The sequence below is a fragment of the Plodia interpunctella genome, chromosome 24 (assembly GCF_027563975.2).
Source record: "Plodia interpunctella isolate USDA-ARS_2022_Savannah chromosome 24, ilPloInte3.2, whole genome shotgun sequence".
Taxonomy (NCBI): Eukaryota; Metazoa; Arthropoda; class Insecta; order Lepidoptera; family Pyralidae; genus Plodia; species Plodia interpunctella.
Genome location: NC_071317.1, coordinates 4221284 through 4365462, shown reverse-complemented (window position 1 = coordinate 4365462; position 144179 = coordinate 4221284). Strand labels below are relative to the sequence as shown.

The 144179-nt window shown below is 35.3% G+C and overlaps 9 protein-coding genes across 12 annotated transcripts; 4 read left to right on the top strand and 5 right to left on the bottom strand.

Moving 5' to 3' along the window:
• Window positions 1-18: 18 nt before the first annotated feature.
• Window positions 19-1317, bottom strand: Osi18 (Osiris 18). Its single transcript, XM_053763909.1, has 3 exons — window positions 762-1317; window positions 541-687; window positions 19-306 (listed from the first exon to the last, which is right to left on the bottom strand). Exons 1-3 carry the CDS (start codon window positions 1270-1272, stop codon window positions 125-127), a joined length of 840 nt encoding a protein of 279 aa, XP_053619884.1. The 5' UTR covers window positions 1273-1317; the 3' UTR covers window positions 19-124.
• Window positions 1318-4792: 3475 nt separating this feature from the next.
• On the top strand, window positions 4793-10167 carry LOC128680636 (uncharacterized protein). Its single transcript, XM_053763912.2, has 3 exons — window positions 4793-5084; window positions 6187-6339; window positions 7053-10167. The coding sequence occupies exons 1-3, from the start codon at window positions 4932-4934 to the stop codon at window positions 7233-7235; spliced, it is 489 nt and encodes a 162-aa protein (XP_053619887.1). The 5' UTR covers window positions 4793-4931; the 3' UTR covers window positions 7236-10167.
• A 13801-nt stretch (window positions 10168-23968) lies between these two features.
• On the top strand, window positions 23969-91442 carry LOC128680630 (cGMP-specific 3',5'-cyclic phosphodiesterase-like). Of its 2 annotated transcripts, none has more exons than XM_053763904.2 (19): window positions 23969-24220; window positions 53920-54680; window positions 69535-69651; window positions 77417-77534; window positions 81263-81389; window positions 81895-82013; window positions 82398-82663; window positions 83292-83468; window positions 83873-84049; window positions 84549-84674; window positions 85092-85209; window positions 85517-85608; window positions 85879-86202; window positions 86613-86766; window positions 87325-87484; window positions 87755-87975; window positions 88423-88591; window positions 89099-89266; window positions 89591-91442. In XM_053763904.2, exons 2-18 carry the CDS (start codon window positions 54015-54017, stop codon window positions 89247-89249), a joined length of 3282 nt encoding a protein of 1093 aa, XP_053619879.1. In that variant the 5' UTR covers window positions 23969-24220; window positions 53920-54014; the 3' UTR covers window positions 89250-89266; window positions 89591-91442. The 2 variants fall into 2 exon arrangements, with proteins under 2 accessions (XP_053619879.1, XP_053619880.1); XM_053763905.2 differs by having other exon boundaries at window positions 89089-89266.
• LOC128680304 (uncharacterized) lies at window positions 44008-46027 on the bottom strand (the record flags this gene model as incomplete). Its single annotated transcript, XM_053763350.2, has 2 exons — window positions 45880-46027; window positions 44008-45659 (listed from the first exon to the last, which is right to left on the bottom strand). A coding segment is annotated over exon 2 (1611 nt), but the record flags the coding sequence as incomplete, so codon positions are not given.
• A 658-nt stretch (window positions 91443-92100) lies between the features above and the next one.
• LOC128680633 (cytochrome P450 4C1-like) lies at window positions 92101-99896 on the bottom strand. The gene is made up of 10 exons (XM_053763907.2): window positions 98726-99896; window positions 98328-98417; window positions 97879-97989; window positions 97275-97460; window positions 96644-96840; window positions 96028-96097; window positions 95744-95936; window positions 94858-95009; window positions 94391-94570; window positions 92101-94082 (listed from the first exon to the last, which is right to left on the bottom strand). Exons 1-10 carry the CDS (start codon window positions 98877-98879, stop codon window positions 93925-93927), a joined length of 1491 nt encoding a protein of 496 aa, XP_053619882.1. The 5' UTR covers window positions 98880-99896; the 3' UTR covers window positions 92101-93924.
• A 2045-nt stretch (window positions 99897-101941) lies between these two features.
• Window positions 101942-111363, bottom strand: LOC128680632 (MICOS complex subunit Mic60-like). 2 transcript variants are annotated; one of them, XM_053763906.1, is made up of 18 exons: window positions 111236-111363; window positions 110449-110645; window positions 109765-109955; window positions 109397-109417; window positions 109060-109205; window positions 108162-108288; window positions 107422-107585; window positions 106847-106978; window positions 106427-106499; window positions 105752-105855; window positions 105237-105347; window positions 104739-104856; window positions 104323-104460; window positions 103830-103933; window positions 103424-103525; window positions 103238-103326; window positions 102770-102950; window positions 101942-102111 (listed from the first exon to the last, which is right to left on the bottom strand). In XM_053763906.1, the coding sequence occupies exons 1-17, from the start codon at window positions 111278-111280 to the stop codon at window positions 102773-102775; spliced, it is 2040 nt and encodes a 679-aa protein (XP_053619881.1). In that variant the 5' UTR covers window positions 111281-111363; the 3' UTR covers window positions 101942-102111; window positions 102770-102772. The 2 variants fall into 2 exon arrangements, 1 of the variants encoding a protein (XP_053619881.1); XR_008405880.1 differs by lacking the exon at window positions 101942-102111 and having other exon boundaries at window positions 102811-102950; window positions 103424-103538.
• Window positions 111364-111698: 335 nt separating this feature from the next.
• LOC128680444 (MICOS complex subunit Mic60-like) lies at window positions 111699-127028 on the bottom strand. Of its 2 annotated transcripts, XM_053763600.1 has the most exons (19): window positions 126450-127028; window positions 125533-125711; window positions 124997-125153; window positions 124411-124501; window positions 123983-124054; window positions 123267-123436; window positions 122737-122863; window positions 120675-120838; window positions 119995-120120; window positions 119428-119500; window positions 118970-119058; window positions 118547-118657; window positions 118101-118218; window positions 116924-117058; window positions 115978-116081; window positions 115406-115507; window positions 114853-114938; window positions 114289-114467; window positions 111699-112889 (listed from the first exon to the last, which is right to left on the bottom strand). In XM_053763600.1, the coding sequence occupies exons 1-18, from the start codon at window positions 126492-126494 to the stop codon at window positions 114290-114292; spliced, it is 2127 nt and encodes a 708-aa protein (XP_053619575.1). In that variant the 5' UTR covers window positions 126495-127028; the 3' UTR covers window positions 111699-112889; window position 114289. The 2 variants fall into 2 exon arrangements, with proteins under 2 accessions (XP_053619575.1, XP_053619576.1); XM_053763601.1 differs by lacking the exon at window positions 123983-124054.
• On the top strand, window positions 126799-127619 carry mRpL35 (mitochondrial ribosomal protein L35). Its single transcript, XM_053763603.1, has 2 exons — window positions 126799-126919; window positions 127062-127619. The coding sequence occupies exons 1-2, from the start codon at window positions 126898-126900 to the stop codon at window positions 127565-127567; spliced, it is 528 nt and encodes a 175-aa protein (XP_053619578.1). The 5' UTR covers window positions 126799-126897; the 3' UTR covers window positions 127568-127619.
• Window positions 127620-129682: 2063 nt separating this feature from the next.
• Window positions 129683-137307, top strand: LOC128680482 (uncharacterized protein). Its single transcript, XM_053763679.2, has 5 exons — window positions 129683-130199; window positions 131748-131967; window positions 134515-134679; window positions 135205-135371; window positions 136071-137307. Exons 1-5 carry the CDS (start codon window positions 129910-129912, stop codon window positions 136225-136227), a joined length of 999 nt encoding a protein of 332 aa, XP_053619654.1. The 5' UTR covers window positions 129683-129909; the 3' UTR covers window positions 136228-137307.
• Window positions 137308-144179: the final 6872 nt, after the last annotated feature.

The following is a 144179-nucleotide window of genomic DNA, read 5'->3' as shown; positions in this document are numbered from 1 at the left end:
TTAATGAATACTCGTGACAAGAATTGAAACTTACTTTATGCAATATTTATTTACAAAGTAGAAATAAATAAATAAATAATAATAAATTAGTCATTGGTCCGTCTTAATTTATGGGTTCCTTCGTTTATATTTGCGCGGAGTATGCGATATCGTGGGCGTCTTCATAAGATCGTGCTTGGTAGGGGCCATGGGCGTCCCAGGCTGGTGCGTGGTGGTCTACATGGTGCTCCACATGGTGCTGCGGATAGTGGATGACCTCGTAGTTCACGACCTTCGGCTTCGTGAATTTGAAGATGACCATGGCACCTAGAAACAGAATTGTTTATTAAAAAATATATGTAATGGTTGTATTGATATTTTTAAGTTTATAAACTGCAATTTCTCTGTGATATAAAAAAGTGCATATCATATATTTAAAGTGCATATCTTATATTTTCTTAGAATTGTACACTAATAACCTGACGATATTTTTTAAAATGCTTGTAAGATATTCTGATATTGTTACTCTGGTAAGTATATCTCATGAATATGATCACTTACCAGATAAAACCAAAGAGATAAGACCTAGTGTCAAAGCCTTCCATGTTTTCAGGGCAATCAGAGCAAGGGCCAGGGGAACCAGCACTGACGCCTTGAACTTGAGACCAAGCAAGAAAGGCAGAAGAATCTTCTTAACAAAACCGTGCTCTGTGAACAAACAACAGATATTAGTTGAGTCCTCAACTAACTCAAACATAGAGTTCTTTATCGCAGGCACTCACTAGACTTGATTCTCAACGGCTTAGGCAGCTTAATCTTCTTCTTCCTGCCTTCAAATTCTTCAACTTCTTCTTCACCATCCAAAGGCATGTTCAACTCTGAAGGTAGATCAGCAAGCAGTGACCTCGGTACATATTCTGAGGCAGCGGTCTTTGTGATTTCCTCTGGAACTTTCACTTTCAGGGCATGTGTTTGTACGAAGGTATCGACTTGATCAAACAACTTATACAATGGGTCCTTAGCCATCCTGGGGTCAACTTCTCCATCTTCTTCCACAGTTGCAGTCTTGATGATGCTTAGGTCATCCGTAATCTTGATCTCTTCTTCATTGGCTACTCGAGATATCCACTGCAGGGTCCGCGGTTTCACACACTCCACCGAATACTGACTAAGGCATTCATTATAAATGTTCTTGACTAAATTCGAAGCAGAGTACGTTTGAGCACTACTGAAGGCAGCTAAGCATAGTATCACTAGAAGTTTGGCCATGTTGCACTTTTTTATTTTCACCATTTGTTTTTTTTAATTCGACGGCAGAAGCGACTGACTGCCGTCTGTTGATCGGTCACAATGGGTGTCAGGGAAGTTCAGGGCTTGGTTTATATACGAGCATTAATACGTGAGGTGGTGTCAAAATGCGCTAGGTACTATCTTCGGCGATGTATGTGCGATCGTACGCATGGGGCTCATGTTAAGTGTGTCTGCAAGTGACATTGTATTGGAAAAGTATTACTTTGTAAACACATTGTTTAATAAACTCAGATTCTAGTAAAAAGTCAACTGATCGATCATATCCTAAACCAGGCGTTTGTACTACAGCTCAATCTGTTACAAAAAATTTTCTTCAACAAAAATATCTTGTAAATTTACAAGTCGTGTAAAGGTTCGCCTATGACTGACACCAAAAATTAGCTCGTTGTGATTTCTGAGAATAAAAACACCTACCGTCCCACTGAAGAGTCTTCATTGAAGACGCGTGTTAGTTAATTCACAAAAAATCCGGCGCAAACCCGATTAATTGAACTCGATTTTTTGGGAACTAGGCGTAAATCATTTTCGACTTCTATCTCATTCCTGGAAGCTCTGGTACTGGGATCATTAGTCAGAGTGGTAAATATTTGTATTCTGTTTAGAATCTGTTGTATTTCTTGTCCATAATTTTTATTGTGATAAATGCCCCTTAAAGTGAACTGTTGAATGTTATCCATTTTTATTATTAGCTGTATTATAAGTGTTGTCCTAACATATTTATTTATAAGTGAGTGATCAGACGTTTCAATAAGTGATTCATATCTTCCAACCTATTCAACACTGGTTGGCTATTGAGAATTCAGAGTGCCATCTTTTAACCTGTCACGGGTTGGATAATGGAACACCACTGCCGTTATAGTTTTGTTTACTAGACAAACTGACCAAATTAAGTAACACCAAGTAAGTTGTGTAAAAGAAAAAGTAACAAAATAAGATCAGTACATACATCCTTATGTAACATACGTTTCTTATGATTTACATTCAGCCCGTGGGTTTAAGTGAAAGATGTCCGGCAAAACGGATGCATGGACGCGTGATTAGACTTCTAATTAGGTCAACGTGTCCCGTATGTAGGTATAGGGTGAGTATAAAGTGAAAAAATTCCTCGGACTGGAGAGAGACTGCCCTGCTTTGAGATAATTTTTCTCTTGGGTATGTGTGCAAGAGTATATGCTAGTAGTGCAAGACTATATGCTAGTAATTTGTAGCCTTTGAGGAACATCATGCTGGATAATTTAAAATTTGCGTATCAAAATGCTAGCTAGTTTGCTTTCATTTCAAACAGGGCGTGAAAAGATTTATTCACAGCCGGCAACGCTCGTGTGGTATCCCTGGTTTTGCAAGCGTCCATATGCTGTGGTCATCATTTCATTCATCATTTCCCATCAGGTGGGCCGTATGCCTGTTAGCTAGGTCAGTTGATTTCATACAAATTAAAAATATAAAAATGTGGTATGTACCGAACTACAGCACCAACTCTCGACATGCAGCGTGCATACTGCTATGTCGAGAAGGATATTCTAACTAAGATACGTAACATATCATATCTAGGTATTTTACAGAGAGGATCAAAAGTCCAGACTGCCAATAACTAATTTGTTGTCTGATAGCGTGGTCGCCCTGTTCGCCAATAACATGCTGAATAACATTATGGGAGTGTCTCGTAATTGAATAGTAAATGATAGAACAGCTGATTTATTTACGGAGTGCTAAGAATGAGTTGGCATAATTTTGAAACACAGACAAGATCTACCTTGTTTCACATGTTTACATTTCACTATAGAAATTGGTAGCCGTATTAGGGATATGTTTTTAAATATCTATAACTTGGGGATTCCCTTATACTAACTAATATTATAAATGCGAAAGTAAGTTCGTTTGTTTGTTTTTTACCTCTTTCTACTCAACCGATCTTCGTAAAATTTTGCATAGAACGCGGGAAAACCACGGGCAATATACTTAACTTAAAAAAAGTTTTTAGATTGCATTCGGGGCCACCTCGCCGAGAAGCTTGGTATCGGCGTAAAAAGTGAAAATTTAGCTATGATTTTACAATCGGCCTGCCTGTTGCCAACCCCCCTTGGGAATCCTATTATTGTCTTAACTGTCAAGGCTGTGTGACAACTACTGCAGGAACGGTTCTATTTTGGCACAACCACATTCCTTGTGTCCTACGAATGCATCACTCAAATATGTCAGTCTCAAAGGGGATTTCATAGGACTTCCGTCTAAATATAAAAGTGAAGTACAAATATGTATAGGTACTTAATTGATATAACCTCAAATTGATGAGTTAATATTCTATCAACGAATGTAGCGAAATCGGCCTAAATTCTTAAGTCCATCACTCAGTTTCATTTTTGTAATGACAACTGTTGCTAGCTGGGATTAGGTAACGTTAAAAATAATTTTGGCAGCGTTTAATTTTGATTAAGGCCTCAATTACACGTTACTTATAGGTATATTATAAATACATCTGAATAGAACGGGGAAATTTCAATAGCAATCACATGCAGCGGTTTAGCCATAAAAGAGTGATAGACAGACAAACAGACTTCCGCATTTACAATATTTATATGGATCTGAACCCTGAACTCTGGTGCGGAAGCGTTGGTGGTCTAGAGGATAGGACGCCTGAGATCGAAAGGTAGGTATCATGTTTTGATCATCCTAGTCTCGACTAGGATCGATCGATCGACTTGATGACTCGTCACATGAATTTGAGTTACTATAGGTCATGGAATTAATAGGTACCTACCTAAAGTACTCCGTACCTACTAATTCCATGGTATAGGTAGTTACTAATTAAATTAGTAACTATAGGTAGTTACTAAATGCAAGGAGTTAAATTTTAACTCCTTGCAGCGTCCTTCCTTGTGAAGGAACATTTCGTGAGCGGTCTGGCACACGTATGGGATGAATGACACTAGATGGCGTTATTCGTAGAAGTCACGTTAAATCCTTGATTTGAATATTTTAGTTTATAAATTCCTTCCTGTAAGAAATGAATTTTATGAGTATGTATGCGTTTTTTTGTTTTGTACAGCAAATCGCAGAAACAATTAATTATAAATCATAATGTAGTGATCGTTTTTTCCTACATTTTCTTCAATTTAAAAAACAGGGAAGATTTCATGCAATGAAGTACCTACCTAGGTATATTGTCTACCTATGAAGTTTCATAGGTAATGTAGACAATATACCTAGGTATGGTCTACCTATGAAAGTATGGAAATACCTAGGATGAATAAATTCCATGGGAAATCCTTCCATACTTATCAATCATATTTTTGAATGTTAGGTATATCATATTGCAAGGAATAAACAAAAATATAATTATATAGTAAAAAAATAGAAGACAAATTTTTTCTTGCTACATATTTCCGAACGAATTTTAGCTTTCAAAATGGCGTAAAACGTCAGGCGTCACGTCACGTCAGTCAATCAAATCTAATGTCATTTTCCCTCGGTGACGTACATTTACATGGCTCTCCGATTGAGAAATCCAAAGATAATTCTAAATAAAACTCTTCCAGCCTATTACTATAATTTATGAATACGTCAAAATTATGATCCATTCATAATAAATCTGGTGACTGTCTTTATTTCATATTTAACTGGACTTTGACTTGTAAGTGACAATGGCAAACAATCGTATACCTTCTGGACCCAATACGCCTGGTAGTCAGCAGACACCCACGCAGCAAGGTATAAAGATATTCATCCAAAGGGACTATTCAGAAGGCACTGCAGTGAAATTCCAAACAAGATTTCCACCTGAACTGGAAGACAGAGTAAGTGAAAGTGATTTGTTTATCTCTAGGTCCTTGACCAATGACTACATTTTAACATTAGTGTCCTATGAGTGGACTACAGAAGTGATCTCTCTATTATTCTTATCATTTTCATTCCGTGGAATGAAGTTGACAATCATATAAACAAAGTCTGGTGGTTTCTGAGGCAGAAAAAATATAGACATTGTGATATTTTCTATTTCTCTTGTACAAGAGTCAGGCGCGTAAATCAGCAAAATCAAACTGCCTGCTAGGCATATAGTATAGTCTTATCTCAGGAGCCTACTCTGACCCCTTGTCTATAGTAGTATCTTTGCCTGTGGTTGCTGTGGAGTATGGTTTGTCACTCCACGCAATTTCATGCTCCAGTGAAGTGAGTCAACATTGTTGTAGTATCTATCAATTATTAATTTGTACCTACTTTAAGATTAACTTAACTTTAACTGAAAGAGAATAATTCTACCCAAAGATTTGATTTTGAACAAGTCTTAGTTATAAACCAATATTATATATTAAATTATTTATTTGGCTTTTTGCAGATAATACAAGTAGGTACTTAATAATTATAATGTTGCTGTCAGCCTCTTTAAATAAATTATAAACATTGTTTTCCTTTCTATCCAAACTTTATTTCCTTTACATTATCTGTGTTAGTTCTCATGACATGCATTGTTTAACCCATTGTATCTCATATCTATAGTTTCATACATAGACAATGGCATACAATGGTTTATTTGTTCTGTATTTTCATTGAAACATTTAAATTGCTACATGAAAAATAAAGTGTCACAGATGATGTTCTGTGATCCAGAATCCAGTAGGTAGGCGGTTGCTTAGCCCGACCAAAACATTTCTTTTTTGTAATATGTTAATAAGTACCTACACTGGCAAACATTCAAGACACAGGCCCATCTGATCTGATCCCATAAAAATAAAACACTTTTCATCTTGACTTTACAGTGGATCGAACAAGGGTCTCATTGTAGCAGGGCAGCATAACGCCCCCACAGAAGTCATCAAAAATATAAACTGCTTAACAACAAAAGAAAATTATGATATCTAGTTAAATTATAAAACTAATAGTATGATCTATGTTTTACAGATAGACAGACAGTCCTTTGAATACACAATGGACAAATTGAATGAACATTTCGACATGGCGGAAACAGCTGATTGCAGCACATACTGTGAAGGATGCCTAGCATGTCTGACTGCCTACTTTATTTATATATGCACAGAAACACATTATGAAAAAGTAAGTACTTTAACCATGCGGCTTTGATGGGATAAAACCATAATAATTATGCTAAAAATTTTAAACATGTATAACTATTAGTTCAATATCTCAACTCCTATGTTTTGTGCTATATATTTTTTTGATTTCAATAATCATACTTATAATAAAATAAATAAGTGATCGAATAATGCACTAATTTTATCCCAGTTTCTTTTTATTACGTATTGATCTATAATAAAAATAATAATAACAGGTATTGATCTCCCTCTCATATGAAATCTGAGTCCAGAGTCCCCTTTCCTACTTTTTCTCCATCACTTGACACGTTTTTGGCATCCCTATATGTCAGACCATTATTGACACGTGTGTCATCCTTGACGACTTGTTAAGTATTGATATGGTACACGAATCATCATATCAATGACAACGCAACTTTGGTTACAATCTTCTATATTATTTCGCAATGCTATAGATTATTACTATGAGTTAGTATATTATCAAAAACCATTGATCTATACTATTATTATAAAGAGGTAAGCATTTGTGAGTTTGTATGTTTGAGGCGGGTAATCTCCGAAAGTACCGAACCGATTTCAAAAATTCTTTCACCATTAGTAAGGTACATTATCGAAGATTGCTATAGGCTACATTTCATCTCAAAATTCCCACGCAAGCGAAGCCCCGGGCAATAGCTAGTATTTAATATAAATAATTTACTTTTATTTTTACAGCATTTACGGAAAGTGTCAAAATTCATAGCGACACAAAACGAACGGGTCTACAATCCACGAGGGATACACATCACAGATCCAATATTGAGAGGTTTGAGGGTCATAGAGATAACCGTGATAGATGTACCAAATTGCCAAAGTCCAACAGGTAATTCAACGAATACACAGCTGAGGCACACTTGACCACCACACGAAAACAGGGAGTTTTTCATGTAACATACGCGATATTGGTTCTAAATCATGTTATGAATAAAGAGATTTTTAAAACTGGAACAAACTGTCCAATTTCTTGTTGCCAGAATTAAATTGTAAAATTTGAAAAGTTGTAAATTCAACACGAAATGGACAGTTTGTTCCATGAAATATTAACAAATATAAATGTAATATACCAAATTGTATTATAAAAAACTACAATAACATATTTAATTGAAATACAATATCAAGTTTTAAAACCAAAGTCTGATCCAGATCACAAATATAAATGCTCTTGGGAAATATAACATGTTTTTGAACCAATTGTGAAGTAATCCGAGGATTACAATGACTGGTTTTACACCAGCGCGTATAAGTTATATAAATGTTTTGTATAACTTTTCTGTAATCTTTATAATATCGTAAACGGGTGTTTCTTTTCTGCCATTTATTTATATTTGTGAATGTGATTAACTTTCACTGCTAGAAAACTATCCCATAGGAATTAAAAGCGTGCGATGTCAGTTTTGTAGTAGTGAATGTGTTGCTAAAAGTGGCAGCAGTCGAATTTTCTTAGTTTGGATGACGATATAGAGTCAGGTCTTCATCAATCTTATATTATAGCAGAATTGTCAAATTGGCCACGTGACTGGGTAAAAAAATTAATACATAGAGGTATTTTAAAAATTAAACACAATAATTAAATGTTGCTTTAATTGATCCGTTTTTGATTACGTAATTTACAATTTATTCATTCCATAAAGTAGGTATATTAGGAATGCATTTTGACTCCAAAAATCGTGACGTCGTAATATATTACTGTCATGCAAGCTCCATATTGTTTTTTTTTTTGTTTTTGACATTAGAAAAAAGTATCTGATTTGACTTGTTGGAAAATAGTCAATTGTTTATGCTCTCTCGCTCTCTCTTATAAATGGAAGTAGCGATGAAGACGCTCGCCTGTGAATCGAAAGGTCCCAGGTTCGAATCCTACTTGTGTCACGTGAGTTTGTATACTAATCTATTATGTATTCATAGACCATCATTTGCTTCTGGTGATAGAAAAAATCATGTGAAATTGAGAAGGCTGTCACTCCATTAATATTGACAAAAAATTGACGATCAACTGATTGGACTTAGTCGTCGAGTTCGAAAATATATTGTCTTATTTTACTATTTGTTTTAATTGTTGTATTGCATATATTGAGCATATCGTGAAAATTTGGCTGATGTGTAAGAGTTCGACGAACTTTGGCGGATTCGGTATACATTGCTGATCTTTCATTGCGGTAAATAAAAGCACTCATACATACTACGCAATGTTCGCGCATTCGCGTCGGCATCTGACTGAGTTCGGCGACAGTTAGAGCTGGCATAAAAAGCAACATTTTTATTCCTTATAAACAGATTGTACACCTACAAACCTTTCGCTACGACTCAACACCATTTTTAATTAAATGATATTTTTTAATAATTTCCGCTCAATTAAAATTAATTTTATAGACAAAAGTTACACATATTCTTGTAATAATGGGATGGCTCAATTAATGACGTAATTAATAAAAAGAAAACTTTGAAAATAATTTCTTTTAAATTGTCACTCTTTTGTTTTTAGACAACCAAACTATGCTAACTTTTCTGTATGCTGTAGATTCAACCTTAACCTTGGACTGAATCTAATTTCTATAACAAAACAAACTCCCTATGCCAAAATTTTCTTCCAACTGTGTATGGACTTAGATAGGTTAGTCATTGGATATGGAAGAATTACCCTTGTGATTTGTGTATATTTGATGGTCTGTAACTTTAGGTATTAAGTTCGCACATTGTGAGGTGTATCTTAGTGGAGTTTTTGGAACTATTACGAAAAATGTGACCATTTTTTTATACTTACGGGACGTGATTTTTCGGCGAATGAGATTTTTTTGGTATGCACATGTGTTTTAAAATATAAATAAATAGCGTCACATTTAATATATTTTGCGCCATTGTCATATTGAACCCTCTTAAGTAAATCGGGACATTTGTGTTCTCTATCTTGATACAGAACAAAAATGTCCCGTTTTTCTCTAGGGACGTTTTGGCTCTTGTTAGTGAAAGAAAAATCTCGCTAATTTCGAGACGGAATTTAGGCCCACCATAAAACATAGAACACGTGGCACGTCATTGCGTCCACACGTTCTCTCTTTTTCTTAGTTTCTGCATGCACCATATCGGAAAAAAAGACAACATGTGGATGTTAGTAACGTGCTATGTGTTTCTATATTTCGTGTTAGGCGTCCTAGCATGTTCAAAAAGTCGCGTCGGCTGTGTAAATTGATAAGAAAATGACACTTTTCAATTAGGCCAGAGTGCTTGTCATTCATTCATGTTACGAAATACGTCTTCTGTAAAATTTATTGAGCTAAACAAGTAAGTACTTTATTTATTAAAATTTTACGGAAATAATAACTAAAAAATTGTGAAAACCTCCCGTCATTTTTCCGTCTCGGATATCAGCTTTTGCCCCCTTATTAATAAAAATGTTATTCCCTGATTAGGCTCGGAATAGTTATTCTTTGCTTTGTCTCGCTCTTTCATTGTCAAATACTGAAAAGAGAGAGGGATAAAACTATTCCAAGACTAAATTCCAAGCATAATCAGAGATTTTCTTTATAAATAAAGCAGTCAATGTACTTGTGATGGCAAAATGCGACTTGTATATGAACAAATATGATATCATTTGCTAGTTGCTAAATATTGGCCTCAAGGCCGGCATTTACTTGAAAGGTAATTTAGGATACGTTTTAATATTTTATTTTTGTACGTCTGTGACTTAGAACTTCTTTGTCTGTAGTTTTCATGTAACGGTTAGCTCGTGTAAGGCAGATTTTTTTTAGTATACTTTCTTCGCAAGAAATTATCACTTTGTATAAAAAAAAAACTATAATAAGACCCTGTAATAAGATTCTATATCTACTGTAGAATAATTTGTCAAGATCATTTTGTGTGGCCTGATAAATTTTTCGCGAAGAAATATGAGAAATTGAAATACGATGGCGCTAGTGTGCGGCTAGATACAGTCTTACTCTAATAACTTTTAATGTGTTTGACAAAAGGAATTACAACTATGCTTCGTTTCTGAGTCAAGCGGAAAAACGGAGCCCTCATGAGTTTTCGGAAGACTCTTTCTCTTTTGTTGATTCACAATTTATATTTGTCGTCTTGCTCACACCAATGTCTTGTTTGTACATTTCAAGACAAAGGAAAAGTTACGGTTTTCCGCTAGATTCAAAACTTAAGGTTTCAATTTGTGCATTCGAATAAAATTTGGGCTTGTAATATTTTTCGAATAGGGTGAGGGGGCTCATAATAAAATATGTAAATATATACTTGCAAATTTGTGATTATTGTCAAAAATCTAATCATCAACAAAATACATCCATAGACTTTTACTACATATTTTCAATATTTCGTGGAAAAAAAAATGTTATATCCGTAACTTCTTACGAATATAACATTTTTTTTTTTAAAGTCGATATAGCAATATTATGAGTTACTTGCGTCAAAAAGATTTTAGAAGTACCTACTGTCCCCAGTATAAGCTATAGCTTGATGTTTCAAAATGTCCTTCAAAAAGTCTGCCTATACCTCTTTTATAGTAGCAGATAGTAGTATATATTTCTTACGTCAAAGACTGTCTATACATACTGTCAAAAACATTGTTATTAGCGAAGAATAACTAATAATAATAATTAGTAGTGTATTGAAACGAACGAAAGATCCCAGGTTCGAATCCTGCTCATGCCACACGAATTTGTATATCAATAACTCGTGGAAAACATTGTGAGTAAACCGGCACACCGGACTTGATACCTCTGCATCTGTCTGCCACTAGATAATGGTACTTATAAAAGTCATGTTAGATGCCTTTAGGCGACTTGAATCTGACACCGGTGTTAGCAAAAACATACTCGGTATGAAGGTTATTAATATTCTGTTGCATTTTTTGCCGATTTACTGCAAGTGGGTTTTTATCAGGTAACATTTTTATTTGTCAACAGTTTTTAGCTTTATTCTACAATACCATATAAAATTTTGCTAGTAACATCTAATTTCACATTTTTAACTTCATGTAAAGTGTGGACGATTTCATTATTTTCCATTATTTATTTAATAATGTAGCATTTTAAAAGTTTTATATCTTTAGTAGTTAGTCGGTTTGCGAATTAAGTGGTTGTTTTAGATTGAAGACAACATCAGTACCCTATGCACTTATAATGTTGTTATCGTTACGCTAACTTTTTTCTTATATCATGACGGTTTACTGGACTGAGCACTTCAGAAAAAACGCAAGTAAAACCTACCTTAAGTCCACTGATGAAAGGTTCATTTTCTAGTGACAAAATTCTACGAAGAAACTGAAATAGAAAGCATACTTCTATCCCAATTTCCCCTCGGAATTTGATCTGAAAATGAATCTTATTTCATTAAACATAAGACTGGATTTTATTTAAGCTTTTTCTGAATTGCTCAGTCCAGTAAATCGTCAGGATATTATAAAAATTTGAATTTGAACTTCTTGAAGATGAATCGAGCAAATACGAATACCATAACGATAACAATATTTCTTCGTACTTGGTCTGCAGTAGATATGTGAATTTACAATTCATGTTCAAATATGTTACAAATAAATTGCTAAGCTTTAAAAAGTCGTGTTACTGACAATTGCTGTAAATAGGCAAATTGTTAAATGTCTGTTTTTAAATTTGGACAAACGCTCTGCATAAATGCGATAGATTTTGGAATTATCGGACATTTTATCCTCCCATTTATATTATATAAATAACTTATTTTTAGTATATATTTGGGTTATTGTAATAAAGTGTGTTTGAAAATGTGATACAAATTTGGAATTTCGTTTTAAAATTTTACAAATTGTCTCATTGAAAATTTTCTATCAATAAATTACAATGGAAATGTACTGAGCAAGGTTTTGATGTATGTATAGTGTAGATAGAATAAATTCTTGTAAAAAAGTGTGCGCAGGGTTTGCGTAACAATTGCACAAAAACCATGTTCGATCGGCATTTTAATTACGTTATTAAATAAATTGTTAATAACCCTTGATTTTTTTTTCTTTAATTTAGTCTTCCATGTTGGTCCGGAAGAGAAGAAAAAACGTGAACCTGTCGTCGATAAAACTTATATTTAACAATTTAAATTACGTTGCGCTAGCAAACATATTTTGACAAGAAGCTCCCTGTGGGGAATTTCCCTATCTGATAATATACGTTCCGTGACAAGGACCGTAAATCCATATTTACCGTGACATAATACATAAATGAATCTTTTTTAAAATCTTAAATGGAAATTCAAATTTAATATCCGAATTAAAATTTAATTCATTTAATTTTATTGGTAAGTAAATAAGTAACAGTAGTATGGAAATGGTATAAAACCATAGATAAAATAAAAATTTTAAACCCTGCGCTTGTCAAAATTTCAAGATGTATGTTAATTGTTATTAGCTCTATTTATTCATTGTAAGGAACTTACATGTAATATGTATAAAATGCACAGATTTATTTGAAAATTGATATTAGGTGTAAAGTCTTACATTTTTAAATTTTTCTGTACGTACTAATATTTAGTATTAAGACGGAATAGATATACCTATTGTAAAATTTAATATTACTCGTATTAAATATTTGAATTTACACATGTTTTTCATCTTTTTGTAACTTTTTCTCGACTAGATTGACATCATAAACGTACATACCACATTTGTTATAAACAATCTTGATCATTGTCAGTTATTTATTTCATCCAACATTATTAAATGTGTCTATTATATAATGACAGTTTACTGGACTGAGCACTTAAAAAAAAAAACAAGTAAAACCAACCCTTAGTCCACTGATGTACAGTTCATTTTCAAGTGACCAAATTCTGCAAAGGAACTTCACCACTAAGTATCTCTATTTCCCCGCGGAATTAGAACTGAAAATTAATCTTATTTCATGAAGCATAGATCATTGTCAGTTATTGTGTTTTTTGTCAGTTATTTATTTCATCCAGTAGACATAGACATTATTAAATGTGTCTTTTAATTTGAATATAACCTACTTACCTAATTAAAAGAAAATTTTAAATCAAAATGTCAGATAACAAATCTCTTCCACGGGTTTTATCTAATCTTACATTCCAAAATCGAATGGTTTCCAGACACCCGGAAAGCATTATTTAAAAAGCATACAAATGGAAGCCATAAGATACTGTATTATGGCTTATGGCATAATGATTTTCAAGCATAACGTTCTTAGGCATAACTAACCTAATTGCGACAACAACAAGTCATTCATACAGCTAAATGCGGCATTGTAAATAAATTCAATTAAGTTCATCGCATCGGTCGCGAATAGTCGCAAACAAAGACGTAACTATAATTTTACCCTATTATTCATAAAACACTGCTATACTTGACTTTAGCTTAAAGTATACTTTATCTTTTTTATGGATAACAGTGTTAGCATATAATATCTAGTTGTAGGTATATGAAGTTCGAGACACTTTCCTCGCAGGAAACAAAAGCTATACCTACCTACACGTGTTAACTGGGTTGAATTTAACCAGGTCAATTTAACTTGGTAGCTGGTCATAAGCCGTTGCTAACTTTTAGTTCATTCAACTTCAACATAGCTCCGAAGTTCATCCTGTGAAGTTGTATTGTTTGAGTGCCAATGAATAGTTTTAATGACAAAGCGTGAGTGTTCTCATTTTATAGCAACGCCTACCTGTCTGGGATACCTACCCAATATCACATTATATGTGATAAGGTAAATATGAGGTAAAGTTAAGGACGGAAATCGCTTAAGACGTTTCTCGTTATTATTATTATATAAGTGCCAGCCCGTACACTTGCTCAGGGCTCACACTGTACAGGCTATGACTTTTTATACATTGGCGATATTTTGTGTACATGCTCAGTCCATGATTCTGAACAACTTTTAGTAGGGGGTAACTCCAAAATCGAGAAAAAAGCATCAGCTGTTCTATACAAAATTAATTTTCCAATGTTGTGGAAAATGTATGGATCAGCTGATTTTTTTTTCACGATTTCAAGGTTGCTTCCATACGAAATGTTGTTCAGTACAATCGACTGAGCATGTAGATAAAATAATGCCAATGTATAATAAACCACCCTGTATATTGATGAAAACCACATGAAAATCCGTGCAGTAGTTTTTGAGTTTATCTCGAACAAACAGACGCGCCAGAGGATATTGTTTTATAATATGTACAATTACCTATGTAATAAGGATATTCATATTGAATGCACATAATATATAGTAAGCGACGTACAGTCAGGCGCGTCAACCTAGTCAAATTCATTGCAAACTCGCCGCTATCACCGCGCCAGAGGTGCATGCAGGGTAACTTGATGTGCTGTCGACTGTACCTCGCCTCCTGGTACCTACCTTTTCTCGTGGAACGTTACATATTGTGAACTAGCTAACCTCGCGTGAATTTTCCACGGAAACAGTACCTACTATTTTTTTCCGAGAACATAGCGGTAACTAACTAACCAAAGTAGGTAGGTACCTAAGACCAATTTATTCTTGTGCATCGGCACAAAAGTACGTCTATTCAATTCAATTTAAATCATTTATTGCTTTTTACAATGTACAGTAAGGTAATTCAGTAACTTAGTCGCCTCAGTCATTATACCTATTATTCTACGAATTTTGCATGCACCTTCGAGTAAAATTGTACTTCCAGTTCTTATCTTCGTGTTATCTTTATTGCCTCCTACTTGTAACCTACGTTAAGTACCTACTATCCTAAAACATGCAATTACTCAAGATATAAAACCAGGATCGAGTCGCCCTTTACGCTTCTCAAATTCATTTCGCCTCATAATTCTTGGGGAATCGTAATATAACTTTTTATGGCACCTAATTACACAGGGTTATTACTTGTGTAGGCTGTGTTGAGAGGCGTAAATCAGAGACAGCTTATTGAATATTGGAACATTAATATAATAATATAATAATTGGACAACAATTCTGGCATATTAATACCTAAACCTTAAAATCTTGAGGATTTAGCTGCGGTTTTACAACCTGCCTTTTCTTGTGAATAGGTACTATTGACACATGTCAGCTGCCAAGGTTACGGGATTCACGGGAGCATAATTGATCCTATTCTAAAGCAGAACCACACGTCTTCAACTGTGTCAACGCTTGTCTTGTCTGAAATGAAAATTCGCAGTCCACTTCTTGGCTTGTGGATTTAGCAAAGGTTTACCTAAACCTTTAAGTACCTACTTACCCCGCCAATCCCGGGAATCCCATAAGCCTTGAATTCGCTCTTCACTTAGCACCGCTCCTCATAATAATAGAAGAATCGTCCCTTATCCCTGCATTTAAATCTATAAGGTAGGTAGCAGGTAGAATACGGCATAACCACAACGTGTACCCACATAGGTAGGTAAATGACAGTTTTGGAAGAGTTTAATAGTAGTTTAGAGACTTCTAAACTAGTACATACAGTTATCTTATCGCCTGGAAGTAACATAGTTATTGGGTACTAGCTTTTGTCCGCGGATCTCATAACTTATTATGGTCAATATCTCGGGTTCTAAGCAACGTATCGCTATACAACTCAAACCGCATCCAATTCCATCCGGTAATTTTTGCGTGATGCGAGAACAAGCAGACCGACAGACGAAAATTCTAAAAAAATAGTTTTAGCTTCTATTAGTCCCAAATAGACACTCCCCATAAATATTATAGACATAGCCCACTTTCGGTTTCATTATAATATGTAGATACTTATAGATTTTCCCGAAATTATTTTTACTTTAATATACCTACCTACCTAAACAGAGCTTATTTATGAATAGTCTAGCTGCGCACCGGGGTTTCGCTCCCGTGGGAATTTCGAGATAAAAGGTACCCTTATTGTGTTGTGTGTGTTATTCCAAGTTATATTCTACCTACCCGTGTACCAAATTACATAACAATCCGTCCAGAAGATTTAACTTGAAAGAGAAATAAACAACACCCTCACAACGTTTCGCATTTTAATATTAGGTAGGTAGGATTACTAGGTATATTTTGTAAATTATATAATTTAATTGTATTCATCGTAAGCCTAAAAAGTCGAACAATAGTCACGATATTTAGTTACGAGTATTTCTTATAGGAAAAGGCTTTACATGCGCTGTAAAGTTTAAAACGAATGAGCAAAACTGTTTCAAAACAGAATAATAGCTACAATAAACGTAAAAATTCAATTTTTAAAGGTAAACGTAATTCGAGCGACGCTCTTACAGTATCGGCGGAGGGGGTTGGAAAGTTAAGCGACCACCCAGGGCTTTTGATACACAATGGCGCTTAAGATTTTTCGCTCAATATTCACTGATGTCGACGCCAAAAAAGCTTGCCTCAAAATTGTTACTTAGGTATGTAAAAACCTTATTTAACTACATGTGGCTGCAATAGAATTCCATAAATATTGGATAGATCAGTGTATTCGTTTCTGCATATTATGAGCTATATTTCAAGGTCGCAAAAGTTGGGGCGTCCCATAGGAATTTCGCCCAGGTCGTTTGTACTGCTAAAGCCAGCCTGCCCTTTTGTAGGTCATTGGGGATGGAGAGGAGATCGTAAAAATCACATTTATCAAGCAATTGATTGCGCAACTTCGTGCGATAAAAATGTATCCATTCAAACTGATTTATTTCAAGCCAGTAAATTGACATATAAATTGGTAATTTAAGATAGTATATCGCCATGCTCAAATTACTAATACAGCAGATTTTTTATAGTACAATAAAGAAACCAGCATGATGGTCCCACTTGGTGAACAAACATTCCCATGGTTGAAAGAGTTTACCATTTAACCTCAGAGGTTATCATCATATTGGGGGGAATAAGCCTCTCCGTTGTTATTCATGTATTAAATTTAATTTATGTACTGTGACGTTCGTGCAATAAAGTTACTACAGACACAGTAGTCCGCATGAATTATCTTCGGACTGGTAACTAGCTCCGATCACCACCTTTTTTGAGGGCTGCATCCGCGCCAGTTGCAAACGAAGCGACTCCCACTAACTCACTACCCTTTAGTTGCCATTTCACACAAACATTTTTGAAGGGCTCCTTCCCGCGAAACAAAAAACACGTCGTTGTATTCTTTTTTTACACGATACGTACACGATATGGGAAAAAGAGACAGCATGTTGACATGCTACATGTTTCTATATTTCATGGTAGGCCTTCTCGGTGCGTAGGGCGACTTTGCTTTGACATCTCACCATCGTGCATCGAGTCGATTCGCGGTGATAACCAGCTAACCAATCACAGGGCGTTATTGTGATGCAACGACAACACAATGGCGCAATATGATTGGTACGCTGAGTCTCATTCTAACTTGAAATCGATTCGACAGTGAGAAATGAAATGCAAACTCGCACTTTGCGCTCTGATTTGCAAACGTAGCGTCTCTCCCATAATAAAACATTATCAATCTCGCATGCAAAACAGGGGACTGCCAAATTAATCCATTTCGTAGTCCCTTTGCCCTTGTAACTAGATTTATTTCTAATGTTATTCACCAACCCAGACGTTCTTCGGTTTTGTCGACGGTTTACAAGCTACTTCTACTATGTAAATTCAGTTCTACTTATTAATATTACTTACTAGGTGTTGTCTGGAACTCCGCCCGCGATAGCCTGTGTTTGACCTCGTGTCATGCCATATATCTATTCCAAATTTCGTCAAAATCACTCCAGCAGCAGTTTAAACGTGAAAGCGTAAAACACAGAAAATAATACAAAAAATACTTTGTTATTATATCTATGAAAAATTTGTATGATATGTTGTAGCAACAAAAATATAACATGTTTTTAAAATACGTTCATTAACAGTAGGAAAGAGAGAACATTACAAAGGTCCATATCACACCGTAACAACTTCCGGTCCAACTGTCCCTTCCGGCCTCGTTAGTCTGTTCTTTATAATCTGTATTTCTACGTTTCTTACCTCCTATATGTATACTCGTAGGTTCAAATTCGTACAATGAATTTTCACTGAAATTCTACCCGATTCAATAGTAGTGGTTACATGCAATCGAATAATATGCCAATCAGTGGTTGTCGTTGTCGCGCGATTGGCTCTGCAATCAATTTCCATTATTGCCCTGTTAACGGTTTATACGCTACTTTGTGCACCTGATTGATATCACCTGGGTGAACAAAGTGACATTTCGAGTGTGCTCACAGGTGCATCGACTCGATTATTTTTCGGTATGTTCTGTCCGCCTTAAACTCGAATCAAACAGATGATTTTTATTTTTTTTCGCCTCCACCTCACCTAGGTGATATAACTAATGATTATGACAACGTACAAAAAAGTTTGGCATTTTCGCCCCGGTTTAACATTATTATATTTGACACTTCTAAATCTTATTTCGAAATTCTGTGGAGGTAACCTAAAATCTGTGATTGGTTATGAATCCACTTCATTCCTTGTGATCACAGACCAAGTATGAATAAATCACTCAATCTAATTCCAACCTGACTTTAACTCATTTCAGAGAATCTGACGCAGAAACCTAAGCTTATTACACTGTTATGATAGGCATGTCCCTTCTTTCTTGTGTTGCGTTGCATTCACGACTATGACGCCCTAATAATAACAGCATACCTATCCAATCTTCCTAGCATTCGGAAATAAATCCATATAGGTACATTTATTTGTCCTTCTTTTCAATGAAAACCGAGTAATGATTTGGTGATTTGGAGTGAAGATAGTTATGAACGCTGGAGAGTGACTTAAACTATTTTTTACTGCGAGCAATAGCTTCTTAATAAATAAATGTCAAAGTATTGCATACAGTACAGGGTGCCTGAGTGCTTTAAATGGAAGTATTCCTTCCTTTCATGTACACTGAGGTTTTTTTAAGATTCTCTGAAGATCTGTTACACCACAGATGAAAGGAGTTGCACCCTGAGGTTGTGGAATGATCCCTTGCCAAGAACTACAACACTTGTAGTCTTCGTACCTAAAGACTACAACACGCAATGCTTCAAAAGAGGCGTGAAAATATAATTCAGGATTAACAACGCGCGTGTGTGTTGCAACGTCCACAGGCTGCGGTGACCACTTACCATCCGCATACATGTTTGCATTCTCAGTAGTAAGTATAAATAAAACCTAAATGACCTTAAAACAATTGAACTGTATTTCACCCTCTCTATAATAATTGTTACTTTTATAAATGTGGTCTAGGGTGCTTGAAATAGAAAAATGGATGCAGTGAAGCGTGAAGAGCATAACAAGAATATAGTTATTATCTACGCAAGTATAAATAAGACTTATTAGTACTTGTTTGGTAGGTACCTTTTCCATTAAAAATATAGTTCTATGACCATCCTGCTTCCTAACTATTCTTGATAGTCGTATTCCTCATGGCTGAGGGTCGTGGTAATTACGTGAAACACACACAAGAACTTTCTTGTCTTTATTAATGTGAGTGGTTTACCATTGCCTTCTCCATTTCACACACAAGTTAATAATAATCAACCAGTGTGCAGGTTTCCTCACGATGTTTTGCTTCATCGGATGCAAATGGTGGTCGATGAAAACTACTATATACATGAGTCATATTGGTATACAAACTGATGTGGCACGAGTAGGATTCGAATTAGGTCTTACTTAAACATCTTCAACGGCCATTAACAGGCCTCGCTCTTATCGGATCTTGGATGGATCTGGAGTAAATCTTAGTTTATTATACGAGTAAGTACTATACTTAAACCAAATCTTCTTTTTGCATAAGCTTAGGTGGCTGTTTCTGAGAGCGTTTCGACCGCTGCGGCCGCGCTACTCATTACGTTTCGTTAATTTTCTTGAGTAGGAACATGGATTTAGTAAGGACTTCATACAACGGATTACTAATTCCATGGGAGTGAATCATTTCCAAAATTAGTCATTCATAAAATTGACATTTTAGATTATTGATTTTAAAATCAGATAGTAAAACTAATTCCTGTGTTTGTTATAATTTGAAAAAATGTGATTTGAAAAATGACGTCACGAAATGGAAGCAACTCCGCTTGTAACCGTCGAAACTAGTTCTATGGCTAAGTTAGTAATTCGATGATAGTAATTTTAATATAAAATTTGGTCGATTTGTCGGAATAAATTGGCATCAAATTCCAAGAGACAAGTAAAAATGAGGTGAACTTTTAATGATGTAAAAATGTCGTTTCAGTAAATTTGAGTGCGAGATCATTTTACCGCAACATTGACCGGGAAATAAAATTCTCATTCTTCTTCTAACAGGATGGGTCTAACAGAATAGTTGTAGAAATTTTACAACACCACGTTTTTTTGTGAATGAGCATCTAGTCGACTAATGCATTTTATTGCTTTTTGCCTAGTGTATGTTATATCCATAGAAAAACTACACACTTTTACACTCAACAAATAAATGATTTTATAAATAACTTAATGGGTACATTTTCCCTCATCAATTCGGAAGATTTTTTGCAGCCTATAAACAAGGTATCTCAAAATAGATCGCGATGAATAATAAAAAAATATTCACTCACTCTTGACACCCACGATACTCTGTTTAAAAAAATAACCCTATTACAGCATAATTGTCTGACAAGACCGTGCGAAATGTAGGAAAGCGGACCCTGGGCTCCGACGCTGAATGGGTGTGGAAGTAACCGAAACGCTCAAATGAGCGAGAGAGAGAGAGAGATACAAGCCTGCAATACCTATGATGTTTTTTTAACACAGTAATGAATCTATAGTAAGACATTCCTGTAGAAATAGCTGCTGAGATTGAAAATTTTGTCGGTCCCTCGGAAAATTCCACGTCACAAACATACAGCTCCCAAAGGTAACTTTACAAACGTGTTGTCAAAATTGAAACTGACAGCGAATAAAAAGTTTTACGATGACGGAATATATAAAGAGAATTGTAGCCCCGGGGGGAGGTTGCCGTTCATGAGGGAATAAGAAATTTTCATTTAAGAAGTAGGTAAGTACTTATAATTATGTTATATTTATGGTTAAGTGTTATAGTTATACAGCAGTCCGCCTGCCAGAGGTCAAGCCTCTTTGGTAATGTTTTTGTTTCTTATCGGCTATATGTCCCTGAGTCGCCTCGCACTATATACCTACTCGGCAGCACATCTGGACTTGTAAGTACTTCTTTAACAAATTTTCCACGCGGAAGTAGAGTCCCAAGTATTATAATGTTAAGTTAGATAAAAAGCATGAAAACAGATAAAGATACTTCTTCATACTTCCGTAATAATAATTATAATAAATGCGAAAGTCTGTCTGTCTAGTCTGTCTGTTTCACTTTCACGGCTTAACCGCCTTTGATGAAATTTTGTATGCGTGTAGTTAAAGAATCCCATTCAAACATGGCTAGCTTTTTTCAAAAATCAACCCCATATTACTCAAATAGGGAGGGTGAAATTTTGTATAAAAATCATGTTTGTTCCGCTTTAATAAGTGGAAGCATATAATGGATGAATTCGCCTAGCAGAGAGTACTCTAGAGTTTATTATTCCGCTGGTTTACTCCATGGGCCAAGACAAAATAGTGGCAAAAAACTTTTTTAGCCCAAAAAATAACCCATCTTTGGACGCGACTCTTAATAAAATAAGTGAATTTGGCTAGAAATGGTCTCAAATTATTTTTTCCGCGACACCACAAGAACCGATCTCCATGTTATTTAAAATTGTTTATCCCATTTACATCAAAATTTCATCCATATTGTTAAGTGTCGAACTTCTGAAAGGGACGGCCAATTCCCTTCGAGTCAGATTACGGTACCTACGATTTACATATTTTGGAATGTGCCGACTATGTTGTCCGGCTTTTTTCATTAACCCTTATTGCTGAGGCGTTAAAGATTACTATCCTTTGTTGCTATGTAAATTCGAGCTTTAATGATTTGGCTTGCGTCCCAGACCGTTTACGGAATACCGAATGTTTTAGTGCCTATTTTTTGTTTAGGCTTTTAGATATAAGAGAATAATGTAACTTCTCGATTACAACATAGATGAAATATCTCTATCACCAAAATTCAAGGTCTGTTGAGAACTTTTTTAAATTATTTTAACAGAAAAGGACTTTTTACTTTTGATTCGGATCTTCCTCGTTAAAACAAGTCAAGATAACATTTTCGGGTATTTCTTTTTATAAGCAAAGTGCAAATTCATATTTAAAATTTTAAATACTTTTGTTGTTCGTAAAATCGTGTTGCCGTTCACCAATAAAAAGATGGCCGACAAATAGAAGTTAACCCTTCACCTGCATGTCACTAATGTTCCTTTCCAAAATCCACTATAGGTGAAATCGATATTTAATACTAATTAATTATTGATATAATTAGGACATTCTTTTTGTCATCGTCTAGAAACTTCTATACAAGTTAGAAAAATAATCTTGATTTTACAGTATTTATTTGGCAATGGGCTACTGCCAAACAAATGCTACTAAAATAGTATGACTAAAGTATTGACTAAGATCGCCAGTGAATCCCTGATTCTAACCAACCATGATTCATAATTTACTCAGTAGTAACTATTATCAGTATTAGTAATAGTAGAATTAATTGTCTCGAGCTCTGTTAATTACTTCTATCTATTGTTAGTTCTAGATAACTGATAGATATAGTACTACAATGTAAGAGGAAATGTACACTTTGCGCGTGATTATATAATTTATAGTGCACTTGCATGAAACTATTCATGGTTACTTATTATTAACAACTAACTCTTTCCCTGTTGGTTGACTGGAAGAGATCCCTCCATGGGATAAGTCCGCCGTTGCTAATTCTTTTGATGTGTCTTGTGTCTTTGTGTTTTTTATGCAATGAAATTATTTCAAACAAACAATGTTACTAGTTTTATAGTTAACCAGAAGCCGTTCCTCCAGCCGCGTTAATTTCTTACAAGAAAAGTTTTATATTCCATGATGAAAGGTTTCTTATGTCATTCTCCTGTATGCAAAATTTCAAGAAGATCGATTGACTATATGAGGCATGAATAAGTATGAAACTTACTTGCGCAATTATAATATTAGTTAGGATAGTGCGAACTATTTAATACATCTATGGATAGTGCATGACGTGGAGAAGAGGCGAAGAAAAGTAGGAAAGTGGACAGAGTGGCTTCGACACTTGCGGCTGAGGAAGGAACTGGTATAATAAGTAAACCTGTAGAATAAACTACTACTACATTTTACAAAATACTGTGTGTATTGTCTACTAAAACTAATGTAGACAAGGATATCGTCAGTCAAATGATTTTATTATTAGAAAAAGTCACAAGTAAACTCGTCTCCTGTTTGTGACAGCAATAATTCAATGTTAGCGAAGCTGTAAAGTGTCTATTTATTTTTGTCTGGCCGGTCTTATGTAGAGAATTTTCGATTATCATATGAATTATAATATGAAATTTAAACACAGCATTTAAATAAGGAAGATGTAAAAAAATACAATCTATTCTATGGTTGTTTAATAATAATTCCGAAATAATATGAAAATAAAGAATTTTTGTCATTGTGAAACGCATTTGTTGAATAAAAAATAGACTAAATAAGAGCTAATCTGTTTCAGTTTTCAGTACTCGAGTATTCCGCAGGCCTGGGCGGGCGGTGTAGCGGGAGGCGTGCGGGGGCATTCGCCCGGTAAACCTCAAGCCTGCCTTTAGTATACCTCCGACCGGCAACGAGAGGGTACGCCTCTCGCGCACTCCGCTCCCTCTAATCGCGTGCCGCAAGGAAAATCCATTCCTCAATTAAATCGCGAGTGAAAACCTCTTAAGGTTTAGTGTTTTGATATTTTACTCCTGTGACGTCATCGCCGCACCTGAATTGGACTGTTTTCGTACCAGCGCGCGTCGATACGGCCACTGAAACAAGATACGTTTGAGGGTTAAATAGAAAAATTCAACTGTAAGTATTACGTCTGTGTTATTGTTTTTTTTTCTCGGCTTCGCTTTGAGATTTTTTTTTTGCTTTTGTAGATTTAGAACTTGCTCTTTTTTAAAAGATATTTTTTTATTTATTTAGCTACTATGTAACGTTTTTGTTTATGGATAGTGATTTTCGTAATTGATTTTCAAATTAAATACAGATTATCCCGCTGAAGAATATTGTATATTTTTGAGAAGAAAACATTATTACTGTCCCAAATCTATTGCCTAGTATTCGATAATAAACCATATAAATCTAATGTTGTAAATAATATATTCGAAGATTAGGTACACTTCAGTAAGAAGCTGTAAAAAAACAATGAATAGTATTATCAGAGGTGCACATCAAACATAAGTATAGATACTTGAAAATAGTGCTATTTTCTGTACAATATACTTAAGTTTGAAATTGACAAATATTTAGATTGAAATATATAGAAATTTCGGTCCTAACCATTTCTCATTGACGAAGCGAGCGAAGCGAGCAAGGTCTACAAATCAAATACATTTTTTGTGTATGTATGTTTGAAACGCGATAACTTTCGAACCGTTGGCTGATTTTGATGAATTTTAAAGGCGATAGGCTATGTTTGACATAACATATAACTTACAGAAGCGTGACAGACATACATACTTTCGCATTTATTTATTAAGTACTAACATCACTACATAGTATACAACAAAGTCGCATCCGAGTACTTCAGCTATTTCTAAGCTTCTTTTACAAATGGATTTCGATGCAGTTTTCACTATATATTCCAAAAGGTTTATCAACCTCGTGGTCAATAGGTAATAACATGGCATCTTTACCAACTTATTCCTATGTAGGTATTGGTATACAAACTCATGTGGCATGAGTAGGATTCGAACCTGGGACCTTTCGATCCAGTCTCTGATATCTTTTTCAAAAATTGTTAACAATGTTAAGACTTGTAATAAAAAGCGTGGTGTTCAGGGTGCTCAGGTTTCGTGTGATAATAAAATCACCAAAAATCAAAATAAAATTATATATAAATAGGGGTCTTCTCTCATGGGATAATCGGGATAAAAAGTGCCTTATCAAGGCATAAAGGGAAGGAGCCAAGAAGACCAAGAGCTAGCTTATTAGGAGGCAGACAAAGGAAAATGTGAGCGTCGTTTCTTATCGGGATTGGGATTGGCTATTTTGCAACGAGTGAAATTAAATACCTTTTCCGATGTCAAAAACAATAATTTATATAGAGCTTGTATAACGGTGAATTCTGTTGCGTCACAATATCGGAGTCAACAACAAAAAATAAAAACTGTCAAGTGCGAATTGAACTCGCGTGAAGAGGGTTACGTCCTACGTACAATTTATAGAATTCTTATAAGTTTTGCTGTAATCTACAAGCAATGAATATTTTGTATTTTTTTCATACTAGCGCCATTTATTCAGGGTTTCTCGAAATTATTAATAATAAATTGTCGAAACTGCTTATTTTATAATAATAAAAAACTATATTTGAAATCTTCATTACGAGCTCTTTTATTCGGCATAATGTCACAATGAGGTTTGCAATATATATTATTTTAATTTTCCAATTTACCCCGCGATAATCAGCCTTAGTTGAAATTGTATGGTCACACCAAACTTCACCTGATTTGGTCCAGTAGATTCGGAGCAAATTAACTGTAACAAACGGACGGGCGGACAGATGATAAGGATTCCGTTTTTATATTTTTTGTACGGAACCCTGCAAATATAAAATCGCGTAATAAATAATGTGTATTTGACGTGCTGTGGTTATAAACATATTTAAAAACTTTAATTTTTTATTGTGGAGATTTTTCTCGAATCTACATTATATGAAAATTTCTTGCTTAACTCCTTGAAGAGGGTAGGTAGATAGATATCAAGGTTTATCTCCACTATCTACTCTCAAATTATCAATGTTTTCATATCAAGTCTTAAGATAATATTATTGCTGTTGTTTTGGATAGGTATTTACTTTGCCTCCATTTTCGATTCGTGTCTAGTTAATTGAATTGTATAAATTGCTCGTTATAATACCCAAATTATTAAACTATTCCTTAGGGAACAGTTGTATTTTGTAATTGTCCTCTGGAGACACTCTTTTAACGAGGCAAAAAGCTTTGCCAAAGAGGGATGACGTCAGGCAGCCGACCGAGTTATGACTGAAGCGTCAAGTTTGTTCTTAAGTGGGCTTCGAGCAATGTGCTTTGTGGCTTAACATCCAAGGATGTAACCGAAAGCAAATCTACTAATGATAAATGTGTTATCACGAATCCAGAAACTTGCATCGTTACATTTCCTTGTAGAACTTCAAAGAAATAACTTAAGATAACACCATGTCAATGATCAATCAAACACTTACATTGATAAAAGGCAATATTTTTTAGAGTATTTTTTCATTTATAAAAATAACTCTGACGCAAAATCTACAGAGAGGATTTAGATGAAATTTGACACACGGATAGATTGCAACTCAGAATCTACACGAAAACTTTAAAAAACGTTAAAGGTACCTTCCAAAATGGCATTACTCATTATTGAAGTAAAGTATTGTATGTATAGCACCTAAAATTTATAACAAAATTCCACAACAATATAACTTAACAAGGTACTTTTTATTGCCAAAAAGGCGTAAAGAACCTACCAAGGCGAACGAATCTTTATTCACACACATTTTTTGACATTAATTAGGCACCCCTTTTAAATGGTACCTGAAGTACAGTCGACAACACATTAACCTCTCCAATTTAATTGCAAACTCGCCGCTATTACCGCTCCATAGAGTTTCGACATGCAGGGTCACTTGATGTGCTGTTGACTGTACCTAATTCACAATTTATCCTTACATATTATAAAACAAAGTCGTCGTCAACTCAAAACTACTGCACGGATTTTCATGACGGTTTCACAAATAGATGAATGATTCCTTAGGTGCATAATTTATTACGCTTTACCGCAAAGCAAGGATTTTATTAGGCTAATATTCTGTAAATTCAAACAAATAGATAATTTATAATATCTTCAGCTTAATGACAGATTTTCTCTTCGGCTTTTTAGGTCTTGACCCAAATACATAAAGACTAGTACATATATAGTAATTGTCACTACAATATTGACATTCACTTGACGTCAAGACTAAGCATACAGTGTAGAGATAAACAGCAGGTATTATTTGGGTTCGACGTGTAAACTGCCTAGCAAATAGCTGAAAGAAGCGAGACTATAGATAGCCTGTCTCATTCTCGCATGTCACGTTTCTTTTTCGTTTGTAACGCCTAAAAGCCCGCGTAAAATATACTTGTACTTAAATTTATGATCAAAGCCACAGCTGCCAGTCTGATGTCAACCTGCTTTGAGAATGCTGTCGATGCCAGCTGTCAATTCTATTTATACTTTAGTAGCTTAGTACGGTGAAGATGTGGTGTAATGATGGTAAGACTGAACGGAAAGGTTCCAGGTTCGAATCCCACTCGTGCCACATGAGTTTGTATACTAATCTGACTATTTTGTAGTAGTTTTCATCGAACACTAGTTACTTCTGGTGAAGGATCACATCTTGAGGGAACCTGCACTCTGGTTTATTATCAACTTGTGTGTGAAATTGAGAAGGCAATGGCAAACCACTCTAATAATAATGCCAAGATGGTCGTTATGTGTGTTTAATTCCACGTACCTAATGACCACGACCCTCAGCCGTGAGGAATACTATGAAGAAGAAGCGTAGTACTACATCCGCGAGATGATATGAAGTGGTTTTATTCAAGGCCACGTGTTGTTATTTAATGTTTACCACAAATTTACGAGGAAAAAGATAAATAAATAAAATAAATTATACACACGTATTCGTAGTAAGTGAATTCGCCATGATATTAATAACATTTCTTAAAGTAAATTGCCGTGACTGACTAAATATTAAAATGGTGACGTGACGTGCAGTTGACTGTACATAAGTTGCATCAATGTGGATAAAACCATAGAAGAAATGATGCAATCAAATACTAATGGAGGTAAAGGAAAACCGCACCACATTATTGACGCAGTTGAGTAAATTGAAGAATCTTATCACTGTCACGTCACCACGTAATTATAATAATTTTACAAAAATGTAATAAATTTAAACCGATCAAGTGCGAGTCTTACTCGCGCGTGAATGGTTCCGTACCATGGCTATACAAACGGAATATATATAACACTAGCTGCGCCCGGAGCTGGCTCCCGTGGGAATTTCGGGATAAAATATACCCTATGTATTATTTCAGATTATATTCTACCCGGGTACCTAATTTCATAACAATCGATCCAGTACATTTTGCGTGAAAGAGTAACAAACAAACATACATATATCATATTCGCATTTATAATATTAGTAGGATTCATTGTAGCAGGGCCCTCTAGCGGCAACAGAAATACATCGTCTGTGAAAATTTCAATAGTTAAAATTTGTCTCACGAGATCCAGCTTGGTGTCTAACGGACAGATAGATCGGACGGACAGCGGAGTCTTAGTAATAATCTGTTTTACTCTTTGAATAAGGAACCCTAAAAAAACATATTTCAGAAAATTTCCGTATAACGATATTAGTTGACACAAATATTTATTTTCTATGTATCAGTTAAAAATCACGACTTCGTAGATATCTTGTCTCTCTTTCTTCCTCGCGTGTTCCGATCAGCATTAAAAATACGACATTAAATTTTTGATGATTCAGCTGTTTATACAACCGGCTCCTTGGAAATGCTATTGTAGTCTTTCAGCTATAAAGGTTATGTGTCCTTTTTCGCTTCGATACGATATCCACCGGATGATATGACCGGGTCCATTTTAAGGCGGAACCACACGTAAAGTAAAAGTTCTCATAATCAAATCATAACCGTATCATTAGATTTGTCTAAATCTTTAAGAAAGGTCTAGGTATACCGTGACTGTGCCATAGAATTAAATAAAAAAACCTTTGATAATCTTGTCTAAAAACAGCCAAGCGGAAAATATCTTTTGAAACATTGGCGTGTATATTTATTGTAATTTAATTACTTACACATGAATTCATAACGTTCAACACATTATCATTTCGACATCACGTCTAAAACCATAAACGTCCGCGATCCTAACGTCTGTATAATTAAGACGTCTCTTTTTTATTTATAGACATGTGAACATCAAAGCATTGAATCGAGCGGAAAAGTCTGTCAAGATTATATTTATCGCGACTCGATAAGATGAGAAGTGACAATGTCATTGATTTTATGTTAAATAGATTATTCTTGGTTTTTCTTAGAATCATCTCGCATTAGGGCCATACCTTTTTTCATTTTATTTGATTTCTCAGCTTAAAATCAATCAATGAAATTGATAAAAGTGCGTTATGTGAGGAGATCCAAAGAAAAACGTAGCTCGAAACGAAAAAATGCGTCTACCAAATGATCATTCTATAAAAAGTCTATCAATGACCTGTGACAGGATATAGCCACCTATTGGTTGGACAGCCAAAGACGAGAATGATCGTAGCCATATAGTTTATGAGGCGCTTTAAAATCTCATTTTATCCACGTCAGAACGGAGTAGTTGCATCATCATGTTATCGGTGAATGAGAGAGGGCAAACCTATTCCAACTGACATTGCAGGGACAATCATTCTGCGTTACAATATTCACTATAATGACACAGACAATAACATGAAAAAATGTCTTGCAACCACGAACCAAAAACAAAAAAGAGACGCCGTATAGTTATTTGTCTAACAAAAGTTGTACACGCGGGGCTGAGGCAGACGAGTGGGGTGAGCGGTTCGGCCACGGCACCGCCCCTAAATTTAGTCGCTCTGTTCACAGACGATCACTGTTTTACGTAACGTCTTTGCATCTTTCGTTGTAGCAATGCACAAGTTGATATTTACTCCTTTTCTATATTTGGCCCGTGCTCGTAACCACTCGATCACAAGTTAAAGAACTAAGTCAGACTGGGCCACTTATATAACTTTACCCTCGGGCGAGGTCGCGAAGGAAATATACTAGAGGACTTATTATCTGCTCCGATTTTCTTGTCTGTGCTTTTGTGATATTATTTGAAATAGGCGTACTGTTTTGCGGACAAAAATAAATATCCATACGTTTCCATATCCATACTAATAATTATAAATGCGAAAGTCAGTCTGTCTGACTGTTCCGATTTTGATGAAATTTGGTATGTAAACCAGTCATAAAACTCCGTTCCAACATGGGCTACTTTTTTTTTCAAAAATCAACCCCCAAAATACTTTAATTGTGGGTGAAACTTGGTATGAAAGTCATGTCTCTCTAGCATTTAAATTAACGTGGGCGAAGCCGCAAGTAAACGTTAGTTTCAATATATGTATGGTAATTTTTTGCGGTAACTATCGCAATAATTTACAACTAGTAAAACTGTCATTTCTAGAGTCTTAAAATTCATCAAAGTTCCAAATAAAGCGGTCCATTCACGCAAGTTTATCCGCATAATTGCCCTTCAATAGGGCACTGAAATAGAATTCTTCGAGAATAATACAAAATACTCACTCAAATGGACATTTAGTACCATACTCGTATTTTAGGTACAATATCAGTTGAATCAGAAAATCGGAAGATTTAACTTAAATATTTTCAGACTAGCGTCCCATCATGGCTTCGCTCAGGTAATACCGTAATGAAAATTAGCCTATGTTACTCCTAAAGGTTTCATCCATCTCTGTGCTAAATGTCAGCAAAATCGACTTAGTGGTTTTTGAGTTTATTATATAATGAATAATATTTTCTCTTTTTAGCATGGTTGTAGTAAATCTTTACTTTTCTTTTTGATCTGTGCGATTATCATTGTCATTTTTTCATATCATATGGCTGTGATGTCAGCTTTGGTCAGGTAACCTATAGACATCTGACATTTACCAATAATGACATATTAGTTGCAAGTAAACTATTAATCAACCAGTGCACAGGTTGACTAAACAGTTGTTTTATTTTGCTAATCTGACTATGACAAACTCATGGAATTAGTAGGTACTCCGTTGTACAAAGTACTTACTAAATCAACAATTACAATACATCTATCAAGTCTCTGTCAAGTCGCCCAAAGGCATCTGACATGACTTTAACGACTATCTGTCCAACTACATCTTGTAGCAAGTAGCCGCATACATATTACGAATTTAAACTGACAACCAGTGGTAGGTTTCCTCACGAAGCAAGTGGTGGTCTATGAAAACTAACACATGAGTCAGATTAGTAATAAAAACGAATGTGGCACGAGAGAACCTGGAACCTTCCGATCACAAGCGGACGGTTTTAACCACTGGACCATAATCGCTTCGAAGATCATAAAGTAGAAAACAATAAAATGTCACCGCAAAAGATAATAATAATATTATTGTTTATTACGCTATGTTTGTCTGAAATTCCGTATAACTCCAGATATCCCAACAAATTTGGCTTTGAAGTCTCTTTGGTGCACCAAATGCAACTATTTTCGTTATATAAAACAATATTATGTTTACCAATTCCAGTTTGGACAAAACGGCTTTGTTTTTTTTTCATTACGGTTTTCCTATACAGTTATTATTTACGATGATCCCGAGATTCGCTGCGTTACAGCCACGGAAGCAACCAAGATCACTTTTTCAAATACAAAATGTAAGTAATGGTCAAAAAGTATACGGAAACATATTGTGTTTGTGATCGAGTGTTTTTAAAAATAGATTATAATTTTTCTTGACCAAATGAACTTTAAATAAACGACAGTTCCCCCGTCAGCAAACGTTCACGAGTTGACGCATGAGTCAGCTTCAGCTATCTCAATAAAATCATCCACAATAGAGGGCACCTTACGACCTGGCCCTTGGCACTGTCTACCCCGTAAGAGATAAACGTGATACTGTATGTGTATGTTTGTATGTATTCAACAAATAGCTCAGTCACATTGACTCCGGAAATCGATAGTTACCGAGCCATGGCCGAGCCGGACCTGAAGCCATACTTGGATTAGGGACAGATGACCATTGGCCTCGTCGATGAAAACAAGGACTTGTTAATCAATGGCTAGGGGTTAGCACGAGTTTTTAGAAGAACGTTATCGTTATACAAGCAGGAACGTTACACAGGAAGACTGACGGACAAAAAATCTAAAAAAAAATGTTTTCGCTTAGTCATCTTGTTCTTGTTTATTTGTCTTTAATATCTCCTAAATATGTACAGGCATATCCCACTTACATTTTATTATATGTATAGATATTAGCGCACAAATCGAAAATTCTATCTCCAATTTTACGATGTCACTCTCACTCAGGAAGCAAACTGAATGGCTTTTGTGGGGAATTCTAAAGGCTGACAGCACTAGACGGTGAATCCAGATAAATTGGATTTTTTATTGTTGCGTCTTTACGTGTGACGTTACAAAATACGGATGAAAAGATTTTATAAAATACTAGCGGCCCGTCCTGGCTTCGCTCGTGTAAAAACATAATAAATTATACACCTAAAACTTCCTCTGAAAACACTATCTATTGGTGAAAACCGCATAAAAATCCATGCATCAGTTTTTAAGTTTATCGCGAACAGACAGACGCGGCAGTGGATATGTAAGAATAAGGATATTTGGATACTAACGTGATTCTCTCTTTTTCATCTTCATGTGCCCCGTTGTTTTCGGGGCTGTGACGCCACGAAACGTAAAAAATAAACCATTAAAATTTTGGAGATTGCAGTGGTTTATTTAACCGGCCGCTTGCTTGACGTCAACCCTCCATGAGAATTATATACCTAATACATTATTTCGATCTAATTTATTTTAATGTACAGTCGGAAGCAGATAAACCTGACCCTGATATAAACCTTCTGTGTGTGGTAATTTAGTTAGATGGACGACTTACTTTGACGAGTATCAAAAGATACTCCAAATTACCCGAATTTTGAACCCAAATAAAAAAAAAACCTCTTCCCACTTAATAAGAAAATAACATCTTTCTCACTAGTTCCACTGACAAATACAGTTCCATAAAAGTTTTATCTCCCAACAATATAAAAATAAATATTCAGTTTCATATAAAACCTCATTTACTGGAGGCATAAGTGCAGTATATACATTGGCCATCAATTCCTGCGGTGTAAAATAATAGTATTAACCCCGGCACCGCTTGCACTAGTGACGTAATTTGTGAATATAGTTAGTGCGCTGCGTCGAGTGCCACAGAAACAGAGTAATCACATTGTTTCGAAATCTCTCGCAAATGCAAAGAACATCGTTGTAAAATAATGACGTGACTTTACTAGTTTATGACGTAAAGCCGATTGTCCATCACCGCTCGTATAATTGCGCCAGTTTTTCACTAAGTCTAAGCTACGTAAAATGGCCTAGCTAAGTCGAACTAACTTGTAGACCGATCTGTTACCCTGTCAAGTCGCCCAAAGGTATCTGACATAACTTTTACAACTACCTGCGTTCTAGTAGCCGCATACACACTTTGAACTTAAACTGGCAACCAGCAGGTTTCCTTGTCTTTTAACTGTTTGTATTTTTGTCCCTTCACCGGAAGCTACTAAGTATATACAAACTCATGTGGCACGACTAGGATTCGAACCTGAGGCGTTTCGATCATAGACGGACGGACCACCACCGCTAGCTCTTGTGTTACATACGAGTATAGGTTCATAACGGTTGACTAGGTAAGCAACACATGAAATTACCCTGTATGAACCTCTATTAGCGCAGAGAATTTGCATCGAACTAGGATAGGTTAATGTGCTGTTGACTGTACAGTCGATTGCATCATGGACGGATGATATTAAAAATGTTGTAATAACCCGACAGCCCGCCTTCCCCGACGGAAAGATAAAAATTCTTACAAGAATGGGAGATCATTGAATTGAAAACTGTTACAGCTTCTACTCTATGAATTTTTTTGAAATTTCATAAAGTTTTTGAAAGTAGGTATGTACTTTGTAAAAAGGCATATTACAAGTTTTATGGTTATTTCAACGATAAGCATGTTTGACCCAAGCATGGTGCAGTATCCTCATAACATATGTAATTGATTTATGATATAATTATTACGTACGCTTTGTACATTTACCTTTTTAATTAATACAATTTCCAATAATTTTATTGAAAATACATTTTTTATTTTATTTAAATTTTGACATTTTTATATAATGATGTATCTTGTTCTTTTTATTCCTAATATATGTATAAGACCTACATTTATAATTGACGTCTTTGGAGAAAAGGCCGCGGTGAAGTTTGTTGCGCCGCTTCTTCTTCACCTGCGCTTTGGAAGTCGGCAGTAGACTTAGTTTAAGTAGGTAATTTTTTTGACGTATATTGACGTAATTGAATTAAGAATTTTGAATTTGACTTTAAATTATGCGGAGTGTGGTTCCCGCCCGCTAGACCGCTCCATATCCTCCCGTGAATGTCATAAGTACTAGGCAACTTTCGGAGAGATAAAACCTTTAACATATAGATTGATATACTATTTATTTGTTGTATTTAGATTAATTTATAGTATGTAGATTATATAGCAGTATCTTATCTATTTACTTATCTAGTAGTTTAACTCAGTGGTTTGCGTCTAACTGTAATGGCTTCACTCGTGAATTATATAACTTTTTAGCTGCGTTCTTGGAACAGCCACATGAATGGTTCATTTGAAAATAAACACACTAAATCTGAAGTGTTTGTTTGTCTTTTAATAGTTAAAAAAGAATGCTCTAAACCCTACTAACAAATGCTAACATGTTTCTTACTTTAGGAGATATAAAACCAAATAACACGCAAAACACTCATCGGATCCTATTGATCTCTGTTGAAAGAAAAAAATTGATTTTTACAATACAAATTATTTATTTGCATAAATGTACGTGATATAAGATGTTACAGTATTATTTTACAAGGGGTAGGTTGGACCAGCCAACTTTGACCTTAACTTTAACCTGGACAGAAATGCGCAAACTAGGCCATTTTGTCTCAACGACAAAGTTGACTGGAGTACCTCTCTTACGTATAAACAGATAAATATTCTAGAGTTATTAATGAACTTAGCGGATAAACTATAATTGTCCATTCATTGTACTGTTGCGCCCATAAAACTATTTTGTTACTGAGTTTCTGCCGCAGAGAATAATTTAAATACCATAAAAATCTTTCTACATTGTAACTAGTTGATAAATAGATGATATTCAATCAACTACTAGTCATTAATATCTGCTGTGTCAATGTTTTATTTTCTACTAGCTTTTGCCCGCGGTTTCGTCCGCGTTTGTTTCGTGCGTCCGTTATTATCAATATCTGGGGTTCTTATCAACGTATCGCGATTAAACCTACACAAGATTGTAATTTAGACCGCATCCGCTATTAGAATGTGTAAACCGTATCAAACTCCATATAGTACTTTTTGCGTGATGTGCGAACAAACGTATAGTCAGATAAAACTATTTAATAAATGTTTTGGCTTCTTATTCCCATAAAAGCCCCCATAATTATTTTTCTTTAATATCTCCTATGTACAGACATAGTCTACATACAGTTTTATTATAATGAATAGAAGAAACTCCTGCATAACATGTAGACATTATATTATTTGTATTTTCTTTCTTCGTTTTCGTTTCTCCGAAACGAATTGAACCCGAAGAATTAGAATTACGAAAATAAATGAAGTATTCAGAAAAGCGTATCATTTTTTGTAGCAATTCTCGTGAAATGCTTCGAAGGAAACGTAATAAGGTTATTGGAATACAAAATTTAATTATGCCCTTGGTGAATCTATTTTCGGTATATATATGTTTTTACTTTCATCATAATATCCATACTAATATTATAAATGCGAAAGTCTGTCTGTTTTTTCTGCTTTAACGGCTAGACTGCTGGACCGATTTTGATGAAATTTGGTGTGCATATAATTAAAGAACCCTGTTCAAACATAGGCTGCTTTTTTCTCAAAAATCAACTTCTAAATAACTGTAATGGGGGTGAAAATTTGTATGAAAATCTGGTCTGTTCCGCTTTCGCATAAAGCTAGTTCCTATGAAGTATATTTATATTACTCTAAGGTCTTATAAATATAAGGTTTTGTCAAGTATTATTTACATAATAAGACTTGTAAGAAAAGGCGAAGTTTGTGTACCTAACACTGCATGAAAAACTTACATTCGGGATTTCTGAAAACATAACACATACTCTTTTTAGTAGCTGTGTAAAGGCATCTCATTGTCCTTATTTAGGTGAAAATGGTTTGTCAAAACTCGTAAGTTTATTAAGAATATTTTTGATATCTATGTACATTTTAGAATTAAATGAATCATCGAACGACGAACAACATTTGTACCTAGAAGTTCTCAATAAACAAATCACACATACTCATAGGGAGTTACGAGGAAAACGAATCGGCTAACATATTAGCTGTTGGGATGTTACAACAATTCATTATTCTTAATTATTTGTAGTAATCACAGAATTAGGAATGGTATAAGCCAATAGAAATTTATAGAAGAAGTTTTTTTTTGTTCGTCCGATTTTTATGCTCATTTTCATTTAATTAAAATTATACATATTCAATTTTATTTTAATATTGCATGCTATAAAGACTAATTTCAGGAAAAAACCTATCCGTATGCGTCCTTATATAAAATATTTATATTACTTCAATTATTCCCATAGACCAGAGATATCATTTCCTTCCTAATTCTTACGCTCAGCTACGAGTAGTGCATATAATAAATGGAGTGCAAGCAATTTCCCTGCATCGTTAGATGCAGCGTAATCCTAGGAATTTAATTACGCGGGTCAAACGACGAGCCAATTTAAATACGAAACCAGACGTCGCCCTAGACGTCCCATTTAAGTTATTAGATTTTCTAGCTCCGGAATATAATATTTTTTTCATTTATTCCTAGCTGTTTACCCGCAGCTTCGCCCGCTTAAATTCCCTCGGGAACAGTTTTTTCTTCGTATTACAATGGGATTGGGATAGTTGAATTAAAATATCCATAGCGCATGTAAAATACACACAGCGCCATCTAGTGTATATATTTGGCGCCACTTATAATAAAATATAGGCTTTTCGCAAATCCCACGGGAACAATATTTTTTCCTATGTCCTTTTCCATACTCTTAATTATATATATACGAAATTTCAAGAAGATTGGTTGAGTGATAACGCGTGAATAGGATAGAATGACAAACTAACGAACAAACAAACAAACTTACTTTCCCATGTATAATATTAATTGGGATTCGACCCAATTATTTTTCTCCCATATATAAAAAAAAGATTTGCATATCTGTAACAATTTGTAAACTTTTTTGTTCCAAGTAAAAACATGCGAACTTAATGATAAAACCATTATTCCGGCTATAACCATAGGACAAATAGATGTGCGGCGCCTAAAAATGTACACAATATAATAAATTTAAATAATATATATTTAAATTGGGTCTGGTTGTAATGAAATTTGGCACAGAGATAGACCGGTTTGGTCTATCTATTTTACCCGAGCGAAGCCGGGGCGGGCTGGTAGTACTTTATAAATTAGTTTCTTACAGAATTTCTTCTCTGCAGTGCTCGTTCCGAATAGTTATACCTGATAGTAGTTTTAGCTTTGACAAGTACGATTTAAAATTTGATATGGCAAAGTGCCGTGCAGAACGTCTTCTTAGAAATTTTATTCTTTTGATTTTCACTTTGAGGAAGAAACTGGTAATATGAGAAAGAATATAATTATTGCACTTAAAAAACAGCAAATATACAAATGTGTGCATGAACATTGGCGGATATGAGCAAAAGCCTTTTATAATTAACAATGGTTGAAATAAATCCTGCGTCAAAGTAGGCATTAAATTGATCATTAATTATTTCATGATCAGAAACAAGATAAAGATTTATATAACCAGAAAGCTGAACCGCGTTGTTATTAATCTGATGGAATTTCTGATTACCCTGTTAATTGAGTTTAATATTTCAATTAGGCGTGTACTTGAGAAAATTAAAAAATATTTCTTAGTATATTTGTTAGTAGTAGACAGGGAGTCTAAAGGTAATTGGATTGCCGTAGTCTGCTGTGGCGGTGGTGGTTAAGACACCCGCCTGTGGATCGAAAAGTCCCAGGTTCGAATCCTACTCGTGCCACATGAGTTTGTATACAAATCTGACTCATATATAGTAGTTTTCATCGACCACCACTTGCTTCCGGTGAAGGAAAACATCGTGAGGAAACCTGCACACTGGTTGATTATTATTAACTTGTGTGTGAAATGGAGAAGGCAATGGCAAACCACTCTATTAATAATCCCAAGAAAGTTGTTGTATGTGTTTCATTCCACGTAATGAATATTACATAAGAATATCAGAACTAGGTAATTTTACTCAAAAAAACATGACTATCACATTTTTTTTATTTGCGATTCCACTCACTTGCTAAAATAAGCATTTAATAATACCTATCTATAAGAATATGTTACCGTATGTTATTGACCATATAGGTATTTTACGTGTTTTATTACTGGAAAAAAAATTAAAACAAATCATCGTAAACTGTTCGGGCCAAATAGAGACCAAAACTGTTAGAACTTTGTATCTTGCTCAATGTTTTAAAAAACCGATGTAATTACAACATACTTCATATATTAAAGTGACTTAACACAAATTAAGTCTACTAAATTACCCTGGGTAAATTAACCAAGGTAAATTAAGTTTTGTCGAGAATATGACGTGATAAAGTGCTTGTACCTAAAGGTATAATTTATGAATAAATATTTCGTTACTTCGAATTGTATATCTTGCAAAATCTGACAAAAGCACAGCGTCCAAATATCAGAACAATAAATATAGCGACTAAATCCCAGAAGACAAATGGTCTGGCTCGCGTGATTTGTCGCGTTAGTAAGTGCTCGTCTAAGTGATTGCTGTGATACCAAGTGAAACTAGACCTTGACTTTGATCATCTTATTCTACTTCATCATCGTCGTTATGAGCCCCACTGGTTGGGACTGGCCTTCCTTGTTACTACTCCTGAACGACCTCCGTGGCGACACCACACCCGTCCGCTGTCTGGAGATCGCGGGTTCGATTCCCAGCGCGGACAAATATGTGTACTTGTAACAGATGTGTGTCAACGTTTCTGGGTGTTTATGTCCATTATACTCGCGATACAAGATTAGTGCTTAGTGTGCCCCTTGAGTGTTGTCGTTGTTCCTTATGGATGGGGAAAAAAGGATCTCATACAAATCGTGGTTGCGTTATAATAGCCTTTATTCCAGCTATGCCTATGAAGGTGCATATATACCAAGCGAGTGAACATTCATTGTATTGATGGCTATATAGCCTGGCCACGAACATGGATAACCAACCATAACACGTAACCAGTCTTTGGTTAGCCACCATAGTGGAGATAGAAGGAGCATTCGCTCATTTGGTGTAAATAGAATAGAATAAACCTTCCTGCATACCACACACCCAACAAACAACTTCTTCTTTGCGTGTCGATGGCAAATCAACAACGCTCGGCTATTGTGTGCTAAATATATTTTTGCCAGAACCGAGCCACTTCGATGGCTTTATCGGAAGCTACCATCAAGTCAGCAGTGTACAGGTGTTAGGGCACTCGGGAAAGGCGAGAAGATGAGCCATCGATTGACCACCAACACTTACTGAACACAAATAAAACCGTAGCGTGCGTGCAATAGGTTAAGGCTCAATGTTACATTAAATAAAATCAACCTAAATGTCAGTTAATATATAAAATTAGCATGAATACAGCTCCAAATTCCGTAATGTATCTAATCAATGTAAAACACAAAACAGATAAACGTTTGTAAGAAACGTGTTCTTTTACGATAACCAGCGAAATAACTGCTAAATTCGTCCATTTGAGACATCAAAGGTAATTTCCACAAAATGACAGTCATTTGTGCTGAAAGATGATATGATGGTCGCACTTACTCTCTCATTTGGCATTCATTAGTTCAAATTTTATGTCGTTAGACATCAAAGCTGAAGTTAAGTTGACGACGGGACCATTTGAACCTTGTTTATTAAATTTTTTGGCAAGTTCAAGGATGAGTTCACTTTATAGATATTTATGTAATCTTTTTTCATGTCATCATTATGATTACGATTTTATGCTAAGCTGCTCTTTTATGCTCTTTTTTCGTGGGAATTCCGGGATGAAATGGTAAAAAAACCTTTAGGTAGGTGTTTTGACAAACTCCATGGCGCAGTGTCCTGAGTTTGATTCCTTTATTCTGTTTTATTTATTTATTTATATATAGACACATATTATTCAACAGACATAACATCCAAAACACCTGCATACTAGTCATCAGTTTTTTGTTTGTCCATCCATCTTACCCACAGCTCTCTCTCTCATCTCTTCATGTATCTGGTTTTGTTCGGAGTTGCGAAGCCGCGAAGCCCTATAACAACAATAAATAGATGAAATACTTAGTATGGTCCTCAATAGCCCATATTAAATCAAACTTCAACTGAAATAATAACAAATATATTAACACACACATATTTATTCCACCGTTATAATTATAGTTACACTAAATTATTTCTAATCACAAAACTCACTCTTAATTAATATTAGTAGCACAATCTATCCTTACTTAACTTTTTATTTGACCAATATATATTTTAATATAATTATTTCTCCACGTCTTGAATCACTTAACACACTTATAAAGTTAAGAGTTTACTTACGTTATTATTATTTATAGATACCAATATTTTTCTTATTCGACCGTTCCGTCCGACTGCTCAAGTGAGAATCCCCCAGTCTCGATGTAGCCACTTTTATATTTTGTTCCCCTTCCACTCGTTTCAAATGTTGACGTCATTGAGGGCGACAACATCCGGCTGTCCTGCACACGTAGTCGTCCTCGACTGCGTTCTAGTCTGGTGTATTACTGCGAACAAAATCGGCTATGAGCTTTACTATGTTTAAGAATGAAATCTATTCTAATTTAATTTCCATTAGTTAACCATTTACCAATGAAAATTGTTCAACATGATTAGCTATACACATGAGTTCACCTATCCATCAGCGGTTAGTTCACTCACATGTACATCATATGGTCCTTATACCCGAACAAGGATTCAATAACATTCACAATGCTGTTCCATCAACGGTTAGCTCCTTAATTCGTAATCAATTCTAGGCGATGCCTTTGGCCAACCCTAGTTATTCCTTGTCACGGACTAAGTTTTATAATTACGTTAATGAACCATTTGTTCGGAATATAATGCACCAGACACAAATTATAATGCAATTTTGACTATACATAAAAATTGATAGAAATAGTAACTTAATATATTAATAAATACCTGACAACATCCTCTTGTTATCAAAATGTTACTGTTTCAAATCAGCTAGTTTCACCCAGGGTTTCATGTTCTCCACGCACGAAATACCGCTATATGGTTTTGATGACCGCTCAGCTCCCCTCATATCCTTTACTTGATATCTGTCATGACCGAGAATTTCTGTAACTTGAAATGGACCTTTAAAAAGAGGCATTAATTTTTTACTCTGTCCATCATTTGTATGGCTAGGTATTTTAACCAACACCAAATCACCCACAACATAATTAGGAGCAGATTTTCTTCGTGAATCAAAAGCTTGTTTTTGTTTATCTGCACATTTTTTTATGTTATCATCAACTTTCTTACGTAAAGACGTAACATCAATAATGTGTTCTTTGTCATCCTCACCGTAAGCCTGGATTTTATCAGTATCCATATTAATTCTATAGCCAAAAAATACTTCACTTGGAACAGCAGAAGTAGTCTTGTTTATAGTAGAGTTAATACCCTGTTGGATACTGGTTATTTCACAATCCCATTTGTTACAGTCTGTGTCCGCTCCCATACTCCGCAATGCTTCTAAAATTGTTTGATTGTACCTTTCAACTTGGCCATTTGAGCGGGGCATTGCGGTAGCGATTACATGACGTCTAATGTTTTTATCATTACAGTATTTTATAAACAAATTTGAAGTAAAAGCTGTACCTGCGTCACATATAAGCCTTTTGGGGTTTCCAAATACTTTGAAAATTTTCTCAAGTTCAATAATTACCATCTTGCTCTTTGTATTTTTAACAGGTGCAATAAATACAAACTTTGTAAAAGCATCTACGATTACAAGTAAATAGCAATTCTTTTGAGTTGTTTTTACGAAAGGGCCCAAATGGTCCATATGCAAAGTATGGAAAGGCTTAGCATACTTAGGTATTGGAAACAATTCACCTGGTTTCTTCCCATGAATATTTTTAAAATACAAACAGTTCAAACAATTTTTAACATATTTAGAAACAGTCTTTTTCATATGTGGAAACCAATATTTATCTTTGATCCTCTCTAACGTTTTGTCTACTGCAAAATGACCAACATCGTCATGGTTAGATTTTATGACTTGCCAGGTGCATTGTTTTGGTACCAGCCATCGCCTTCCATAGTCGGTTCTACGATACACTTTATTACCAAGTAATTCATAGTTTTTAAATGTTTGTTTATGCGCTTCGGCATCACCTGACTCTAATATTTCTTTCATAATACATATACTTGGATCTTGAAGTTGAACTGACAATAGCCAATCTGATTCCGTAATAGACATCACACTTTCATTCAAATGGGGGTTACTACATGGTTTAGGGTTTCTGCTTAGAGCATCAACATGTTGAATTTGTGTACCGGGCCTATGTACTATCTCAAAAGAAAACTCTTGAGTTTGCAAAACCCACCTACCGATACGTGAATTTATTTCCTGTTTAGTAATTGAATGTCTAACAGCGTTGCAGTCAGTAACGATTTTAAAAACAATTCCTAACAAATAATGTCTAAACTTCTGTAATGCTACTGTAATTGCCAAAAATTCTAATTCGAATGAATGATAACGCTTTTCTTCTTTAGTCGTTTGACGGCTATAAAAATGAACTGGTCTTTCTCCATTGTCTGTTACCTGTATAAGAATACAGCCTACACCATCTCGGCTAGCATCAGTATATAGGATTACTGGTAATTTAGGGTCAAAAATTTTAAGAGTTGAGTTTTTTAACTCTGTTTTTAAAATTTCTATGGCTTGTTTATGTCTATTATCCCATTCCCATGAAGAATCCTTCTTTAACAAGTTAGTTAAGGGTTTACAAACAATGGCACATGATTTAATGAATTTTCTAAAATAATTTATCAACCCCAAAAACTGTCGCACTTGATGAATATTGGTTGGTAATGGATAATCTTCAATTGCTTCTAATTTTCTTTTGCTAGGACGAATTCCATCACAATTAATTTCATAGCCCAAAAACGTTATAGAATTTTGAAAGAAATAACATTTATCTAAATTTATAGTTAAGCCATTTTCTTGAAAAATGTTAATTACCTTTTCTAAACAGTCTATATTTTCTTGAAGAGATTCCGTTGCAATTAATAAATCATCCATATAACATACTACACGACCAAATCGAAGATTACCCAATACGGTGTTCATGAGTCGTTGAAAAACAGACGGACCATTACAAAGCCCGAAAGGTAAACGAAGAAATTCATAGTGTCCATCCTGGGTTATAAAAGCTGTTTTTGAAATAGAACCCTCTTTTATCTTGATTTGATAGTACCCACTTTTTAAATCTAAACTGGTGAAATAATTACAACCCTTTAATCTATCTATTAATTCTTCCACGATGGGCATGGGATATTTTTCTTTAACTGTAATATTATTTAACTGTCTATAATCTATACAGAGACGCTTTTGACCATTTGGTTTGTCGACTAAAATAACTGGACTTGCGTAAGGCGAATTACTTTCCCTAATAATACAATTTTTTAACAAATCATCTATTATTTCCCGAGTAATTTTCTTTTCAGACTCGGACATACGATACGGACGACGAGAAACTGGCTTACATGTAGTCAGTTCTATATCTAGTTCTACACAAGTGGTTTTCCCCAGTGAACTCAAATCATCTGAAATACTATTGGGATATTTACAAAAAATGTTATTCAAAATAGCCTCGTGATCTTTTGAATTGACGTTAAACTTCAATGATTCTACAACCAAAACTTGTTTATAATTTACAGGCTGAAATACTAACGAGCTTCCAATTCTAGTATACATTATGTCTTTATTTTCTGTAAAATTCCTACCAATTAAAAGGTTGCAATTAGAAAGAGATTTGATTATGTAGAAAGTTATTAGAAGTTCAACATTATCTACCTTAAGTTTTTCAGTTACTGCCATATCAACTGTAGTATGAGATTCGTTAGTAAAGCCAGTAAGAGTAACCGGGTTTTCAAGAGAATATTGTACAAGGCCCAATGCATTAGCTAAATTAGATGTAATTAGGGAGCAATCACTCCCCATATCAATAAAAGCCTGACATTTACAATTATTGACGGTTATTTCTTTAAAAAATTTTTGTTTATCATCGTTCGCATTTATTAATTTGACTTCAGCACTTTTCTCGATTTTTAATCTGTTTTTTAATCTACAAATAGTTTCTAAGTGGCCTATCTTATTGCAGTTACTACATTTGACATCTTTATGTTTACAATCAGCTCTTTTATGTCCAGGTTCTCCACAAGTAAAACAAGTTATTTTAAAAGTACTTGAAACGTTATTTGAAACATCAGGCTTACTAGTATTATCAGATTTAAATCGCGAAAATTGTTGTTTAGTATTTGAACTACTTTTAGACACTACTTTCAACTCATTCGGTGTATGAATTTTATTATGCAAAAAGGAAGCCAAGTCATCACAACCGCGAAACGAACCTGCATCTGCAGCTGTACTGATGTGTTCGTCTCCAATAGAACCAACAATTATAGATATTATGTCTCTTTCCGAAAATGCTAATCTTAACCTATCAATTTTACTCTTTTGTTGAAAATAAAATTCATACAAGGATTGTCCGTCTTTAGGTTTAACTTCCATTAGTTCTTTAAGCATGCAGTACATATTTCTTTTAGTTTCGAAAGTCTCTATTAAGATAATACGCCAGTCTTTCCATTTCCAACTTGTCCATGATGTTCTATTTTTTTGCAAGGAGTCGTACCATAGTTTAGCAGTATTTTTAAGTTTCTGTAAAGCCTGGTACTTGATTTCTTTATCGGACCATCCAAAGGTACGCGCATTAGCCTCAACGACATTGGTCCACATATATATATCATCAACGAGTGGGTCAAATTCGGGTATAACAGAAGAAGTAATAACATTGTGTCTCACGGTTGGCGATTTCCTGCTGCGGCGTGCACGTTTCAATCTCCGGTGTCTGTCTTCACTGCTACTACTGCTCGTAGAAGTTGCAGCGCTGCTCGTCGAGGAACTCGATGATGTCTCACGACGTCGTCGCCGACGAGAGTTTCGTTTACTCTCACGTGGCATTGTAGACATAGGGTTGAAAAAAACACTTCTGATATTAAATCAAACTTCAACTGAAATAATAACAAATATATTAACACACACATATTTATTCCACCGTTATAATTATAGTTACACTAAATTATTTCTAATCACAAAACTCACTCTTAATTAATATTAGTAGCACAATCTATCCTTACTTAACTTTTTATTTGACCAATATATATTTTAATATAATTATTTCTCCACGTCTTGAATCACTTAACACACTTATAAAGTTAAGAGTTTACTTACGTTATTATTATTTATAGATACCAATATTTTTCTTATTCGACCGTTCCGTCCGACTGCTCAAGTGAGAATCCCCCAGTCTCGATGTAGCCACTTTTATATTTTGTTCCCCTTCCACTCGTTTCAAATGTTGACGTCATTGAGGGCGACAACACCCAGTGTAGACATTTCTTATATACAGCATATATTTATCACAACCTACCTATTATAGGTTATATAGACTTAAGAAGTATACGGGAAAAAAGAAAAAATAATCACAAACCAAGTTTTTGTTTTTTAAACTATCTTCAAATTGGTGTTACATCCTAATTTTCACGTAGACAAAGTCGCAGGCAGAGTAATTCCCAATTTACATTTAGGAAAATAACAAGATAACCCAAACAAAAGAGAACGTCGGGAAACATTTAATTTAAATTTGAACTAAAGTAATTTATAAGTTTCAATGTGAAATATGATCGGTACAAGTGTTGTACAATGGCACATCAGCATAAATTCATTCCAAATTCACCCCTGTTACCGGGGCATAAGGTTGCGTCCATAACTTGACGTGCGGTCCGGTACGTTTCGCTATTTCTCTATTTCGCTGCGTACGCGTAAATTATTTCAATTAATTTTGAAATAGGCAGATGAAGTAAGAATAACCGGCCAAGTGCGTGTCGGGCAACGCACAGTGTAGGGTTCCGTATTTTCCATGGAGTTGTTCGAAGTTTTATAGTAGAGCTAGCGGCCCGTCCCGGCTTCGCTCGGGTAAAAATACAATGAATTATACACCTCAACCTGCTACAGAAATCACACTATTTATTCGGGAAAACTGCATGATAATCGAACAGGCAGACGCGGTAGAGGACTTTGTTTTATAATATGTAAGGTTAAGAATATTTGATCAACTATTACTCGTAAACCTAGAAACCAATTTAGTTGTGATAGTTTTCCTTCTAATTTCGTTGTGTATCTAGTACCTAATAATAAATACGGGAAGCGAACTTTTATACTATGTAGTGACTATCCGCACCTCGGAGTTCCACTCCAATGTAATTTGAAACCTTACGTATTCTTATACATAAGTGATCTTAATCTACCCTTATACCAAATTTCATTGAAATCCGTCCAGCAGTTATTTTGTTACTCTTTCCCGACTTCCGGATTTCACTAACAAAAATAGAGGTTGAAACTTCCAAGCAAGGCTTCAGATATTTCACCTCTCAAAGTATACTGTAAAAATATTAGCATACCCACTATTAGCGATTAATCAATCAATCGCAAAACTCACTATACTTTATACTTTCATGTGTGTGTCAACACTAGTGGCCCGTCCCGGCTTCGTTCAGGTAATACCATAATAAATTATATACCTAAACCTTCCTCAGGATTCATACTGTATTTTGGTGAAAACCGTACAAAAATCCGACCGTAGTTTTTGAGTTTATCGCGTAGAGACGCGACAAGGACATAATTTATTGCCAGTACGGGCCGCCAGTATTATTATATTCTAGAATGCGACGAACACAGAGCAAAACAAAACCGTTTGTATCCCTCAATTCGTCTCCAAAACACTTGTTAATATTCCACGTCTGGCATCGATCGTACATTGTCCAGTTATGTGACACACAGCTGATAAGATCTGTCAACAAGAAGCGCAGCGAAATAGTATTGTTAGGGAGTGTCCAAAACATTTGTCAATTTTATTCCACGACTGGCTTCGATCGTATGTTATACACACACGGTCGGGAAGATATTTCAGCAAGAAGCGAAGTCTTTGTTTTAGAGTTAAACTGAAAAACACTGTAAATTTTCCCCCAACCATTTTCTAGATTTTTAAAGAATTTTTACTACAAATATTACGCGAAAACTTTTATTATTTAATAAATAAATGCATTATTCGCACATATCATGATCTATAGACTCATTATCCATATTGACCTGATCAGGATAGAAGCCATAGCCATTCCTATGGCTAAATATATATGGCTATAATGATGACACCAAAGAAACTATTTTTTGCTTTCCGTTGAGAGGAGCAATGTGTGCAAAAATACAGTTTGTTGCTAAATATTCAGAGCAGCATCGATCGTCACATTAATGTCTGTTTCTCTAGTCTATGGGGTTACAACGAGGTATTGGAGTACCTTTTGTAGTAAAAAAGCCTGAAACACCAATGCAGATGATATTTTTAAACTGTGTCACGTCTCATAGCAAAAAAAATTCCTTTGTTTTGAACCAATAAAAAATGGTAACTATGTAATATTCTAGAAAATATTCGGTTTATCAGATAATTTATTATTTATTAAGTAGTGTTATTTTTATTTATTCGATTTTGTTTTGAGGGATGATAGCATGCTCTCCATTTAAACTTGCATTAAAATACATTAGACATTACACAGCCAGTAAAATATCGGGTCAAGCTTTTTTTAACACCACATTAAGAATAATGTAAACTGATATTTTTGCAAAAAATAGTCTTTGCTTTTGACGAGCTTAGGTTTTCTATCTGTGTCCAATATGTTCGTGGGTCTGTTTGTCAGTATGTCCGTTATAAGTAAGACGGGCCAATAAAGCAATTGTGGGGTATCGTTACGCAACCTCGCAATGATCAGATAATAGGGAAAGTGGACTAACACGGCCCACTGTACTGCCAACTTCATTGTTTTGTAAGTCCCTTATGGCTGGTTTACACGTGCTAAGTACTTAATTCTTAAGTTTTTAAGTCAATCGTTACTCTAACCAAGCCATGGCACACTTATTGTTCTGCCCTATGTGTCCTACCACCAGTACACTGAAGGACCTGTATGACCTAACACCACAGAAAGTGCTCTTTCGGTGGTGTTGTATTAGTCCTCATATATTTAACCAAGTTGACACGCTAAGGAGAAGAATCGATATGTTTAAACATTCAATATAGTCTCTCTTGACCGTTTTCACTGTTACTTCTTCAGTCGTAAAGCATCGGAGACCAAGGTCAGATTTCTTACTCTTCTCCACTTCGCATCGTCTTCGACGCCCTAGTCAGAACAACAACTCCTTGACAACATCAAGCCAAGGTTACAAAATCGTTTGGAAGTTTGAATAAATTGCTAATGGATGCAATGTAACTTCTGATTGCAGTCCTTATACCACATCGAAGTTCTATTTTCCACAATCCTACTAATATTAGAAAATAGAATTCCGACCCGGCTTCGCTCAGGTAAAAGAACTTGCGCGAAAGAACTTGCGCGATAGAATTTGCGTGCAAGAAACTTGCGCGTAAACAACTTGCGCGAAAGACTAAAAGGTTAAGGAATTAACCTGCGTTGCATTGCGTAACGACGCAACGCAACACAACGCAACAAAATGCAACGCCTTAATTCCTTAACCTTTTAGTCTTTCGCGCAAGTTGTTTACGCGCAAGTTCTTGCGCGCAAATGTCTTGCGCGCATGGGTCTTACGCGCAAATGTCTTTGAGCGCAAGTGTCTTTGAGCGCAAGTGTCTTTGAGCGCAAGTGTCTTTGCGCGCAAATGTCTTTGCGCGCAAGTGTCTTTGGCGCATGTGTCTTTCGCGCAATTTTTTTAGCGCAAGTGTCCTGATACGATGTAGTGATGCGAAAGTTTGTGAGGATGTGTGTATGTACACACATCCTCACAAACTTTCGCTATCGTTTATATTTATATTCGTGTCGTGTTATATTTATAGTGTCGTATTTGTTATTGTTTCACGCAAAATGTACTGGACGGATTGTTATCAAATTTGGCAAACGGGTAGAATATAACCTGGAATAACACATAGGGAACTTTTTATTTCGAAATTCTCATGGGGGAATTCTCACGGGTGGAACACACGAACCTGGAATAGCACAAAGGGAATAACCCGAAATTACCACGGGAGGGAAGGCCCGAGGCGCAGCTAGTATTAAATATCTGTCGCGCTCGGTGTCACTAAAAAAGAAATATGTTATTTTACGGCCCTTCGAGAGATTATTGTAATTAACAGTAATAGAGGTCAAACTCAAGTTAATTGCTATGAGAGGGCGAGCGTTTATTACAGATATATAATACGGGGTAATTTTTTATTTCGTCGCATTTTGATGATGATCTATATTAATATCTAAAGAAATATGTCATAAATTCACAACATTTTTGGCTCTCCCATTACCCCACATGCGGACTCTAGAGGGAACCTATTCGATCAAACATCAAATTATATATTTAACGATGATATATATATCACATACAAACTGCATCCCGAGGCTTCTTTCTCGTGGGAATTTCGGGATAAAAAGTACCCTATGCGTCATTCTAGGTTATATTTAACCCGCATACCATATTTCATAACAATCGGTTTAGTAGATTTTGCGTGAAACAGTAACAACATTCTCACAAACTTTCGCATTTATAATATTAGTAGGATTGACGTCAAAAATTTACTACTGCCGACTTCCAAAGCGCAGGTGAAGAAGGAGCGACGCACCAAATTCTATTATAAATAAAAATCACTTTATTGCCAAACTTAGTATAACAATAGTTTAACATATTAATGTTTATTTTGAGATATACATAAATTTTATTTTATATTTTTATACATTAATAACAAGGTGACAAAGGAATGTCCCAGCTTCTGTTATCACCAACAATTATTTGTGGGATATAACGCTGATTCTCAGACACCCCTGTCCCTGAGATTTTTCGGCAGAAGGAGGATAAAAAAAATGTTACACAACCTAGCCTTATTGACTATTATCAGGTTTACGTCTGAAAAAAAATGTTTTTAAAATGCAATGCCCGATCGAATAGATTTCCCTCCATGACTATGGCTGATCAGCCATGAAATTGGCTAATCAGCTGATCGGTCTTTGTATGAAAAGTCCAAATTTTGATATTCCTCTATCACAATTTTGGGAACCTATCGACGTACAATGCTTTGTACCAACGCAAGGAAAAACTGCGCAATGTATACCTAATTGCCGCGATCATGGGCGAGCGAAGGCGTTGCCGACAATAACTGACAGGATGCGATGTCGCGCATCCCACTTGTACATGAGTAAATTAGTGAGCATCTTCTTGTCACGAGTGTAATCAGATTCTTTGCCTTGGAGTGTACGAGGCGACCAAGTTTATTTATCACTAGATATTGCCCAGGGCTTCGCTCCCGTGGGAATTTTGAGATTTTAAATATAGCCTATAGCAATCTTGGATAATGTACCTTTCTAATGGTGAAATAATTTTTGAAATCGGTTCGGTAGTTTCGGAGATTACCCGCCTCAAACACACAAACTCACAGACTCACAAATGCTAACCTCTTTATAATATTAGTATAGACTAGCGTAAGTGACTTTGTTTGCGTGTTCATTCATATCGAGTGTGTCATTGCTAATACATGAGTCAATTTTTATTAAAATTGCCTAAAGACATCTGACATGACTTTTACGACTACCTATCACTGTCTAGTGGCAAGTAATCGCATACACACTAGAGAACTATACTGTCAAACAGTGTGTAGGTTCCTTCAAGATGTTTTCTTTCACCGGAAGCAAGTGGTGGTCGATGAAAACTACTATACTATACTATGAGTCAGATTGGTATACAAACTTACGTGGCACGGTTCGAACCTGGGACCTTTCGTTCACAGGCGGACGGTCTTACCCACTGGGCCACCACCGCTTCGATGAATTTTCATTAGTAAAAGACATAGGTATTTTATTTTCCTTCCAAATTGTATCTATTACAAAAATTGCTTCTTTATTTATTTATTCATTTGTTTGTAACAAATATGGTACAATTCTCTGCCAGCCTACCTTTATGGATGAAATGTGTAATGTCAAAGCTCAAACGCTATCTATTTATATCCCCAATTAACTTGGCCCTTTAATATACTAGCGTTGTGTAGCGACATCTTTCATTAAAGTTAGTTTCATAAAGGCCCAATAACACGTTACGTCGCAGGGCTATATAATACAGGGTAAGTACTCATACTTACAATGAACTAAACTGTCAATCCGTGGTTCTAGTACAATTATGATTTTTATTTCATTTAAATGGAGAGGTCAAGCTAGATACTAAACATCAGTCAGATTGGTATTAAATCATGTGGCTAGTTGATAGTCGTTAACGTCATGTCGGATGCTTTTATGTGATTTGAATAAAATCTTACACCAATGTTAACAATAACATTATATTTGATAAAAAATATATATACAGGGTAGTTTTTTTAACACTGCACAAATTGTGTGAGTTGATAAAAAAATAATTTGAATTGGTTTCCGAAGAAATCGATGTCATAAACTATTTTTTTGCTTTCCCATACAAATTGGCTGATCGTAATTATAGTATGGGAAGATTAACAGCATTCTTTCACTATTAATAGTAAATTATTATATAAATTATAAATAATATAGTGAAAAATTTAACCCTATATAACTTACATGTACAGTACAGTGATCAGCATATCAACCTTAACATTATAATTACCGTCGCAGAGTGTTCCATGCAGGCGTATGGTGGTCACGTGCATGTCGCACGACACGATAAAAAGTTTGATTGATGGATCGATACGTCCAATTGAACTTATTTGATTTTCAATTAACACAGAAACTGTATTAAAAAAAAAATAGTTCGATACAAGTTTTGGACAATTAAAAAAAAATTTAGAAAATTATAAGCTTCGATTGCAAGAGAATCAGGCCCCTAGTGGCTACTCAGCAGAAACAAATCTGAAATCGAATGCTTGCTAATCATAATGAGCTATGGCGAGAAATTTACTTACTTTGGCCCTAAGATTGATTAAGAAGCCTAAACACTACAGCTAATAATTTGAAGAATCTCTTTGAATCTGTTTTCAGTCTAATGACTGACAATATTGGACTGAAACCAGCAGCCATTTTGGTTTGTGGCATTAATGACGGTTTGGTTGAATTGTATAAATTCCCCTTGACCCTTTTACGAAATGAAAGATACTTAATTTTTAAATATCAATTTATTAATTAATAGCACATAAATCCTCTCACCTGGAAATAATTTTGTTTAATTTATTCTAGGAAACAGCCTTCACGCGCTCAAAATTTCGTCCCAAATAAGTATTTTTTTTAAAGATACAGTACATACTAAAAGATATGAATTTATTAAGCCGTACCCCGATCTAATAGGAATTTAATGATGTAAAGAAAGAATTAGCTGAATGATAATCGAATTTATATTCTGATCTACAGAGATAGATGACCAATTATATCATAAAAATTCGCTTTGCATTATTGGCGAAAACATATTCACCTATCACGTATGTAAGTATACATCAGACACATCTACAGCTATACTCACTTAAATGTGGCACAAAATTAGGTCATTCCGCAGAAATCTGAAGATTCCATTATTATAATGTTCATTTGGCGACTACTGTGGCCTAATAGTCATCATGCCTACGACTACGACTGCTATACTGGAGGTCCCGGGTTCGACTTCCGGTCAGGTCAAGATGGAATATGATATTTTTCGAAATGGCCTGGGCCTTGGATGTTTATCTACATAAATGTTATGAAATATAGTATCGTTGAATTAATTTCAAATCAATTTTGATTTTGATTTGATTTAGTATCCCTTAACACAAGTTTCTAATTTACTTTGGGGCTATCTCAATCTATGTGATTTGTGCCTATATATTTATATTTATTTCAGCCTGACATAGCTCTGGTGTTAAGTCAAAGAATATAATATTACAGACGAGCCAATGCAGGTTGAATGCCTACAAAGTAAATACTATCCTTCGTGAAACTATGCGAACGTATTTAATGGGTCGGGAAGTGGCCATAAATTACGGTATCTTCGACGACGAGCTGTATGATTACGTAAGATACTCGGAAATTCAATATAAGTAACAAACATCAATAGGCAATATATAAATTAACAGACATTCTGTCCTCAAAATAGCCTTCAGGAAACAGGACACTATTTGGCTTTGAATTGTTTATTATTCTTACAATTCGTAATGATATTTTCTTTTTTCATGAAAAAATCGATGATCACAATAGAGATTGTGCCTAAAACATGATAAAAAATAATGTTGGCATCCTTCTTTCACAGGAAAATATCTGGATCTGAAACAATTCAAGAAATGTGGGGCAACACCCGACCTGAAAGTCAGCACGAGCCCACCGAGACCTACAACTAAACCTGCCATGACCTCCGAGGAATCCATCGATGTCGTCACAAAAAAGAACGACACCAAAAAGACGGATGATTGCGCTAATTTCTCGCAACAAATACAGAAAAACGGCAAAAGAGAAACGGCAGGCGACGAAGCGAGACAGAGAAGATCGCAAGATCTCATGCGGCTGATGTATGAAATTCCCGAAGATATAAGTAATCCAGAATTCAATGAAAACAACAATATGTTGAAAGAAAACCCACCAATCACTATCGTCGAGATCACAGAGCAAAATGGTTGTGAAACAGATTTAGAAAGTGCCAGACAATGTGATAATGATTATATTAATGTAATAGATGGGTCTAGTCCAGAAAACTTAGGTAATAAAGTCGTACTTGATGTTTTAGCTACTAATGAACTTATAATGCAATGTTCCGATGATTTCAAAGAGGTTATAGACAGATCTTCGCCAGACGACGTGAGTGAAGATGACTTGGCTGAATTGAAGAGGCTTTTGGAGAGTAAGCCAAGAGTTTTGGAGAAATATATAAGGGAATGTGCGAGTACAGACGAAGTACAGAGGCTTCATAGTTTGACGTTGTCTGGACCTCTATCGCCGAGGCCGAGGCATGAAGCGCGGAGTACATCCATGACGTCAGACTTAATCCAACTTTGGCTGGCGTCGTCTCCCGTTAAGGTGAGTAATAATCAGTTTAAGGTTATGTTTATGGATAGCATTAACAATAGTGTTACGTGGTTGACTATTTAAGTACTGATAATAATTGACACACATACTAAAGCGTGTCATTATGTTGATGTATTGTAAGCATATAATGTGACAGTTTATTGTTTGCGAAAAAGGATGCCTATATCTAGATTCCTATATTCATTTTTTCAGCTTCAATATTAATGAAGAATATCACTAGCATTGTATTTACCAAGTTAATATCAGCCAGTTATCTTATCTTATGGAGTAACGCCCTGTTTGTTATCTCATCACTGGTAATCCGAGATCTATCAGAGGGATTGACAGAATAAAATCCTTTGTCATTTCGAACGTGTGGACAATATCCGCCTACGACTTGCCTATGTGTGGCCTTTTGTGACGCGCGATGTATCAAATAATGTAGCTAAGCCTTGGAGATATACTTTTGTGGTAATTCTAGAACAAAATATATCAACACAGACCTTTTATCTTGTCTTTTATGTTGTTATTTGCAGACTAACAAACTTTTATGTCCCGGAGAAGGTGACAATGTTGATGAACAAGACGAGAATCCAATTCCGATAGTCGGATCAGGACAGTATCCTTATTGTCAGCCTATACGGAAACTTCGTAGTCCGTGACTTCGTGTCCATTTTCTTGTCTCTAGATATAAAAATTAATATATGCATATACTACCTAAATAAATACATTAAAATCCTTCCAAAATCACATTTAATGGAAATGAAATTAAAGTAGGATTTGGTATGGAGCAAGAAGAAATCTCATTTTTTGTTTTCTATTAAATGCTATCAAAGTTTACCTTTTTACCAAATAACATGTTTAATTTTAGGCGATATTCAAATATTGCGAAATACCCAAAAGGCAACTTGAAAAATTTAACACCCTTTTTGCGTATTCAAAGCCCATATTGAAAATCAAATTAATTATACTTCAAGCAAGTAAACAATAAACATTTACAAAATCAGTTTATCCGAGGTACTTGTGCGATATCATTCAATTTCCCACTTGAAACATAGATAAGTTAAAAGCTTATAGAGTGGATATACGGCATGTGACATTATTGTGACAAGGTTTGCTGGAGTTACGCCGAAATTCATTGGTTCCCATCTGTCGGTATCTTGAGGTTAATATTGTGATTGGTATCCTTATTATTGTCAAAATTAAAAAATGGTCAAAAACAAAGAACAATTGCGATGCTTACTTGATTAGATGATAATGACATCATCTTCAAATTTTTGAGCTAGGCTACTATCGGTGGATTCCTTTCATGTTCATGACATGATACATTTGTCTCATAAAACACTGCTTTGGCCTTTCTGAGTCCTTCTTCTTTCTACCCATTTTCTACCTTTCAATCTATGACATCTTGTCGTGATTTCTTTTTAATGTTCAAAAATCGAATTTCGAATGTACCTCTTTTAATTGTAATTTTGAAATTAAGACACAGTAGTATATAAATGGATTTGTTATACATGTCACACAATGCTCTTTAACTTATTTTTCAAAATACACAGTAGTATTACTTTAATATTTTTATCAAGGACTAGCGACCGCCTGCGACTTTCATCGTAAATTTTTCGCGATATCAGCCTAGTTTACTCCTGAATATTTAGTCTATATCTGAGTCTCTGTTCCAAATGTCCTCAAAATCGGTCCAGTAGTTTTTGAGTTTATTCACACCTTTAAATACACATTTACACCTTTAAATATATCCATCTTTCTTTTTTCAAATATTGGCACAAAAAAATATAGATGACTAGCTTATATCCGCGCCTTCGCCCGCGGAAAACTCCCACGGGAACAGTTATTATTCCGGCATGAAAGGTACCCTATGTCCTTATCCATACTTCAAATACATGTATGCAAATGTATTTCAAGAAGATTGGTTGAGTAGAAAGAGCGTGAAGAGGTAACAAATAAACAAACAAACTTACTTTCGCATTTACAATATTAGTTAGGATTTTGCGTCAGATATAAGAATATGCTGACTCAGACGAACATTGTATTCTTTACCTACCTACACAATATAGAAAGTAATATTATACAAAGTGTTCCTAAAAAGCCTGATCTTTGACTTTTTCTTAAAAGCACCTTTTTCCAAGTTTTGTACACAAAAGTCTATTCAGAAGGTTTGCGTCAAATTGTGATTTTATTATAAAAGTTACACAAATCGATCCTGTAATTATACTATTTTCGCCAGGTTTTTTCAACATTTACTTTTGTAGACATTTTCGTAACGAAGTCCATGACATTTTAAAGGAGAATAGGAAGACATTTTTGTTTTTAAAAATGAGGGTAGATAATGAGAATTACGTAACGCGAATTTTGTAGGTTTCTTATGTAATACTAATTTGAATAAAATTATTTATGACCAGCTTTTGCCCACGACTCCTTTCTGATTAGTTCGGGTCTTGGATGTATAAGTATTATGGATTTGCTATACACGTATATGTTATAAAATATAGTATCGTTGAGTGAGTATCCCATAACACAAGTCTAGAACTTAAACTTTGGAGCCAGCTCAATCTGTGATTTGTCCTAATATATTTATTTATTTACACGCGAAGACTGGAGAGAGAAGCAAATGCGGACGGAAGGATACCTTGGACAAACAGCCTAAGGGTTTTTGTTTGTAATGAATTTATTGTAACAATTTTATTTATTAATAGAAATACCTACATTAAAATTAATACAAAACGATTATTATTAACAGAATAAGAGAGAAAAATAGCAATGGAAAGTTTACTTCACTTTAAACGACATCGGATAGCCGAAAACAACGGCGACTCCAGCTCCGGGATGTATCAGGTGCAAAGAAAGGCCATTGCAATCCGGCGTGGCAATGCCGCCACTGTACCTTTGCTTTGAATATATAATATAAATAAATAATAAATAAAATAAATACATTGGGACAAATCGCACAGATTGAGCTAGCCCAAAAGTAAGTACGAGACTTGTGTTATGGTATACTAACTCAACGATACTATATTTTATAACAAATACATATGTAGCTAAATATACAAAACCCGGGCCAATCAGAAAAAGATCATTTTCCATCGTGACCCGACCGGGGATCGAACCCGGGCCGGACCCGGACCTCTCGGTTCAGTGGCAAAAACTTTACCACTGCGCCACCGAGGTCGTCAAAAATGTAGTTATAATATTAAATTTTAATTGATATAATTGAAAAACAGACAAACAAATAAATAAAACATTAACTTTAAACGATATTTCTTAATATCCTTTAGATCCCCAAGTTTCCCTCGCCATTGTTTTGAAAATAATCAAACTTCAAACCAACTTTCCTTTTACCCATTGTTATAATTGATCCAAGTTACAAAATGAACCTTATTTCGTGCGCAGTAAAGTGGAAAAAGGTTCAACGAGACAGAAAATCCATATTTTATTTACTAAATGAGACTATTTGAGGTATCCTTCAGAGCCTTGAGTTGAGATTTGTATATTTAATGGAGCCGCGTAAAAATGTGCCTACTGAGTGTATTAATGCTTTTCAGATGCTGTTAACTGGATGACATGATATATATACCTTACTCAAATAGGATATTTTAATGCGATAACCAACAGAAATGATAGTAATGTGAGTAATAAAAATAAAATACCCATATTTATCACATTATAATTAATTATTACACGTTTTATATTACCGGAACTAACTTATCTCCTGACATAGGTATGTATTGTAGTGGATTTGTTATACATGTCATGTATTATTATATATTTATGTATTATATATTTTTGAAAATAATAATTAGATGAAAAAATTCTGGATTCGAACGGGAATTAAACCCGCGCCCCTGTCTATCCGGGACAGTGCTCTTATATGTTACTAGATGTTTCCCGGGGCTTCGCTCCCGTGGGAATTTTGAGATAAAATATAGCCTATATTAATCCTGGATAATGTACATTTCTAATGGTGAAAGAGTTTTTTAAATCGGTTCGGTAGTTTCGGAGATTATCCGCCTCAAACATACAAACTCACAAACGCCTACCTCTTTATAATAATAGTATAGATTATACTTTTGACACCCCACGTTTTTGCGTCGAGAATTAAAATTGCGTGGAAAGTATCTCCACAATATCGAGTGTCCATTACCAGCGGGCGTTTGCATTTCGTGCCTTTTTATCCCCATCCAATTTAGACGAGCCATTCAGGCCCTTTCTGCTTGCTCATACACGACCCTTGTTCAATTTTGATCGTATATGTAAACGTTATTGTACTTTTATATAATGTAAATAAATGCTTAGACGTATTAATTTTTTGTAGTTCGTTATTATATATGTTCGTTATGGGTTTTAGACAATCATCGTACATTGCTGGTTTTAGATGGACCTTTTTATTAATGCAACGAAAACAATCACTAACTTCAAGTAAAATTGGACGTCTCCGTAGCCTCCTGTAATTATAATTATATTAATTAGTACTGTTCTGTACTAATCAGTACCCTAAGTGTTATAACTTCAAACACTTCACTTCGAGAAAACACTGTCGACAACACACTAGGTCCCGACGCCCCAATAAAGGCAACTTTCCTAGTCCAAGTTGTTTAGAGCACATGATTGTGGTTTCTCCGGTAGATTTCCCCCAGGACAATGCAGTCGGTATGTTAGTATGAACTACAAAGTTAGTTGACTGACAGCTACCATTATAAAACCCGAGTTTTCATTTCAATTCAACTCTCTCGCACATTCTATATTGCATCATATTGCAGCCAGGACGCGTTGAAGCTCAGAGTACGCTGTACCATTTTTTCTTTTTGACCTCTAATGGACCATCGGTATTTTCTTGCGCTCAGGCTAGTAACTTCCAGACAAATAGGTCTCTGTCCAGATAATTTTATATATTTTATTCATCTCGAAAAAGCCTTCGATAATGAAAATATTAGAAAGAAATGTTATCAAATTTATTCAAAAATGGGTTAGACTGAATACAAATACTACCTAGTATTTGCTCTTTATCAGACAAAAATCACAATAAAATAATCTATCAAGTTTGAACCAAGAAATAGAAATATGCAATAGGTAATAAGCTGATAAATCAAAAATAAAACGGAATGAAAGAAGACTCCCATCCGCCCTTTTTATTTAACCTCGAACGCTATTAGTAAATTATAAAAATCTGAAACTTAATATGGAAATAGTATATTTTATTACATACGTATATGATTATACTTAGCTGTCGAAACAGAAAACACTTCAAAGCATCACAACCGATGCAACCAGTACAGATGACGTTGACAGATGGCATTTAATCGTCGGAATATTCGGTCTTAGAACTAGAATAAAAATAAATTATGTATCCACTAAACAGTAAAAGTGCTAATTAAGAGGACAAACCCTCCAAAGTACTCCCTCTAATCAGGTTCAATGACCTGTACCTGCATCGAAGCGATACATTAAAGTAGAAGGAAATCTATTCGGATCCCTCTTGTTTGATATATTTAATGGCGGGAAACCACTGTTTGCAAACATTGGCCTAATCTCGGTTTACTTTGAGTAAGAGCACATATCTCTTAATTCGGATTTGTTATCTGATGTGTGGCTTGTAGTCAACAAAGCTACCAATTTCACGTCACTAAAAACATATTAAATAATGAAAATAAATCTTGCTGTAGTACTCTTAATTTGGATTAAGTTCTGCTGCTTATTTATTTTCATAATATTATATCTTTCGTTTTCTTGTGTACCGATAATTCAGATAAACCGAAAAATTACCGGCTTATTGCGGCTATACATAGCAGTAATGTTGTGCAGCTAATTTTATAAAATCACACACCACAGAATACGTATAAATAACATCTGTTATTATGAATACTGCTCTACATATATGCAAAGAGAAGCTGACTTTCTTGCAGTCTTTTACAAAAATGAGGCTTTTATCCCCCACATACGACGCAATACAAAATGGACCCTATTATCAGGTGGTGACAGTGCAAATTTGATTTATGTCCGAAAGCCTACAAAAGATTTTGGCCATCCGCCATTTGGTAAAAAGAGCGAAGGCAAATATAATGCTAACTGTAGACGTGTATTTCTTAAGTTGTTTTTGTTGTTATGTTGGCTGTATGGGTCGTACATTTTGTGCTCAATATAGGTTGTGTTGTATACGTTAGTTTTTAAGTTTTTTTTCCAAGCGGTGGAACTCGAAAGTGATCGAAAGGTCCCAAATTCGAATCCTCTTTCCACATGAGTTTGTAAAGGTGTTTTCATAGATCACATAGAAGGAAGAAATGGTTCACTAGTGTGTGTATCTACTAGATGGAAACACAAATTTATCGTAGACAAATGCTACTACTAGAATAAAATCGCAAACGTGTTTGTTTGTGTGAGAAAGTACCTATGTGAGTGAGGATGTTTAATTTGTCTGTCTATGTCTCAACCACGCTGTTTGCACGGAAAATCTACTGGATTCGTTTTTGTTACCGACCACATGGAAACTTTTATCAATTTTTATTTTCAATGTTCTTAACAATTTTATTTATCAGGTATACAAATAATTAATAGGGTAATTACAGAGGTAATTTATATTGTGTACGCTAGACAAAACAAAACCTAATTCAGCGCGACCAGTGACTGCAATTTGTAACATGCACCGAATTGCACAAATAGACGAATTGATTGAAATACAAATAATTTCAAATGCAGCTCGCAACGCTATGCAAATAATGTATTTGCTGTGTTGTCTGCAAACATTTCAGTAAATTAAACATTGCACATCTACATATATGTATAGTGCATCGTACTGGTGTGTGGGCCCGCCCTAAAATTCTTCTTCTCTTGAAAACTCTATATATCAATATTATTACGTCCGTCCCTTCCTTGTCCTTAAATTATTAAAGAAAGAAAGTAAAACAATTTAAAAATGCACATATGTATTGAGTAACGTGCAAGAAGTTATTGTACTTACATTCATCTTACATTATAAAAGAAGTCCTCTGCCGCGTCTGTCTGTCCGCGATAAACTATTGCATACACTTTCATGCGGAATGGATAGTGCGATCTCTGAGGAAGGTGTAGCTATAATTTGTTATGTTTTTACTCGAGCGAAGCCGGGACGGGCTACTAGTAATAAAGGTCCGTCCTTCATAGGTACTCTTTTAAATTTTTTATTTTTATTTGTCTGATTTGATATTACCGCAACATTATACAAAATAATGAAGATCCCAACTAATATTATAAATGCGAAAGTAAGTTTGTTACCTCTTCACGCTACTGGACCGATTTTGAAATTTGGTAAACGGGTACAAAATAACCTGAAATCACACATAGGATACTTTTTATCCCGAAATTCCCACAAAAGCGAAGCCCCGGGCCGCAGCTAGTTACCTATATATAAGATAGAACTCTCAGAAATAGACTCGTCTCCAAGTTTCTGCAAACCATTTAGTGTTTCATCTGGCCTACTTTTAGTTCGTCAATCCAAAAGTTTTCGAGTTGTCAGCGTCCACCATCGGCTCCATCTTCCTTTTCGTCTGTTTTTTTGTTATCGTAAGATCCGTCTAAGGGATTTTATTTAACCATTCTATGTATTGATCGCGTTATTCCATGTGCAAAATTTGCTAGGGCTCAAAATTTTGCTCTCGTCGCATTTTCTTTTTCTTTTTTTTTTTTGCTTAAAGAGTACAAATTCTGAGACATTTTCATTATCTTTTACCCTTGTAAAATTGATAGGATTTAACGTTATAATTTGGATTATTTAATCTTTTTATAACAAAAAACATATGTGCTTAAGTTGGTCTTTTTTATCTTTTGTCTTTTCATTGAAACAAGTTGATGGTCAGTCTTCAAAGAAAATTTCATCTCTTGTTCAAAAGTGTTGTTAATTTTACCATAGCCTTTTAGAAAACACTGCCCTCAAACAGAAATATAGTTTTCAATAACACTTTTGGCCATAACAAACAATAATGTGCTCACTGTGTTATAGTAGCAGCTTGAAGGTATGTAAAAAGTGTGTTGAACTCTAGCCCTGTCAATTGTGTCCAGAGACCAAACTTTATCTGAGACTGCAACATAAAAAGCTTTAAACTTTCATACTTCTGCCCTTAGAAACAGAGTACCGGGCCGTGTCTACGAAGTTTTCTTTGTACTTATATATTTTTTTTATTTTTCTAGACTCTTTACTAGACGATGCAAATAATATTATTTCTGTAAATACCTAGCTGAGTTTTGTTCGTGGAATCACTGAATGAATATTTATTTTTACATTTTGCAGACTGATTACTTATAGTTTTTACCTGACCTTACTGGTGCTCTACGACTATTCTCTCGTAAATTTTGGAATATAATATTATTTTGGAATATAATATGTATTATACTGTGTTCTGTCATGTACTCTGTTCTGAGCTTTGGATTGTGCATAAAAAGCCGCTAGACTGAAATGGAATTTGGCGGGAGTTTCGCCCAAAATATGCCCAAAAAATACGGTGCAAACATGAATATGTTTGCACCGTATTTTTTGAGAATTTTGAAAACTGAGAATATACCGGGTGTTAACCCGATGGAAACAATATACGATGGAAACAGATCTTTACAATATGGATTACAGGAGAGGAAGTTCTAGAATGAGATGATCATATGATTTGAGAGCATTTGACTACAATAGACTGATAAGCGTGTGTGCAAAGAATTAGATGGGACATTTTCCAGTGTGATGTAAACATATAGAAAAAAGTATTAATAATCTGAAATAGGTATAACCTATTATATATTTTTATTCATTAAAATTCGTTTCAATTCATACTCAATACAGTGTTGTACATTACACTCATTATACACATATTACTGTAACTAATTATAATTTTCAGTATTATTGACCATGTACTTTATTGTGTACTTACATTGTTATATTACTGATAAAAAATTATACATAAATTTATATTTAAAAAATGGTAAGCCCTTCTGGTATAATAGGGACCAACACTGTTTGAATGAGTTTCTTTCGGCATTTCTTCTCAGCAGTGGTCGTTCCGAAATGATAGTAGTTTGTAGCTTTGGTAAACATCACTTAATTTAGAATATGACGTGAAAAAGTGCCTGTGAAGGCCTAATTTCTGATTTGATTTTGAAACTTTAACCTATTTGGCGTATGAAACCTATAAAAGAACCAATTACCAATAAATATTGGTGTCAACATTGATATTTCGATTAAAAATTCAATAAAGAACCCCACAGTGCACCCCCCGCCCGCGCCCCCCGCCTCGCGGGGCAATATCTTAGCAAATTGCTTACATATTGCCCGATATTGCTATTTTACAAACAATATTGGCTTCGGATGGAAGGACTGGCTCTGAAAGGTTTTAGAATATAGGTTTAAAGAGTTTTTTAGTTAGTCATTTCATTGGGATAACTCATGTACTTATTATAAATATTTCTACTTGCAATCACAGATGTTTGTGTGCTTAGTAGCTAGTAAAATGTATCCAATGAATGGAAATTTGATAATTCAAGATTTTATTATATTTATTTAAAACTTAGCTGGTGTATATAAAATCCAACTGGTTATAGAAGTATACCTAGTTACAGAAAATAATTTTCGCTACACGCGTTACCAACTGAACAAACTGACAGTTTCAAACTGAAGTCGCGAAAGTTGAAACGAGATAAGAGGGTGATTTTTAAAACGCCACAATCTAAACTTGTGCTGGCATGTCTTCAGTTGACGTCTGCGACAAACTGGTCCAAGTTTAATTATTCTTTGTTGCTGTCTTTTTTTCCTTTTTTTTTCCTAACCACTAACGAAGCCTTGAGTCTTTTTCTTGAATATTGTTTGTTTGTTAAAAAATGTTACTTAATTTTCATTTCATATGCCATGTAATTTATACATACACATTTACAAAAATAGATAAAGTTGATATATTATATATCTTATCCATACTTCCATATACAACCTTTCCGTATCGTAAAATTTGTCTGTCAGATTTCGCGACTAAACTGTGTCGATTTTGATGATCTAGTGGTCAAACATAAACCACCGCAGCCAACAGCTAGTTTAGTAATTTTTATTACCTACGATAGTTCTTAAATTAATTAGGTATGGTACACGTAGGCACACAAAAATATTTTTACTGTCTAAAACAAACATTACAAATATCATAATATCAACAAATGTTAGAAGAATAACATGAAAATGGACTAGAGTCCAGATTGATGCGTACAAAACCCGCACTATTTTTCTCCTAATAATCCCACTTATCCTCTTCTATAACAATGTCAATATTTTGTTTTTAGAATTGTTTTCCTTGTCGCGCCAAAATAGAGTGGGGAAAATCGTGGATCGCCAAATTTTCTGTCGATCGATTCACATTTGAGCGTAGATGTACACAAAATATAGTAAGAATGAATGCAGTCCGTTATAGGTAGATCAATTCTTCACTACGGCCACTTCTCTGCTGTCTTTTTACATTCTAGCTGTTTCTTTTCTCTTTCGCTCGATCTTGGCCATACAGTACATAATTATTGAACCATTAGCACGCACGGTTCTCCTACAGTTTATTTGATATATATATATATTGTAATAAAATGTCGGCTTTCATTACAGAGCACTTCAGGTTCGATTCCTGACAAACAGATTTTTCGCAAGAAATTCGAGCTCAGGCGCTGTCGCTTTTAAATTATTTTCCGACAAAGCGCGTGTGACACCTCTGGAGTTGCAGACATCCATATTCAACAAGACAACTAAAAAGATGCACAATAGGCGGCCTTATCGCTAATTTAATATCTTTCTTTTTGTTCTTCCAATCGAAAGAGCTAAACCGCCTGTCCTTTCCTTATTCTGTGATTGAACAACGAAAGTCAATCGTATCACGATTCAGAGACAAAAGTTTTTTTACGTAGTACTTTATCCAAGGCAGAGGGGACTTCGCGAGTGTTCTCAAGTTTGTGTCAACACGGATTTTCCCCCTTTGAAAACACAATTTAAAAAAGGAACTACGTTTTGTTCTTACTTCAATTCTGGACTTTATGGAGTCGCTCTGCTAATGGTAATAAAATTCAGACAAAGACATTTTTCTTTTGAAATAATAAAATTAAATTCCAAGTTTTTTTTGCACTTTGAATTCTTTTAAATGTGCATCTCAATTCTTTTTTTTTCTTTTAGACTTAATCCTAACTTATAAATGCGAAAGTAAGTTTGTTTGTTACCGCTTCACGATGTATCTACTCAATCTTTGCATACAATCATATAGATTGTATGAAAAAAATCTAAAGTTTCAGCAATCTTCACAGTAATTGTTGAATTAACCCAGCCATAAGAAAAACAGTAGACCTTTATGCGGCGGAAACAGCTGCGATTTTGCAAAGTATTTGTATAGGTTGACGTGCGGTAAACTGTACAGAGCTATTATCACGAGTTCCTCACCTACATTACCCGGATTGCCCCGGTACCACAGCCGTGGCGAAGAATATTAAAAACATTCGTATCGCTGGGTCCATAACGACGAAATTAGTCCCTCCGTTCAGATTTCATTCCGAAGTTCATGGAATTTCGATTGCAATGCGTGACCGAAATAACTAGACGTTCATTAAGGAGCATTATATGAGAATAAAGAATACAGGATAATTTGATCATTTCCAAGGCAAAGCAATGAAATTATAACTTTAGCCAAGGTAAACATGGAATTGTTTTATAAAAAGTCAAATTCATATCCTCTATGTTAAACATCAATATTATTACATAGTACGTATAAAACAAAGTCGTGGATTACATGCCATATAATGTGTCCAATTTCCCATGACACTGTAAGCTTCAACTTGCATTATTGCAGTTGCATTTGCTGCATTTTTTGTTGTTGTATTGCAGCTACTCGTACAGATACCGATGACATTGTTCTTATTTCGCTCAAACCCGTTGATGAATCGGTTTACTGATGTTGATACTTACTGGCTGATTTTCGTTCAAAACAACCCTCTTGTTTATCTGTGGCGGTTTTTTGTTTGTCACACACAAGGGACTGACGGACTTGTGTCATTATTATTTGAAACAGCAATTTCGTTAAAATGCTTAAAGGGTACCATTGGGGATACTCGTCCCAATTTCTCAGGGCAAGTTACCATGTTATGTAGGTCAATCGAAGTTCACTTTTGGTACCATAGATTTTAGACTCAAATTGTTAAAATTTCATCGCTTCAAAAATTTCAATCGTTTAATTACTTATTTTATTTCGCTATTATGCTTTCACTTACAGCATTTCTATTATGGTCATAGATAGTTATACAAAAAATATAGTTTTTTGTTAACAAGGGAGACGCAGAGTGCCCGTGTTGTTATCGGTAAAACTCATATATGGAAATATAAACTAAAAACGCTAAAAAGACACGATATTGTTGTATCATAAACAGCCAGTGCCATTTAAAAAAACGAAGCGGACTAATTGTCTCTGTGTGTTCCATATTTTAAAATTTGAAATGTCTTTTCGAAAATTTGGCATCTCGGTTTCCATTTATCAATAAACATTTTAGAAAAGGTACTATTTATTTTCTTCAAATTTGAATTGAAAAGTATCGTATTTGACATGGTTGAAATTCGTCAATTCCAGCTCTGATATAGCTACTAACCATGACTTTACCTATTTTTTCCACATCTATGTATAGAATAGAGCAGCTGCCAAAGCAAAATGAATAGAACTTAATTGCTTCTTCAAAAGCTGAATTGAAACGTTTTTCCGCCTCAATTTTTCTCGTGAAAAGTGTCCTACCTATATAGTTATTCGGGTTTCCTTGAAAGTGGGGTTAAGCGACTCAATATTATATTGAATTCTTTTGAAACATCGTTTCTCTCTGAAAATGGATTTCGACGTTCAACAGGTGTTTGTATTGTCATAATTAGAAGTTAATTTAGTGAAATAATTTATTTTCACTTAATTTCATCAAATGCATGTGAGCTACAATGTACGGAATATTTTTCATTAGTATTTGGTAAGTAAATACGTATTTTTGTACTTTTTAAATGCTTACATACTGGCCTGGAAGCGAAAAAAACTCAGACTGTGAGATTGTAAGATGTCAATCAAATTAAATTAGCAACTATTTGCAGCAGCAACAGCAGCTATTTATACTTTTTTCCACCTACAAACTTCATTTTCGTGGAGTTTCGCAAATCATGGCTTTGTCTACCACGTAAGGAATATAGACGTGATACTGTAATATGTTGTACCCAAAAATTCCAGGGCAAAATCATATATTTAAGTTGTTTTTGCACCGGAATTTTGGGAATAAATTGGGAAAATTGGCATAAACCCAATGAGAATGTAGATGTAATATTTTCCGCGAATACGCAAGGAATACGCTTAATATTCTCACTCACGTCCGGCCTATATATATACTTCGTTTTTCATATCACTTTGCATATGAAACACGTACATGTTTTATATTACCACGAGATATATCATGTACTGTACAGTCATTTGGGGGTTCATTTCTGAAAATTACTCTATGTTTGAATCTTTAACTACACGCATACAAAATTTTATCAAAATTGGTCCAGCGGTTTAGCCATCAAAGCGGAATAGACAGACTTTCACATTGATAATATTAGTATGGATATGGATTAAAATACTAGAATTATGTTATAAAGAATTCAATATCTGTAGATAGGGTGTATACATTTTAATTCACGACTCGTTATACTACTTATTTAGATAATCATACAAGTTTATCAAAAAATAATTACAAATACTTTATCACGTCATAGGTACCTTGCAGGGTAGACAGACCACGAGTCGCGAAACACAAAGCCATGTTTAACTAAATAGTAAACAAATTACTAATAATAACCTGCCTCTATTAAGAAAGCATGAATGAATAGTTAATAAATAAGGTTAAGCATCAATACATAAAACAAAACTACTACATAAAACAAAACAAAGGCCTTTATAGCACTGACAATACGTTTAAACAGCACCATATTGTCTGAACATTCCGGTAGGCAGTTCAAAGGGACTGGAAAAAAGCGGATCCAACCGGATTTTTCTCTCAAAATGACGCATTGTGAAAATGGCGCGCTTTCACCTTTGACTCTTGTGGTGGATTTACACGACTGAATGTGTTTGGAAAGACTTTCATCCGGTGGATTATTTTCTGGGAAAATGGCTGTTTGTTACATTATGAAGTATCGTTTGTTATTATAGCGTAAATAATACCGGAGAATTTAATTTACCTAATGGTTAAAATTAACTTACTCTACTCACAGATTGCCGTCATACGTAATTTGTGTATATTTCAAAAAGATCACTTTCAATTTTAAATATCAACAAATTACCTGACCCATGTGTGATATTCTAAGTATGTATAAAATTCCAGCAATTCTTGATGCATATGCCGTGGAACGGCACATATGAGATATGTGCACAGATTATGAATCAATCAAGCAAAATTTTCTGAAAATTTGAATGCGAAATTGCGATGCCTTTGTACTACATATCCCGTTCCCAACCCACTTCAAATGGAGTTGTATTGTTCAAAAATCACATGAATAATGAAGTTGATCATCTTTATTGCATCAAACAGAAACTTGGCACTAAAATCTTAGATGGCCCGCTTTTACATTTTTTGTAATACTCTTTCCACTGTGGCCGTGCCGTTATTACAGTTCTTCAATTTTAACAAAGACAAGAATTAGCTTTACTATCGAACTTTAAATCTGTACTGTGGTAATGTCAATTTTATGAATTATTAATTTTGGAAACGATTCCTTCCTAAAGAAAATTGACGGATCGTAATGACAGCGCGGCCGCAGCAGCTATCAAGTCTCTGAGAACCACCCAATGAAGTTAAGAAAAATAATTGATGAAGTAACTTTATATTGTTACAGAGATCCAGGTCCCCGAGCGGCTCAGCAACGCAGCAGCAGCTAGATGAGGCAGACCTGTTCATGGACCTCATCAAGGATGTCGCCAACGAGCTGGACATCGACGTGCTTTGTCATAAAGTGAGTAAATACCAAAGACTGTGTGGAGTGTAGGAGATAAAGTTAGTAAGCGGAACCTGGGTTTCGACACGGACGAATCCGGAAAAACAAACGCTAAGATGAAAAATAGAGTTATAAAGTGAGTAAATAAATAGACAATACTCTACGGCCATACAAAGCTATGGACACAAAAACTGAAACGGGCACAGCACACCCTGAACCCGACAACATATTGAACCTAATATCTGAACGCAACCATTTCCCCGCGCTAGGTTTTCATAATCATTTACATAAATTAGTAGCGTGAAAACGATAACATTCTTTACACTACAATCGCGCCCAACGCTTTTAATAAATAAATTGTAACAATTTCCCAATAGATCAACAAAAAAGAAAAAAAAAATACCCGGCAATTTATCTTCTAAAAGAGACACATTACCGTTGTCTTATCGATAAAAAATACCAAAAAGGACCCTATCTTGTCACCGTATGAAGGACTAAGACCATAAATAGAACCCTCGGAAACAGTAGGTGATGCAAATGGGGGTAGTTGCACTGCGTTATTACGTCGCTCACTGTATCCTGTGTTTCCGCAAGTTGACAAGTAGACGACCAGCCTTTGGCCAAACATTTCTGTAAATCACAAATGGAGATTGTTTTACATAAAATTAATTGATATAGGTACTTATATGTTTCCTATTTTAATTCTATTTTCACAAAATGACTACCAGAGATATAAATGTATACCCCTAAATGATTTTTCTCGAGATTTGCAAATGATATATTCTTTAATGAAATAAATAGTAAATAAATAATGAAGGAAAGGTTAAACAGAACTGGCAAAGGTTGTTAATTTAATTCGTGCTCGTGCTATCTAGCTTGATTTACATCTATGCCCTGGATAGCTGCGCCTCTTTATTAGTGATCTCTTGGGACGGATGAGACAATTACACGGAGGGCTGCGCGCGTGAATAAAGAAATAAGAGTTTACGCATTATTTCGGTGTGTTTAGAGTTGCAGGTTTGTTAGGACAAAGCTTATATCTTTCTTTATACTACCAAGCAAACAAACATATACAGCCTTATTGGAAGTGGCCACCGCAACCTGTGGAATGGACGGCGTTGCCTATTATATGGCCTGTTTTATGCCATACCAACGGGTGTGGCATAATCACACTGCCTCTCTCACCCTTCGAACTGAAATACAATATTATAATGCATTGCTATTTGGTGGGTGAAATAGATTATAGGTACTTACACATGCAGACAACATATGTACCATGGTCTTCGTGTCTCCACCGATCCCTGGACCAGATCTATTCGAAAACAGAATCTTACTGAATTTATCATAAAATGTAACCACGATAACGCGATCCGTTTCCAAATGAATTCATCTTAATCGGGGGTTATTTCTTATTTTTATTTGAGGTCATAAAATTTATGAAAATAGATATTGAACAACTTTCTAACATTTAGTACTTAAATACAGGGAATTTCAGGGAATTTTTTGAACGCTGCACAAATTTTCACAATGGAAAATTGTCAACTTCCATTAGAAACAGTGCTGTTGAAAAATGGTTGTATGATAAATATATCTCAAAATATCGCAAATGATAAAACTACTTGTATTAGTTACGCATATTCAGAACACTTCAGAGATTATATTTGGCAACTTATATTTAAACAACGTGTAAATAAGGGCACACACGGGAAGACGCAAGGATGAGAGTAAGAGAACAAAAGTACCTATATATGTTTACACTTTTGTTTACGGCCGTACCTAATTAACATTTCAGTTTTAATTATTCGAGAGGAAGGATTGCAGTAAGCTTGAAAATGTACACATAAATTTTCTTTAATAGGCTTCGGCATAGGTATACGTTATAACTATAAAAGCTCTTGCTCGCGACTTCTTACGCGTGTATATATTTCTTTCTTATTTTTCCTGTTTCCACGGGACTTTCGTTAGGTCCTCTTTTAGTACTCTATTCACTACCCAAGGAGTATAGAGGTACATATACACTTAATCCACACGCCGAATCTTTAACGTTCCACTTTCAATTTTAGTTACAGACAAAAACCCTATTTGTATGTGGTTTTGTCTACTGGTGAGATTATAATTAATCATTTAAACTATATCAAATGTTTCTTGTGTAAATTCGTCTTATCACGTATAATAAATAATACCTACATGTTAACAAAATGCCTAAATAATTAAATAACAAACACCCACCACATTTCAAAGGTCCTTTGTATTTCCTTAAGTCTTTGTTATCCTATTTTCGACTTTAAAATAAGCTATTCATTACTCGACTTAAAGTTCTATATAATATTATAACAAATTGCTTAAACGTATTTGGTATGCGACGGACAAACTCTATCGTAAAACTTGATTAAGAAATGTGCAACGAGCTGTATGTTTTTTGTTCATTTCTTTAGTTTAATATGTGTTTTTGATTTGTTTATGGAATTTAATGACAAATGAACAAATCGGCCATCAGATGGTAAGTGATCACCGCTGTCCAGGAACAATAGCAATACAGCAGGGGCATCACGTGAGCGTTGCCGGTCTTTCAAGAAGCCGGAGACTCGTTTCTTGAATGTTCCAATATTATGTTACACTCAATACAGATCATATACAGATTTCCACGGGTGTACAGTCGACCCCATATCAAGTTATCTTACATAGGTACATCTTAAGCCGCGGTAAATAGAGGCTTTTCAATTAATATAAGGACCTCATGCAGAGGATATTTTATACGTTCGATTGCAGAAATAACTCTTACAGATTTACACAATTACAGTGTATTATAAATTCTGTGATTTAATTAACAATACTAACATTCAGAATATTAAGATATTCTTAATGTTTTTTGTAATACAAATTAATAATAATGCATTTATTCATGTTACTTAAATAAAAGGTATACAATAGATCTAAATTAAGATTTAAAATAAAATAAAACAAAGGGTGGAGCTAGGAAGAAAATCACTTGTGTTTCAGGCATTAAAAGGTAGTGATCAAAATAATTATAAACAATAACAAAATTAAACTTACTTGTACAAAACTAATCATATATACAAATTCATTTATTAAAAATACCAATAATAAAACAAAATAAAACATAAATAATTGCAAAGTTAATAAAAAATGCCACCCCGAATTGTACCCGGTTCAAAAGTACCCATAACGCTAGCTGCGTTTCCTCGTTGGATAGCAATTGATACCCTTTGAACCAAGTACCATCCGGAGCGGTAGTCATATCCACGACACCTTAATCATATATAGGTAATAAGTTATATTACAAAAGAAACAAATTATTTTAAAACTATAAGTAATTCTTCTGTTTCTTCATAGGTCATATTTAGGAGGGTTTCAAGGAGGATTTTTTTGTAATACTATAAGTGAGAGGATAAAAACTTAGTTTTTCATTTAATCTATTGTAAAGAAGTGGACCAAGGAAAAGGAGAAATCTATGAGCGAATGCATGTTTTGTTTCTACGCTTTAAGTTACAATTACTCACTGCTGTAACTGCTGTAGAGTCGGGCCGAACCGAACAAAGAAGTATTCGTTAATGAAGATTTGGTGCCATATTTAATTATAATTAAATTTTCTTAATGAGGTTTTTGTTATAACCAAAGCCTTAGGAATTATTAATGATAACCAATTTCCATCTTCTGAGAGATTTTGCGCGAAAGAAGGATAATTTCCAAACACAAATAGGTTATAAAAGCGACTGTTATTTTTCATTTAAACTCTGTAGGCAGCCGAAGCTATATGGAAAGTTGCGATGGTTAACTTAAAGCGACTTTATGAGGTACTTTTTATTAACGGAAACGGCCTTCGAAGCTGAATAGACGTGTTAAAATCCTACTCGTGAACTGTAAACAAAGTAAGCTCTTGAATGCTGAATGCTGACGTATTTCTTCACCACAATATGGACACTACTAAGACCCACATTTGTTTATTGTAGTGAAGTACCTAAGGGCCGTGGTGAAGTTTGTTCCCAATCTTTTCTCGTGGTACAGTTGTCCGGTTAAATTTTCCATTCGCCGTTTCTTCTTCACCTGCACTTTGGAAGTCGGCAGTAGACTTTTTAAGTAAATTGACAGTTATAATAGTACGAAAAAATTTTTTTTTTTATTTTATTTTGGCACAAACAGTCATTATAAGAAACATTTTACAATAAAAATAACATGTAGATATAGACAAAATAATGCCGAAAACATAACAAAAAACATAATAAGTATAGCGTATTGACAACATAGGTACTATTTAGTTGTATATAAAACAAGAACAGATATTATACATATAAGAAGAAGTAACAGATTCACGCAATTACAATACATTACATAAATAGTTTAATACATAAAATACATACAAACTTGTTTATTTATTTATTTTTCATAATTTTTATTAATTTTACTCAGCTGATGACAGTGCTTTAAATAAATTACTTTTTATAGTCTGCAGCGATTGTGAGAACATGTCGATATCTGGAAAGTCCTTATTTAACAGGTTTAAACTACGGTAGAAAAAAATTATTTGAGTATAGTTCTTGATGAAGCGAGGTGGAACAAATATGTTAAGTAAAAAAGAAAAATATACACACAGCACCATTAATAGCAAAGAAGTGACTATTTAAAATGATGATGGGATGGAATGTGAAAAAGAAGAGCACAAAACAGAGAATGGTGATATACTTACGCATAGAGAGAGATACGTATTATGCTCAGCAGTGGGCAGAAAAATGCTGAAATGAATGATGACAAAATAAAAACGTAAACTTTTAAGTAAAAAAAAACGAAATTATTTTTTGATGCCAGCAACAGACATTTTTATTTATTTATTTACGATGTTTTATTTACGTTTCAAGGTTTGAAAATAAAGTACACCTGTGCCTCGAAATAAAAAAAACTTGATATTTTATTTTCCGCCGCACATAACGCTACCTTAAACGAATAACCCTTTTTATTGCGCACAATAACGAGACGTAATTTAAATTTATACCACGTTTCCGAGGGGAATGAAGTTTACGTTGATGTATTTTAGTTTAACTGACCACTTTTTGCACTCAATAGAGGAAAACTTAATTTATTCTCATCATTTAGTACAAAAAATGCCTCTGTTATTTTACATGCATACAAAGGAAACGTGACATTGCGCGTGACACTGGCACTTTTCCTTTCAACATTCACCGCTTACTAGTTTACGACCGGCCGCCAGCCTAACGTTAATCCTTTTTGGAAATGCTAATGTTGCATATCAACTTCTCAGTGCATGATTTTATATCCCTCAGTCGCCACGTACGACCACCACAGGAGGATATCGAGTGGTCCTATTTTAGAGTGGGAACCTCACCCCGAAATCTGCGTGATTTCACCTTTAACTAATAAAAGTAATCCGCATTTCACCCTCGTTTTACTTTATTACCGTTGTTTCAAAGATTTAACTTTTATTCTTCTTTGTGTGTTCAACCGTAATCATTTGAGAGTGTGGAAATGTTTGAGGACCAAATTTAATGTTCTATTTTCAGCGTAGCGACGGATTTTCAAATCCCCATGTAAAATAATTATTGTTACATATTATATATATTTTAAATTGACGTCTGTATATTGTATAAACCCTACGGTATTGAGCAATGTAAAAACTTACCACGAGTATTAAGAGTTCAGTGAAGTAAGATTGTGTTTCGGAAAAATCGATTTTAAAATGAGAATTTTACATTCTGCATAACCAGCCAGCAACAGCGGATTTCAGTCCCATTTTTTTATATTCTATAAAAACAATAACTGAACTGGCCACTTAAATAAAAACAAATCGAATTAGAATATTTCTGAAAAAAATGACAGTCTGTCTAATCCACTTTAGGTTAGCATATCATTATAATTTTGTTTTTATTTTGTGTTACAAAATGAATGCAAATAATTAAAATACATCTCGTTTAAAATTATGTTCTACAGATAATCGAAATTCGAGCCGCCTGTCTTGTTGTTGTGAGTATATATTAATTAATCAGCAAGTATATAACCGTTTTAATTAAAATTAGTTTATAATAATAATACTTATATTAGTTTGTTACCGCTTTCTGCACTTACGTATGTAGTTTTGACTATACTTAGTTGTCTATTAGATATCTTCTTGGTTGACATCGGCATCCGAAAAAAACTCAGATCGTGGACGAATGCACTTACGGTGAATAGAACATTGGTATGTAGTTCCTCCCTAGAATAGGAACACTCCATATTCTATCTTGGATGTCATACGAGGCGACTAAGGGCCACATAGAATTGGCAGGTGATATACAACAACAGCACCCCAAAGAGGTTTGATCTCAGACAGGCGGCCGGTCATAAAATAAGAACTCCATCCTCCATCTCTTTCTTACCGCAATGTCTTTCGCGATGCTAAGTCTTAATCGCAGATAAATAAAACTTTGGTGGTAATTTTAAATCGTAAAAGAACTACCTTGGTCAGCGATGGGTTAAGTGTCTCATAAAACTGACTTAAATCATTTTGCTAAGCGTGATCCGAAAGTGTTCAGATCCGGTACTTTGACATTTCTAGACTTTGACGTAAATGGCTTTAAGTAGGTACTACACTCAGACCTTTGTATCCGTTCCATTTTAAGTCTATATCTCTCTTTTCATCTAGAAAGATCATCGAGCATTGCTTAGAAAAAGAAAGTGAAAGGAGATTTGGGACACTTTTGTCCAACAGTGAAACAACATAGAGAAAATAATAAAATTCCGTCGTCATTCGTACCGTCATGTATGTACCCAGGTACATACATGACGGTAATGTTATGTACAAGATTATAAGGAACTAGATGTTGCCCGGGGCTTCGCTCCCGTGGGAATTTTGTGATAAAATATAGCCTATAGCAATCATGGATAATTACCTTTCTAATGCTTAAAAAAAATTTGTTATCGGTTCGGTAGTTTCGGAAATTACCCGCCTCAAAAATACAAACTCACAAACGCTTACCTCTTTATAATAATAGTATAGATTGCGTTTCACGTAGGTGTAGGGAAATAAGTACGGTAATGTAGCTATTCGTGTTTTGCGTGGGCACAAAATGTTAAGTTTGTAGCTTACGAGTAGGTAAATTTTCCCAGAAGAATCTATTTTCTCGAGGCATAAATACTTTTCTGTAATTTACAAGAATTTACATATACCTACATATAAATTTGGTTCAAGTAAATTTCAAGCTCGAAATTTAATAACATTATACTGTCATAGTTATGAATATCGAACGTTAATAAAATGTTAGGCTGAATTTTATGCGTCGATTCTCCTTCACCTTCGCTTTGGCAGTCAGAATTAACTTACTTATTTTACATCATCAAGTGATGTTAAGTCCAATGCTAACAAAGATTTTGAATTAGATGTTTTTTATTTAGTAATTTGCGACACGATAGTAACACACAGTATGTCTTGCATACTTTTTCAATCAGTGGAATTGAGACAGATCACAACTATATAGTACAAAATCACTACATAGTACAAAATAAAGACGCCTCTCGCTGTCTGTTTGTCCCAATATATGCTTAGATCTTTAAAACTACGCAACTGATATTGATGCAAATTTTTTAATAGATAGGCAATAGTAAAGCAAGAAGGTTTAGATGTATAATTTATTATGGTTTTACCCGAGCGAAGCCGGGACGGGCTAGTTTACTCTATTTCTCTCTATTATTACGTCATTATCAAATTCATTCGTCATTATTAAATTTGTCATTAACACCTTCTTACTTTATTTATATGTGCAATGTTTTTTTCCAGATTCTGGTAAACGTGTGCACCCTAACATCAGCAGACCGCGGGAGTTTGTTCCTTGCCAAAGGAATGCCTCCGAACAGATACCTGCAAGCGAAATTGTTCGACGTCACCCGACACACAGGTATAACATGGCCACATTAACTCTGGACTGTAAGCCGTAGTGCGCGTTTTCAATTCACTTTTCACTATCGAATTTTTTCGCAGTGTCACAGCCTCGTTGCATGGTGCACCATTTATATACCACCTCACCTGTCACACGACAACGTGAGGCCGCATCGTTAGGGTATATTGAAAAATTAATAACTGGAAAATAGACCGTTTGAAAAAGTACCCCGAACGGGAAAGTAGCGTGATTGGATAAGTAGACTTATGGAGGCAACAGACCGATCGTTCCGGAGGGCTGGAGGCGAATATGTGATTCGTGCGTGCTTCAATTCGAGGTTGCCTCCGTACATAGCTTAAAAATTCAAATTTTAAATTCTTGGCAAACATGAGATTATATCACTGCTGCGAAGAATCCACAGTTGTCATTACTTTTGTCACTCAATCTAATAGAGATTTACAAATACGCGTGTGGTCTTCTTTTACGGTCGCTTTGATGACACATTGTGTCACAATTGAATGGCCGATTGAATGGAGTCATTATAACGTAGTTGTCTCTCATACACAATGAATAAGTCATGAAAATCACGGCAAACGACCGAATTATGGTAATGAATGGTGCTTGCGTTTTAAGAATACCATTTTATTTTGATCGTGTTATATTTTTGAGGCTATTAAAATATTGTTATTTATGAATAAATAACAAAGACAAATTTATTTAATAACATTTATTTTTTGACCAAGATTGTTGTGGATATTTCGAATGTTCAACATTGACGACGCTTCATCAATATTGAACATTCGAATTCGTTGCGATTTTTTTTAACAAATAATATCTTTCACATTCACGTCAAAACTGAACATTAGATTGAGGTGATTTCTGGAGTGGAGATAAGGTAGTTAGAGATATAGCTAGATAGGAACAACGGGCGGAGCTTGCTTCGGGCAACAGCTAATACCTAATTACACACTTTTGAAGTTTATCTACAATCACGGGACACCTGCAGTTGAAAGATCCCAGGTTCGAATCCTACACATAATGTTCTTTAGTTCTTTAGTTCTATCATAGTATCTGACTAATGTATGGTAGTTTCAGACCATTAGGTACTCCCGATGAAGGAAAATATCGTGAAGAAACATTCACTCAAGCAGAATATAGAGAAATGGAAGTCACATATTTTTTTTTATTACGTAGTAATAAAAATAGAAATAGAACAGTTCAAACTTAGTACACTAATAACACCTACTTAATGTATTTTATCAGTACCTAATACCTATTTCTTTTTTAAGAAATCGATTTCATGTACTTTAGAAATATTCCATCCATTTTTCATCAAATAGTGTTAGGTTAACGTTTACTTTGCCCAAATTGTAGGGCTTTTAATTAGAGCGATAGCAAACATTATTACGGCTTGTTCCAATAACCTGTCATTTCACTGTCACACCCACAGGAAGGTTCATTTACCTTTAATTTTTTTTTTAAATTCGTTATCCACATCCATATTTTTGCTGAGTTTGCACCTATTTTCCATCTTATATTTATTGTCGTGTGCAAATAAGACAAATTACTTATAAGTTGTACAAAAAATTTAATTTTCAAATCATTCAAATTCAAATCATTTATTTAGAAAATAGACCTTCACAGGCACTTTTTCTCGTCAATTTTTATATTTATAGTTAATTCTCACAAGCTACAAACTAAGATGAGAAGAAATGCCGAAAGAAACTCATTTGAACAGTGTTGCTCCTATCATGCCAGAATGGCTTACCATTATTGTTTCTTACAATTTTTTTCTAATAATATATAAAAGTACATAATATACATAGTCAAAAGGTATATCAAAACAGGTTATGATTGTGATCCGAGTGCTGATTATGTAAGTACTGTACGTACCCATTTGTAGAACATAGTATGTGTTATAAGTGTAACTTAACGCTAATATTGCACGCCTGTAAGGGTAAACTGTTGAAACTATTGTATTGTACGTGTACATCTATACCTTACACTATACAGTCACTGCAATAAAGATATTTGAGTTTGAGTTTTGAGTTTGTCAAGTATCCAAAATACATACCTATCGATAGGTACCTACTACACATCGTATCTTTTTTATTAACTATACTGTTAATTGGTGATAAAAATAACAAAATAATGGTGAATAAAGTTTATTCTATCTATCCTGTTGTTAGGCGAAAGGCACCACTAACTTCAGAAAGTCGTAAGGTGATTGGGGCCCGTCCCGATCACCCGAGTACTGTGTCTGAGGGGATCGTTTAGATCTCTTTTGGAATTCTTTTAACCTTAAAAGTTTACACTCAGATTTTTTCTTACAAGCCCTATACATGTAAATAATATGAACAGTAATTTTGTTAAAAATAAATCAATTAGCTCAAAACATTCTAAAGTAAACCATTTATTGACCACTTACCACGAAAGTGATTTCCCAAAAAGTCGTATTTCTATTTACATTGCTAAAAAATCGTAAAAATTACATGGTATGATTGATTACATAATAATACTTAAAAAACCTAAGTACAGTGTAGACAACTCGAAAACTAGTATAAAAATAAAACCCGCCGTGCATAGTAGCAAACTTCGCAAACAGATTCGGTATTTCCTCATGGACGTCTATGCTATCTTCACAAACACGCCCTCGCCACGGGAAGGCAAACACGGCGAAAATAGGAAGGCACATAAATCTATGCTTTGCGAACTACATCGATTTATGGTACCGTTTTACAGAGTAATAACAGGGGAGTGTAGTCGGTATGAGATCACTATGTTCTTGCTGACGTAACAAATAGACAAGGATGTTATATAGAAATAGTTACAAGTAATAACATAAGTAGTTTTTACAAGCTTTCATCTCACATCTACATAAAATAATGCCTTGTCATCGTTCAGGAAAATTGCAACTACGTAAGTAGGTACGACACTACTGTGATTCTATTGTCACCTATGCGTATATCAAACATATTAAGTTAATATTCGTCTATTTTCATTTGTCCTATTTTCCACAAGAGTTCATCGAGTCCCAACAAGGGAACTCCCCCACAGTTTAATGCAACAAGATCTCTTTTAAGACGAACGTTTCTACAATGTACGTATCTAAAATATTATTTTTTATTAAATAATATTTTAGATACTATCTTATGTTTATACAATGTACGTATCTAAAATATTATTTTTTATTAAATAATATTTTAGATACTATCTTATGTTTATACAATGTACGTATCTAAAATATTATTTTTTATTAAAAAAAAATATTCTTGATATTTTTAAATTTCATAGATTGCATTTATATCTGATGCATTTGATTGTAAACTGGTAGTTAATCAAAATTACCAAACAAATCGGCAACGTTAAACATTTTCTTTGATATGTAGTTTTTTATTGTATACGAGATATTAGAGTTATTAGGAGATATGGTGTAAGAATTGTATCTCAAGTTAGCCAAAACGGTTGTCTGTGCATGATTCGAACGATCTCATTTATTATCTCAAGTGAATTATATTTACACATGATTGTCTTTTATGACTTGGTGTGTCTATTATCTAATCTTTTGAAATAATTGTTTATTTGAGCTTTTAAATGAATATTATATCTATTCGACCGAGAGTATGTACCTAATATTATAGATTAACTGTTTATTGTGAACAAACATAAGTTATAACTACTTATTCAAACATACATGAGCGCAAAGCGTATGATAACTAACTATACCTATCATGCTTTGTTTTCAGAACTGACTGAAGCATTAAAAACAGCACGATCACAGGAGATCAAGATCCCGTTTGGAAGAGGCGTGGCAGGGTTGGCGGCACAGACGAAGAACCCCATTAACATCAAGAATGCGTATGCTGATGAAAGGTAAGTAGAAATGCTATAGTCATTAGCTAATCAAAGACGTGTTCACGTCCAATTTCTTCCCAAACAGTCCGGCGCAAACCCATCTCCTTGTTGGATTTGCACTAGAATTGTTGAGAAGAAACCTAGGAAAATATAGTGAGTTGAGCCATCTATGGCCACAGACACACTAACCAAACTTTGGTGCATAGTATAATGGTAAATACTATAAGACACATCGTTACGGTAAATATAATAACATCATTAACAAGAAATCACAGATTATCTTTTATTTATCATTTGTCGAACAGGATTTAACTTTTTATAAAGAAATGGAATGACCTTAACAATTTATCTAAACCTTATGCTGAAAATGACTTCAGATTAATATTGAAATGAATTGATGATTGATTTATTCTAACTAAATCCATCCACAGAATTGTTTTAACTTGTTTAATGAAGATCTTGGCCCTTTCCTTCCTGTAATAATCAATAAAACCTGAATATTCATTATCTTTACAATTTTCAGGTTCAATAAGGAAATCGACGCTCGAACAGGCTACAAGACGGAACTTATACTATGTATGCCTATATGTAACTACGAGGGTGATGTGGTTGGTGTGGCGCAGATTATTAATAAGACTGATGGTAAAAAATTCAAGTTTTTTATTCATGAGGTTTTCTGTCCAAGATCCTTTATTCCACAATTATTTCTAAACGCCTCAACAGTATAGTATAGATATATGTGAAGTTTGCTTATATTTATTTGTCATTCCATTATTACTGGTCTATAGTCTACGTCCAGCAATGCACTCCAGTCTATATTTATTTTCTACAATAGTTCCCAATCCTTTTTCTTGATGAATATTCAGGTCACAATAATATCGCTTTCGAGATCGAGATTGTATAAACTTCTAATATTTTAGAAACAATGATTTATAACTAAATACCCTCAAAATTAATCACCGATTTGCAATAAACAATACAAGACATGAGAGCATCCAAAGTTCCATTATGCATCTTTTTTCGAAGGTTCCAAAGAATTTTCTCCACACGACGTGGAAGTGTTCCGGCGATACCTCACATTCTGCGGGATCGGGATCCAAAACGCCCAACTGTTTGAGTCCTCCGTTCTCGAGTACAAGAGGAACCAAATATTGCTGGCTCTGGCCAGGAGTATCTTCGAAGAACAGAGCAATTTGGAATGTTTGGTCACGAAGATCATGACAGAAGCCAGGGAGTTGCTGAAATGTGATCGCTGTGCCGTCTTTATTTTGGACACAGATCATTGTGAATCGGTAAGCTTAGTACTTAGTTACTCTTAACCACACTAACAATGATAATAATCATGCAACACGGTATCGAAATAATTCAACTATTTGAGACTCGGCTCACGAAAAGAACTGTAGCTAGATATTTGAAGAGCGCCACAATTTTCTATTGCAATGAATGTTCACGAAGATACTTAGAGATTGACGCCAGGTAAAAGCTGAAGTATTATCGCTGTAGTGTCTTCATTGTGGATAGTATGTTTTGAATCGGCATGTTTTGTTATATCCCATAACATAAATTGTAGTTTTCATCCAAAATATAGCTACTACTTATGTTAATTAAACAAATTTTAAATTTAGTGTATAGTAAAACAACAAATGTAAGAAATAGAAATACAAAATTTCAGGCAAGGAGTTAACGATCGGTATACTCCTAGTTTATTCCTAAAAAAGTCCGGTGCGAGCCAACCTTTTGCATTTGATCCTGATGTTTTGGGAATACAGTGGAAATGGCGTTTAATCAAACTATATACCTATCAACAAAACTACTGCTACTAATGTATGCCATAAACCCACCTACGATATTCAGGGCATGTATTTTTTGCCATTTATTACTGAAAAATACTGTCATGCGTATTATTCTACCAAATTCCAGAGCCACTTGGAACGCATCCTGCAGCGTCCAGGCACCAACCTATCGACGATCCCAGCGTTACCTCCCCCCGCGCCGACCCGCTTCAACACCCTCTTCGAGCTCGCAGCCAAGCAGTCCAAGACCACGCTCACGCCCAGACACGACATCAAGTCTACTCTCGCCTCTATTGCCTTGAAGGTAAAGTTCATACTGCCCTGACCCAGTGCAACACTCTTCGAACTCAGAGGCAAGCAGTCAAGCTTATGCCCAGAAATGAAATCTAGCCTAATCTGGCCTCTATTGCCTAAACTTAAGAGTGTTGTTGTATAAGAGTATGTTGTGTAACGCTACTGTACTAAGTTCTTCATCTGTTATTGATTTTTATAACGATAACATAATATTCATTATGTTTTAGTATTATTTAGTATTCACTAACGAGAGAAAATATAAATTTATATGATCACTGGCGATCTGGTAACGGCGCGGGTCGAATCGCACTTTTCTTATAAATCGAAATCGAAACTATAGTCGATATAACTATAGCTATGATTTACGTGAGTGACCTTTTTGAAATTATAATTTGATATTCCATCCACATTCAGGTAGCCCAATCCAACAAAGCCCTCAACATATCGAACGTGGATGAATGGAGAAGGGAGAATAATATGGAGAGTGCTGATCCTATCAACGATGACGCAGTGAACGTCCGGACCATGCTGTGTATGCCTATTGTCAATGCGAATAAGGACGTTATTGGCGTGGCACAGCTCATCAATAAGGTAATTGTAATACTTACATATCTCTATTATATATAAAAAGACGTCTGTGAGTATGAACTCTTCTGTAACCTTCCTTAGGAAATCACCAATAGGTAGATAGTATGTTTTCTGAGGAAGGGTTTGGTGTATATTGTTTTATGGTTTTACTCGAGCGAAGCCGGGAATAGCTAATAGTAAATTAATAAAATATTACTTATCACCTTTCAGAACTTGCGTGGGCAATAAGTTTTCATTTTCAAAACTTAATACGTTTGTCATTTCATGCATCACACTTTTAAAATATCTATCCATACCTAATAGTAGAAAGAGAAAAAAAATCTATTTTTGTTTGCAATGAATAAATTCAAAATCTACTTGACCGATTTTGATGAAATTTGGCACAGAGATAAACGAAACCTTCGTGAGTGACATAGGCTACTTTTTTATTACAGTTTCACCCAAGCGATGCCAGGGCGGGCCGCCAGTTATATTTTATAAATTTATCATTGTTTTGTTGCAGGAAAATGGCTCTCAATTCACAGAGGGTGACGTTTCGATATTCGAAGCATTCGCCATCTTCTGCGGTCTGGGCATCCACAACACGCAGATGTATGAAAATGCCTGCAAACTTATGGCCAAACAGAAGGTTTGATGATATACTTACTTAGTACTTAGTACTTACTTAGGCTGAAATGAACGAATGATAAATGTATCATCATTCGTTCATTTGAGCGTTTTTCTGCCCATTGTTGCCCCTCTTCGCGTACAGCAAATGTACGGTCATTCATTACTTCTATTGCAGGTCGTCCGATATTTCTTTCTTAGGTTTGCATTCAGTCACTTCATCAAATTGATATGGCAACGAATTTAATATATTTTACCAGATCCACAATGTCGACAAACAATTCACCAAACGAGTACCTACATTTCGAGTTTTTTCTTTAATGTAAAAAAAAATCGCATGGATATCTTAGTTCGCCGAGGAGCCATTTCAAGTATTTTGTTTTTGTAACATCATACTTACATATTGTATTCAATAAATAAAGCAACAATTCCCCACTAGGTGGCGCTAGAGTGTCTGTCATACCACGCCACAGCAACGAGCGAGGACACTGACAAACTGTGTCGTGACGTCATACCTTCAGCAGAGACATACAACCTCTACAGCTTCCAGTTCCATGGTATGTTTATGTGTTGACATAATTTTGTTCAATGAAAAATTACCTTTAAACCGTCCACTGTAGACATACTTTATATTGACAATAACTCGGAACAATAACACGGAGTACTCTCTGTCAGCCAGCTCTTTTGTCGCTGTAAAGTATGTCTTAAGAGTACGCTTTAAAGCTCACTTTTCAATGAACGCAATCTTGCCGGGTACGAGCCACTGGTTTTAATTTCCTATTTTTTTAACCAAGTATAATTTGGTAGCAAAAATGGATTTGATTTAAACGGATTAGCTTAAATATTGTTTTTTATCAATTTTAGACTTGGAGCTCTCCGATGAAGACACGTGTAGGGCGACTTTAAGAATGTTCCTTCAGTGTAACCTCGTTGAGAAATTCCATATACCGTATGATGTAAGTAAAATTTACATAGTATACATAAAATTTGTAGTATAGAAGTACAATCTCGTATTAAGATCAATTTAAATTAAAAATTATTCTATAAAAAGTTAAAAATCCAATTATTTATTTGTCCAAAATTATCAAAAGTGTAAAGTGATATTCCAAACACTATGTACAAAATGTTGAGTTACATTTTTGTATGTAGTACTTAGTTATAATATTAGCACTTTCAATGAAAACGGTTACGTACCTAATTATACTCATCTGAATATACGATTTCAGGTCTTATGCCGATGGATATTAAGCGTAAAGAAGAACTATCGCCCAGTGAAATACCACAATTGGAGGCACGCACTGAACGTAGCACAAACTATGTTCGCCATGTTGAAAACCGGCAAAATGGAGCGGTTTATGGCCGATTTGGAGATCCTTGGTCTACTGGTCGCTTGTCTATGCCACGATCTAGACCACAGGGGAACGAACAACGCTTTCCAGACGAAAACTGAGAGCCCTTTGGCGATATTGTACACAACATCGACGATGGAACATCACCATTTCGACCAGTGTGTCATGATATTGAACAGCGAAAGTAATAATATATTCCAGGTAATTTTTTAAAAGGAATATTTAGATTATAAACCCGCTTTTTAAACCTTTATATAACCGTTAATTAGCCAGATGGCATTCGGGCATAAAAAACGGATAATTATCAGAAACTGTTTAATTTTTTTTGTGATTGTTTTTCTGTCAAAGTATTTTTCATAAAAGAAAACATCTGTTTTCTTTCCAGTCAGCAAAAACTTACTACAAACTTGTAGTTTTGTTACTCATACGCCGCCTTGCTTGCTCATTTGCCTAATATTGTAATTTTGTATAATATAGTTTAATTAGTGTACTTAAGTATTTATTATGTCTTTGTCTAGCAAATTTAACTCACAGCGTGCGATGTGTTTTTTTATAATAATAAATAACATTTTTATTAATAGTTAATTGATGATCAAAATGTTTCGTTCCAGGCGCTATCTCCCTGCGACTACAAAACAGTAATGCGGGTAGTTGAGACAGCCATCCTGTCGACCGACCTGGCCATGTACTTCAAGAAGAAGGATAACTTCATCAAACTCGTAGACAATGGAGAATTCGATTGGCAGAGTTCAGAGAAAAAAGAATGTGAGTATGATCCGTCTTGAATTTTCGATGTTAAATAATTGACTTTGCATTAACTTTTTCATTTTCTGTGACAGGTTCTTAGCCAATTGCCTATGGGAAGAATCTCCAGTTTATAGCACTTTTATTGATTTATTCATTGCACAAAAATGTACAAAAGGTGGACTTAACGCCATATGGCATTCTCTACCAGTCTACCATTAAACCAAACAGAGATAGCCAGGTGGTGCCAGAAACAGCAACATAACAAAAGAAAAAAAATACTCAATTTTAAACAGCCTTTTTACTCGATTGACTTTATAATCTGCGCAGGAAAACAAGCTGTAATATTCTGTTTTTATTTCGCTTTTTAACCACCATGGAAACCATAGATTCAGATGGGCGATGGAAACCAGTATTAGGTACTCATGGAATTAGTAGGTACTCCATGTACTTGTTATTACTATAGATATGGCACCGATATAATGTTTGTATATCGGTGATCGATATAGAATAAAACCTTTTCTTTTCAATATTGTTGAAAAAAGTTTTTTCTTTTAAGATTTAATGTATATGTGGCAGTGCTATGTGGCATGATGATGACGGCGTGCGACGTGTCGGCGATCGCGAAGCCGTGGGAGATCCAGCACAAGGTGGCCAAGCTGGTCGCGGACGAGTTCTTCGATCAGGGAGACTTGGAGAAATTGCAGCTCAACCAGCAGCCCATTGCTATGATGGATAGGTATGTTATTTATTTATTATCATTTTAAAGATAATTACGAAAGAATGTTGTAGTCTCTTGTGAAAACTTGGAACCATAATTAGAGCAAAGCTTCTATTTTTTTATACTTCTCATAGGTCTGTTATCTCTAACAGATGTTTTGGAGGAAACTTCTGAGGCAGTTCCCCACATATGAAATCGAAACATGGTTAACTAAGTAGAGGAGATTAACGATAGCAAGAAAACATATCTATACTTATGCTCAAAATTCACAAAGAAATTCCCTTTCAGAGAGAAAAAAGACGAGCTCCCCCAAATGCAAGTGAACTTCATCGACACAATCTGCCTTCCCCTATACAAGGTGCTCTCCGACACCTTCCCCTGGATCCTGCCCCTGTACACGGGGACGGCGGAGAACAGACAGAAATGGCAGGACTTGGCTGAGAAGGTCGAGATGGGGCTGACTTGGATAGACCATGACACAATCGATAAACCCATTGAAGAGTTTACTGGTGAGTGTTATAGTATTTTAACTTATACTCGAGAAGTGGACGTTAGAGGAAGTTTGGACGGCTTCATTTTCAAATTACGTACGGTTCAAATATTATTTATGTGGTAAATGCGAACTGCTTGCTTGATCTCAAATATATGCGTGCCAATGAATGGTCTGATAACCAGAAAGTCCAAAACCGTGCGAATCAAAGTAGCAATTGACGAACCCTCGTCTTAAGAAATAAACACAGAAAGCGCTCAAATGAAAGACAAAGATTTTTTTCTACGAGACCTAATACGGCCGTAAATTTATTGAATATATGAAACTCACTAAACTAACGTTTTATTTTAAGTGCACCTAGGTCGAAGCGTACTACCTTTAAAACAACAATATGTATTAAAATTGTCGCTATGACCGAAACCTGTCGGACAACATCACAGGATAATAATAATAATATAATTGGCAGCCCTGAACGAGCCAATAAAGGACGTGGAGCTGACGGTGACGACCCTGAACTGGTCGCGGCCGGCGGAGAGCTCGGCGCTGGTGAAGCCCATCAAGCACTCCTTCAGCTCGCTGCGCCGCGGCAAGGGCTCCACTCCCGCCTCGCGCTCTAACAGGAACAAACTTTCTAGGTAGGCGGAATTGATACAGGAAACTCCTTCAAGATCTTATCGATATAAGTATAGACTATCTAGGTCGGTGGGTGGTTTTGAAAGAATGATTAGGTGATATCCTTCGATCGCGAAGAATCGTGACTAAATGCATATACAATTGTTATCCGGTAGCCGGATACCTACCGTTCAAGCTGTCCAGGTAAGCGGACCTTCACTAGCAATTTTTCACTTCAAATATCAAGTCATGTTATACATAATGTACTAATATTTTCACCTGTCCAAGCGCGACTAGGGGGAAATAAATCAAAAAAAAACCTTCCTTTCCTTAAGATATTAAAAAGTCATGGATTATTCCTATTATAAACAAAATAATAAACCTAGCAATATGAGTGAAATACAAAAAAATTAAACTACATTATGTACTAAAAGACCTACATTTTCTTGAGGACTGTCAAGAATGAAAAAATATTTTCTTCATCTTAAACTTAACAGATGAAATCAAAGTAAAACCGAAGCTTGCTTCAGATCCCTCTACGCGGCACCAAGCTCGCGCGAAGAAATGAGAGAAGTGGAGAAGAAGCAGACGCTGGTGACAGCGGAGGCAACCAATCACAGCACGGTGGTGGATCCGCCAGCCAAGACGAAGCATAAAGGCAGGCTCTGCCATATGTTGTGACGGTTGAGTTTTAACTGGTAAGACTATTATATATCTTTTTAAATAAAGCAAGTGGAGTAGATATATTTATTTCTATACACAAATCTTAAAATTAAACTTTTCATCGCGGTTAAAATTTTAACAGACACTCTGCGCTTTATTTTAGTATGATTTTGCATTTATAAAACACTCAAGCGAGATGACGTATGTAAATACCAAATGGTTACCTCAAGGAGGTGTTATAGAGCCGTTATCATTTATAAATGAAAATTATGATGGTTTAATTTTAAGCATTTGGTTTGATGTTATTTGAGACTCAAACCTGTTTTAATAAATGATTATATTTTATTATTAAATCAAAGGAATAGCCAGAACAGCACAGAAAGAGCCGAGAAGCTGGACCGAGTGAAGCCGTCCAAATCGATCGACTAGTTCACCAACAACCTAGGGAACTCAGGGCCCACGACGACGTTGTAATATTTGCCATTTACATGACAATGGATCTAGATCAGAATACATTCAGGGTGTTACAAAATACCGAGTTTGGCGACTATAATAAGGATCTGTTTCTTTCTGATAAAATATCCTAACACAATAGTTCTCTCTGACAGATAAATTAACAGCTAGATTTATTTGGCCTAGTCTATTCGAGTCGAGGTCTATTCGACACTTGTGAAACAATTTTAACACTATCTGTTAATTTGTTACATTTAGGCTATCTGATCAGCAAGCGAAATGAATCAGGCTATTTGTATGAAGTAATCGCCAGTAGTCTTTTTTAGAAGTATTAATATTAACTTGAAACTTCGCATAAGATCTAACCGAGATATCTTACCATTTCGTGAGTGTTTACTTTTTAGTGTTTTGTAACACCTGTTTAATATTATTCCTTCGAAATATTTGATATTTAAATCTTCCAGTCTAGCCCTGTTATTCATGTATGTTTTGTCACGGTCGCACTTAGAATATTCGCCTTTGACAGAACGAGACAAAACATGCTTTAGCTTAAAGTATGGTTTAATTTTTTTATGAATAACATGGTAGATCTCTAAACTACTGGAATTCTGTAGATGAATGGATCTAGAACTAAAATATGAAAATTTCCCAATTCGTATGTGTGTAGAATAATTGTCTTATATTGAATATGGCATGTCAGTCAATGTTTCGAAAAATACTTGTCGTCTTCAAGCCCTAAGTCGTTTTAGTAGTTACTTGTACATTTCTACTATTAGAAACTTATATTAGCTAGTTACATCTAATGTGAAACTATTTATATATTTGATTGAACAAAATTACAGTAACTTTACAACTTATTTATATTTTATTGAATTAATTACTTCGATGGATTAATAATTATTATACAACTAAATATAATATTCAATTATGAAAAAGATTACTTAAATTGACATAATATTAAAGTCAAAATCTTTGAAAACTATTTTAATTTCAATAAAATAATATAGCACATAATTACCTTTTTGTAGATTATAAGCTAGTTTTACCAAATAGCAATATACTGAAATGGCAATTCTAAATGTTATGTGACTTTCCTAAGGTTATAGTCAATTAAATGTAGCCTTATTTTTACTAAATTACTCAAAAGTTACCATAGAGATACCATAGTGTATTTTCTCTCATATTATTAAGTCTACCCGCTTTTGCTCGGGGTCGCTTTTTTTTAAGCATTCTATTCTTTCTGGAAGTTATATAATCGTTTGGATTTTCCCAATTATATTAAAATAATAATTTTGTTCAATCAAAGGATATGTTAGAAATATAAACAAAAGTAGAATTTTAATCTCTTCGTCGTTTTGACGGTAATTTGTTTCCTGTAAATTAGGTATAAATGTTTATCTATACGTATTATTTACATAGACTGTGATCTAGTATTACTTCACGAGATTCTATTTTAAAACTATCGATATTTGTGTCAAACTTGCATCTTTTCCAACTTCAGTCGAATAATTTGGAGTCCGAAAATGGAAAATTATTTACCGATTTATATTTATACTGGGTTTTCAATCGATTGGTGCAAAGCTGTAGCTACTAGTGTTAGATCATTTAAGCCAAATTAAGTATGACAACCTATTTGTTTTACCTACGTGATTTTAGGGGTTTTAACGAAAACTTCATATAATATAGATAATTGCTGGGTTGAATTTTAACTTTCTGAAATATTCCACCCTGTTGCAGAAATTGGACAAAATGTAACTATATTTTAAAGGTATTTTTGGGAAAGTACTCTGGTACTTTCCCATAAATACCTTTAAAATATAGTTACTACTACTACTACTATATTTTAAAGGTATTTTTGGGAAAGTACTCTGGTACTTTCCCAAAAATACCTTTAAAATATAGTTACATTTTGTCCAAGAGTAATATAACTCAAAAGGTTTTAAATCCTAGCTACAGCTTAAGCTTTGAACCATTTACCAATCACCCTGTATAAGTTAGAAGTAGTTACACAGAAGATACACCAAAGATTAATGACTTTAATATCAGTAAAATAAAAATTTAATAGTCGATAATTCTAGATCTGTACTTTTAAAATAGAATATCGTTTTCTTGGCCTGTTAAATTAATTGCGGGGAAACCGTAAAGTGTAATTATGAAATTAAGAGATTTTCACATAAGTTTATTACGATTCTTTGAATTAAATTATTTATTTTTGCAATTTTATTATATTTACCATACATTTGAAAGTATTATGATGCTAGTCTTAAAATTTCTTTAATGCAATACACAGTATGACATTATCGTCCAATTGCTTATGAAGTCATTTTGTGCAATATTTAATATATAAAATGCATACTTACGAATTAATTTAAATGATTATATTTAATATAATTTTATATAATTAGCACTTTTAAAGAATAAATTATATTTGAAACGCTTTAAGAATAATTAACCAAAGTTTATACTTTAAGTATCTACAAGGTATTAAATACCAGATAACTACTGGGTTTATACCAACTCTAGTTATGAGGATATAAATTTATAATGCTCCATTATCAAATATGGTTCTCAGTTTTCTGGTTATGGTAAAATAATATACATATTTTCCTTTTTCTCTCTCTGAATATATTGCCTAATAAACCAAATACATTAATTATTATTGTTAGGAAAATCATTTGAATTTCTTATTTTTTATTTATTCTTCATATGGGTTTATTTGCCAAATAAGAGTACTATGATTTCTTTTCTAAGTATAAATTCCTATTTAAAATTTATTGACTTTACCCGATCAAAAATAAGAAAACAAGGCTATGTCGGTTTTAAATATAATGGTTTACCAAATTAATTAATAATTTATTAATTTTGTTTTAATTTATAATCACTCTAAAACTAGAATGACAAAGTTTATTAAGTTATATGAATGTCACAACTTTTTTTAGATAATTTTAAGTCTTGGGCATTACGTGTATAAATGACAGACATATGTGGATTTTGCTGTTGTTATAGATATAGATTAATAAGTTTCTCGTTACAAAATAGACGTGATGACTTTAAAATGGTGTGAATGTCATTAATATCTTTTTAATTTCATAAATATCATTTTTTACTTAAATTACATTTACGAGATTTTCAATCAAATAATATAATATATATGTACAAATATATTTTGTGATTTTTTCAATTAAATTTTAATACATAACAGGTATGATGTAACTGATAGTGTTTAGGTATCACATTTGTAATCGATGTCAATTTTGTAACGGGAAACTTAAGGTTAAATAGTTTTCAGATGTTGTGAAAAATAGACTATACCTTAATATAGCATCTAAATGACTGTATCTTGATTGCGAATTAACTAATAATCTTTACATTATATTTGTATTACATTAGTTTTTTTTTCTTCGCCTTATGAAACATTTTCATATAAACATATGAACCTTTTTCATGAAACATTGTATATTAGAAGTATACATACAACATTGTATAGTAGAGCCAAGAATCAATGTTTATTTTATTAAAAACAGCAAGGTATCGTTTTTAATCATTTATTTAATTCACAAATATAACATTTACTGAACTACTATTACATACTTATCTATCGGTTGACTAGTACAAAACAAAAATAAATCCTGTAGCTTAAGGCGAAGACATTTAATTACTATGTGTACGTTGATTTAAAGATATTTTTACCTTAAGGTTGTTCAAACGAAATAATGTTATTTAATATATTTATTTTAGGAAACTATTTTATTATTTAGATATTGAATGAAATTCGCAGATCTAATCTGGAAATGTAAGAAAATTAAAATATTCTCTGCCGTGTAATTTTTGAATGGTTTTTCGAAAATGATTAAAGAAAAAAAATGTCGTTTTTGTATCTATATTTTCGCATAAATAAGTTATTCTAAATCTATGATTGATGCGGTGGAGAATAATGAAAGTTTTCAATAATTAAATCTGTAAAATACCTACTGAATGTGTTTCGACAAATAAAATATTGTGAATATTGCAGGTTTTTTATTAACATCATTATTTACTAAACACATTTTGATCAAATAACTAGATATTCTATTTTTGTAACATTCTAGTCATTAGGTAACTCATAACTTTGTTTTTGTTCTATATAGACTAGGTAGTTAATATATAATTTAGGTATATACATTGAACACATATATTTATTGAATTATAAATATATTCTCATAGCATCGTGTTAATCTTCTGACCTTTATTACAGCTATAATCAATACTTTCTTTTCTCTATGCTGATCTGGTACCCAGTGGACGGCTTGAGCATGACGTCAAGTTTCAACTGGAGCTTGGTGTGGTCCCCCTGCAGCCGGTAATGCCGCATCACGTGGGCTAATGTGGTCTTCATTGACATGTAGGCGTAAGACTTTCCTGGGAGATAAATCATTCATTTCTTGAATTACGAGAAGAAAGAACAGGACCATGGGTCGATTTTTAGGTTTTGAAGAAAGAACTTAAAATATTTGGTATTCGCAAGAATTGTGAGATTTATAAACTTGAATTTGCTCGCAGTTTTACCCGCGTTAATTTCGCTGACTGTAAGTACTTTTTTCTATAATGAAAGATAGCTTAGTTAAGATAGGATACTCACATCGGGTGTCAGTGGGAAATATAATGAAATAATGTTATTGGTACGTGGCACATGGGGTGACCATGGGAAATTTGATAAAATATCATACCAATACACATTCTCCTGCCCATACTGAACCCAGCGAAGGCGTTAGGGTTGTCAGGCAGCTTGGCAGGGTCCAGCCAGCGCTCTGGTTTGAACAGATCTAAGTCTTTGCCCCACATGGGGTGCCGGTGGATGCCGAATAGAAACATGAAGCAAGTCCTGCCTGCTGCTAAAGTGTAATTCTCTGAAATTTGTAAGATATGTCAAAAATAAGCCTCTGCAGCTGATACAACAATAACATTCCCAAGGAGGGTTAGCGTACATTACGCCGGCGGTATAAAATCACAATTGAATCTTATAGTTTATTTTTTATGTTGATCTCGGGCTTCACTGCGTATGATATTATTATTATTGTTTTGCTGTAAATTAAGATAAATCGACAAAAATGTGATAGTGGCGCCAGTGTCCGGGTGCATCCCCTCAAGTATATAAATATATATGGGAATTTAAACAATATACGTATCCACTCACTCAGTTTGACATTACAATGCAGCCGACGCGCGACGACCGGGACTATGGTGTACAACCTCATGCTTTCCTTCAGCACCGACTCCAAGTAGACCAGCTTCGACAAGTCGTGCTTCTCCACGTCTCTGTCTGAGGTGCCGAACACGTCGTGTAACCTGGAAGGAAATTCAATTAATTTAAATAATTTGTACAAAAATTATGTTTTCAAGGTGCTTATAAAACTTGAATCTAATGCCAATTTTGAAAAAAGAAAACCTATAAACCCAGCGTTTTATAATTTCAATAACATAATTTAAAAAAAATGGATCGGATATTATTTTGGAGAAACACGTTCTCTTTTTGTAGGAGCGAGTGCGCCTAACATTTTTTATTCCCCTTGCATATAGGGATAAACAAATCTGCTCAATGTCAAGCATCATCCTACCATGTTAACTCTTCTTGTAATGGATCTTAATAAGTAGCACTCTTTCGCATCATCTCAAATAAATAAATATATTAGGACAAATCACAAAGATTGAGCTAACCCCAAAGTAAGTTCGAAACTTGTGTTATGGGATACTAACTCAACGGATACTACATTTTATAACAAATACATATATACTTATAGATATACCAACCAATCAGAAAAAGATCATTTTCCATCAAGACCCGGCCGGGGATCGAACCCGGGACCTCTCGGTTCAGAGGCAAGCACTTTACTACTGCGCCACCGAGGTCGTCAACTGATGACAGCTAAAAATAGGCAAAATTCTGTGGCACTTGCACAGTTTTGTCTGAGCTATATCCAATCTGGTTCTGTGGTATGTTGCACGAACTAGGTTAAATGTGTAATGTTTGCCATCAGTGTGGAACCGGCATTTGATTGTCCAAAGAATATTAACAAACTTACTCTTCGAAAACTTTCTCCTGAACTTCAGGATGCGAACCCAGCAGAATTAATGTGTACATCAAGACATTGGCTGAGGTGTCATGGCCGCCCACGATCATAGTGTCTACATGCTCTCTGATCTCTCTGTCGTTGAGGACTCCCTTCTCTATGGACAACTCCAGGAGAAGATCCATGAAAGCCTTGAATTTCAGCCCTGGAAAATCCACAAAAGTTGAAACAACACAAATAAAATAATATACAATCCAGTAATAGAAACATGGTTTTTCTGACTTTTTCTTCCTTACCTGTCGACTTCCCCGTATTCCTCTCAGTCAAAATATTTCCATTTAATTCAGATTTCCTCATTTGCAATACCTGGTGACAATTAATAACAGTGAATAATCGTTTAAATATAAACTTTTTATATATTCAAATAATTATAAACTCGACCCGACAGTTAGGTACATAAGAACATACAGTTACATAGTTACTGCTGCATAAGAATTTACGTTCGCGTCATATTTTCATTACTTGCTTGGCATTATAATAACACTCGACTTTGCCTCGCGCTAAAAACCAGCCTTATTTATAAGAACTAAAATATTTCCACGCTTGTAAAATAATGTTATAATACCTGGTGACAATTAATAACAGTGAATAATCGTTTAAATATAAACTTTTTATATATTTAAATAATTATAAACTCGACCCGACAGTTAGGTACATAAGAACATACAGTTACATAGTTATTGCTGCATAAGAATTTACGTTCGCGTCATATTTTCATTACTTGCTTGGCATTATAATAACACTCGACTTTGCCTCGCGCTTACCAGCCTTATTTATAAGAACTAAAATATTTCCACGCTTGTAGAATAATGTTATAATACATTAAATTACATTAGCCCATTAAAATAATACCGTATTCGACATATTATGCAAGATCTTCAGACACCGGTCTTGGGTTCTTTTGACAGCACTAAACTTGAAGATGTAGGGGCTGTGCAGCCAAAACTGCTGGAAGCGGTCCACCATCGTCTTGAAGATCTCCTCAGCTGCCACCACGTATTGGTTGTTAAGAAGAGTATGGTCACCGAAATCAACGCCGAGCGCTGTCACTGAAACAGAATTGAATTCAAAATTCTTTAGTGAAAATGACGTCAACGTGATGTATATCCTGCTAATACATCCCGTTGACGTCAGAAATTGACTAAAAACTCAGTCTACTGTCGAATTCCAAAGCGCAGGTAAAGAAGAAGCGGCGCAATAAACTTCACTGCTGTTTGATAAACCATTTATTTATATAGTATGTTATTTTTGGAGCACGGTGAAAGGTGAAATATTACAAGATCTGATCGCTACATGGAACACTTCCTCAATCTACTTACAGCATATGGTCTCCAAAGCGTCTTGCCTGGTACAGGCCCAGTGTTCGAAGGGTACCCTTCACCTGCGCAGCTAGGTCGTGCACTAGACGTCTGCCTGTCTATAGAAGATGTCACGCTATGTGGGTGTTCCACATAGGTAGCGTTTCATTCCTCAGTCTACTCACAACAGATGGTCTCCAAGGCATTGTGCCTGGTGTAGATCCAGTGGTCGAAGGGTCCCTTCCCCACCTGCGCGGCCAGGTCGTGCACTAGGCGCCGCGCCTGGCTGTTGAAGACGTCAAGGAAACCGTCCAGAACAGTTTGGCTGAATGCTGGGTTGAGAAGTTTGCGGTGTTTCTTCCATATTGGTACTAGAATGGTAAATAAATAGATATTTACTTGACAATAGGGTAAAATGTCTATAAGAATGGATTTGGCAATTACTTAGGGTGAGTTACACCAGTCAACTTTAACCTGAACCGCTGACGTTTAGACTAAATGGCGTACTTTGCGTTGTTCCGCGCAGGTTCCTGTTAATGTCAACGTTGACTGCTGCAACCCGCTCTTAATTGGTTGCATAATTGCTTAAAGTTGACTCAAATAAATGCAAGCAGGCACTCCACCCGATGTCTATGTTTCTTCATTTTGTTTCTTATCACGATATAAATACTTGGCCTCCTAAACGAAAGATTAAATATAGGTTTGACTAATTAAGATTTAGGTATTTACGTTTATTCTGTCACCAGTAAGTGACCAGACTTCATTTAAAAACATAAGTATAGATCTTACCTATTCCAGTCACAAGTCCCTCGCCAAGCCACGGCTTGGCGAAGTCATAGAATCCATCTTTTTCGAGACACGTGTTGGCGACAGTCAAGAAATCATCAGGATCAGTTATCACTACAACCATAATTTAGGTATTAAGCATTTTAGTGTCTATTTAATAAATACTAATAACGTTCTTTTGTGTTCTTAACTTTGTAACTTTTTGAACATTCCAAGTTTCAATGGAAAATCCCCACGCAGTGACTTAAAGTATTTGTGTGAACATTATATCATGATACGATATAATGACCAACACTGTTTAAATGAATTTGTTTGGCATTTCTTCTCAGCAATGTTCCTTCCAATACTAAATTAATTAATAACTTATAATTTGACGTAAAAAAGTTCCTGTGAAGGTCTAAATAAATTCCTTGCCTGTGGTCGGTACAAAATATTACGAAAATTAACGTTACCATAAATAGTCCGAGGGCCAATGGATGCGGAGACCACTCCTCCCACCTCATAGCTCTGATTGGCCAGGTCTGTCACTGCTTTCCATAGATCTGAAAGATTTACAAAAGTCATGATACAAGCTTTTGACTACGTGCAACATGGCATACTATTGGATCAACTAATCTACAATAAAAACATCGTAAATAATTTACATAAATCATAAAATTCAATCTTGAAACAAAAACGTGTTGTTCCGATTTCAACTAATGTAGTAATCAATTTATATTCAACAAAATATAAAATATCCAGTGCTTTATACTTATGGCATTAAGTCCACATACTGAATTTTAAGTTGTGGAATAAAATTTTAAAAAATATATAAACACTTTAAATATATGAAAAAAATAAAAATACTTACAACAGCTGTCCCCAATAAGATGCGGCGCGTGCCCAACGATAGGCCAAGCCCCGGGCAGCATGGGGGGCTCGTTGTCCGTATCTTGAGACTTTTGCCGCCACAGAAAGTAAGAGTACACGACACATAACACCCAAAACAGAATCAACATAATCATAGTGACAGTTTTTCATAAATCTTCTTTGCAGAAAAATATGAATCTTCTCGATACACAATAAATAGAAAAAAAAAACAAATAATCCTTGTTTTCGAAAATTAATAGTTTAAATTAAATACACACACACAATATTTTTTATTTTATCTCACCCATTTTTTCTTTTCCGTTAGATACCCATAGTAAGATTGATTAAGTGTTATTTGAATAAATACAAAAAAAAATTAAATAAAACACGTTCGTCGGCTTCGTTCCACTCACTAAACAATTAAACACGATTACACCTCATAGGAAAGGCTACAGGATGTAAGCTAATATTGTTTTACAATCACTAAAGGAAAACAAATTAGTCGAGGGGCTAGGTGTCAGGAAAATTAATAGATTGGTCATGTGTGTGTCGGGCTACGCACAATGTTAGGGTTTCGATGATATATCTTACATACAGAGATATTTACTTCACTTGTAAATATGTAACGAATATGGCTACGTACGTATAATACAAATTACAGTTTTCTAGTGTAAATATATAGTCTCTGAGCTAAACCAGTGAGGGACGGTCGGACAGACATAACGATACTACTGTAAGACCCCAGAAATGAATGATATGACATTGATATATCATGTTTTTGCACCTCTTCATGGTGAAGTGGAAAATACCAAGTTTTGTAAATACATAATTATAAAATACTAACTCATTATACATTTTTTTAAAATCTTTAGACGACTTGTCCCACTGGTCTTCCCCTTATTTTCCCACCCGTCTCAGCCCAAAGCAAAGTCTGGCCATTTTTTTAAAAAAATTGTTAAGGTCATCGCGCCCTACATAGAAATACTTTTGGACTACTTATAAATTATGTTTAGTCACATAAGTACATTAAATTACAAATGAAATGATTACAATATGATTTATGGCGTGATTTTCGGAATTTTTATTAGTTATGTAATTTATTTAGAAATTTGCATTGGATGGCTCAAATGATCTACTCCTGTAGATTTATTTAAATTATAATATTATATTATAACAACATGAATGAGGAAAGTACCTACTAATAGCGTTTTTCCATCTCAAAATGGTGATTGATTACATTTGACTAAATATTACATTGAAGTTAGTTTTAGATCTTCATTTACTGCGATTTAAGTAAGTAGATATTTTTGAAGATTTAATAAAATTATTGAAATAAATTATTATTGGCAAAAAATGAATTAACTCCTGCAGGTACTAAGGCAATAAGTTGCTGTAACAAACCTCTTGTGTAATTATACTTCGTTATAACTAACTCAATTAAATGTCATAATAGACACAATATGTCCTACCTACTAATTATAAATTTTAATATTATATTCAATCAGTGGCGTGATTAATGGAAATAAATTGTTAATTATTTTTTTCCACGTAATGAACTAACAAACAGTAACTTAGCCACATTATTAACACTTAAGTATAAAAATAAAAATCGAAAAAATGGCACTATGAAATATAAACGCCAATTTTAAATGGGTATTCAGTTCTCAGCTTACAAAATTGCTATCAAAAATTCATATAAACATGAGTGATCGGTTGATCACCATTCATTAAAAAAAAGTCACACAAATTCACAAAATAGCTAAAGAAACTAAGGTGCCGAGCTCTTAGTCTATACATGTGAAAACTTGCGCCACTTGGCAGGATAATATAAAGTAGGGCTCGCAAAACACGTAAATCCTTTCCTATAATTCGTTTCCACAATTTGTTAACTAAGTGAATAATCAAACACGCGATGTTTTGAACGCATATCAAGGTAGACAGGCCATTTTAACTCTACATTGACATACAATGTAACAGTCGTAAACTTTTTTTGTTATAAGAGAATTCGAATCACGATGTGTCTCCAACCAATCTAACCATGAAAGACATAGATTTGGAGTTACCACGTTATCCTATAAACCCGGCCCAAAACTCAAAATATAAAAGCTTTTGGTTTTTGTACATTCTGCAGTGATTTTATGAACCGATTCTGATTTATTACGGGTCCAAGAGGTCGTTCTTTTTTAACTAAGTATAACTTTTTTTATCGAGGGAAAATGGCTTCGCATACCGCTGTTTCCAATTCGCGACGGGCAGGGAAGCGGCATGTGGGATTTGGACCCACAAAAAAACAAAACGTGTCAATTTTTTTTTATTAAAAAATTAAATTTACGATTCGTGCAGTAAATGAGCCAATTGAGATAATTTGTATCGTGTCCTTGTAAATATAGAAATGGCTAATTAAGTGGTTATACTAATTTCAGTTTATTAAACCTCTTTCAAACAATAATTTTGTTCAATAAACCTATTATAAATTACTTATATCCATTGGAAACAGAAGTCTAATCATCAAAAATTATATAATTATGCGCCTAATAAATATCTTAATCCTAATACGTGCGACAAGACTACGTGGATTCGGTTTTATGGCAATTCATTTCTGTCGCAAGTTTTGTAATTAATAATAGTGATATAAAATGTGTTTTAATTATTAATTATATCTTCCATAGGCTACCCACAAGATGACGAGCATAATAATAATGCTTAGTCAATTTGAATATATTCGCACATTGATCTAATTTCGGGCATTATTCAAATAGCGCGGGCATTTTTAATAGCGTCCAATTAAGCACTTGGTCAATAACATATACAAAACGAAGAGTGGTACGTATAAAATAAATATTGTGCAAAAAACATTAGATTCGACCTGGTTTCCACCCGTGCGTGCAGTTTTCACATTCTGCACCACGTGCCAGTAACCATCACGCTATCTAATTAACCACGTACCTACACAACGCCGGCTTTACACCGAGGCGAATGGACGTACATTGCGTCGTTTATATGTGGAGCTTTTTTAATCGCAAGTAGAAAAACATCAATGTACGTCAGTAAGTATCGGCATATTAATGTAGTCCAATGCCGCAGTTGAAGATGCTAAAGACCATGCAAAGTGCGGAATACAAAATGGATAGCGGATCTTGGGCTTCAACATTTTATGGCTGGGAAGTTAGCTGAATTCCACGCACGTTAACCGGTAAATAGTAAATGAAAATGACAGTTAAAATTTTTCTTTCTTTAATCTTGAGGTTACCGCAGAAATTTTCACACAATTTACCGAATTTCCCAGACGAATGGATCCAGTAATGAAATATGTACAATCACTTTAGTCGACTACAATAAACGTAACAAGATTTTGGTCCATGGTTTCTTTAGTTTGTTTTGTTCAATCTGTAAGAATGAACAATTCAATATATTAGAGCGGTACGATGCAACGTAACAATGCGGCCTATAGTTACGTTGCATCGTACCGCTCTGTTGTGCTCCGTAGTTTTTACATTGACGTGCGTTGTTCGTCGTTGTTGTTGTCCGTCACCGGACTTCAAAACAATAAAGCATGACTGAATAATGGGGCCGTACTCTTTTCACATTTGACGAAGCGTCTTGCCAATGAACTTTTGTAATTAAGAAGTATGTTGCTGATCAGTATTTATGATCAGATATGCCGAAGCATATTGCCATAGATCAACAAAAATAAAAAATACCCGAGAAATTGGCAATGACATTATTTTATATTCACTTCTCGAAATTTTTGAAAATTTAAATGTAACTTTTGGTGAAATAAAATTTTTCTTTTTTAACTATACCTAAGGTCTAATCATAATGCTTAATTTGTACCGCACAATTCGAGCAAGCCGCCTCATGAGTTCCCGAACGCATTGTGGTTATTGTGCCAACATTGGTACATTATGACAATCATACGTTCAAAAAAATCATACGGTACGTTATCTGCTCCAACTGCAATCATAAGCTGTCAAAATATAACTACACAAAATACGACTCATTCATCCAACAGTATTACACAAAATCACAATATATTGCAACTTACAAATCAAATGTACTGGAGACCCAAAGCAGCGGCGTGGGCGAGGATCGCCTCGGCCGCCTGCCTCGTCTCGAGGTGGTCGCGCGCCGCCTCGTACCACCACGCGGCCGCGGCGCGGGACGCGCCTTCCAGAGAGTTCACGTAGCGCAGCGCTATTGCCAAGTGTCCGGTTTCCACCCAAAACCTGTAAAGAGGTTAGGAAGATCAAGACGTCACATCAGGCAAATAAAAAAAAAGTGGTCGTCGTGTTGTATCATGAAGCAATTTGGCTAGAGAGAGAGCTGTGGAACAAACTCCACCGACAGGAGCTATGAATTATTTTTCAGTTTATCCCGAAGGTTGATTGGTAAATAATCATTTTAGCATTAAGACCGCTTGTACCATATTGTTAAATATTTTAACTTCTATCAATAAATACAAAACATGAGCCTCGCTTTTAATTAAAAAATGACAGTGAGTAGTAGTGTATACCTAGCTCTTTGTAATAAATCGAAGGTATCTAAATCTTTAGAAGGCTCTTGCGGAGGCGCTTCAATCTCTGCTCGAGGTATTCCAGGTAACTGTAATATAAAAAGAAAAAAGTTATTTTGATCATAAAACATACAAATTTGGAACACGCGAATATGAGATAGAATTGTTAATAAATAAAAGAATTACCTTCATAAAAAGAAACAAGGATTGCACGAAGGACAGAATGTAAACCGGCAAAGGCGCCCCGTCCGCCTCCACTAGCGCCACCCGCATGGCGACCGTCTCCATCTAACACGAAAAACTTCATTGATGTTATTTACCATGGCTGCACAAATCTATGTATTTATTTAAACAAGAGGTACATTTTTTGTTAGTAACAATTAAAAGCCATGTTAATATTCTATAACTAAATTGGCAAACACCATTGTTGGAACAACTGTAGACTACAGATTTGAAGGCATATACATCGGCTACGACCTTTCCATCACGAGACTTAAGTGGAAATAAAGATACTCCATCTATGGAAGTCAAGTGATCAGGAGTGGGGAATATTAATGGCTGTTAATGGTAAAAGTAAATAGTAGATATTTACTTGTTTGTATCTCTCCTTTAAAATGCTCTCTGGGACGATCCCTTGCTCTCTGACAGTTCGCGGTATCGCTTTTAGTACAGTCTGCATCAATTTATCTCCGTCACCTGTGCAAATATACATGTACAGACAACTGCAAGTCAGGGTCGGTCTCAGCCGGAGAGGAAAAATGTATTTTAAAACATGTCGAATCTTATGAGAGCTTTCTAAAAACTGACCACTATAGGTGTCAGCACCAAATTTGTCCACCTATCTGTATGTCTGACGTGGCATCCAAACGGCTAAACCGATTTTGGTCTAGTTTGTTTTATTTGAAAGAAAGTTGAATCGAGAATGTTAGAATAGCTAAGAAGCTATGATTGGAAAATGTGCCTTCAGCCGTTTGAAAACTGTCGGCTCCTTTCTCGTAGATTATGACCAGCAACTTCTGAATCGGGGGTTTCTTACATTTTCAATTTAGTTTCTTTATATTATATGACTTCTAAAACATAATTACCAGAAGCCTTCTCTATGGCTCGGAGCTCTTTGTCGACTCTAACGACAGCGTCACCTTTCTTTGTGGCCGCCAACAGCGCCGCGCCAGCCATGTACAGCTCCTGGGAGCGTCTCGTCTCACGCTCCGCTTTCAGTCGCTCTGAATAAATAATAAATAGTTAAATAGTACCTACTAATACATTATATAATTAGATACTATTTAACATTATACAACACATACATTTATTGAAATACCAAAAAAAAGTTTTTCAAAAGAATTCCGCGACACGCTTCGTCAATAAATTTAAATAAATATGCCACATGCTTCGAAATATCCGCGCCAAGCTTTATCTTCAAACTTAGTATTTCTCGAAGTTACAAACTACTAGCTAATGTGTTTTCTATTACGTATTTAGTTTACGAATGACTGAAACTAACCTTCCAGTTTATCCTCAACCATTTTCAATTTGAACCTCATTTCGTCAAGTTCAATGGCGAATAGTTTCAGCTCTGCTGCGACCTTCTCAGCTATCATCTTGTCGACTTTGGCTTGAGCCTACGAATAAAGTATTATGGACAATCTTAATGGCGTAGTTCCCATCAAATGAAATCAAATACTTTTTATCATCAAAGTTTCAAAAAAGATATGGGACTTGTATTCTAAATTCTTTGGAGGCTTGTATGACAGTAGTGTACAGGATTAATTGAACTGACAAGCAACAATAAAAAAAGAATTTTGCATTCCTTAATTTAAAATATTTTTTCACAGAAAAACACGATAAATTTGTTATTTTTATAGTAAAATTAAAAAAGTCAAGAGATCATAAAATCAAAAAGCGTTTCAATTTAATTTTTCTAGCGGTTCATCCCTGCTTCGCTCGGGTAAAAACATAATTAATTTCTTCATTTTCTAACAACAATACTACATACACCTACCTCTTTTTCCTTCTGTGCCAGTTTCAGTTTCAAGGACTCTTCCAACTTTTCCTTTGTACTCTTTAGGGCTTCTTTGAGGGCTTTGTCGTTGGCCGCTTTTTGGTCAACCAACTGAAAATGTCGCATGAAATCAACATTTAAATAAGGAAACCACCATAACCATATAATCAGGCAAAGGCCTGATTATATGCAAAGGCATAGCAGGCTTTCGATTGGCTAACGAAAAATAAATAAATAAATAATGATATATAACTACACACCGTTTTACGGTCAGGTGGGGAAAAGGGCAATGCTCCGTTTAGCAAACTTTCACTCGTCGCTCTTCTTTCTCTCTCTAATCGTATCGGAGCATTTTTCCAGTTTCTTCTCTGCTATACTTACGGAGTCGGGGCCCAGTATACGCTAAACGCGGATAAATCAAACTGGCTTTATATTTGTTTCAACAGACACTAGAACGAATTGCCCGTTGTTTAAAAAAAGATTTTAAAGGACAAAAAAAACCTGATGTGGATTACCCGTTTTGCAAACTCCGCAGCCATTTGCTTCCTCCTAGTGGCTATTTGGTAATTTATCATATTCTCTCTCGCTTTATGTTCTTTTGGCGGAAGAACTGTCATGGCTGAAACATTGTTCTATTCTATTTTATTTGAACTGGACAAAACATTTAAATTGTAGTAATGTTAGATCGTTTATCATATCTAAAGAAAAGAATGTGTGGTGGGTAGGAAAAAGTGGTGAATGTATTCGTGAGAGCGATACGGAAAATAAAGTCTAAGTTTAAATCATCAATTTCTGTATTATATAATGTGCAATAAATTTATTTTAAAACAAAGTAATAAAGATATTAGTTTCTTTATCAAACTTATTAAACTTCATAGTCGATGTCGAAATCGCCGTCACTCAAACAATATCTACCCAACAAATATTTATATTTTATCCGAGTTTTGCATTGGTATCAAAGTTATTAATTTTAATTAGGTTTAAATTGAATAGGTAAGTTAATATTGAGGTTTCTTATTATTTCATGCAATTCTTATGACAAATAAAATTATTCTACAACCTAAAATATTATTACCAAATCATGTTATTCACGAAGCTTTTTCTCCATACCTTTTCGTTTCATAAATAAAAGGACATTGTTAATTTTCCGTGTATCATTAAAACTATTGAGAAACCTGGTATGAACTCACATTCAATTCCTCTGTCCACTCTCATCTCCATCAGTTCATTCCCGTCCGCCAAATCGATCTCAAGTTGTTGCAACTAAAATGAAATAAATTATCTATAAATAGCTGAAAGTGGCCATCGAGTTTCGCAACTCTTGGCTCTGTCTTCTGGAAAGGTGAAAACAATACGTTTTTTTTAGATTGAGTGCAAATTAATTGGAGAAATACCTATATACATTATAAAATTTAAACAAAAAGTTGGTAGCACAGATTATTAATTACTTCCAAGTTTCGATGTATAAAGATCAAAATCCATTATTCTTCACCTGCGCTTGGGAAGTCGGAGGTAGACCTTTTAAATAAATTTTGACATCAATAAGTGATGTACAATATTCAATAAGTGATTTTCGTCAGAAAAACGTCACATTATTTGTATTTTCTTACATATCTAAAGGTATGGTACAGCATTAAGTCCGGATCCCCTGACATCTTCGTGCCCGGGTACTTTGACTTCAGGTCCACCCCCGGAATGAGGGTGGCTATCTCGTCTATGTACATAAATACAAAATCTTCAACCTGCAAATGAAAGTATAAGGGCAAATCAGAGGCTTTGCAACATACCAAAATTTTATGTTTTAAAAAAATCTTTTGTGAAATAAAACTGTGATAAATCCAATAATCCCAAAATCTTTTTGATACAAGATACATATATTGCCATCTCATTCATCGGTAAGCCGACTTTTTTTCTTATATATAGCGAGGTATACATAACTATAACGTGCACTGCCTTTCAGCGTGCTAGAAGGAGTAATTGGGCTACGGATGAAAGGGATAGCAATACATGTACTTTGAATCAAAAAGTTCTTGGAAGTCCTTTCCTGTTACTACATGGGCAATGTCAATAGCTATCTTTGTTTTGAGAGAGTTTATGAAAAGTGTCGATAATCTCGATCTTATATCTGCAGTCCCCTATGAAGATCAAGTTGAAAGATAATTTATGATAAGTGGCGCCACTGTACCATGGTAAACAAGTCGTCCAGAGACAAGCTCTTGTCATTCATCCACTTGAACTCGGCGTCTATAAGCTTGATCTTGTCTCTGCAATCCTGCATGAGGACTTTAGTTTTCTCCAACTCCTCTGGCGGAGCCTTCACGCTGCATTCGAAGTAATGATACAGTTGATCTGAAAATTAACATTTTTTTATTAAAAATCTTATTTATTGAGTCGTACTCGATACATGCTTGATAATAAAATACATACTAATATTATAAATGCAAAAGTTATTATTATTCAAAAATCAACCCCTAAATGACTATAATGGGGGGGTGAAAATTTGCATGAAAATTATGTTTATTCCGTTTTCACGGCTAAATCGCTAGACTGACTGGTATGCATATAGTTAAAGACTCCGTTAAAACTTAGGGCTAATTTCGTTTTATGTTTTAAAAAATCTTTTATGAAATAAAACTGTGATAAACCCCCAAAATGTTTTAATTGGGATAAATGTTTGTATGAAAATCATGTTGAAAAGACGACTTAATCACATTCCATATTTGGTATATCAAAAATGTTTGTCCTAGAAATTAGTAATCTTACATGGGCAATGGTTAATTTCATGTGTATGTATTAGTAATTCATTATATGATTAACATAGCTTCTAAGAAACACACGTATTTAAAAGGAAGGTCCGTCCCGCCTGTAATCTTTCCTTTGTATACCTGCATCCCTCTCTGTTGATAGGTCTTTGCCAAATCTCACCTAATTTCGTATTAGCTTCGGCGATGTTATCAAGAGACGTCTGTACTAGTTCGATCCGCTCGTCTTTCGTTTCGTGAAGCTGGTTTACCGTGTCTATGGTGAAGTCAGACATCGTTTCCTGTACTTCCTGCAATGTTTTTTTTAAAGAAATTAGATATTATTCTAATTTCGTCTACATCAATAAAACTGAGAATTATATGGAAGATGAACAATGCCATAATAATACAAAATATGAGTTGTGTGTTAAATTTCATGTGTGTTTACACAGTTTTCATCGATTGAGCCGAACAAACAGACAAATAGACCAAGAAATTAAAAAATATATTGTAATGGAAACGGGTTAATAATAATAAATAAATGAACAACACTCAGCGTATTTGCGATATAAACTCAGTGCTTAGTCTTGTGGACTAAGCACTGAATTTATATCGCAAATACGCTGGACACAAACACAGAAACTACCACAACACAAAATCGCAAAATTTGCCCACGCTAGGAATCGAAACCAAAATCTCCAGATTGCGAACGGGCGCGGTGACCACTACGCCAGGAGGTCAAGGTTTTTAATTTGACTATGTACATTATGTACTTTGATATATTATTAGAAACAAAAATTGTAAGAAACAATAACGGTAAGCCCTTCTGGCATGATAGAGACCAACACTGTTCAAATTAGTTTCTTTCGGCATTTTTCTCAGGAGTGGTCGTTCCGAAATGCCAGTAGTTTGTAGCTTAAGAGAAATAACTATTTGATATAAAAAAATGACGTGAAAAAGTGCCTGTGAAGGTTTGATTTCCAAATAAATGATTTGAATTTTGAATTTGAATAATTAAATACTAGTTATTTTTTAATTTCAAATTCATTATTTATATATAATTCATAATTTGTGTGGATTACCTTATTATAAAACGCGCACGCGTCCCGCGCTGTGATATAGTTATTGACAACAACTTCACAGAACTCTGTGAAGCACCTCTCGATTTCACAAATGTCCACACTGCCAGGCTGAGGGATTATGTCGCAGATGGCACCATCTTCTGGTCCTGGATTTGACATTAAATAAAAAACAAATAAACTCCATTTCTTTCAGACATAAACGTGAATATTCAAACTAATTATTTTATTTATGTGGAGGTCAGTCTCTGCATTCATTTTGTCGTGTGAGTCACATTGTATTTATTGTATTTTGTCAAATGCATACTATACTACAAAAACATTTTTTTTACATCTTTACCTGAGGGTTTTTGTTCCAATGCTGAAAAGAAAATAATTGTTATTTAATATAGGTACAAAAATATAAGTACCTACCTACAAATTGGTGTCAAAAAGGCTTTGTTTAACCAACTATGAGTATGCAAAAATAAATATGGAGCATGCTGTTGCCACAAAATAAGTTTTGTGAAAGCTAAATATAGAAGTAAAAAATTTTTATAGGTTTTTCACAACATCACCGCCCCTCTAGTTTCGAATTCGCTGCCGTTGGCAAAATCAACCCAAATCTAAGTGATCTTTGTGGGTTTTGAACTAAGAAAAAGAAGTAAAGAGTCCCCAGGTAGGATAACAATATTAATTACTTACTATATTATATTATAAGAAACTAACGTATTTGCCGCCCTTCCAGGTTGCACTCCTTCGGCCTGTTGTCGTCTTCCTCACGACCGTATTTCGTAATATCATGGATGCACTTCAACGCAAACTCCTTGAAAGTCATGTTCTCCTGGTACAATATCGCTATGAAGTCGTCAAACCACGGCGCGTTCATCGAAAGCCAGTCGCGTACTTCCGGAGATTCCCTATACAGATATTGCAATAAATATCGAATATCGCATAGGTACTAGCGTCATCTATGGTCATTTAATGTGAACTAACCGTATTTTATCTGTGATTGATTGGAACAAAGATTTTAGGCCGTATGCAGATGGGTGTAATCATATGTCGGAATGCATGATCATTGCATAGTTTGTGTGAGTGTTTTTATCTGCCGCAATGAAAAACCAACTCCTCCAATATTGACGAACTGTTTCAAGATAATGTACCTATAGCCGTTGTAACCTCGCGTTAAGGAATTTTAGCTTTGTCATCATACATAATATTACCCTCAAATTTATAGTGCTAATAAATAATGCCAATAAAAATCCCTTCGTCAAGAGACTTTACGGTCTAGTCTATTTTTGTGCCAAATTTCATCAAATCCTTCTTTGATCCATTAGCTTTTTTTATTTATTCGTAACAAACAATAAAAATACTAATCTTTGCTCTTTATAATTTTAAGAGTAAAAGAATTACTTGGCATAAACAGCAAAGCCGCCAGCGAGAACAAACAACGCGATAGTTCCCCAGAGGAGACGCTCATCTTTGGGCGGAGGAGGGGGCGGCGGGGGCGGCTTGGGGCAGGTGGGGCGCTCCGCGGGGCTGTACTTCTTGCAGAGGGGCGGGAAGCGGCTCACGCTCGCTACTTGGGTCTCGATCGGGTGGCAACGGTGCTGGGAATATCGATTATATTCATAAGAGGTATGTATTCGCTTCGGGAGATTTATATTATCTTTTTCTGCTAAGGCTTATAATTTTTCTCCGAATTTCCTGTTTATTTTATTGTAATTTGTTATATGGATATTGTGTTCGAAATAATACATATTATTTATTTTTCCTCCTGCTCACTAGCGCTATGCCGTCACATTTTCAACACAGAACATTTATGCTACACTAGATAGAGTATTTCTTATACGTATACCTACTACTAGTTTTCTCTTATACAAAATGTAGGAAAAGGATTTGGATGGCCACCGCACCATACAAAAAACAAAAAGAGGGTACACGTTTAGCATCCTTAAATATAAAAATAAAACTTATGTATGCGAGTGCTACAATTAAAACAGGCCACAACTTAGTGATGTTATTAATCAAAAAGCACTGGTTTTTTTGGCAAAGCAAGTAGTTGGAGCCTTTATTAGAAAGTGGGAGAAAAAAAATGTAATCAAGGAACATTGAAGAGAATTCACTATTATGAGAGGATGTAGTCGTCTTCCGTGAGATCTAGGCCAAAGTAGTAATCTGATATAAGCACAGCACTTACCAATAGAACTCTGACGTTTAGTGCAAAATTTGGTATCCTGAACATATTTCTCCAAATTCACTGTTTTGCATGCTTTTGCGGTTTATTTTTGAATTATTCCCTGTCAGCTTTGTGGCAGGTTGACAGAACATCTCTTATTCGGTTGACAGATCTCTTGACAATAGATCACCAGCACCCATAAATTAGTTAAGGAAAGGATATATAGGTCCATGCCAGCATCATACAGATGAAATAAAAAATTTCAATTTGATTTTTTTGTCTATGATAGCTCCGAAGCTTCAGTCCGAAGCATCTTTTTGTTGATCGGAAGTTGAGTGGCGTAGCTACCGGAGCCTCTTGACCAGCGACAACTCAGTTAAAGGCCCCAAGAAATTATTTGTACCAGGGGCATGCACGGCCATGCTATGGTTACATAGCGACGCCATTTATTAGTTGTAAACAACCGAAGGAATGAAACAAATGATAGAAATAAAAATCATCTCTTTAATTTAAATTACATACATTTTATTGTTATATTTACATATTACTAAAATTAAGAACCGTGGTATAGTATCGCTGGCACCATAATTTATCATCCAGATGGAATAAATGCGAACATTTAACTGTGAAAAGATTGCTAAATTCTCTAGCATTACTTAGTTGCAGCCATTATTTTTTTTACATTTGCGTTAATTCTATTTTTTCTTAACTAAATTCCGTTCTATTTTCATTTTATTTGAAATCTGAATAATGAAAGTTCATAAAACAAAAACGTAATAAACCACAAATTCAATGTATCAAAAACATAACCTCAAAATTACAATTTTACTCAATTCACTTTTAACTATCAAAAGAAATTAGACCTTACGAGCGGGTACAATTATTCGTACAATTTCGTGACATAAAAAGAATTATCTACAGCTCTTACGTAATTTCAAAATTAGTTGAATTCATTTAAACTAAATCTTCTAAAATGTTTTATTTTTACTGTGGAAAAACGCAAGTCCACAACAAAAAAAAACTTTGAAATTCCCTAATGCAAATTAATCCAATTCTATCAAAGTTATTTTTGCTCTGAGTGAATATAGATGTCGTAATCGTGTTTTAGCTAAACTCGGTCAAGGGAAAAACAACTCTGAAGCTACTGCGATTAGTGCGAATTTGCATTGCATTAAGCATTCGAACCAGCGAATTGCTCAAGTAATATTTTAGATGTTTTATTTGACTCTCACTAGACAGCCTTAAAACATATCAAGAATAAATATTATAATAAAGGCTCTTTGTAAAAAAATACCCAAAAAAAAAACTTATGTCGATATTTTATAAACAAAATATACAAAATCATACCGCCGCTGTATGAACAGATATATAATTATTATCAATTATTTATAATTATTTATACTTTTAGAAAAGATGTTTTGTAAATTTCGTAACATTGTGTTACTTTGAAATCAAGGCATCTTTTCTGTAATAACATTTTTGACAACAACTGTTCACATCATTTTCAGTGGGTTATTTTTCTTTTTTTTTGCAATGAAGTCTGATATTGGATGGATTACAAGAAACAGTGCTAGAACAAAGAGCATCGATTATACTATTTTATGCGTTACCAACGCGACATATATGGGTATCCGACGATACTTGAACATTCGTGAATTTTCCAGTAGGTCGAAGCCTGCAACAAAAATTATAATTACATAAAGGTAGGAAGAAAGAGGCTACGAGAACTTTGGGGGTTGAAAATTTTTCATACAAAGTTTTACACTCTATTGTTCGGATCATACAAACACACAAGATAGTGGATTGTGTACCAGTTCATTTCATGACGATATCACAGTTTAATGAGATTCATACAGTTGTTCCGCCTTACTAAAGGCGCCAGTGTTGACAATGCAGTCAGGGTTGTCAAAAAATGTGAAAGACGATTCGTGACGTGGTACTGTACAAGGCCTTAAAATAGCCTAACAATATTAAACATCCGACTGTAAATTTACGACCGGTCACTATTTCTTCATAATGCTATTCCTTGCCTATCAGCTGCCTAGGCCATGTGAACCATAAGTCTCGTACGACATCTACGAGAGGACATAGAGTGGTCCTATTCTAGGAATGAAGACTGATCTGATCTCGAGGTGGCGCTGGTCAGGGACTCACCCTACTGATGCAGTAACGCGGACACGGACGCGTGCGCCATGACAGCCTCGGCGACCTGTCTGATCTCGAGGTGGCGCTGGTCAGGGACTCACCCTACTGATGCAGTAACGCGGACACGGACGCGTGCGCCATGACAGCCTCGGCGACCTGTCTGATCTCGAGGTGGCGCTGGTCAGGGACTCACCCTACTGATGCAGTAACGCGGACACGGACGCGTGCGCCATGACAGCCTCGGCGACCTGTCTGATCTCGAGGTGGCGCTGGTCAGGGACTCACCCTACTGATGCAGTAACGCGGACACGGACGCGTGCGCCATGACAGCCTCGGCGACCTGTCTGATCTCGAGGTGGCGCTGGTCAGGGACTCACCCTACTGATGCAGTAACGCGGACACGGACGCGTGCGCCATGACAGCCTCGGCGACCTGTCTGATCTCGAGGTGGCGCTGGTCAGGGACTCACCCTACTGATGCAGTAACGCGGACACGGACGCGTGCGCCATGACAGCCTCGGCGACCTGTCTGATCTCGAGGTGGCGCTGGTCAGGGACTCACCCTACTGATGCAGTAACGCGGACACGGACGCGTGCGCCATGACAGCCTCGGCGACCTGTCTGATCTCGAGGTGGCGCTGGTCAGGGACTCACCCTACTGATGCAGTAACGCGGACACGGACGCGTGCGCCATGACAGCCTCGGCGACCTGTCTGATCTCGAGGTGGCGCTGGTCAGGGACTCACCCTACTGATGCAGTAACGCGGACACGGACGCGTGCGCCATGACAGCCTCGGCGACCTGTCTGATCTCGAGGTGGCGCTGGTCAGGGACTCACCCTACTGATGCAGTAACGCGGACACGGACGCGTGCGCCATGACAGCCTCGGCGACCTGTCTGATCTCGAGGTGGCGCTGGTCAGGGACTCACCCTACTGATGCAGTAACGCGGACACGGACGCGTGCGCCATGACAGCCTCGGCGACCTGTCTGATCTCGAGGTGGCGCTGCGCCGCGCTGAGCCACGCTTGCGCGGCCGCGCGCGGCGCTCCCTGCAGCAGGTTCATGTAGCGCAGCGCGCACGCCAGGTTGTTGTGGTCCATGTGGTATCTGCAAGTCACGTCATTCATTGAGGGATAAATACAGCGTGGAGTTTGTTTCGCCGCGGCGTTTGGACTTGGCAGAATCGCTGACAGAAGGGGATGGCGTCCGTCAACCTCTCTCTTTCTCTCTCTCTCTCATCTGAACATATTGTTCCTCAGCCATTGAACGTCGGAAAACGGACCCTGGGATTTCCTACATTTTCATCTCCACTTCGTTCGGTCGACGGCATCCCTAGTTGTCAAACGATTGCCAAATATATCATCCTTGACGACATCGAGTCAAGAATTCAAGAATTCGCCCTATTCTTTCCAAAATCAAGATTCTTCTAAAAATACATAGTATATCTATATATAACTCAAAAACAACCTGCTAAAAAAACAATAAAACTTACTTTGCCCTTAAGATGATGTCGTGGGTGTCCAATTTGGAGAAATCAATGGGTAGATTGTCCAATTCGTCTTGGGGAATTTCTGAAAACTGATACAAAACACAACGTAAAGGCGGTAAAATTCATACCCGAAACTATTGCCATCTCGTTCGTCGTTTATTGTCCTATTATTATATTACGAAATCTTATATTATTATTATATTACGAAAAAAAAACAGCAATATTGGACCAAAAAATTAATGCAAGAAAGAACCGCTCTAAGAATGGCATGACTTTGATACGATATCGTGAAAGATTAAGATGCGAATGTACCGCAAATTACATGTTAACAAAAAATTACGATAAAATATGAAACTCGGTGATTGTGAAATTTATAAAAAAAAACTGTTGAAATATAGAACGTCAAGTTTTGTTTTTCCGCCTTCAAATTCTCCCCACGCTGCTCTGTACCAATATAAAATGTGCTACCCAAATATTCACTACGAATACTTTAACTTAAAAACAAAACTTTGTGACTATAAATAAATTATAAAGAAAACACGGTCTTATGGTTTACCTTGGAGAAGAGAAGTTTGGACTGCAACCAGGACAGGAAGTAGATGGGCAAGGCGGCGCCGTCGCGACCTACCAAAGCTACTTTTATCGCAGTTTTCTCCAACTGTAAAAGAAATAATATCAAAAGACACTTTTCTTGTGACCGTGTGTTTCCTTCTATACATATGATAAAACTGTAAGTGGGCAATTTAAGTACACAAGAGAACAAATAATAATTATGGGAGGTCTTTATGTGACTAATATAAGACAAAACAATTTTTTTTAGAATTTATTGCCGGTATGTTTGTTAGCGCATCACGTAAAAACTAGTGAATGGAATTTGATGCGATTTTCACAGTTGTATATCGGATGGTCTACCTTAAAATCTGGTATCGGTTATACGACACTTTAAACCCGAGATATCAATACATGATATAAAACAAAGTCGTTGTGTCTCTCTGGCCCTATGTTTCATGATGATTAGCATTCACACGAGCGAAAACGGGACGGGCTGCTAGTATATGTAAGGATATCGTCCAGAAGGTCTGGACACACAATATAGTAGAGCAAGTAGAGTATATACTTAGGACTGACCACTTCAAACCTATCCCGCAGAGACTTCTCCGTGGCGATTCCTTGCTCACGAGCTTCGCCGGGGATTCCTTTCAACACTGTCTCCACTAGTTTATCGCCTTTGCCTGCCAAAAAACAGAAATTTAATATTTTTACATATTATTAAATTAGTAGAGTATATACCAACAAGCGAAGCATTTTGACGAGGCTTAACTCTAACATGGATAGTTATGTCGATGTTAAAATGCTTTACTATTGGCCAATCAAATTACTGACCACTTATAAACTGATTAGACGGAAGATTTTACTTTTTTGTTCTAGAGCTGCACAGGTACTTTTGTATGACATTTTATCGATTCGAATCATCAAATAAAATAAATGCTGCGGTCTTGTATGTTTGTAAATAACCACTGTTATTTTTTAAAAACCTAAGAACGACGTCCTGCACGGTTGAACCACAGATAATCTCGATAACGTTCCGTATTAAAATTTTGAAATCGGAGTTATATATAGCACAAGTTGTTAGATAAATTTGGTATTGTCTAATGATAAATTAAACCGATAAAAATTTACAATTTTTTCTAAATTCTTCGTATGGGAATAGATTCGTTTTAACCTTGGTACCTTTAATAATCTACTATTTTCACACATAGTTTCTACACAGTCCGTGAAATTTTCATTATTATGTAATTTTATATTTTGTTATAAAACTATTTGCATGCTGTGACAACGTAACAGGGAATCTATTTTAGTAAACCATCTATTATTATGTGTACCCTCTTGCAAAGCAAATAAATATTCATTCACCCATTAATTCATTCACTCATTTATTTATTTATTCATTCGTACATTCATTCATTCAATCAACCAACAATTGATTCATTCATTAATTCGTACATTTTTAATTCGTGCATTCATTAATTCTTACATTCATTCAATCATTCATTCACTAATTAAAAGAGCATACCAGCATTCTCCAGCGCCTTGATCTCCTTGTCCACCTTGGTCTCCGTCTGCTGCCGGCGCGTGGCGGCCAACAGCGCCTCGCCGGCCGCCCACAGCGACTGCGAGCGCCGCGCCGCGGCCTCCGCCGCCGCACGCTCTGACGTACCACACGATAATAGTTACTCTATTTCCTATAGTGTACGCTCCACACTATCGCCGAATTAAGACAGGTGCCGACGCGAGTGCATATTTACCGCAATGGAAAACCAGCAATGTATGTCTAAACAAAGTTTGGCGAACTGTGGTTCAGTGCAGGTTTGCATTTCACTTCTCACCATCGAATCGATTAAAAGTGACACGCATCGAACCAATCACGTTGCACCATTGTGACGCAACGACAACCACACTGCAATGTGATTGGTTCGGTGCGTGAGAAGTGAAATGCAAACCCGAATTTCGCCCACTGGTTCGCGATAGTGTGGAGCCGGCGTAGGATAGGCGAAATTGTAGTCTGTCAAGAAAGTGACGAAAGTAATTGATGGCGGTGTCGCCCGTTGGATGGCAACAGCGGGGGCGGGTGTTACAACTAATTTTGACGGTTCTATTTACCATTTATTTAAAATCTGGTTGGATAATAATCCGTTTTCTTCATTTTCTTGACAGACTGTATTGTATTTCTTCATTGCATCATCATTATCATTGCATAGTATAAAACAAAGTCGCTTCTCTGTCTGTCCGTGCTTAGATCTTTAAAACTAAACAACGAATTTTGATAGAGTGATTATATAAATAACACGTATAATATTGCACCCATGCGAAGCCGGAGAAGGCGCTAGTGTGTACATATTTTTTATAATTGTGTCGAGGTATAGTTTTAAACTTTAATTCCAATGTTGTATAATTCTTGACAGAATATATCTCTCTCATCTGAACGTTTTTTCGGTTTCCTCCAGAGCTGCTAAACGTCGAAGTAAACTTTTTCAGAAAATTATTTACGAAATTAAAATTATGCCTAGGCTATGCGTCCCTTAGTCGCCTCTTACAACATCCACAGGAGGATATAGAGTGGTCTTATTCTAGGGCGGAACCACACGCCACATCGGCCTCGAAGCTTGACCAATGACAACTTAGTTGAGATATTTTATCGACACCACTAGATGAATTAATGTAGATTATTATAGAAATTAATAAATTCTCACGTTTGAGTGTCTGTTCGATGGCCTTCAGTTTCCCCGCCATGGCCGCCAGCTCCTTCTTGAATATCACTCGCTCTTTCTCCACTTGTTCAGAGACGCCGCGGGCGAATTTGTTCATTATCTGAAAGAGAATTACAGTGACATATCCACACTTCCATTCTGATCCATACTAATAATTAAAAATATTTTTTTTTGTTTGTAATGAATAAACTCAAACTAATGGACGGATTTTGATGAAATTTGGCACAGAGATGTGTCTATCTCATAATTTTCTTGTATTATGGTCTTACCAATATAGGTAGTCATAAAAGTCCTGTCAGGTGCCTAAAGGCGACTAGAATAAAATTAAGTGTTGGCAATAAAGTAAGAAGACATCTAAGCTTGAATTAAACAAAAATGTTTCTTTCCGAGGAAGAGTCGTGTAAATTATAACATTAAATTGGCCATACCTCCTTCTCTTTCCTGTTAAGTTTGTCTTGCATCACTTCCTGTTGGATTTCCACCTGTTTCTTCACTTCCGCCCTCTGCTTCCTATTCGCCTCGGCTTGAATCTCAAGTGCCTGCCAAATAATCAAATGTAGTGTTATTAAAACGTATAATATGCAAAAGTCTGTGTATTATTACTATCGCATGTCGTACAGTGTGGACAGTATTAACTTGTTTTCGTTATCAATTTGATCATTGTTTTAATCACTGTTTTTAAATATTTATTAAATATTTACATTTTTTAAATATTTATTTTAAAGTGAAATTAAATAAACCTTTATGTAATATACCCAAAACTCCATTTATACTAACTCCACCGGCATGCGATGGGAAAAATTACACTACAAAAACTCGAGTTTCCAACATTCGATAAAAAATGATCATACCTTCTTTTGGAACTCATTCTCTTTCTCCAGCATCTCCCGTTTGATCACGTCTTCGACTTTCGCTTCAATTATCATTTTGTCGTCGCGACCTACAAAAAATCAAAAATCTTACAATTCTAATAATGCAATATAGACACAGATAAGATAAAGCATCAAGTTGCTTTTTTTGACGGACTTTGGAGTTTAAAAATATTTCTAATATATTTTAATGACACCGAAAAAATAGTAAATCTCGTAATTTTCTTATAACTTGAAAAACATTTTTTCTTTCTTTCTAATTAATAATTGTATTTGGTTATGTGCATACCTTTATGCATTTTATTTTATACACAGTCAGGAGGCAACTGAGGAAAAATATATACTTACAGGAACTCTACACAATATTAAAATGATATACCAGTTCGGAAGTTTAATAAAGCTATGTATCGAGTGCTACATGTAACAATATCGATTCTTACATTCGATCGCTCTGTCGATCTTCAGCTGTCGTATAGTTGACAGTTCTGCCAATTCAGTTTGCAGGAATTGGATCTGAAAATTAATATTAAATTAAAATTATGGATTTAATTGTGAGTTGTTAACACACATGTATACAATTTATGATCACTAGTGTTACAAAATATAGTTTTCTAGATGGCAAAGAAATTTAGATTGATAAAAATACATTTTAAGTGTACCTAATAAACCTTCTTCTATTACAGTGTCTGTTGGTGTGAACTGGATAAAAATCCGTCCGGTAGTTTTTATCAGTCTTCTAATAAATTACACAATTTTTCACGGTTTTATCTGAGCGATGTTGCGGGTAAAAGCTAGTCAACTCAAGTTCAACACAAATCAAGGCGTGTGGCCCTAAAATAGGCCCACTCCATATCTTCCCATGGATGTCGTACGAGGCGACTAAGGGAACTAACGCCGCCTTGTCCACTGTTGGGCAACAATATCATTCCCAAAGAGGGCCGACATCAGGCAGGCGGCCGGTCATGAAACCATAGCCAAAAAAAAGTGTGGGATGAAACAAATCTTACCCTCCTGAGCATGTAGAGCAGGAAGAGGTCGGTGTCCCCCTTGAGCTCCAGCTTCCTGGCGCTGAGGTCGATGCCCGGGAACAGCGCCTGCAGCTCTTGCTTGAACAAAGTTCGCGCTGCTTCCACCTATGAACATTACCACACCTTAGAATGAGCACCATAAAGTTTTTACAATTTTGCACTTACATTTTTACCATAAGATTTTATTGTTATCAGTTATATTGCATGTGTGCCAAAAGATATATATATATATATATATATATATATATATATATATATATATATATATATATATTCGTGCAGTTTTTCTTCTAATTTTTTGACAAGGCTTCAGTGCACTTTGTGTGACCACGCTTATCATAATAATGCATTGTCAATGCACCGCACTCCCAAGGAAGCCATATAAAAGCATCGGACGTCGCAGTACGTAATGCATCTAACAACACAACAACTTGTTCCAATCGGTGTGTCGCTAAAAACAAGACCAATCTATATCCTCCCGTGAATACCGTACAAGGCGACAAAGGGACACAGTTTTGGCAGGATAGAAATAATAGCATTCCTAAGGAGGGCTCACATCATCGGGAAGTTATAAGTTTTTTTTACCCTAGCTGACACCGGATTTCGTGACGTCACAGCCCCAAACGCAACCGGAGAAATTAGAGAAAGAGAGAAAGAACCTTGTTCCAGTACTTGTCGCTGAGCACCGCCTTCTCCAGCTCAGCCTTATACTCGTTCTCCACCTGGCTGAGGTCGTCGCGGAACTGTTTGATGAAGCGCTTCGTCTGAGCTATGACCTCCGGCGGCGCCTGCACGCCAGCCTTGATCATACGGTCCAGGGTGTCTGAGGGAAACGAAAATTAATAATACAATACAATCACACACGCGAATAGGTATAGGATAGTTGCGATCAAGATCCAATCAAGCCATTTTTTTCAAGTGTCAAAAACAAAAAAATATACGGGGCCTTGTATTGTAAGCACAAGTGATGTCACAAATGCTGGAGTCTAAAGCGTTTCAATTATACATAAATGAGAACAATAATAATAGTGCGTAGGGATGTGACGACCCCATCGCCCGCTGGATTTCCAGTGCAATCAGTCACCGCAGGGCAGCTTGTGGCGAGCTGTTGGTGAGCGGCGTCACCACGGACCCGATCTCCAGGGGACCACACACACATGCACCTACACACACATACACACAGTAACACGTCCCTGCCTCTGTCTTGCCTTAGCCGGCCGGTCAGAGTGGAGTAGCAAGAGCAGAACATTCGCTCCAGGGTTGAAGTGTATTGCACGTAATGGCGTAATAACGGGGAAACCCGCTCTCGGGCAGCCCCGTGATGGTGAAACCGGAGCCGCATCACGACACCCTCAGCCGCTCTACTAGTGTTGCCCTCTTTGCTGCAATTTTGCATCGTGCAGCTTTTTTCGGGGGCCCATTGACAGAGCTGGCGAGTCACCGCCTGCCTATTTTATCCGTGTTTATACATTGGTCAGGCAGGCGACATAGTTTTGTCTCATAGACCTGAATACACATACACAAGCCTATTCAACCCAATAGCCCTATACGTTGTTAGTATACATTATATTCCAATAGTCCTGCACATTCTAAAAATTGTTCGCAAGTACATCTCCGTGGCGTGCTTGCGAGCATGCTTTGGATCGTGCCCCACACCATTTTAGATCAAACATCTCACAAGGCCTCTACATGTTGGACCCATGTCCCCATGCAAGCCTCAAAGGACCGGGCTACGGCCCGTGAAACTTTTGAGAGATACAAATAATAATAAATCACTGAAACACAGCTTGAACACCTTAAACATGCCAGATTATACACTCTCCTTGATCCAGAAGGCTAAACACATGCCGAATCACACGTATTCACACGAATTCCTAACTTCGTCTACGCTCACGTCTACCTTCAGCATATAAAACTTTTCCCTCTTACGCTTGGCTTCGGCCCGCGTATGAGGCGTATACCCTTTTTTATTTTTATTAAAAAAAAGGAGAAAACATTTATAAAAGTATAATAATAAATAAAATAGATCACTTGAGATGACGTTTGATTATAGTATCTCATTATGTGAATGCATTTATACTTACACTAGAATTATGAATATACCTTTCTGAGAAAGAATTTTTGAAATTGCTTTGGTAGTTTCGGAGATTACAAGTAATGTGGCAAGCCACAAATATACAAACTCACAAACGCTTACCTCTTTATAATAATAATATACATTTTATTTTATACAGGCAACTATTACCTATTTGACAAAAAGAAGCAGGATGGCCTGTTATATGACAAGATATCTATGACAACAAATGAGTTTGACGACTATAGTTTAATAGGAAATATGTAGTACTAGCTATACCCCGCGGTGTTACCCGCGTAATTATTTAAATATAAATACTTACGTTTCTATGCACAGTAACATAAAGCGTGAAGTGGTAACAAACAAACTTAATTTTGCATTTATAATACTAGTTATTCGCCGCGAACTTAGACCTCGCGAACACAATACATTTTTACAAAATTGTGAATATTTCAAAGACGACTCAACCGATTTTGATGCCCCACGAACTTCAAAATCCCATTGGCATATCCTACATACCTTTTAAATTTAATAAAAATAAAATTATCGCATTACAAACAAATAAACATACATACATACAAAAAAATATGTTTTTGCACCAATTGTGCTCTGTCAATTAGAACAAGTATATAATGGAGAGCACTTGCCCAGAGCACACTTGGCGTTGGTGGAGGCCTCCCTGGCCTTGAGCGCGGCCGCGCGGCGCTCCGACTGCGCGCCCGCCAGCGCCCCCACCGCCTTCTTGTCCAGATCCTCCAGCGACGACTCCACGATCTGCATGTCCACGGTTCTATTCTTATTCATACCGTACTTGTAACGTAAGTTTAGTTACATGCTTTTTACACAATTTCTTAATAAATGAAGATAGTTTTATTAATCATCAAAAGTATTGACAATATTTTATATTAATAGCATTCATATAGTTATTTTAGTAGCGGATGCTACTAAGCATTCATCACAGAAGATAAAAAGATTTAGTGAATGTTAAATGAGAAAGTCCACTGGTGAATATTAAATGTGGTCATCCAAATCAAAAGGGAGACCTTACGGCGACTGGCACTTAGGTCTTCATTGTATGTATGTGTAATGGCGTAAATGCCGGGCGTCATAAAGTCTATTTTGATTTGGACGGCCACAAATGCATGTAAATCGGAAAGTAACAAAAACAGATACCTACCTGGAATAGTGCCTTGTTGTAATTGACGCAATGTTTGGTGGCTATTTTGTAATTGTCTATGGCTATCTTGGTGTTCTCATGCATTTCTTGCTCGAGTTCTACCATGTCTTTGGTGATTTTAATTACTGGTGGTTTCTCGGGCTCACATTTCTCCGTGGTGATTATGGTGGCTGGAAATATTTAAAATTTATCAATTTTCTTCTGAAAGATACCTCTCTCATTTTCTTCATGTTACCGGTTTCATTCGGGGCTGTGTCGGCGAAACCAGAGGTCAGCATAAAAAATAACCTAAAATTTTTACTAGCTATGGTTTTACAGCAAGCCTCTTGCCTCTTTGAGAATGCTATTGTTGTCTTTCAGCTGTTAAAACTGTGTCCCATAATCGCCTCGTAAGACATCCACAAGATTTGGAGTGGTCATATTCTAAACAGCACACCACAATATCAACCAGTACTTATTTTAACATATTCAATTCCACTGTTGGGCAAAGGTCTCCCCTATCTCCAAGCCTATCTATCTGATGACAAATCGAAAAATTGGACCATTTCTTTTTAAAATTTTCACAGTATATCACTCAAATGTTTCCTTGGTCAACCACATTTCCTCTATTCGTATCCTACCATAATCTATTACTATAAAATAAAATATACTTATGAAATAAAGATGTTTATTGCAGTTGTATACATAGATAATGTTCCACCACTTATAACACTAACCTTCAGTTTCAACTGTAGTGGGTTCATACACAGTCTCCTCAACATACAACGGCTTTAGTGGCGGAGGTGGCACTGTTAAACACACATGTTAAAGTTAGCAGTGCAGCGATGTATGGATTATTTTTGTCATATCTTTGGAAGCATTACCATTTTCACAGTAGTGTTTTTACTAGCTTTTCTATTAATGTGAGGCCTTCAAATAGTCAAAAAAATAATCAGAAAAATTAGCCTTCTACTGTATTAACTTGTGTATAGATAATTGCCTAATCTAAGACATGCCATGTTATATGATGAAGATTAAGAAACAAGTAATGATTTTAAGCAAATAAGATAGTCTCGCAAGAAACTGGGTATTAGACTCTGCTCTAAGTTTCCCACAGGAATGGAGCAGAGACATGGTTAGTTGGACAACAGTCATGCTAACTTACATTCATAGGTTTTCTTCGCAAAAAATTCTTCTGCAAATTTATCCAAATCCTGTTCTGGTCTTGTTTCGAATTCCATGGGGGTAACACCCTCCTGAAATCAGAAATAAACCACTTTAGCATAAGAGTGATAACTGATAAAATCGAATTTTTTAATGACTTTATAAGATACATCATACCCCACCCAACCTAAATATATTTTTTAAAATTGTTTTAGTGTAGTTTATTGTTATTAAATACATACAATGGACTTGAACCTTGAATATCATTTTAATATATTACAACCACTTTTCTATAGCTTGGTGACCCTAAAGTGGATCTTGGGCTTAGAAACAACAAAGTCCCATTGTTTTCTGTTCTGTGATATGGTTTGCCAGTTATTTTAATATGTAGTTAACATGATATTTTCGTAGTACATTTCAGGACCCAAATAGCCCCACTGAGTCCATGAATTACTGTCAATACAAAGATTATATTGTGCAAGACATGTTCTCAAAACCATTAACGACAAACATTTTTTAAGGCATTAAATATGTTAACAAATAATACTTAAGGCATTAAATTTTAATATATATAAGTCAAAACATACCTTGCCAAACATGAAACGGCTAATAGTCGTGATAACTTTGTTAAATTGATTCACAGTAAATTTCCAGTATGTAGTGTTCTCCTGGTAGACGAGGGCCACAAATCTATCAGCCCATGGAACATTTGTCTCCAGAAAGTTCCTTGCTTCTGGGGTAGTCCTAAAATAAAATGAATCACATGTAATACATATAATATCTATATTATGTCTTCTCTATTACTGTTTTAGGTTCTTAGCTATGAATAATTTTTAGAATAAATATCACATAAATGAGCTGTCATTACTATAAATGTGAAAATCTGTCACACTTTCATACTGGTTTTGACAAAATTTTGTAGGGATATAGTGGAATACCCAAGGTCAAACATGAGCTATAAAAAGACTAGAGAGCTATACAATGTCAATGAGCTTGCCTCCAGATTTCGAGAAAGGTGCTACTTTAAGTATAGTACTTTACTATAGGTCTACTAAAATTTCACTGACTAACACACAAGACTGATTGCAGAAACAAAAAAAAATTTCTCTTTGGTGATACATACTTGGCATAGACAACACCAGCTCCAGTAAGAATTGCGGCGCCAATAGAACCCCATAGGAGTTTTTTAGACTTTGGAGACTTTGGCAACTCATGTTGACATTTTTCTCCGGTTGCGTAGCGTCGAGGCGCCCGCATGACTACTAGGGCAGCGCAAGAGCCATCTCCAAGCTGTTTCCTCACCTATCATAACAATTATAAGAACATTTTAAAGTGATAGTAAATGCAAGCAATTGGCATAACAATGCAAAGCAATTCTGGATCACCAAGTTTCATTTTCAAGAGAATTTATTCATTTTAATCATAATTTGTTGTTGATTCATATAAAGCAAGACTAAAATGACCTTCTTTTTTATCTGCAGTTTAAAATCACCTACTCACTTTGCATTGGGATGTAGGGATGCCGGTTTATAAAAGCAAGAGAAGTGGTACAAAGCAATAATTGCAGAGTAATTAGATAAGTGTTAGTCAGCTACTACATTTTATTTTTACAAACTTTTATTTAATTTTTAAATATCTTCTTTTATTACAACACAAAACAATTACGGTCATGGAAATATCTTTACAAAAAGAACTTGTTCAAAAGTTACGCGATGATCAGACTTGTCAATATTAGCTGATGAAGGTTGGCGAATGAAAACATTTATAGGTTATTTAGGAAAATGACGTCTGAAGATTGTTATGTAAGGGACAACAATACACGGTTTATGTATACTATTATGATAGGGAAACTAAATAGAAATGTTTATTCTTAAACCTCTTGCATTAAATTCAGATTATAAGGGAAAACAATGTCAATAAAATCACCAAAACATACAGTCCGAAAGATATTTGAGATGAACCTGAGAAGAGCTTCAAGTAAGTAAAATACTCGGTGAGGAGGAAATTCAAAACAAATATAAAAAAAAATTAAATACATACCAAAACCAAGTTAGAGTAATTTAAACTATTCGTAAATTTATACATTTTCGGCACTGAATCTCTTCCCACCAGGGCTGTCAAAAATCAGAGACTAAAGAGACATGTTGATAGACAATAGAGCATTTTAATTGTCAAATAGTGCTTCAGCCTCTTCGCCAAGTTCTAGATTTCGTTGCTTCGATTCTCGATGAAAATTCTAATCTGATCAAGTCGGTGTACTTTTTATTCGAAACCTTTGCAAAAATCAACAATAAGTGTTTATATTATGATCTTTTAACCAACTGATGCAGTAAACTTTGTAGTAAAGAATCCACCATAAAAATTTTGTTTTGTTTCAGTTGATTTCGATTATAGCTAATGTCACTTTGATTGTTAGTATTTGTCACTAGTACAACACTACACAATTAAAATTTTGCTTTTCCTTGTGAAATGAGAATCTGTGTTTAAAATGTTACGAACTGTTATTTTCGGTAAATTTTGTGTTTTATCCGTATAATCTAATTGAGGGATATGGTTAAAAACAAATCCGCAATAGCTAAATTATGATATAGCCCTTATACTATTGTGTTTATTATTGTGACAACTTGTTTTGAGGTTATTTTTTCTTTTCAGCTTTTCGTAATATACGGCCTCTTTCCACTCCGTGTTATAATGCAGCCAGGATTATTAGCAATGATTTCAAGAGTTTTAGTACTTGCAACAAAGTAATTATACCAACTCCATTATGCTACAAGGGAGGTCTTGTGCATAATAAACAAATATTATCTATCTCTAATAATATCACTAATGTTCCTATGAGGACTGTCACAAAATTCAGCCTCAAAAAAGGCAAAAGGAAAACTGTGAAGGCAGTAATAAAAAGATTCTTTAGGTTAGACTGGGGTGGATGGATAAGGACCAAAGCAGGTAGACAAAAGAGATTGTGGAAGAAATCTATTGCCAAGAGAACGCGATTGAGAACTCATGTATTATGCAATGCTACTCAGAACACATTGTTGGATAAAATGGTTACGAAGTTCTGGAAGCGTCCCAAGTATTATGTTGATGATCCATACACTCCTTACCATACTCGTGAAGAGTTCTATGTAACAAGAAAGAAGCCAATTATTAGGAATTGATTGCAGTAATGTTATTTAAAAATTTAATAAATATAATTTATGTAGATTAAAACATTGTTTTTTCTTCTTTTCTTGTGTTATGGCTCCATCATTCTCTAAAATGATAATGTTACCAATGTCAAGGATGATAGTAGCATGCTTTATTAGGATAAAAAGTAATAAGTACATAAATGTTACTAAATGTTGGCCATGGCATCATTCCCATGGGAATTTTGAGATAAGATATAGCCTATAGCAATCTTGGATAATGTAACTTTCTAATAGTGAAAGAATTTTTGAAATCGGTTCAGTAATTTCGGAGATTACCCGCCTTAAACATACAGTACCTAATAATCATGGATTTAATAAGTACTTCGTAATTCGATTGTAATTAATGTAGTATTGTAGACTGGGCGGTCAGTACGCTTGTTTATATTAGTTACGGAGTACCTACTAATTCCATGGTTTAAATTTTTTTATATGGCAACACTGACATGATACCAGCCCGTGATAGAAGCAGCTAATGATGGGACATGACTATTCAAAATGATAATCGTTTTTTCGTAAAAAATTCAGTTGAGTTATCGATATAATTGCTATCTACCTACCAAGAGTTCCTATGTGTTTCTATCTCTTCTCTTAAGGCGCACAGACATCATAAGCAAAAAAATCATTGAGGGAATGTCAACCTCGATATTATATATATCATGCAAACCAGATAGTGTTAACTCAGCCGTTACAAAATTAAACAATGATCTTGACCGGTTGAACCAATGGTCTAAACTGAATTTCCTCCACTTAAACCCAAATAAATCCAAGTATATGATACTAGGCACTCAGCACCAATTAAATGAAATTCAATCTCAATCGCCACAATTATACATAAATGGACAGTCTATTACTTCTACTTCAGAAGCTCGTAATCTAGGTCTGTTGATGGACTCTGAACTTCGTTTTCATTCATACATAGTAGAAATTTCCCGTAACTGCTTTTACCGTTTAAAACTTTTATACAAAATAAGAGATTATCTTTGCCTTAAACTTCGTATAAATCTTACTGAATCATTAATTTTGTCAAAATTTAATTACGTTGACTCTGTTTATGGACCGCGACTTTTAGCAAAAACTAAGGCACTCATTCAAAAAGTTCAAAATGCTTGTGCAAGATATTGCTTTAACATTCCACCGCGACAACATGTATCACCCTTCATCAATTCTGCAAAAATGCTAAACATGTCGTCACGCCGCTACATTCATCTATCTACTCTCCTCTTTGGAATTGTTAAATACCGTAAACCCCTATATTTATTAGAAAAGCTAAACTGGTCTTCTAGATCTCGTCTTGGCCTTCTCATTGTTCAGAGTCACAAATTAACAGCTTTTAAAGGTAGTTTCAAGTATGCCGCAGCCAAAATCTGGAACAATTTACCTCCCCCTCTTCGTAATTTGTCATCTGTCACAATATTCCGTAAGCGCATCAAAGAGTTTACTTTATTGCGGCAAATTGAGGGCAATACATTGAATTATTTTTAGGTTCATATTTATACTTTATATATATATATATTTTCCATAACTTCCATGTAATTTATCCTTATTCCTTTTTTTACATTTTTTCCTAAGTCATATGTTTAATCCTATTGTTTTGCTGTTGTTTGTTTTTGTTTGTTTCTGTTTCCGTACATATTAACTTGTTTATTTTGCCACCATACCTACTTTTGTACTTGGTTCCAGCTGAAAATCAGCGCCTTGGCTTGATACCTTGGCACCATGCTGAGCTGGTCGCCATTTCGGCTTACATATTTTATTCGATATTTATTTGTTACTCTTTTGTATGTTTGGATTTTATGTGTTTGCCGAATAAATGATTTCTTTCTTTCTTTCTTTCTATATTATCATAAAAAACATTCCTGTTTCACGGATCTTGAATTTACCAACAGAGCCTTCTTTCTAGGGCTACCTGACGAAACGTTTGTAAACAATGGATTTTTAATAAAATATGTAAAATGTGTAATTGTGAAATGTAACACCATCTTTTTGGAAGTTTGATGCTCCAGGTTCAGATTCAGGCAATGACAGCCGCTACTCGCGCGATTGTCTTGATCTAGCTAAGAATCTAAGTCCATGTAGTTTTATTACTTGTGCAAGCTTGATGACGCTTTCGCTTTTGTTTTAGCGGAAGGGTAAACTTAGCTCTTTCCATTCAAGCAGTTGTAATAATTTTCGTATATAATCTTCATACTATGATATCGATTCAAAATCGATTGCACTAGTTACGTAATTATGAATTTATTTGTTTACGTAATTTGATCAAAATAAAAAGTGACGTTTGTTATCACCTTGAACATAGATTACTATTGTTAAACATGAGTGGAGTGTTCTACCGTCGATTATCGTATTTAAAACCTCGCAGTTTTACAAATGATTCAGTGACAAACACTCTAAGGACGAGTTCAGTTAGATATTTTTCTAAAACACAAACAAAAAACATGAAATTTGTGCAATTTACATACAAACAGCCGTCCAAAGGAAACGATGACCTAAGAGTAGGATATCTCGAAGGAAACAATGTTGTGGATTTGAACAAAGTAGACTCCAGCTTGCCTACTACCCTCCTGGCCTTATTGAGAGGTGGACACTTGGATAAAGTGAAAAAGTATGTATTCGTTTAGGTTAAGTTCATAGGTTAAAATTCACAAAAAAGTTGAAGAATACGCTAAAGCATCGCTAAAGTATGTTCTGTTACTATCGCACTTTACAAATTATAATGATTTATCATTTTTATGAATAACAGATTTAATATCCACTATAGGAGGTGAAAGAATACAAACATTTCCTTTTTTAGCTCACTTCTAGGATTAGGCCCAGGCCTATGCAAACTGTTTCAAAGTACTTAAACCAAGTTGTGACGTTATATTTATCATGCAGTGGGGAACAATGTGGTCAGACAAAAGCTCTCTGGGTGCTCCCCATGGAAGCTACATAATTAACAAATTTCCACTTCTTATGTCTAGTAGTTGTTTTGGCTGTGTTATCTGTCTCAAGTAGCTAAAGAAGAATTCATACTTCCACTAATATTAAAATGTAGTTTTGCACATGGCTTTATGTGATAAGAGTGTAATATTATAAAAACTCCTGAGTTTACCTTGTAAAAGGAGAATCAATATAAAATTTTCAGCTATTCTTTTATTCCATACTCGGAAGGACTTGCCAGTCATACCTATCGCCATTTGATTGTAAGAGTTCCCTACATGGGATAAGTCTGCCATTATACTGTATCTTTCTTGTATTCATTAGAATGTTTATTTCCTTGCTTTCATTACTATTATTATTTACTTTTGGGGATGGCAGTGCGAGCACTAGACAGGTTATCAGTCCTCTCATAGTGAGATCATTTCACCCAGTTCCCCGAAACCCCTGATGGGGTGCAGGTGATAAACCTAAGTTGGCAGCGGTTCACTAAACCTACCTGCACATTTACAGAACCTGAGTAACTGGCCTACTGTAAGGTCTTTTAAGTCCTCTTCTGATAAAGCATCTGAGCTCATTATATGTCTCCTGGTTGAAACATATGCTGGTTTCCTTTTTTCATACAATAAAGTTATTACAAACTTGAGTAAGTAACTGGAAAACATTCAGGTGACAAAGGGTCCATATTTCAATGATATAGTCCTGTTACCAACCAGTTGATTTATTGGTTGGTATTTATGTATTTGTGATAATGAAAGTGTGAAAAGGATAGCTTAGTCTAATTGGAATTGCAAGTGGAAGGAGTTAATATTTTGTGTGACCACAATGCCTACCTAGGTAGGTGCCTAGCTATTATTACAAAAAATCTAGCATCGTTCTTATTCTTAGTTATACACATCAAATCGGCATCGTGGATGCCGATGGTTTTGGCATGGGATCTAATGTGCTGCCAGTCCCCTGGGCTAAAGTTGCTGCTTTTGCAATGGGTCTCCGCTGTCTGTTGCTTGCATTCCTGGTGAACTAGACTGTAGACATACAAACATATGAACATCTTCCACACACTTTTTGTTAGTCATATTTCCTCATGATTGAGGGTCTTAGTCATTATGTGAAATTAAACACACACAACAACTTTCTTGGGCATAATTAATGGATTGGTTTACCATTGCCTTCTCCTTTTCACACACAAGTTAATAATCAACCAGGTTTCCTCACGATGATTTTCCTTCCACAGACTACAGTCCACCAACCCAACTTCGGTGCCACTGTCTTCAGTGACGCTTGCAGCACCAATAACGGGCATGGACAAGGTGCTCTGCATCGGGTTGAACTACAAGGATCACTGCACGGAGCAGAACCTGACGCCGCCGCCGGTACCGATGATGTTCAGCAAGTTTGCCAGCTGTGTCATTGGACCCAACGATCCATTGAAGATCAGAACTAAAATTACACAGGTTCCTATTTTTTACCAACTTTGTAATAAAATCCTATTATTTATCTTTTTCGTACAAAGTTATATAAAAACTAGCTGTTGCCCGCGACTCTGCTCTTAACCCATGACATTCTCCAGCCATCTCCAACTATCACCAAACCAAAAAATCACCTCAATCCGTTGCTCCGTTTTGACGAAATTAATAGGTATTAGATTAATTGTGGACTTAACGCCATGTGGATTTACTACCAGTCATTAAACCAAATAAATCTTGCAAGATTTTGATCTATTGTCCTACAGAGTTTTCCATGTCGCTTCAGTTCCATGGCAATGGCAATATATGTATTACTATTATTTCCTGGATAGTCTCCCTACGAGGGAACTCCTCAATGAGCTTAGAAGCTATGAGGTGGATTAGAATTTATCTAGAAGTCATGCATGCACAGAAACAAAAAGCATGTATCAACAATTTTATTTTTATTCATTTTCCATACATTCAACCAGTTTGTCATACAACTTTCCATGTATTTCGTGATATATCTTGTTAAATTTATTCACGACTTAGACATGAATAAATTTAACAAGGCTCTAAGATATACAGAGACTGACACATTATATAAGTTTAAATAGATAAAAAATAATGATGCAATGAGATGGAACACATATCTTTGAGCACCTGTGTATTGTTATCGGAACAATAACTATCATTGATAACGGTACGTCCTTCGGTTTCACTCGCGTTGAAGTAAATGTCGTTTCCCTTTAGATATGGCAACAGGATCGTAAAGATTTGGCCAGGGAAAAGGTCAGGGATATTCCTCCTTATCATCATATTTCATCATAGTTGAGGGTCGAATTATCTTGTACATCTATGCAATATACTACAATATATGCTAAAACTTTAATTGATGTTTAATATAATGTGGCGCTGACGTTCTCGTAAAGCCGCGTACGTATATATTCACATATTTATTAGATTACGGGTGCAGGTATTTTTAATGTGGATACCTAGCAAAATAGGTCTACAAGTAATTTATTAATCCTACTAATATATAAATGCGTAAGTTTGTTTTACTTTCACGCAAAATGTCCTAGACGGATTGTTATGAAATTTAGTACACGTGTAGAATATATAACCTGCATGCTGTACGCATATAAGTATGCACTTCAGACTTATCTAAACAAGAGGCACTAGACATATTGATAGCAAGATTTTTTTTTTAAATTTAAATCGTAAATACATAATCACGTCTTTATCCCTTACGGGGTAGACAGAGCCTAGATTTGCGATACCCGAGAGCCACATGTAGACAACAAATTAGAAACTTCAAATTATACTTACTATTACTAAGGACATGATAATGGATGAAAAATCTCTATCATCCTCGCATTCGGAACTATGAGGTCATCACGCCCAGTTCAGCATGAAGCTCAGCGTGAAACATAAACCATAACAATTTCGAAGATTGTATATTAAACAACAGGTATTAATTAAACGCGCACATACGTTTTTTTATTTCCCAGACGTTCCTTTGTAAAGGGGTCCAAAACGTCTGGGAAATAAAAAAGGTATGTGCGCGTCTAATACCTGTTGTTTAATATAGTTCAAAAGTAGTTAATTTCGAAGATATTTAGTTTTATATTCTTCCTGCATATTCTTATTATGTAAAACATCATTATACCATTATGAAGCCACCTACGCACGACATGAATTACGACCTCAATTTGCTTCAATAATTGACCCCAATTTGTGGGGGCTAGGGTCAGATGGACCTCTGAATCACGACGCATTTTTGACTCCATCTGTCCACTTGATGCAATGATACACAGCTTTGTATTCCTCGCTGTAATTCAATTACTATAGAAATTATAGTCATTCGATTCATTGTGTAAAAAGACGGGCATTTCTCTCAAATTTACGTCTGATACAATACCAAATAATTTATAGCAAATTATTTTAGATATACATACAAAAATGTATCCTAGACATCATTATTTATAGCAATTTTTTTAAAAGTTTCCTTAAAGATACAGATATAAGGGCCCAATGCGGATTGGCCGGTTTTAACGACTGCAAATACAACCGGAACCAATCGCTCAATGTGCCACCCGAAGCACAGAGGAGTTGATTGTGGTCTTCGTTATGCTCTCTGACCTGAAAAATATAAAAGTCCGTGTTAGGTACTTTCCTAAAACAGCAGCGTGTGATTCCCGCCCTAGAGTAGGACCACTTCTCTCTCACTCACAGTTTGGGCCGCGGGGTTGCGACGCGGCGGCGGTAAATTTTAAAAAAATACTTACGTCTATAAAACGGTATAAAGCGCCATTGACTATTAGACTTCTTGCCCAATAATCTTACGGGTTTTTCGCGTGCTTTCGGGATAAAAAGTGTCCTTTGTGTTATTACAAATTTCCCAAAAATTGATCCAACCGTTTCAGCGTGAAGAAGAATAAACATATTCACAAACTTTCGCCTTTATAATATTAGTGGGATTGTGGACTTGACACCAATTTATGTGAATAATGGAATCGTCTACACTATTCTAACCTAAAAATGATTTGTTTCCAGAAAGTCGACTGGGAAGTGGAGCTGGCAGTGGTGATAGGCAAGACCACATCTTCAGTTAAAGCTGCGAATGCCTTCGATTATGTTCTCGGGTACACGGTCGCCCAAGATATCAGCGCCAGAGACTGGCAGAAGGATAAGAATGCTGGACAATTTCTTCTTGGCAAGGTCAATATCCATTCATACTTTATACTTTCCAAAGATATAGGTACAGGAGGGAAGTCTGTCTGTTACAGCTAAAACGCTGAGCCGATTTTAATGGAATTTTGTACGGATGTAGTTAAATATCTGAATTTTAACATTAGCAACTTTTTATTAAAATTTCTACCCCTAGGTATCAGAAATGGGGGGTGAAATTGTATAGCAAACGCACGCAAAATGGAAAATGTTAGCACTCTTTATACGTTACGATGCCTTCTTTAGATATAAGTATTATAGAAGGAAAGGTGGAAGAAAGAAGGGGGTCAAGTAGACTGGAGAGAGAGCAACGGCGGGAACTCCACCGACAAGAGCCTAGCTCCTTAATTAAATGATGATGACGATAAATAGTTACTATAGCTAAATATTACTAAATAGTACAAAACCAAGTCGTTCTACGCGTGTTTCTATTTCTTTTAAACCACGCAACCTCTATAGACCACGTGTGAAACCGGGCCGGGTCGCTAGTATATATTATAAATTTTATCTTTCCAGGCAATGGATACCTTTTGCCCTATCGGGCCGTGCATAGTGACGGGTGACGAGATAGGGGACCCGCAGAACCTGGCCATCAAGTCCTCACTCAACGGCGAGCTCAAACAGAACAGCAGGACCGACCAGCTGGTGCACAAGATTCCTGACGTCATTGAGAGACTATCCTCGTGAGTGTATTTGGTGTAATGTAGATGACAATGGCAAACAACTCCATTAATATTGCCAAGTCAGTCTCCTTCTTCGCGTGTCGATGACAAATCTACAACGAGTTACTGAGATGACAAATTTACAACTAAATATGTTCTTGCCAGTATCGAGTCACTTCGATAGCTTCAAGACAGTCTTTGTGTGTGTTACATTCCATTGACGACCTAAAGCCATCTGGAATACGACCGTAGTAAGTAGGGGGATATTTGGTGTGTGATTCCCGTCTTAGAATAGGGCCACTTCATATCCTCCCGTGGATGTAGTACGAGACGATAAAGGGCGCATAGCCTCATTAGGTGTCAGGCAACAAAAGCATTCCCAAGGAGGGACGTCAGGGCCGGTTGTAGAACCACAGCTGATTCTTCAAAATTTTAAGGTTAATTTTTTACGCAGACTCCGCTTTGCGGCTTCACCGCGGGTGAAACCAGGAGCAGATGAGAGTTAAATTTATAAAGATGGTGCAAACCTACACACTAGCGCCACTATCACATTTTTATCAATTTATTTTATTTGTTATCGAAACTAAAGAAGTAATCAGTGTGCGGATTTGCAGGTCCTTAATGATCAAACTTCAAAACAAGAAGTACTTTCAATAAGTCCAAATTTCGACCAAAAATATTCTTCACAATTATTTTTCCAATTTTTATTTTATTTTCCAGTGTAATGACGCTGTTACCTGGCGATATAATACTGACAGGCACGCCCGGAGGCGTAGGTATGTATAGGAAGCCCCCGCAGTATCTGAAGCCTGGTGATGTTCTCGAGAGCGAAATAGAGAAGATTGGAGTGCTCACCACCAGAATTGTTGATGCTTAAGCTTATAGTGGAGTCTAGTGTATATGATAAACTAGCTGTTTACCCGCGACTTGGTCAGCGTAGAATAGCCAATTAAGTCGAATTTTCAACATGATTTTCATACAAACTTTCATCCCCCACCATACTCAGCCCCCAGTCTGAGAGGTGAAAGTTTGTATGAAAGTTAAAGACACTGTTAAAGATGATCAGCCAATTTGTGTGGGAGACAAAAGTTTTTGTCATTTTTTGACATCGGTTTCTTTTGATACGGAATTAGTTTTACCATTTAAAAAAATTCTTATATACGAGATAAACATCTTAAGGTCATTGTAAAAAGATTATTTTCCATCTTGATCTGATCGGGAATCGAACCCGGGACCTCTAGTGTAGCAGTCCAGTATGATGACCATTAGGGTACAGAGGTCTTCAAGTACTTTGACAGTTGAGAGGGTAACCCTTCAAATGTAAGTAATATTTTTATACTATGTATCAATCGTTAAGTTTAAGAATCAAGAGGATATACAATCACATTACGTTTACAAAAAAATTAGGTAAATAATTTTGTTGGTTTTATTGTTATTTAGAAATGTTGCAAATTGTTTTAATATTTTGGGGAAAATGGTTGTCATATTTTTACTTCAATTAAATGCAAAAGTATAATATAAAATATCCGTGTTATAACTCAAGTAGTTTGTTTTTCTTACAATTATTATTATTATTTAATCAATATTACCATGTCTTTTTATGATTTTACAGCAACATAAATTAATATAGCCCTTTTAGAAAATCACTTTTTGTTCTTGTTTTTTCCTTGGAATGTTCAGGTTTGAAATAATATTCGATATATTTTCAACAAAGTTTACCAATAAATACTGTGAAGATTGTTAAGAAAAAACTGACTTGACTGGTTTGAACAATGTTCTACATTTTTAAATCACAAAAGCCATTGTAATTGACTGAATAGTTCACAATTTAGCTATATTCTTTGTAACCAATATTAATATTATTTACATGTTTTTTGTTGTGCATTTCATTTTTATGATTATAATTATGTACTTATATGCATTTATCCTTGTTACAATAAATTTGTATCCAAAAACATTTAGTGTCAATTTTCTTTTCCTTAATATAAAAACTCTTTACTATATTGATATTATTACGACACGTACAAAGTAGCACCATATTGATAAAATCATTATATAAAAATCATGGATTTAGTATGTACTTCATACAATCTACTAATTCCAATATAAAAATTAAAACTATAAGTCAAAACATACAAGCGAAATTATGATGATATTTACTTTTATTTTTCTGAAGAGTGCCAGAGTCTGCACGTTATCTATCTGTTACACTGAAGATATACTTTTATGTTATATATGAAAAAATATTTGGTAGATTTTATTTATTCGCCTCAAGTTAGGCTACTCATATTTATGTGGTAAAGTATATGCCAAAAGCGTTACAAGAAACTTAAAAAAAAATCATTATATTAATTATGTATCTAATAAATGAAACGCCTAAAAAGGAAGATTTTTTATTGTAAGTAGGCACCTACTTACAAAAAAAAAATCTTTTGCAACAAAAACATTTTCTTACTGTGGCCTTACTATCATTTATAGTCTGCAAAACCAACTTAACTGGTATCAATTTAAAGTGGTCGTATACACATCTCAATTCTGAACGCTGATTGGTGAATGGCCCTCGCAATTGGACCAATCGGCGTCTTCCGTTCTGACAGGAAGAGTCGTTTGCGCGCGCGCCGTTCCTTTTCATAGACTATTAAATTTAATTCTATACAAGGGGAGTTTTATTAGGTTAAGTGGCCTATACGGGCTATTGCTTGTATAGTGTGGCCTCTCACGCCGTAATGGTGAATTCAATTTATGTGTCTGGATAAAATTGTCGTTTGGAATACTGATACCCGCAGATTGTAGCTTTGTCTATGCGACGGATATTCATCGTTATGGATATTATTCGAGCAATTTTGTAGTTGAGATCTATTTTGTGTATTATTGGTACTATTATGTCGTTGCATTTATTTGTGCAAGATTGATTCGATTGAAATAGAATGATGATGTATTTCCTATGCAGTGTTCCCAGGATGTGGGGCGGTCAGTGCTTGAAGGATATCTTAAGGTTCCAATTTAGTTGCACATCGTATAAAGTCGACGATAACACTGTTGCCATGTCAACGAAGGACATCATTGCATGATACATTTATGGTCAAAGTGTGAATGGACCTATTCTTTTTATGCTTTTTTTAATGAAGGCAAGAAAACATCGTGAAGAATCGAGACCGAACCAACGCATAAACAATTGTTATCCGGTAACCGGCTACCGGCCGTAGGCGAAGGGTGCGTGTTTTTCTGACTTTATTAGGCCTACTTTGTCAGTTAGTAGTGTCATTTTATTTATTTCCTTGAATTATTCATAATTTTCACTAATATTTGATCTTAAACCGCAAGTGTCGTTTACAGATATTTTTGTTATTTGTATAGAAGGAAATATTAGACTTGACATTTCTAGGGTTTTTCCAGTTTCTAAAGTTTATCTACTCTTATTTTAGGACTTTTAAATAAAAGATTTCTTGTCTAATTTCTAATAGTAATAGTAAGGTATTAGAAAAGCTTGGGAGTAGATAAATCGGAATGATATAGGTACATAGAAAGAGCGTAGAAGTATATTTTTTCGCCGTCCGACTTACCTGAACCATTTTGAACCCTTTATTTTATAAACACTCATTGAGATTTAGAATTGCAGCGACGTTCATTGTCATAGAAAATACGGTATTGGAGTTAGCGCGAAGTTTTGTTAAGGTATAATGTTGTGGCGACGACATCTACCACGTCACATGCACAACGGCGCAGATGTAAAAAGTCGACCAAACGCAACGAATGCCACACAAGTGATCCACGTGATCTACGGACAGATGGCACTACGGTCGACTCGCTACTAGAAGCTAACAAGCCTAGACCGCGCAGACAGTGCGTTTTCGATTGGAAGCATAAATACAACCTCCGACATGACACCGTCGTAGCCGTGCGGTTCCCCAGACGTAACACCTAGCCAGGCGGGAAAATATTCCCTTTGTGGCGGTCATAGAGCATAATTACCTAGCTCCGGCTACAATTTAGTACCAATATGCAATGTACGAAAATACGGCAGTGTGGTTAGTATGAGTGCGAACGAAACCTGCAATGTACATCGAAATAGCCAAGAGTTTTTAAACTTTTTGTTGTAAAGCCCGGATATCAGTCATGGGTTCACATCCAGTATTTATCCGGTCCGGTCCAAAACCATCTGCTACTCCTACTACTTAGGTAGGTACTATACTTGGGTTTGCTTTTTGGAAATAAACTGAGAAAATGCTGATAGTAAACCCATCTATTTATGCCAAAATGCCGCCTATAATAGCCAGTATTACAGAAATTTGGCATTTATAGTTTACAAAAGCTCAATGGAGAGACAATTGCCCTAGAGGGCTACTGCATACGAGCGAATAATAAAATAATAATTACATTCATGAACATTACGATAACTCCTAAGCAATTTTAACTAGAGTTCATGGGATTATCATACTTTTAATGTCGACAAGTCTCGCTCAGCGGTTCTCAAACTTTTTTTGAAGATGGATTTTAGCTCAACACGGAGCCCTTGTTTTCATGTGTAGGTACTGACTCAACAGTGATACTTAGGTAGTTATAGACTTTCAAAGAGTTCATATTTTATATTACATAATGACTTTGCACAATTGATATAAATAAGAAAAACTCCAACATATTTTGCATATTTGAATGGATTTGTTATACAAGTCACATATACTTAAAACTTCTTTTTGAAAATAATAAAGAGATGAAAGAGCACTGTCCCGGATAGACAGGAGCGCAGGTTCAATTCCCGTTCGATTTCAGAATTTTTTCATCTCGTTTTTATTTAAAAAACAAAGTATTTTGCGTATTTTGTGATGTATATTTCTATTGTAAGATAACTAATGAATTTATTAGTAGTGCTATTTATTTTTCAATTTAACCAATATTTTCTTTGAGCCCCAACATTTGCTTTGTAGAGCCGTGAGTTTCTGCGGAGCACTCTTTGAGAACCGCCGGTCAGGCTATCATAGAATGTAAACAGACATGACATTGTCTATATAGTGTAGAAAACTAATTTTTAATGAACTAAATTTGTCATTGCAATGCCAAATAGAATGGTTAAGGTTGATTGGTACATATGCCCGGGAAAAAAATAGCGTGCATCCACGTATTTGGAAATGCAATGCAATTATTTTATTTTGTTAAGGACTGTTTTTTAAAATCTACATATTTCTGGGATTTCTTTGAAAATATTGTAATGTAAGAGTGAAAGTGATGAAGATACGATTGAATATTGACAATTATGTTTTTTTATAAAATATAAATGTCAATATCCAATAGTAGGTAGGTATTATAGGTAGCTATTTTTGTTTTCTTAAATTTTCATCTTAAAATATTATTGAAAACAACAAATAAAATATATTGGGTATCTGTTTCATAACATTGAAGAAGATTCTTAGAATAAGATTGTACAAAAGCTGTAAATAACTTAATTTCTTCCACAATAAATCATTTATGTTAAAATGAAAATAAGATTATACAATTCCAAATTGCATCGGTTTTAAGTAATAGAGAACAATACTTTGAAACCATTGGAACACGATTTTGACTTTACGTTATTATAATCGACACCATGGTCTTATGAATTGTGTCCATCCATAGAAGAGTTTGGTTTGAGGATCATTAAGAGCCTGTTTTAACCGCTTTCTGATGAACTGAAAAACTCGGAAGCGAACCTTTTCATTCAGAGTTGTATGTATTCCTCTTCTGTGTCCGCTACTAGAGTGATGTTCGTTGCGTAGAAGCGCCACTAAATACTCATTGATAAGCACTTAAGCAGCAGGAGAAATCATAACACACTCCTGCGGCACTAGTACTTAGGAACAAGATTTAGCTTCTTCTCTCTTCGTTGTCCATCTTCCATCACATTGTCACATTACATAGAAGTAGTTACGTCGCTCTGTGGTCCAACTTCCTTTGTTCGACCGATAGGACGACTTACTTACCTCGCAAAAACCTACGGCTGTCACTCTGAATTATGTAGCTCTGTCACCGCAAAATTGCAACCACATTTTGGACCGAGACGTCCAGGGTTCGATCCACGGTCGGGTCATGATGAAAAATGATCTTTTTCTGATTGGCCCGGGTCTTGGATGTTTATCTATTTATGTATTTGTTATAAAATATAGTATCGTTGAGCTAGTATCCCATAAGTCTCGAACTTACTTTGGGGCTAGCTCAATCTGTGTGATTTTCCTAATATATTTATTTATTTATTTTATAATATTTTTCGTGATAATGTAAACTGTCTAGAAATTGTGATCTGTAGATACCGTTTATGATTTAATTCAGTGTTATTGGTTACTGTTACAATTTACCGAACTGCATTGCTCATTTGTTTAATAATTAACAAGGCCCCAATAACGAAGTGACTGCCTGGCTGGCTGGAATATTTCAAAGGGCGAAAGTTTAAAAAATACTATTCATATGATAAATTAATACATAGACCAAAGAACACATCAGACAGAACAAGACAAAAGTCACAAACCTATGTAAAGAAATATGAGTAAATATGGACAAAAAAACTGGCAGCAAACAAAAATTTGTGGTGAATCATTCTCCAAGCTTCTGTCCAGTAGTCTACAATATTAATTGCTCAATTGGATACATCCGCGCCGGCAGACGTACGAATATGCTCGAAACGGCATCTCTACGTAATAAACTAATTTGTAGAATTGTTAGATCTGATTTAATCGATCGCATAATTGTAACAGATTTGTGGCAATTCAATAGCGTAGGTTAAATTTTCCATTTATATTAACATTTTCACTTATAAATAAAATACTTTAAATTATTTGTATATCTAGGACTAGGTGATAATGTTGATGTTGATAAATGTTCCACTTTGTTTCTATCGAATGACACAAATTAAATGTTACTTTTGAGTTTTATTTTTATAATTAAAATTAGGTAAGTAAGTACTACATATAATTCCTCCTGTCAAATGAAGCTTAATTAAATTAAGATTTAAACAAAATATGAATTAATTATACAACTTTAATTCCAACGATCAATTAATTAGATGCAAATACACGTGTCATATCTGCCCAGACAATGTTCTAAACGCTACGTGCGCGCGCATATGTTCTCGGGATGAATGACCATTCCATTCCCGCGTTTTCGGCCGCAACGACAGTTCTTTATTTAAAAATTTGAACTACACTTTTTTAATGCCAACAGCATATAGCTAGCCAGTACTTAACACTTGCGCCGAAGGTCGTTAAATTTTATGAGCGCTACAAGAGTAATTTTATGGTGTTTATTTGAAAATTATATCAACTTGGTTAGCAACTGAACAGTGTTTTCTTTTTCTGGCCAAGACATCATTAGAGACTTACTTTTACCATGCCTTTTTTTTGATTTTCAGGAAACCACTTGATTAATAGGTAAATGTTTTACTGTAGAATGGTTTGGGATAATATTTGAATTATTGTTAACAGTGTTCAACTGTGAATATTGTTTACATGTTAGGGCTCGTAAGAGCTATGCCCCATTGCTTGGGTGCGCTCCGTTGCGACGACGCGCCACGTTGTAGATCCGTCGTGCTTCTTTTGTTTTCCATTGGTTTTTATACTGACGTGCGTTGGCATACATCGAAACTCCATACGATTTCGGCGTAGTCTGTCGACGGACGTCGAAATGACGGAGCGCGGCTGAGCAATGGGGCATAGCTCCGAGAAAAGGAGTGCACAGTGAAATTGTGTATTATCCGCCCATTCCTCGCCAAAGAACAATAATGTCTGTTTACTTAAGCTGTAGGTTCATCACACGCACTATCTGGCTCACTATTATATTCCTCATCTTTGACTTCTGCCCTTGTTATCTTAGTTGCCACCCTGTCTTAACCGCTTATCGAATGGCACTGTAAATAGCGTGTTTGTTCGTTGACAGCTCACAACGCCCCGGTTTTGTATAACAATCTCATTGATGACACACAAGTATGGATTGTTCGCTTATTAAGAGTTCTAGACTCGGTGGTCACAAAAATGACATTTTTGTTGTACAGCATTTATTGTTGTCAGATCAGAGATCTAATTGCATTTAATGTGTGACAAAAAAAAAATCATGTACGTGCAGTAAAACGTTAAGAAGTTCCCAGGTCTTCAGCCCTTCCCTGGGCGTACCATCAGGTCATACTTATCATAATAATGTACTGTCATCCAAACTAAATGTGTGTATAAAGTTTTAGCTTAATCTGATGAAGATATCTGCTTCAAAATTGAGTTACAAGATTTCACCCGAGACATAGGGGTGTAGGGACATACAAGTTTAAATAAAAGCTTGTAAAAATGCATGAGTTTTGCAGGAGATCAACTTGTCCTCTATGTGTAGATTGTTATTTATTTATTATTAGGTTACACAAACAGGTTATATGACAAAAACTTAAAATAACAATACATTATGGTGTTCTAGCATGTAACCCAATTAAAGGTGAACACAACATTATTAATAGTACCAAGCAGTATGATAGTTAAATTTATAATCACATTTAGTTGTTTAAGTTATCGTACTAAATAACTATTGGAGATTGAGACTAAATAAAAATTATATATAAGAACAAGATTAATATTAATTATATATAATTAATTTATTTTAATGATTTCTGATTTTTAAAATCTGTCTGGAAATCGCCAAAAGTAATGTTATGCCGAAAATGACGACAATCTATGTTCCAAAGTGCAGACTTTAGAGTAGTATTCGGTAATCAATCATTAAAATAACTTTATTAAAAAATATTAAGTATATCTATTGAATATTCTAGTTATTCTTATTGGACAACCTACTAATATTATAAATGCGAAAGTTTGTGAGTAATTTGGT

What these genes read in the sequence shown, in the direction of transcription:
- Osi18 (XM_053763909.1), bottom strand. Translation starts at nt 1,272, where the DNA reads ATGGTGAAAATAAAAAAGTGCAACATGGCCAAACTTCTAGTGATACTA. An exon ending in GCCGTTGAGAATCAAGTCTA is followed by an intron (nt 688 to 761) that starts GTGAGTGCCTGC and finishes GTTTGTTCACAG; the next exon opens with AGCACGGTTTTGTTAAGAAG. An exon ending in TATCTCTTTGGTTTTATCTG is followed by an intron (nt 307 to 540) that starts GTAAGTGATCAT and finishes TTCTGTTTCTAG; the next exon opens with GTGCCATGGTCATCTTCAAA.
- LOC128680636 (XM_053763912.2), top strand. Translation starts at nt 4,932, where the DNA reads ATGGCAAACAATCGTATACCTTCTGGACCCAATACGCCTGGTAGTCAG. An exon ending in CACCTGAACTGGAAGACAGA is followed by an intron (nt 5,085 to 6,186) that starts GTAAGTGAAAGT and finishes TATGTTTTACAG; the next exon opens with ATAGACAGACAGTCCTTTGA. An exon ending in CAGAAACACATTATGAAAAA is followed by an intron (nt 6,340 to 7,052) that starts GTAAGTACTTTA and finishes TTATTTTTACAG; the next exon opens with CATTTACGGAAAGTGTCAAA.
- LOC128680630 (XM_053763904.2), top strand. Translation starts at nt 54,015, where the DNA reads ATGACCTCCGAGGAATCCATCGATGTCGTCACAAAAAAGAACGACACC. An exon ending in CGACGTCACCCGACACACAG is followed by an intron (nt 77,535 to 81,262) that starts GTATAACATGGC and finishes CTTTGTTTTCAG; the next exon opens with AACTGACTGAAGCATTAAAA. An exon ending in AACAGGAACAAACTTTCTAG is followed by an intron (nt 88,592 to 89,098) that starts GTAGGCGGAATT and finishes AGCTTGCTTCAG; the next exon opens with ATCCCTCTACGCGGCACCAA.
- LOC128680633 (XM_053763907.2), bottom strand. Translation starts at nt 98,879, where the DNA reads ATGATTATGTTGATTCTGTTTTGGGTGTTATGTGTCGTGTACTCTTAC. An exon ending in GGGACTTGTGACTGGAATAG is followed by an intron (nt 97,461 to 97,878) that starts GTAAGATCTATA and finishes TTACCATTCTAG; the next exon opens with TACCAATATGGAAGAAACAC. An exon ending in GCATTGTAATGTCAAACTGA is followed by an intron (nt 94,571 to 94,857) that starts GTGAGTGGATAC and finishes TACAAATTTCAG; the next exon opens with AGAATTACACTTTAGCAGCA.
- LOC128680632 (XM_053763906.1), bottom strand. Translation starts at nt 111,280, where the DNA reads ATGTTCAGGATACCAAATTTTGCACTAAACGTCAGAGTTCTATTG. An exon ending in GGCTTTGCTGTTTATGCCAA is followed by an intron (nt 109,956 to 110,448) that starts GTAATTCTTTTA and finishes ATATCTGTATAG; the next exon opens with GGAATCTCCGGAAGTACGCG. An exon ending in AGCCATAGAGAAGGCTTCTG is followed by an intron (nt 103,934 to 104,322) that starts GTAATTATGTTT and finishes ATATTTGCACAG; the next exon opens with GTGACGGAGATAAATTGATG.
- LOC128680444 (XM_053763600.1), bottom strand. Translation starts at nt 126,494, where the DNA reads ATGTATAAATTTACGAATAGTTTAAATTACTCTAACTTGGTTTTG. An exon ending in TGCGAAGAAAACCTATGAAT is followed by an intron (nt 124,055 to 124,410) that starts GTAAGTTAGCAT and finishes TGTGTTTAACAG; the next exon opens with TGCCACCTCCGCCACTAAAG. An exon ending in CCAAACTTCTCTTCTCCAAG is followed by an intron (nt 114,939 to 115,405) that starts GTAAACCATAAG and finishes GTTTTGTATCAG; the next exon opens with TTTTCAGAAATTCCCCAAGA.
- mRpL35 (XM_053763603.1), top strand. Translation starts at nt 126,898, where the DNA reads ATGTTACGAACTGTTATTTTCG. An exon ending in GTTACGAACTGTTATTTTCG is followed by an intron (nt 126,920 to 127,061) that starts GTAAATTTTGTG and finishes TTTTCTTTTCAG; the next exon opens with CTTTTCGTAATATACGGCCT.
- LOC128680482 (XM_053763679.2), top strand. Translation starts at nt 129,910, where the DNA reads ATGAGTGGAGTGTTCTACCGTCGATTATCGTATTTAAAACCTCGCAGT. An exon ending in TCAGAACTAAAATTACACAG is followed by an intron (nt 131,968 to 134,514) that starts GTTCCTATTTTT and finishes ATTTGTTTCCAG; the next exon opens with AAAGTCGACTGGGAAGTGGA. An exon ending in GACAATTTCTTCTTGGCAAG is followed by an intron (nt 134,680 to 135,204) that starts GTCAATATCCAT and finishes TTATCTTTCCAG; the next exon opens with GCAATGGATACCTTTTGCCC.